Genomic DNA, 122383 nt, shown 5'->3' on the forward strand with positions numbered 1-122383 from the left:
TCATCAGCCTCCTGTTTTAACTTTATTTTTGATGCTAGCAACAGGGGTAAATATTAGATGTAAAGTTTTTGGTTACTGAGTAGCTGCAGCATCCACAATAACATTAAAGTTATTACTTTATTAACTGAATATCTGTAAACAGTGGCGTAGCCACATAAGGGCCAATGTGGGCCAGTGCCACTATGATTGACAGCTGGCCCACCCTATCAGAACTGGCCGGCATTAACTTGAAAGGAAGGTTGCATTAGGGAATGAGTTTGTGTCCCTGGTAGAAGTGATGGACAGCTGTCCGCTGGACATTTTCCCGGGTGTCAACAAGCTGTTGAGAGTCATGATAACGCTCGCCACAACCTCATGCACAGCAGAGCGCATCTGTTCCACCACTGGGAGAATTCACATGAACTTGCGATCCTCCATGGGAACTTCTCTCTCTCTCTCTCTCTCTCTCTCTCTCTCTCTCACATACACAGACACACACACACACACACGCTCTCACGCACTACACTCACACTCAGCCACACACACACACACCGAATTGAACATCCCTGAAATGTTTGTTGAACTCAATAGCCTTCTGGTCAGAAGATGTTCAGTTATGTTTTCTTATTTTGACTAGTACCTTCAGAATCCATGTTTTGGGTTCAGGCCTGACCTTTTTTTTTTTTTTCGTTACATGTTTACAAAGCACTCACAATCGCCTACAACATTAGTCTGGCATACGTGTTTTTGCTCATATTTAGCCCAGGCTACTTTATATGGTTCTCTTCTCCATTGTCTTGACTAGCTATTTGACAAGTCTTTATGTTCGATGTTAAAATCACATGCATGCATGTACGTCGTGCCTTAAATTCCCCCTGGGGATGAATAAAGTATAATCTATTTATCAATGTAACCCATTATTGTTTACCATTAATCGTCTGATCTGTGATGAAATCACGTGTTATTTAATTTTGGGACAACTGCTGTAGGCCTACTTACGGAAGCCCTGAAAGGCAAGGTGGAAAAAAAAATAAAACGGGCAATGTTTAAGTTTATCTCATACGTACGAGATACTATCTCGTATGTACGAGATAACTCGCAAGTATTATTTTTTTTGACCTTGCCTCTCAGGGCCACTGGCTCAGTTATTTTGGAGGAAAAAAAAAAAATCTGAAACGAGAGGTTTAACCTTCTCAGTTACTTTAACTACAAATATCTGCTGTAAACCACAATGGGACTGAGAGATTTCTCCATAAAATATTTATATCACATAATTTTATATAGAATTATGAATGAAAGCTCCATGTGACAACACGTAGCTGTTCCGCTACTGACAGTATGCCACGTCATCCAGACTGACCTGCCATGCAAAAGTGAGCCGCAAGCGGCTCAAACATATTTGTAATCATTTTTATCAGGTGTTTGTCTTTTTCAATCGATGCTTTAAAGTAGTGGGCTAATGCACGTCATGTAGCCTACTGACTCTTGCGACAACAGATTTTAGATTCAGATCGTGGTCGATTTGTTTTTTTTTGTTGTTGTTGTTTGTTTTTTTTACTGTGGTAACTAAGTGGCGTGCTCTGATTGAGTGGAGATGCAATCTATATCTATCTATCTATCTATGTGAGAATGTCTTTTTATTTGCGTTATGTCGGTTTGTGTAATTTATGGTACCACTCAATTGGAGTGCTCCACTTTTTCTGTGTAAATCGGGGGGAGACATTCCCCTTTATTTGTCACACACATGCGAGCACAGCACACGAGGTGAAATTTGACTTCCGCCTTTAACCCATCCTGGTCGTCCCTCCTCCGCGGCAGACCAGGAGCGGTGGGCAGCCAGACCGGCGCCCGGGGACCCATCTTCGGCGTCACCATTGGTCAGGTGGTGATCTTCTTGCATGTTTTTAGTGGGGGTATATTTTTACGGAGGATACCCCAGGTGAACACGGGGAGAACATGCAAACTCCACACAGAAAGGCCCTCCTCAGGCAGGCACCGAAGGCATGGTGGAGGACACACCCCGGTGCCCGCAGCGAGATTCGAACCCGGGACCTTCTTGCTGTGAGGCGACAGTGTTGCCATCAGCGCATAATTGCATTTTTATGTATTTCATGAAGCATCAAATAACCCAAAACCCTATTTCTTACAGAGCACATAGTACAGTTGACATTGAAACCAAGGATAGTCAATATGCTCAATGAACGCTTGCTCTGCATCCTATTGAAATAGGTTGTCCATCTATAACCCGGCCAGCATTAAAACTTTATGAAAACTGCCCAGCAGGTGTCGCTGTATCCGCCACTCAAGGCTACAAAACTTACCGTCTTGCGTGCAAAGACAGGGTCTCAGAGGGACACCTGGCAGTGGGCAAATCATGGTGTTGGCAAAATCATAGCCTAAGTGCAAGTAATTAAGCGAAACATTAAAAATGAGATTCATTTTTCATTTTGCATAATCATTAACTATCAAAACACATGATAAAGGCATCCACTGTGTGTACATCAGGTCAAATGGACATAGTATTTTCTTGAAGACGTTTCACCTCTTATCCAAGAGACTTCTTCAGTTCTGGTGGTGGGTGCTTGATTCTCAAACTTGTTTGGGAGACTCTTCTTGCTCAGGGTCTGACTCTAGTTCAAATACACTACGCTTTCTCCGACAGCCATCTTTCTCCCAGGGTTCACACTTACCATAGTAGTGCAAAGCCGTTTTCACATGGGTGGGTGGGGGGTGAGCTGTGACTTATTCACATTTAAAGGAACAGGCATTCAAATCAGCTGGTCTGAACAGGGCTATTCAGACAGGGACTGAAGAGGGATGCGGTTCTTGGTCCTTGTGGTATTTTGACCAAAGTATGTCACAAAGACCACAGGGGACTATATTGACTTGTGAAAAAGGGGTATATACAGAGTCAGATGATTTTGTTGGCTGACCAGTTATGGATAATGAAGTCTCTGTGTACCTCTAGCCTGTACCATGTAGCCGTGCTTGATGGAGACTGGCAGCGTTAAATACTGTAGCCCACCACTGGCCTTGACCTTGACCCCCTACCATAGAATAGGGAAGTTTGACCTTAACCTCACATCAAAATACGCAAACACAACACATGCACAAAAATCTATATTTCAAAAATATCAAGCACTTGGATTTTCTTCAGTTACTTTGTACTTCACACAGAAAAAAGATAATCCACAGGCTGATAAATCTTAACCCTGGGTGAGCTGATTGGAAATGAACTGGAAAACTTCCTGTTTATATTTTTTGTTTGTTTTTTATGTTTTGTTTTTTTGTTACTTTTTTGTTACTTTTTCAAACAATTGTTGTATACATTCTGTGTTTGTCTATATGTTTAATTGCTACTGCAACAAAATAATTTCCCAAATTGAGATCAATAAAGAAGCAGTCTAAAGTCAAGTCTAAGTCTAAATCTTTGAGCAGCTCAGTGGCACACAGAAGTTCTCTGGCTATAGTCCGACAGAGAGGCTGAGTGCAATGGCTTTAATATTCACACAGAATGCTCAAGCAAAGAAGCTGAACCAAGAACAGATTGTTGAGGAATGGTGCTCAACACTCAGAGAATGATGTTCAGACTGGTGAGTAGCCGACAACAACTACAGAGACATCAATAACCAATGTGTTGCCTTAGCAATATAGTGGTATGTGTGTGGTACATTTTGTGTAAAAACTTAGATAAAAACTAAGATAAGATTATCCTTAACTGACCCCAAATTTGTGAAATTTGCAGCATTACAGCAGCAAGAGGGGTAGTCTAATATTAAGAAGCATCAGTAAGAAAAAACAAGATATGATACATAACTAACAATATGATAAGTAAAAATAAGCGAAACATGGCAATGATCAGTAAAACAAGATAATACTTGAGTTATACCTTCTTACACATATATTCTAAAAAAGAAAACATTGGGTCAACAATAAAAATGACGGCAATGTTTTGCATTAAGCTTTTTGAGTGATGCCAACTGCTGGTAGAATTACACTGATCCAACACAATATTTTAAGCATTGTGAATTAGCTTTTCGCCCACAACTAAAAGCATTTCTAAGTAACATGAACTTAATAACTGTCAACATGAATACAACTATTTAAGTTGATCCAAAACAATGTTTTAGTATGGTAGTAGTATGGTGAATTAGCTTTTTGGCCACAATTGAAAGTTTTTCTAAATAACATAAACTTAATAACTGTATGTACTTAATAACTAACACAATTTTTAAGTTGACTGTATCTGACTGCATATTGTCCAAACAAACTGAAAGCACTTTAAATACAACTGTGGTCTCTCTAGATTTATTTAAATGTTTATATTGACTAGCTTGTTGTTCTAAATAAAAAATATTTTCTCATCCCAACTAATTTAGTTAGCAGTTGTCTTCTTCTTTTGCTAGCTACAGTTAACATTTCAGGGTAGACTGAATTTGATGTTCCCTTTCAGTCGATTCACTCGGTACAACACATATTGTATGGGATATCATGCCCCCGCATGGCCTGACTGAAGACACCTCTATTCATGCCTTTACGGCAGATGACCTGTGGTGACATATGTGAGGTCCCGCCTGTACATATATACGTGCACCACCACAGTCATCCTTCAGTTCTTATGCTCTTCACCTCGCTAAGAACACCTCTACTGAGTCAGGCTAACTAGCTGCTGCTATTTAGCTTGGTCTTGTTGTGGCTACTGCCGACTCGAAATTAGCTTAACTGCCCCTGTTGGTGTTAGCTGCTGCTACCCGCGGAGCGCAGATTTTGCCTACTTGTTCTGGTTCATTGTGTCTCAATATGAGCGCACAGCCTAAGCAAGTGAAGGGAAGATCTTCCATTTGCCCCTGTCCTCAGGGGTGCGGCTTCTCCTTACACGAGAAGGACTTCCATGACACATGTCCCGTCTGCCTGGGGACTGTCCATGTCAGGAGAGCGTTGACTGAGCCCGGGTCTTGTGAGTCCTGTCACCAGCTCCGGAGCTCAACCCTGGAAAGGCGGATCAAGTTTGTAGAGAGAGTCCTGGGAAAGACAGCCAGTGCACGTTTGGACTCCCACCTCTCCGAGTCCAAGGACCCAGTTTTGTCCGAGTCCAGCGACGAGGAGTTCTTGGTCAGAGACCCGTTGAAAGCTGAGCAGACCACGTGGAGTGTGCTGGCAGGCTACCCGGGCTAGCCTGTTACCATGATGAGGAGGACGTGCTGTATGTTGGCCTGGACTTGCATCGTTTGTCGGAGGACGAACAGGAGCCGTTGTCGTCTGCTCAGTGCGCCGCCGCTGCTGCGCCGGTTGACCAGGTCAACACATCCTTCCTCTCACTGTACCATCATGCAGCTGAGAAACTGGAAGTAAATTGGCCCTCTCCACCACCGGCACAGAAACCGTTGCGATTCTCTGTTTTTTTTCTTCCTCCTGAACCGACGACCGTGAAGAACAGCCTGCTCATATTCCCTGATTTTCTCGCGGAGCTCACCTCGACATGGAACAAACCACTGTCTACCCGTGCCACGGTGCCCGGCTATGGTCAGTTTTTGGACCTGGATGGAGCTGAAAAGGCTAATTTGGTCAACCCCCTGCCCATGGAGGCATCCCTGGCAGCCTATCTGGCCCCAGCCCAGAACCACAGTGTCGGCGATCCCACCGCGCTCCTGTCCAAGCACTGCAGGTTCTCCGCGTCGCCGCTGGAGAAGATTTACCGTACGCAGGCGAGCATCGCCCGTGCACTGAGCTCCGTCACCATGCCTCAGACATATCAAGCTATGTGTCTGGTGGAACTCGGGTCACTCATGCCTCCTGACAGTCCACTGTCCCCTCTCCTGAACGAGGTTCAAGTCGCCACAGATTACATCCTCCATGTGTCCTGCTTAGCAGCGTTCTCCCTGGGAAGAGGGATGGCTTCCACAGTGGTGGCGCAGAGGCACCTGTGGCTGACTCTCTCTGACTTTCCAGACCGGGACAGAGCGGTCTATCTGGATGAGCCAGTGTCGGCTGAGGGTTTGTTTGGTCAGTCGCTCAACACCATCCTGGCTAAGTTTGAGCTGAGGAAGAAGCAAACCAAAACTTTGAGCAGCATCATCCCGAGACGTGATGCTAAGCCCAAGCAGCCAGCCAGTCTGCACAAACTGGCACCGCCGCCTCCTCCCAAGAGGACTGCGCCGCCTGTGAGTTCGGGGCCCCGTGAAGCAGCAAACAACCGGCCAGAACCCACGCCCATCAGCCTGGAGTGAGGGTCCACCACCAGGCCTCCAGAGGGACTCAGCGCCCTGGAGGAAGAAGAAGCAGTCATCCTAGCATCAGGGTCGACTCTAGAGGGGCTTCAGCAGCAGGGAGACACTGCTGCCCCTCAGTTGTTGCCATTAAAGATGCCGCGTTTATGTTCTGTTCAGGGGTCCAGTCCCGTGAGGCGCTGCACCCCCCAAACACAGTCTCCCAAGCACAACACCCTCTCACACACAAGTGCTCAAAAAATGGTGCCTGTTGTTCACTGTGTGAATGTAAATGTGCATTTATTGAATTCAATAAAGACTTTGTTTCGTTCTCAAAACATTGCAAATCAAATGAGCTGGGGCAGACCAGTGTTGCTGTTCCCCTCCGGCACGCCAGAGGGCGACAGTCCCTCCCTCACAGTGCTGCAGGTCAGTTGGCTGGCAGTTCACCTCCCTCTGTGGCGTGCATGCGCAGTTTCACCTTGGGTAGAGCGGACCGTTGCCATGGGTTACTGTCTACAGTTTGGGGCCCGGCTGCCCCGTTTCCACTCTGTGGTAGACACAGTAGTAGGAGACAAAGCGGCAGCAGTTCTGAGGGAAGAAATAAAGAACTTGTTGAACAAAAGCGAGAAAAACAAAGGTTGGTACAGCCGTTATTTCGTTGTTCCGAAGAAAGGAGGGGTGCTCCGTCCTATTCTAGATTTGCGAGTGTTAAACAAATATCTACGGACTTACAAGTTCAAGATGCTTACACTCAGACAGCTACTGAGCGCGATCAGACCGGTAGATTGGTTTACAACTATCGATCTGACAGACACTTACTTTCACGTAGCGATTCACCTGGACCACAGGCGGTTTCTAAGGTTCGCATTCGAGGGCATAGCCTACGAATACCTGGTGCTACTGTTCGGCTTGTCACTCGCCCCCCGAACATTCACCAAATGTCTCGAGGTGGCGTTAGTCCCGCTCCGGGAGAAAGGCGTTCGCTTATTAGCCTATCTGGATGATTGGGCTCTTATTGCGAGCTCCAGAGAGTGAGCAGCGGCTCAGCTGTCACTGACCCTGTCGCACATCCAAACGTTGGGCTTTTCAGTAAATTTGCAGAAAAGTTCACTGACACCAAGCCAACTGTTTTCTTTCGTCAGTTTAGAAATATGCTCCGGTTTGAGCCGAGCGTGTCTGTCGGAGCACAGGGCGGCTGCGTTTCACCGCTGCCTCGCTCAATTTCAGTTGGGACGCAAACTGCATTTCTGGACAATTTTACAGCTGACAGGCATGATGGCATCTATGGTGGGTTCTATCTCACCGGCTGTGTGCACCACGTCACCTCCAGAGGAGGCTGACGATAACTTCCTCTTGCATGTCGGCTCTTCTCCCGTGGAGAGAATCCAGTTAACTACAACGAGGGTCTCCTATGGGGAGGGTGTTTTTTCGCAAGGTGGTGTCCGCAGACACATCCCTGAGGGGGTGGGGGGCACTGTGCGAGGGAGCAGCAGTGAGAGGGCTTGGGACGCCAGCACAATGCAGGCTCCACATCGACCACCTGGAGCTATTAGCGACCCTTTTAGATCTGAAGCATTTTCGTCCCATTCTGACAAGCCATCATGTCCTGATCAGGAGAGACAACACAACGGTGGTTTCCTATATAACAAGCAGGGAGGGACATGCTCCCTTCCCCTGTTAAAACTGTCTCACTCTCTGTTGCCCTGGTGCAGTACTCATTTTCTGTCCCTCAGAGCCACACATGTTCCAGGGCACTTGAACCTGGGGCCGGACCTTCTCTCCAGGGGAGGTCCTCTGGTGAGGGAGTGGAGAGTGCACCCACTGGTGGTGTCTCAGATATGGGATTGCTTCGGCAGGGCAGAAGTGGATCTTTTTGCCTCAAGAGCAAATACCCACTGTCCCCTGTTCTTCTCCTTAACAGACCACAGTGCTCCCCTGGGAACAGATGCGCTAGCACACACATGGCCCAACATGCTGCTGTATGCATTTCCCCCAGTGGACATGATTTTGTCTGTTCTGGAGAGGGTGCGCCAGCAGGGGCTCTCCCTGATCCTGGTGGCCCCTCGCTGGCCGGCGAAGTCATGGTACACAGAGATAATCAAGTAATCAGTCTGCTAGCGGCAAGCCCCTGGCAGCTCCCTCTTCGGAGGGACCTCCTCTCCCAGGCAGGAGGAGAGGTGATTCACCCACGCCCAGAACTGTGGCGACTACATACCTCCCTGTTGAGAGGTCCAATTTAATAGCTCAGGGTCTGCCCCCAAATGTGGTGGCAACGATCCAGAGTGCGAGGGCATCGTCTACAAGGGGCCTATGTGCCTACAAATGGCGGGTGTTTGAGCAGTGGTGTCAAGACCGAAATGTACTCCCATTTCAGTGCTCTATTGTGGATGTTTTAACATTCTATTAGGAGCTGCTGGATAAGGGTCTCTCTTTCTCAACGATTAAGGTCTATTTGGCAGCTATATCTGCATGCCATGTTGGTTTTGATGGAGTGACGCCAGGCACTCACCCTCTTGCTATGCGCTTCCTGAAGGGAGTCTGCTGGCTGAGGCCTGTGTTTAAACCCAGCGTTCCCTCATGGGATTTAACGTTGGTGCTTGAGGCTCTTTGTGGATCCCCATTTGAGCCTATTGAGTCTGCATATATTAAATTTTCTTTTGCATTGCTACTTGCTTTGACTTCTGCAAAGCGAGTGGGCGACCTTCATGCTTTGTCTGTGCATCACTCTAGTACCCAGTTCACTCAGGATGGATCTAAGGTTACGTTGTCTAAGATTATCCCTGCAGCCTATAGCTCTATGGCTTTTGAGCTCTTGAGCTTCTGCCCCCCTCCTTTTGCATCTGAGGAGCAGAGGAGGTTACATTCCTTGTGCTCTGTTCGTGCACTACGCACTTACATAGACCGCACCCAAGGTGTGCGTTTATGTGACCAGTTGTTTGTCTGTTTTGCTAATCCGGCTAAGGGCAAGGCGCTGTCTAAACAGCGGCTTTCCTACTGGACCAAGCATACAGCAGCAGGGGTCTTCCGTTGCCCCAAGGTGTGAGGGCACACTCAACCAGGGGCATGGCGGCCTCATGGGCCTTGTTTAAAGGGGTTTCTGTGAGTGATATCTGCGCTGCAGCCAGTTGGTCATCACCGCACACTTTTTTGTTTTGTTTTGTTTTTTTGTTTTTTATTGTGAAACAGAGTGACAAAAACAGAACATAGCAAAGACAGTGACATTGGGCATAAACAGTAGACATATGGTGAGCAGACATATAAACAACAGACAAAAACAAAGCTTGCATTCATAGTTCATGTAAATTCAGGTTGTCGTGAGTATGGGACATGTTTCAATATTTGATTGGGAGGTAAATGTCCATGATTAATGATTTAAACAGGAAGGGGTATGGCGTGTATGATGGGGATAGAAAAATAGGTTTAAAAACAAACAAACAAGCAAACAAACAGATAAACAAATTGTGAGGCATTAGGGTTATAATGAGGGGAGAGAGAGAGAGAGAAAAATAAATAAATAAATAGATAAATGGTGATGTAATGCAGTATCACAATTGTGTGTGTAACCTAATATAATAGCTAATATAATATTTATATGACACAGCATAATGTAACATAATGACACTATATAATATGAAACAATATAAAGTAATGTATTATAAAAAATATATTATTATACTATAGTACAATATAATATAAGATAATAAGATATCACCCATTATAATATAATACAATATGGTATAGTATAACATAATAAAACTTAATATAGTGTGATGTAATGTAATATGAAGTAATATAACATAATATAGTTTGATCTAATATAATATAATATGACATAACATAATATAATGTTATATAACATTACACCACCTAACAAAACCAAATTTAGTATTGCAACAATGGACCGAGGCCATAAGGGGTGGGGGCCAGACCAGGAAACCGGGGGGGTGGGCGAAAAAGCCCCACCAACCAGCGCCCGGCGGCATGCTCGGGGCCCCCGGCAAGAAACAGACAGGGCAGGCCAGCGGGGGGGAGCCCACCCCCCTCTGTTGTGTCTTTTTGTGTGTGTGTGTGTGTGTGTGTGTGTGTGTGTGTGTGTGTGTGTGTGTGTGTGTGTGTTTCTTTGTCTGTTTGTTTGTTTGTTATGGCTGTCCTGCTTTGGGTCACGCCCAGACCCTGAGGTGGTCGCTAGCCCATTGCAGGTCCAGCCTCCAGTTTTCCTCCTTTGGGACGACTCCCAGACCCTGGGGAGGGAGTCCGTCCACTGAGGAATGTGAAATTCATTTGTTTATTTATTTATTTTATTCTTTCCCATCCCCACCCCCTTTTTAAGAGGTGGGGGGGGACGTAGCCCCCCTCCCGCCCCACCCCTCAACCAGCCCCACCGGAGCCACCGACACGCCACCCTAGAGCCAGGCACGAAGCCACTGCCCACCCCCCCCCGTCCGCCCAGTCCACCCCCCCACACACACACTTCTATGCTCAGGTCATCGTCACAATTGGAATTAATGTGAAAATAATAGTAATAATGATAATAGCAATCAATATACAGTACATCACACTAAGAATATAACAATTTTATATAGTAATAATAGCATTAATAATCATGATAAAAATATTAAATAAAAATAATAAATTAACTAATAAAAATAAATAATATATAATATACATGATATGATAATGGAGTAGTAATAATCACACCAAAATAAAGGTAATGAAATGAATAAATAAGAAAGCAGCAGTGTGAAAAACTAGAAAATGAGTATGAGGTAGATATGAATAATAATGTCATTTCTGTGTTGAGGGATGGGGGAATTGGTTCTCAAGCAACTGCTCTCACAATTATTGTTAATAATAATAATGTAAAATGAATAAACAAATAATAGTAATAATAATGGTAATAATGATAATAGTAAATAATAACAAAGAGTGGGTTCAAGACTGAAGCTAGTTGAGGAGAGGGGCCCAGACAGAGAGGGGTTCTACTGCTGCGTTTTGGGTGGGTATGGGTGAATATTCCAGGGAGATGTGTTCTATGAGTAAGTTTTTCCAGTGTGTGATGTTTGTACTGTTCCTAGTTTTCCAGTTGATGAGGATGGTTTTCTTGGCGGAGGTCAGGACTGTGAGGAGTAGTTTATTGCTTGATTTGTTGAGATTTGTTATTGATGTGTTACCGAGTAAACAGAGTAAAGGGGACATAGGGATGTGGCAGCCCATCATGGTGGAGAGTGATTTAGTGACCTCGTTCCAGAATTATTGAATTGGTGTGCAGGGCCAGAAGGCGTGAAAGTAAGTGTCTGGTGTTTTTTGGGTGCAGCTAGTACAAATTTCTGAGGTGAATCCCATTTTAAACATTTTCTGTCCCGTGAGGTGTGTTCTGTGGAGTATTTTGTATTGGATTAGTTGTAGGTTTGCATTTTTTGACATTGAATAAATATTTTTGGATGATTTGGTTCCAGAAGTTGGCATCAGGAGATGCAGATCTATTTCCCATTTTGCTATCGGTAGGGTTATGGTAGTGTCTGACTGAGATATGATTTTGTATATTTTGGACAGGAGTTTTTTTTATTGAGGTGATATTCATTAATTCTAAGGTAAGTGGTGGGAGATGGAGGTGAATGTCTGTGGTCTTACATATGGCATGAATAGATGATTTGATCTGAAGATTTTCCAGGTACTGATTGCTCCTGATGCCATACTCCTGGACCAGGTGTGGAAATGAAACCAGTTTATTGTTTTGCAAGATCTGTTGTAAATGTTTGATACCCTTGTCTGACCATGAGCGGAGGTGGAGAGGTTTTTTGTTGCTGAGAAAGTTGGGGTTGTTCCAGATGGGGGTGAGTTTACATGGTGCAAGAGTAGAGAATGTGATTTTGTGGAATTCCCATCAGGCTGTCAGAGCTGATGATATTGTTATTGATTTAAAACAGGCGTGGTGTTTAATAGATGGACTGATGAATGGTAAGTCTGAGAGGGGAATGTTGTCACATGCTGTTTGTTCAATATCTAACCATATACTGTCTGAATGCTGGGGGTGGATCCATTTGAATATGTACTGTAATTGATTTGCGATAAAGTATTGATGAAAGTTTGGTGCTGATAGTCCTTGTGTTTTGGGTTTCTGTAGGGTTATAAGTTTGATTCTGGGTGTTTTATTTTTCCAGTAGTATTTATTGATGGTGGAGTCTTGAGATTTGAACCAGGAATGGGTGGGTTTAGATGGGATCATTGAGAAGAGATAGTTTATTTTGGGTAATATGGTCATTTTTATTGATACTATTCTGCCAATTAATGAAAGTGGTAGGTTTGTCCTGTGGAGGAGGGTGTCAGTTATTGTTTTAAGTAATGGTGTGTAGTTGAGGATAAACAGCTCTGACAGCCTGGAGGAAATGTGAATACCTAAATATGTGATGTGACCAGTGCATAAAGGGATGGGTGGTGCGTGGGCTGCCAAATCCCAGCTGCTACTGTGGAGAGGGAGGATTGATAATTTATGCCAGTTTATGGAGTAGTCTGATATTTTTGAATATGTTTCTATGGTTTTGATTGTTTCCTGTAGTGATGAATGTGGCTTCTGTAGAAAGAGCAGTATGTCGTCGGCATATAAACTGATTTTGTGATGGTTTGGTGTTTTGAATCCATGGATATTGGTGTTCAGTCTGATGGCTGCAGCTAACGGTTCTATGAAGATGGTGAATAATGATGGGGAGTGGGCATCGTTGCCTAGTCCCCCGGTGAAGTGTGAATGGTTGTGATGTTAGTCCATTTGTGATAACAAGGGCTGAAGGTGCAGTGTAAAGGATTTTAACCCAATTAATAAATGATTCCCCAAAGCCAAACTTTTGCATTGTGGAGATGAGAAATGACCAGTTAACTTTATCAAATGCTTTTTCTGCGTCTAGTGTGACAATGATGAATGGTGTGTGTTGTTGTGATGAATATTCCATTAGATTGAAGAGTCTGCGGGTGTTGGTGGATGAATGTCTGCCTTTGATGAAACTGGTCTGATCGGGGTGGATTATGGACGGGATGATTTATTCTATTCTGTGAGAAAGTGTTTTTGTGATGATTTTTAAGTCTACGTTTAGGAGGGAGATGGGGCGGTAGCTGGATGGGAGTGATGGGTCTTTGTTGGATTTGAGGAGTGAAATTGTTGCTGAGTTCATATGTGGAGGAAGTTTTGACTGTTGTTTTATGTCGGTTATTACTCTGTGGAATAGTGAGGATAAAATTGACCAAACTCAGCAGGGAAGCCATTAGGTCCTGGTGATTTTGTGGTTGGGCAAGAGTTTCTAAAGCTGAGATATGGTCTTGGTTGAGTTGTGGTAAATTGATGTTGTTCAGAAATGAAATGATGTCTTCTTGGTTTGGGTTATTTGCTGATGAATATAAATTTTCATAAAATTCCTTGAATACTTTATTGATTTCTTCAGGTGAGCTTGTTGGCTTCCCTGCTGAGTTCTTGATGGTGGAAATAGTTGTTTCTTCTTTATTTTGCTTTATTTGATTTGCTTAGTATTTGCCAGATTTATCGTTGTGATGGAAATGTTCTTGTCTAAGTCTGTGTATTTGGAATTGAGTTTTTTTTTATTCAGGATTTCATTCAATTTAAATTTACATTTTCTATGTTCAGTATGTGATTCTTCTGTTGGGTTGTTGGCGATGATGTCCTCTAAGTGTTTGATTTTTTGTTCCAGTTCAGTTTCTTGTTGCTGTTCTTTCTTTTTTTTATGTACAGAGTATGAAATGATTATGCCTCTTAATACTACCTAATACTACTTAATACTATAATACCTGTTTCCCATATGATAGATGGAGATGACTTTGGGGAATCATCTATTTCTAGGAAGGATGTCCACTCTTTTCTAATGAGACTATCAAACTCTGGGTCATTGAGGAGGGATGTGTTAAAGCGCCATCTGGTGTTGGGTCTGTATGGGGTGGTTTTATTCCATGTGAATGTTACTGGGGCATGATCACTGATGATGATGGGGTGGATTTTTGATTCTGAAATATTAGATATAATTGAATTGCTGGTGAGGAATAAATCAACGAGCAAAATGATTGGTGAACCGGAGAGAAGAATGAGTATTGTCTTGTGGATGGATGTTGAAGCCTCCAACTATCGCCAAGTCCCATGTCAGTCATAAACTGTTTGATTGTGTCAGATGATTGGCATATTCGTTTGGTTGTGTTATTGCTGCGGTCTATGGATGGGTCAATGACTGTGTTGAAATCACCTCCTATGATGATTGGACAGTTGGAATTGTTGGAGATACATGACAAAAAGTTATGAAAAAATCATATCTCATCAGAGTTTGGGCCGTAGATATTACCGATTGTGATGGGGTTATTGTTAACTGATATATTTATTACAATGAAACGTCCTTCTGTGTCAGTGATGGTGGAATTGTGAACAAATGTAATTTTATTGTTAATCAGAATGGAAACCCCTCTCTGTTTGCTATTGAAGGTTGAGGAGAAAACATGGGTAAATTGTGGTGATTTTAATTTATTTTGGTCGGAGTCAGTAAGATGAGTTTCTTGTAATAAGCAGATGTCTGCTTGTAATTTGTTCAGGTGATTAATTATTTTCGTTCTTTTAGCCTGGGAACCAATTCCCCTTATGTTCCATGTTAAAAATTTTAGTGGTAGCATTTCAGAAAATACAAAATGGATTTAGGTGAAACCAATACATATGTCTGTATTTTTGCACATATAGTCGTACCTGCAAGCTATACACATAAAACACAAAAAGAAAGAGTGCACATTGCAACGAAAACACAGAAAAGATGTGTGCAAACATTTAAGGAAAACAACAACAAAAAAAAGTTTGGGGAGAGTCCAGTGCTGATCAGGGCACATATGGAGGTAGCAGAGGGACATTGGTGCAATGATGGGTAATAGTTTTTATCAATGGGTATAGTAAAAGTTTGTCATTAGAGTAGAGAGTGGGGTAGGGGAGAGGAGGGGGAGCTGTTTGTCAGGATGAGTAAAGAGCTGTGTGTGCGTGCTGTGCTGTGTGTGTGTCAGACTAATGAGGTGGGGGGAGAAAGTATCGGGGAGCATGAGGGGGGTTAGAAAAGCCAGGGGGTTTTGCCCTTATCACGGTATAACTGTCCATCTATGTAGAGTTTATCAACGGAGATGACAGCCTTTTTTCCTTGTTGGATCATGAGTTTGCAGATGGGATGGAGTTGTTTACGGCAGAGCATGATTTCCTTTGGGAATTGATCATTGAGTCCATAGTCCGTTCCTTTGAGCTGTCTGCCTTGTTGCTGTACCTGTTGTTTCTGTTTGAAATGTTTGAATTCGGCCACTATTGGAGGGGGACGGTTGTTGTTGGCGTTTTTCTGACCCATGCGGTGAACTTGGTGGAATGTGATGTTTTTAACGGTGTCGGAGGAGAGTTTGAGCTTTCGAATCATGAAGAACAGTTTTTTCCGGGTCATCTGTGAGGTGTTCTGGGATGCCGATGAAAACAAGATTGTCGCGCATGCTGCGGGCCTGTAGGTCTAATATTGTTTCTTTCATGTTTTTATTGTCCGTGGTGATGGAGTTGAGCTGGGTGGTGAGGGTATTGACGGACTGTTTCAGTGATTTATTTTCGGAGGTGAGGGTGTCTATTTGTTCCTGCCTGTATTCAAGGCTCTGACGGAGGGAATTCACGGTGTAAAACTTCAATGAGGGTGATTCTATTGTCCGATTTGTTCGATAGATAATAGAATGTCGCTTACCTCAGTACAGTAGGGTGGTTTGGGGGGTGAATCAGAGCTGGAGACTGGAGATGGCCGGGTTCGTTTCTTTTCGTTACCTGCGGTGGCGGTGGAGGAGGAGGTGGAAGTGGGGGTTTGGCAGGTTGTCGTCCATATTGCAGAGTCTGTGAAAGCATTCGTCAATGTAATCCTCAAGTAGATCCAGGTGGTGTGGTTTGATTATCCGGTTTTGTGTGTATGGTAGAGTGGACGGAAAGAGGAAAAAAAGTAAAGTTTTAAGTCGGATGAAAAAGTTTGTATCATGTCTAGCAGCCGGTCGCCGCCATCTTGGATCTCGCACTGTTTCCTGTGTCCCACTGTCTAGCCCATGCGACTCTGAGCGGAAGCCCCCTGCCTTAGCATTTTCTGAATGAACTTTTGTTTGGTTTTATCATTTGGATGTGACAGCCCCTTCAGTGGCTCACTCTGTCCTTTCTGCTGGGTCTACGATGCACTAGAGTATTGGAGGTTTGGCTCTGGTTCGGTGGCTGCTCTGCGGGACGTGTATACATGTCCCATACAATATGTGTTGTACCGAGTGAATCGACTGAAAGGGAGTGAAATGTTATGAATGTAACTTCTGTTCCCTGAAGGAGAGGAACAACGTACAACACTACGTTGCCCTGGTGCACAGCTAGGCTCGGTAAAGAGCGGCTATCAAACCAAAGGATGACTGTGGTGGTGCACATATATATGTGCAGGCGGGACCTCACATATGTCACCACAGGTCATCTGCCATAAAGGCGTGAATAGAGGTGTCTTCAGTCAGGCCACGCGGGGGCGTGATATCCCATACAATATGTGTTGTACCTCGTTCCTCTCCTTCAGGGAACAGAAGTTACATTCATAATATTTCATTTTATTAGCCCAGCAACAAAATTCTGAGTCAATGCAAATAACTTCAAGCATGAAATTATCCCTTTTCACTCAGCAATAAATATAGAGAGCCAGCTGTGCTGCCAGACAATGGCAAATATACCTGAAGCTAGCTAATTGGCACAGAGTGTTTACATTCAAGACAGCTGCTGAACAGCCAGAGTATGTTGTTAGTCATATTGCCATCCAAAGTAAAAATACCTGTGTTTGGGTCATACAGAAAAACAAGTTTTGCATTTCCATGCTTTATCATCAGTCGGCAGAGTGGGTTTGAGCCAGAAGCAAACAACCAGGCATGTGAAGTGGGTGGGGAAATTCAAACGAATGTGTAGAGAAAATAAGTCGCCAAACAAATGTAATTAAGTTACCAGAACTTGAATTTAGTTCTTCATTGAAGAATCAAATATTTTGAGTCTGGGTTAGTCATGATTGTGAGTTGAAACAACAGTTATAATGTGTGTGTCATCAGAGCTAAATAAAATGACAATTACAAACAAAAAGTCTAACAAAAACATAGAACTTGATTTTTTTTTTTATTTCACAACAATGAATATATTTAAGTAATGGCTAAAGGTCCTCTGAATTAGATTTTAGTATAGGGAACATTGATAATGCACAGTTTAGTATGCACTGATGACTGATTACTGCATGAGTGAATTTGTCATTTTGATTTGTGGTCTATTGGGAGCAGTGTGGATTGTGAAGTCTGACAGCAGCACAGAAGGAAGGACCTGCAGTATCTCTGCTTCACACTGAGCAGGTGAAGCAGTCTGTAACTGAAGGAGTTGGCCAGTGCTGTCTGGCTGTCTTGCATGGGTTGGGACATATTCTCCATCAGGGATGAGAGATTAGCCATCATTTTCCTTTCTCCCACCACCTCCACTGGGTCACCAGTAACCAGTCTGTTAGTCAGTCAGTCAGTCTCTCAGTAGTGGCCCCTACACTCCAAAATTGGCAGACACTGCCTGCTCTGGCCTTTCTTATATATTTCATTTATATTGTCAATCCAGGCTTGTTTATTCAGGTGGACACCCAGGTACTTGTGAGATTCCACCATCTCAATGTCCATTCCCTGGATGTTAACTGGTGTAGGAGGAGAGTGTTTGCACCTAAAGACGTCCACCACCAGCTCTGTGGTTTTCCCTGTGTTGATCTGGAGGCAGTTCTGCTGGCAACAATCCTCAGATCCACATTATAACTATTTGGAAATGTATTTCATAATTTATTATATGCTAATATTAAATCTATTTGATGCTTTGAAGGCACAACAGTTGATAGGTTAGAAAATAGATACAAATATAGATACAGACACAGATAATACCATTTCTGTGAACCTGGGCAGACCATTCCATCTCTTCATCCAAGGTCGTACGGCATACTGTAGATATGTAGAGTTTTGGTGTGCTTCTCCATGCATCTCCCATAAGCTTCTGGCACATAGCTATTACTGCATAATGACCCCTCTTTTGTTTATATTTTCCTTAGGTCTCACCAGAAAATTGTTGGAATACAACATTTTTTATTGTGGCTATAGAGGTTGCTATGGACTCTGCTATCACTGTAACCACATAGCCTCCATCTTGTTAAAGTCCTTATCTTTGTGTTGTGTAGTTATCTGAGCTCTTTTGTTATTTGTATTATTTTATGTAACTGATGATGTTCTTTCAATATAAAAATGTAGATTTTAGTGGATCAAATTATTAGAGAATGCACTTCCTTCGGGGTGACACGGTGGACCAGTGGTAAGGTCCCAGGTTCGATTCCCGCCTGGGGGAAGGCGCGTCCTCCACCATGCCTTCGGTGCCTGCTGCTCAAGGAAAGGGGCCTTTATGTGTGGTGTTTGCATGTTCTCCCCATGTTCACCTGGGGTATTCTCCATAAAATACCCCCACTAAAAACATGCAAGAAGATCACCACCTGGCCAATGGTGACAAAAGGAACTGGGTCCCCGGGCGCACTGTCGGCTGGCAGCCCACTGCTCCTGGTCTGCCATGGAGGAAGAACTTACCAGGATGGGTTAAAAGCAGAGAAAGAATTTCATTTAAGCATGGCGTGTGCAATTCCCCTCTGTAACTATACATGTTGTGTGTTGTGATCAATAAAGGATTCTTCTTCTTCTTCTTCTTCTCCTCCTCCTTGGAGCACCAACTCCTGCTTCAAGTTGTCTGCCTTGGCTGGGCTTCATTCCATTTCAATTTGCTGCCAATCGGTTGCAACCCAAATCGAAACTCGTTTGCAAATTTGCATTTCATTTTGTACCATAGCTACAGAAATGGGATATTATCATGTTATCATGATCATCATGTTATCAAACTGTACTTTACATTTCCCTCATGTAATCTCTGCACTTGTTATTTCCATGGAAAGGAACTGCACACGTTCTTTGAGCTATAAACTAATTTGTATGACTGCAGTGTGATGAAACACATTAAATGGACTGTATTTATATAGTGCTTTTCTAGTTTGACAAACACTCAAAGTGCTTTTTACACAAGTCTGTATTCACCCATTTTCACAAACATTCATATGATAGCAGCTAGGCCACCTCCTCAATAAAAGCTTTTGCCATTTAACCATTTGGGGTTCAGTATCTTGCCCAAGGATACTTTGATAAGTGGATGACCACTCTATAGCTACTGACCCCCAGCTGGTGCTGATGCTGGTGTTGATAGGCCAATGCTGACATTGAGTCAAAAGTTAGACAGCAGGGATACTGCTACATACTGATATTCCCCTACACCTATCCAACCCAACCAGCAAAATTGATTAGTTAGCAAAACAGAATAGGACAGGTCATGACTTTGCCAATCTGGAAAAAAAAAATTCAGAGCTTCTCTGATCCACTAGCTCAGCTAAAACACAGGTACCACAGAGAAAATTTTAGGGCCAGGAATGTGCTTCTAGTGACTGTCAAAGCTCCAGTAAACTCTGTGTTTGCGCCATGGACATGCAGAGTCTGACAGCAGCTGCTCATGGCTACTTAGCTCTGACTACCAGTTGTATATGTCTGTTCCTACAAAACTGAGTGGTGGTCACACTGTGACTAAGCCACTGTGGTCGGCATGAGCCCACTGAAGAAGAGAGTTGAGATACTGTTTGAACTCACCGCCATCCAGTCACATAGTTCATGTAGCTCTCAGTAGTTCCAAACAAATCTGTGCTGTCAGCATGTTTGAATGGTTTAAAAGGGACAGAGGGCAGCATTGAGTACATTTGCAAATATTAACACATAATATGCATGGATCAATGGAGTACACTTACATTCAATATAAATAATAGCATTTTTTCTTGGGAGAGGCAGAGAGACAGCATTAATCAGTTTGTGTTTAATTTTGAAGGGTAGGGGGAATATACCCATAATACAGAATATATAACAGCAATTGTGAAAAGTAACTTTACATTGACTTATATGCTATACTTAATACTTATACAATTTAAAGGTACTTGTACTTCACTTGAGTATTTCTATTTTCTGGCACTTTCTTGTTATGTTCAATAATTTGGACCAACAGTAGCAGAGTTGGACACAGGCAAACAGTTCGAGATGTTTTATGTCACAACCAAACTAGGACGTGAACCCAAATGCACGACTCCAGAGACGAAGTTCAAATCAACAATCTTTAATGACAAAGCACTAACAGAAAATCACTCTACAGAGAAAAATCTGAAACTTCACAGAAATAGAAGAGTCACTCACTAAGAGGGGAAAACAGCAACGCAAAACACTCTGACAAGGAAAGCGACTAAGGCTATGGAAAAAGGTAAGACAAAGTCAAAATAACGAAAGGCAAGACTATGGCAATAGCAAGACAAAGTATGAAAAGAATACAAAACCTGACGAGACACCAAATGTGGCATGGGCTGGCGTGGTTTTCTGGCTTAAACAAGACAAGACAAGCTGGCACAGGACAAAGGGAAACACAGACTATACTATATATATACACACACACAAGGTAATAGGAAACAGGTGGAAACCATCAGGGCGGGGCAGACATTCAGAGTGTCTCACTCAGAGTGCTGTGGGACACTGGCTTAAAGAGAGACACATGGATGGAGGGGTGAATGTTGAGAGAAGGTGGCAGTTTGAGTCTCATAACACTGGGATTAATCACACGTTCAATGGTATAAGGACCAATAAACCGGGGAGTGAGTTCTCTGTAGTCCACTTGCAGGGGGAGGTCCTGAGACGATAACCAGACTTGTTGACCTACCTTGTATTCGGGGGCAGGGATCCGGCGATGGTTGGCGATCTGCTGGTTGTGAGTGGCAGTCCTGGCGAGGGCGGCACGGGCTTCTCGTCAGACTCGGTGGGCGCGGCAAAGATGGGCTTGCGCAGAAGGTACGGCTACTTCTGTTTCCTGGCAGGGGAATAGTGGAGGCTGGAAACCGTTAGCAGCCATGAATGGCGACATACCTGCGGTGGAGCTGACCAGGGAGTTGTGAGCGTACTCAATCCATGGCAGGTGAGTGGACCAGGAGGCTGGGAGACGAGCTACCACCACAGGGAGGACTCCAAGTCCTGATTGGCACGCTCCGACTGGCCGTTAGTCTGAAGGTGATAACCAGAAGACAGGCTGGCCGATGCCCCAGTGCCTTGTAAAATGCCTTCCACACCTGAAACTGAAACACATGAAACTCACATTTCTCAGCTTTTACAAATAATTTGTTCTCCAACAACCTCTGTAAAACAGTTCTGACATGCACAACATGCTCATTAATGTCCTTAGAAAAAAACGAAAATGTCATCTAAATAAACGGACACAAATCTGTTCAACATGTCCCTAAGGACGTCATTAATGAGTGCCTGAAAAACAGCTAGAGCGTTTGTGGTACCAAGTGGTCACCAAGTGGTAGGTGGTCCGGAGGTCCAACCTAGTGAAAACCACTGCGTTGTGGAGGGGGGCGAAAGCAGAGTCAATCAAAGGTAGAGGATATTTATTCTTAATAGTAATGTCATTCAAACCTCTGAAGCTGCTCAAGGGTCGAAGAGTCTTATCTTTCTTTTCAACAAAGAAAAAACCTGCACCAACTGGAGAGGAAGAAGGATGAATAAGGCCTGCCACCAAGGACTCCCTGAGGTATGGTCCATGGCCTCCTTCTCTGGTTTGGACAGGCTGTACAACTTCCTAGTGGGTAATGGGGCACCGGGAGCAGGTCACTTGCACAATCGTAGGGTCTGTGTGGGGGCAAGGACAGGGCTCTATCCTAACTGAAAACCTGCTTAAGGTCATGATAGGCACCGGGGACAGCTGAGAGGGCAATGTCTTTGGGAGGTGATTGTGAAAAAGAAACAGCAGTAGGGATGGCAGACTGGAGACAGTTCTGGTGACAAAAACCACTCCACTCTCATGCCACCCACTCTCCACTGCCAATATGCGAAAATCTAGGGCGTATTGTGACACTGAACCCCTCCCTTGGACGAGAGACAGCAGATGACTAACAGCTTCCTTGCCCTTAACCAGGTGCTCAAAAACTTGGGGCATTTCAGCAGTGAAAGCTTGATAATTAGAACACGGAGCAGGATTATTGAGGGAAATGGCTAGAGACCAGACTGTGGCTTTATCTACGCACAAACTCATAATGAAAGCAATATGGGACTGACCAGTGGAGTAAGAAATGGGCTGTTGACTGAAAACTAAATTACACTGGTGAAGAAACTGTGCGCAAGTCCCTAAATCACCGGAGTACCAGTTAGGAGTAGGAATATAGGGCTCGCGAGGCAGGAGAGAGGGGATGACGGGCAGAGCGACGGGATGTAGAACAGCAGGAGGCGCAGTTGGAGGCAGAGGTGGCGGAGTGGCTGAAGCGGGGAGTTGAGTGAGTCGTGTAGCCACTTGGTCCATCCAACCACCGAGCTGAGAAACACGGGTGGTAATGTAGCAGGATGAGCGTTTTGGTTACCGTAGTTTCCGTTATGTATTGAGGTGCGGTGGTATAAAAGCGGTAGTCCGCCGACCATCTCTTCCTCTGCACTCCCATCGTCACCTGTGTCACTTCCGGGTCAGAGGTTGTGTGCCCGACAGGTATGGCCGTATGCTGCCTCACCACCCTGGTCATTTTGTCCAGTTATTATGCTTAAGGCATTTGTGTTGTGCTGTACAGCGACTGTGTGCTGCTCGGTGCTCCCTGTGTGCGCTGTGATTATCTGGCGGTGGTAAGTGTCAGCTCTCTCTGCGTTGTGGTTGGTGCTACTAGGTGGCTAATTCTAATGTGGTCACAGGTAAATGCTGGCAGCTGCCTGGAGTCCTTTCGCCCTGTAGGGGAATTACCTCTAAATGAATGTTACATTCGTTAATATTACCAGGGGCACCAACCTTCGTCAGCTAAGAAGGATTTTGTATATTATATCTGTTAAAGCTGATGTAGAGAACGAATGTATCGACAGTAGATCAGTCTGATAATCTAAGGCGTAAACTCTCAGTACAGGGATTGCTTATATTCAGCTCAAAAGGACACCGTCTGACAACGACTTGTATGCAAAAGATTATTTATTAAACACAATAATGAAATGAATATGAATCATGAATAATACGATAGATTATATGGATGAGGTAAATTAACACAAACACTGCACAGAGGAACTTATGGCAAGAGAATGGTAAAATGAGTTTGGCGATAGTGAGAAGTAGGTTTTAAAGGGAAATGGGGACGCAAATATGAACTTAATTTGTTGAATGAACGATTTAGAGAATTTAAACAAATTAACAAGATTTCGACCTCACGGACCAACTCTTATTCAAAACCGCTTAAATATGCCTACTTTGTCAGCGATGTTCCTGTAGAGGTCTGCTCCGAACTAACACGAAGAGGCTCCGCGCCGTGGACTGTCACTCTGGTCTGCACAGCAGTCTGCAGGACGAATCAAGCGAACCGCTGATGAGAGCTGGTGTTGGACAGGGATGTCTCGGGAGCTGAGGGTCTTCGGTGTTGGTTACAGACGAGGAATGGCTTCGGATGGTTCTTTAACCCGGACCAGCGGGTCAGCAGCAGGCTACAGGTCTTCGGTGCGGTCAGTTAGTTGTTGGCCGTTTGGCAAGGCTTTTGATTACTAATAATAAGATTGAGAAACTCTTCAATGGCCGGTCGAAAATGTCTTCAAAGTTATTATTACGTGACTAGACTTTAACAACAAAAATAGGAATTATGCGGCTTGGCGTGGCGAGCAAAAATGAAAGTTTCACGAAGATTAGAAAAGTGCGTTTTCTGCAGAATTAAATCAGGCCGCTCTGTGTAGTTGTGAGCAGCAACAAAAAGACTGAGAAAACGACGGAGCGGAAAAAATACTTGAAAACTAAAGACAAAGAACTTAACACAAAAATTAGATTAACTGAAAGAAAGAAAAGGAAAGAACTGAACAAGACGAAAAAAGAAAACTGAACAAGACGAAAAAGGAAAACTGAACTAAAACTGAAGTCCGCTATACGCGACTAACCTTTTCATCGCTCCAGGGCGTGTCTAATCAATAGGGCGTCACGCATGTAGGATGGTTCGCAGACGCGCAACGTGATTTCATCCTAAAGAGCGAGAATTAATTAATGATTCATACGAGGGACTCATCTGCTTCTCACTATGGTCAATCGAATAATTTTTTAAATGATCAATTTTCAATGGCACTTCAACAACAACATGTGCGTTCGCTACATGCGTTAGACAATTCTTATGAATAACGACAACATTAAACAATGAACATGGTAACATTTCCTAATACTAATCCTAACAAACATGATGACTAAGGGTATAGCTACTTTAATATGATGAAGGACTAAAGAAGGGCAGACTATATTTGCCGAAATGATTATCGCTATTATGGTTACTTATTAATAAATGTATCCGCTAAGCACATTCAACCTAACTGCTACGAACCTCTAGATGGCGGTATGGTTACATGGTAGAAACTCAGAGAAAACCTTTGAAATAGTTTAATTCACAGTTTCGTCATTCTGTAAGTTAGAAAAACCAGGAAAGCATTGTTATTGTACTGATCACGAGCTTAGCAATGTAATAACATCTACAGTTAAATCAAACATTGAGATTTGGTTAATTTGGTAGGTTAAGCAAAAAGGCACACAGACATACAGAACAGTTTGCTTCAGGAATGTTTAATTTACAACCCATCAGCATTATCTGGTTTGAAGATTCCTTTGAGACATGGCATTCGTCCATCCAGGCAGTTTTATTGTCCTTAACTCCCATGGGCTATCAAGAAAGAGTTAGCACCTCCATGAGAACGTCTTGACCAAATGTAAATTAGAAGTAAAAGTGTTGTCAGTGACTCTTGTTGCCCTGAAAGAGATAAGATAAGAGGTCTCTAAACCAGACATCCTGTCTCTGCCTGGGTTCACACCTTTCTGTGAACCTTCCAGATGGTCAATAACTCTTAAAAGTCTGATTGTTTTATCACTACACTTCTCCTGAGCAATGCAAAGAGGTTAGAGGAGGGTCAGCTACAGACCAGTTCTGCTACAGCCCCCTCTCCCTCTCTCGTGAGTGTGTGAGTGTCTGTTGCTGCTAACAAGGTATGTATTTGTAACATGCAACTGTACCAATTTTAGCATACTTAGTAAATGCTAACAGTGTTTTTCTGAATTAGGTGTTATTGTAACCACCTCACTGGACTGCTGCTGCTTTGTGTGCACCGCGTTTGTGGCGCGTACTCGCTGCTGCTGCTTGCCGTTACGGCTTCCTGCAGCTGTCAGAGAATTGGCTGCCACTTCCTCTGTGCACGATTGTTCGGTCGCACACCAGGGCCGGGCACGATTATTTATTTTTTTTCTTTACCAGAGACTGATCCCTTTTATGTTGAATGAGTGATTGAATGTGTGTGGCTCATTTTATTTTATTTTATTTTTTTTGAGTAATGTACTTGGGTTTATTTTTCGTTTTTGTTTATGTAATTCTATTTTGTTAATTCTAAATTGTTTTCTGCAATGAGGTAATTGAGTTTTGTTTTGTTCTCTTTATTGTTCTTTTCTTTGGTTATACCGGGCAGTCATTATTTGATATATTGTTTAAGTCCGTGACCTGCCCATTAATTGTGGTTTTGTTAGGTTTTCTTTCTTTTTGGTGTGTGCAACCTTATTAATCTATTTTATTTTCTCCCTTCTCAGTTGCTGTAGGCCGGTGGTGGCGGTGCTGGTGCCCTGGCAGTGACATCCCCCCGTCTTGTCTTGCTGTGTCCCTGGGAGTGGGTTTTCTTCACTGAGAGTGTCTGCCACGTGTGCCTGGTGATTTGAGTTTCTTGCTTCTTTTTTTTGTGGTGGATCCCTCCCCTGCACTAACCTTCGCTCATCCACTTCGGCCTCAGCCCTGATTAGGTTTGCCCCTTTCTTTGTGTGAATGGGTTTTAGTACTGTTTTTTTTTAGAAAATATGAATATTTAATAAATTGTATTTTAAATTTGGAACCACGTCTCGTGCTCTTAGTAACCACGAACCTGTCTGCCTTGTGTCTGGGTGGCGTTGTCGAGCTCTTTAGTAATATTAGGAGTTGCATCTATCCTTTTTACCACCTCCTTGCCACAGTAAGTTACTGTACTGTTTCCATAACCTGACATAGAGTTGACTCATGTTGCCCCACTAAAGCAACTTGAGTGGAAAGAATCCTTTAATCCTATTCGAGTCCACTGGGTCCATTTTTTTGGCCAGATAATTCTGTTACGTTCGGTAATTTGGACCAACAGTAGCGGAGCCGGACACAGGTAAACAGTTCGAGATGCTTTAATGAAAAAACAAAACAAAAAATCCGGCTCTCTTAAACACTCGGCGGAGGAGACGGGAGTCAGATGTCCACGAGGAGGTTGGCTTATACACAGGCAACAGAAACCAAGAAACATGGTGGGTTACATCCAAGCAGACCAGAATCTGGTCAAGTTATCTGGCAACGAGGTGGAGGGATGGCCAGGATTTTATGGAGAGGTTGATTATTACTGATGAGAAACCGCCACCTGCCACACGAGCTGCAAAAACACCACAAGAGGGAGGGGGGAAGTGGAGAAAGGACACCAAAAGAACAACACCAAAGCAAAGACAACAACAAACCACAGACCCAGACACTTTTACTTTTACACCACTACATTAATTTGATAATCTACTTTCCAGATTCAGATTAATCATACAAAATATAATCAACAAATAAATTCTGATGTTATATTACAGATAAGAAGATCCTCAGGGTAAATTCACAAGCTACCCTCCAAGTACATATAGTAAAATAGAACTCTGTCATAATTAGCGTATGTATTCTTGAGTTAAGGCCAAGAATATGTTTTCTGTGGTCACAATGACCTTGACCTTTGACCGTTGTCTACTAAAATCTAAGCAGAACATTTCAATGGGATGGAGGTGAATGGAAGGATTGTATGGTACCATCACATTCTCCCTGGGGTTGTGTAAATATGCATTCTGTCAGAAGCCATCTGGATATGCTTATATGCCTAGGCATCTTTGTAGTCTAAATTTAAGTGGTAGGCAAGGACAACTACAGGAGGTAGCTGGAGAAGTGCCTTCAGGGGAACAATGCCAGAGAGGTTTGGAGAGGCCTGAAAACCATCTCAGGCCACAACAGTGACCGTGAGAGGGGCCCCGAAACTGGAGAAATGAACAAACGAACTGAACCTGGTAGTTTTTTTTTAACTTCACAAACTTGTAAATACAGGAGAATAAATGAGACAGGCAACAGCGCTTCTCTGTGGTACAGTTTCGCACAGCAGAATGAGGAAGCAAACAAGAGTCTGTCCACAAAGAGAGTCCATGGCGGGAAGCACAGCACCACACTGCCACCAGCTGGCATCACTAAAATATTCACAGAAATAGCATTTTCAAATTAAAACCATAAACAAAATAATATGTGACCATACATTTTGTGTGCATCACAGATTCTTGTGGAGGATGCAGTCATCTACCTGCTCCACCAATCTCTTCCCCACCTGGAGAACACTGGGAGCACTGTGAGGGTTGTGTTTTTTTGACTTCTCGAGTGCTTTAAACACAATCCAACCAGCACTGCTCAGGGGTAGCTAGAAGGAGCCCGAATAGACTTCCACCTGACTGCCTGGACCATCAACTGGCTCACCAACAGACCACAGTAAGTGAGGCTTCACATCGGCCTGTCTGATGTGGTAGTTGGTAGCATGAAGGTTCTACAGGAGACAGTGCTCTCTCCTGTCCTCTTCACCCTCTACACATTCAGACACAACACTGACAGCTGTCACATTCAGAGGTTCTCTGATGATACAGCCATCGTTGGATGTGTATCACAGGGGAACAAATTGAAAGACAGGGAGGTCATGACAAACTGTCAAACGGTGTGGGCTGAACCACCTACACATAAACATCAGCAAGATAAAGGAAATGGTGACAGATGGTTTTATCCTGTGAAACTTCAATCGGCCACACCCACTTCAGCAGAGCAAACAGTCACGCCGATCCATGCTGTAGAACCAACTCTTTACTGTCAAGGATGACATCTCCATTGTTAGAACCCAGTGCACTGCAACGACAGTCGTCGAACCGCTCTTAGTCTGACCTGTCACTCAGAACCTGTTTGCCTTGGGAAACCCAACCAGGGGCATTAAGCCCCGGACAACATAGCCTCTAGGATCATTCAGGTACTCAAACTCCTCCACCACGGTAAGGTGTCAGTTTAAGGAGGAGCTTTCTTTTTGTTTTTTATTTAAAATTCCCACTCTTTTGTATATACTTGTTGTTTTTAATATGCATGCACTTGTTATATTACTCTATCTGCTTTATTGATGCTGCTGTAATTTGGAATTTCCCCTCGCAGGACTAAGAAAGGAATGTTGAATTGAATTGAATTCTGCAGGAAGGTACCACAGACTACATCAGTGAACATCCAGGGCTTGGATATTGAGATCATGGGGGATTACAAATATGGACTAATAACACAGATGTCCTGTACAGGAAGTGCCACAGTCATCTCTGTCTACTCAGAAGACTGAGGTCGTTTGGAGTGTGTAGGACACTGTTCAACACATTTTATGACTCTGTGGTGGCATCTGCAATTTTCTATGCAGTGATCTGCTGGGGCTTTGGGAGCTCTAACAGCAACAGGAGAGCTGGATCTGTCTTGGACTCCCCTCTGGACACCATCAAGGATGTTAGCAAAGCTGACATCACTCATTGACAACCCATTCCACACCCTGCTTGAGATGGTTGGGGCCCGAAGCAGAACTTTCAGCAGCAAACTGCTGCATCCAGTCTGTAATAAGAAATGCTACCACAGGTCCTTCATTCCAATTGCGATCAGACTGTCCAACTCTAGTAATGTTTAATGTAGCACTGTTTACATGCTTATGGTCTCGTCTTGCACTGTCTGTTTTTATGTTTCAACACCTTGGCATTACATCCATGAAATATCTTGTGCAATATTACATATTTTCTTCAATTGTACATATTTTTTTTTAAATCTTTTCTGTACCAAGTCTATGCATATACATATTCTATATGCTTTATATACTGTGTTACATATATTTTTATCTACTGTCCACTAATCTACTAATAGTGGAAATCACTGTTCTTAAACCATATGCAATTCTCAATCCATATGCAATTTTAAATTTTTTCCCATTAGCAATATTATTTTTTAATGCCCCCTCTTGAAGTCTTATCTCAAAAACACCTTTCATGCTGATATTGATGTTTTTAATGTGACAACACAGCCTATGGTTCAGGCAAAGTGGGATAATAATGAATAAATAATGAAAGTAAAATTTATGCACAAATCATTTAGTCATACCACTTGTTTTTGTTTATTTGCCATAAATTTCACCATAAATTATCACTTTCAGAAAGACACATACTGTATGTGATCTATAAATATAATGCCTCATTTTGTAAACTTGTGGTATGTTGCTTGTGAAGCAAGATGAAAGAAGTACATTTGTTAATCTTTTGTGACACATACTCACTTGAAAATAGTACATATTTGAAATTTTACCTCATCAACTTTGATTTTTTAAATATATGTTCCCTCTGAATTTGATGCCAGCAACACATTTTAAATCAGACAGGAGCCACAAAAGACTGCGAAAGTTGTGGGATGCACAACAAACACGTTTGGGACATTCCACAGGTCGACAGGTTCATTTGTAACAGGTAATAATATGATTGGGTTGCTCCACCAGTGCTGAAGGCACTGAGTCTGTCTCAAAAATGATGTGTAAGGCTAATGTTTTAACCATAACCCAAGAATCAAGTTTATATGTTTAACAAAATCATACTGTTGAAAAATAAAGCTGTCTCACGTGTCTCAATAAGGTTGATTTTTTTTTTTTTTTACTTTAAGAGAAAGACTACACAGACGAAGGCAAGTGTAGTCTGAAAATCAGTTTATTCTTTGTATTGTATGTTGCTGTTGATGGTGTTATCCAGCTCCCTGACATGCAGACATGCCAGTCATTCATCATCTCTTCACAGTTGATGTTTTAAGGTGGAGGATCCCCAGCACAGTCAATTGCAACAGGTCTACTGTATGTTGGTGTGCCTCAACCAACTAAAATAACAAAGGGAATACAACAGTGTCCACGCACGCAGGTTACAGAGAGTAATTTTGAGTGGTTAACTTTCTTTACAACAATAGACTCAAACCAAAATATTGAGCAAAGGAAAGTAAGAGACAAAAAAAATGCTGCCTCATGAATATGTAACCATGCATGAAAAGAGAGCCAGAGCCTTATTTTATGTTCTTATTGTCAATTCTTTTTATTTTATTGTTTTTGTTGTAAATACTGATCTGTGGATTTTTCTCCCCTTGTGCATTGCTTGGCAATGACAACATAACTTTGACAACAATAAGAGCAGATACTGTATGTGTTCACTATCAAGGTTTTAATCTCTGAAAGCAGATTATCATACTGTTGTGAAAGGAATAGAAAACAGTGGTTAGCTTGAAACATTAACTCTAAAACACAACAGCATCTTTGGAAATGGTCAGCAGTAATGTGAAGTAAATCCACCATTTTCTCAGGAAAGGAAGTGTGCATGCATTTTGCAGCTATGTACGAGATTATCAGTGAGGCAGAGGGAACAGGCGAGTGACCCAAATTTTCTGGAAAAAGGAAAAAGTGGGATGTGTGAGACAGGCTGCGGTTTAGAGATTGTGGTGTGGAGGAGGGACAAGTAACAGGAAATAAATGGGAATGGAAGGAACACAGAGAGGGACAGGCTACAACACACACATCTGGAAATAATTGAAGAAAGAGAGGGGGGAGAGCGAGTGAGAGAGAGAGGGAGGGGCAGAGAGAAACAGTTCTGTTTACAAACGGGAACAAAATGAAGGGTCAAACCTCTTGGATGGAAAATTATATAAATTCAATATAAAGTTCAGAATTGGGGAAGAACACAAGTTAATTGGGGTAGGTGGATGGACACAGTCAACCAGTAAAGAGCAATACAGAGAACGAGAGGGAAGGAAAGCTGGTTGAAAAGCCTGGCTGGTTTGGGGACCAATCCAAAGGAGATTTGAAAAAGAAAACTAAGTAGAGAAAGAAAACTAAGAAAAGTTCAAAACCAGAGGGTGAAGGAGCGTGACAAAGACGATATTGGAAATCATCTTAAGGTAAAGTCTATTTGAATTACAGATGAATTAATAATGTTGTTCATAAAGATGTTTGATTGGCTGTAATATATTCCTTGGTCAAACACTTGCAGGGTTGGTAGACTGCTTTGAGACCCAGAACATTGCTGTTGGTTTGTTTGTTTCCGATTATTTATAATCATACTGTATGTAAAGCAACTTGGCCATTAGGTTTGTTTTTAGAAACTTACAACTCGGGGTGATTCTATTTTCTATTATAAAAAGATTCAGGTTGGTGGGGTCTAGGATTGACTAGGAGCAGTACAAGAGGAAGTCATTAGGTATGTTTTCTTCTGAGGCTTTCCTTAAAAGAAAAATGTCAGCATCTGTTGTTTTTTCAAATGCTTCACACAACCTGTTTACATGAACCTGACAAAGGCCTCTAGCAGCTGTTGAATTATGACTTTTTATGCCTAAATCTACAGAGAGCATTTACCATGGCAATCAGATAACAAAATGATTATGTCAATTATTTTTCTTTTTTGATGGTTTTGGAGGGTAAATGGCAAATGATGTGATCCTGCTGACAGGGGTCATAAAACTGTCATATCAGTTGAGCTTCACAGTTCATTCTTGACCTTAGAAACACCTTGGAAAGAAAAAACAAAACAATGTGCTACCACAGTTCAAAGAAGGACAGACTGTCTGAAAGAGGTAATTCAAAAAATGTTCCTCTGTTCAGACAGTAGTCTGTGAAATTAGATTGGACATCCCATGTCAAAAATACTGTTAAAAAACTGAAGAGAAAGTTGTAATTAATTAACAATAAATATTTAAAACATGATAATTAGATATTAAAAGGTTTACAATACAAAAATGGAATTAAAAGCTCAATACTTATATAGCTGTATATACAGTAGTGATACAAATGTAATAAACCAATTAAATGAGGTCCAATGTGACAAACTGGTTATTGCATTAGTGAATTTCCCCAGTGTTGAATAAATAAAGTCTTATCTTATTTTATCATATCTTCTGTCACCCCACTCTATTGTATATTCACAGTGGCTAACAAACAAGTCATTCCATTCACCAGTCTCAAAAACTACACCAAATTGTAGATTTCATTTGCCATTGATGAGGGGTTGAACCCACATAACTGACATAACATAACAGATAAACCAGTCACTGTTTTTATTGCAGGTTACACACTAGATCTGCTGAAGCTTTGGAAACTTGCAATTAGAACACAAAATATAATTTCTCACAATGCTTTGAAACATGGTTTCCTCAGAATTTTGCTCTCCTGTAACTCACAAGTTTGCTGTGATCATGGGAAATGCCTTCAGCGGTATAATTAGGTCTGCTGAGGAGAGGAGGGAGCTTCCTTCCTGTCAGCAGTTTGACTTCCTGTGTGGGGTCAGTAGTCAGCTTGACAACAAGTTAGTCAGAGACAAATCATACTTACACTGTGGACATGCTCATGTGCACACAAAGACAAGAACGTTACCTTTTTGTCTGTCTTAAAAAAAACACATGAAAATGCACATTAAAGTAATTAGTGACTGTAATTATTCTCCTGTCAAGGGGTGGGGGAAAAAATCTATTGTTTTGACTCCATGTTCCACATATCTATATCTATGTCTATATATCTATATCTATATCTGTAGTTTTTTTCTTTTTTGGGGAGGAAATATATCTCATGATAGACAGTCTATAGGCCAATGATAATTTTTTTTGTTTAATGTTAAGAAAGCAAACAAAAATTGCAATAAATCACAATACCAAATGGTATCAAGGGCCCAGGTATCAAATTAGGAGATAAGCATATCATCCCTGCCGGACTCAATAGTAGGTATGAAATGACTCTTAATGTGATTCCAGAAATGGGGCCTAAAATCCATAGTCTTCATCCTGAAGAAAAAAGACATTGTCAAGTTGACTGATTCAATCCAGGTTATACTAATCAAGTGTGTATATTCATCATTTTTTCCAGTGTTGAGTCATGGCAATAAATCTCTTTGTGATGAGCAGAACTTATCACTCAACCATCGCACTGTCTGTAGAAATGCAAAGACCACAAGGTATATGGAATCAGATTTGCACCGATAATATCAAACAAAACTTTTTAGATGTCAAACAAAAAATAAGAATTTGAGAGGGAATAAAACTCACTGAAGGAAAAAAAATCATCTCAAGATTAACATGTATAACTTGCAAACAAACTATTGGTCTTTTAAGTTTTTGATAACGTCGTTTTGTTTTCAGTTTCCTACGGAAGCTCTGAAAGGCAAGGTGGAAAAAAAAATAAAACGGCCAATGTTTAAGTTTATCTCGTACGTACGAGATAGTATCTCGTACGTACGAGATAACTCGCAATTATTATTTTTTTTTACCTTGCCTCTCAGGGCCACTGGCTCAGTTATTTTGGAGGAAAAAAAAAATCTGAAACGAGAGGTTTAACCTTCTCAGTTACTTTAACTACAAACATCTGCTGTAAACCACAATGGGACTGAGAGATTTCTCCATAAAATATTTATATCACATAATTTTATATAGAATTATGAATGAAAGCTCCATGTGACAACACGTAGCTGTTCCGCCACTGACAGTATGCCGCGTCATCCAGACTGACCTGCCATGCAAAAGTACGTAAGCGTGTACGACGTTGCTAACGTCAGCTAGTCATCACAATGAACTTTACAAGATGCCTGCAAAATCTGTCAAAGATATCTATCAACGATGTTCATCGTATCGTGGATGCCCACTCCCCTGCTCCGAAGAGCAAACGGGAAAAAGGGTTTCGTCTCTACATCTCTAGTTACGTTCACCAGTACGAGGATAAGTGATTTATTGGTGACGTTAGCTGACTAGCTGACGTTAGCAACGTGCTAATTTTTTAGTTTTGTGTTTGCTTCGCATGTTCTTTACTGTTACTTGTTGTGCTAACTGTGTTGACTTTATGTCCATTTCAGTGTCAGACAAAGATCAGGGCACAGGTGATGTTTCTGGACTTCATGTCAGTCGAGGGCGGCGATCCCAAACACCGGCTCTTGTCTTGGTTGCTTTGTAACTGTTCCATTCAAACAGTGTTGGCACTGCGTTTGCTGCTAAAACCCGTCTACCTTTGGGGGTATTTCGAATTTGGGCATTTTCGAAATGTCGGCTGCATACCTTCGTATGCTGAGTTACCGAAAATCCCGTCCTGCATATTTTCTGCAGCCACTGTGCACGAAGTTCGGTGTCCTTCGGGAAGCAGTGGAAGCTAAGCTCGCTGTTATAGCGACTTGAGCCGGCACAAAGTGGCACACAACAGTGCTCATTAGAGCCATTCACCGTCTTCTGGAACTTAAAAGTCCCTCTCACATTATACTTCGTCTTCTTTCGTGGATGTTGATTCATTTTTCATTCCTTGTATTTATTTTAGCGCTGTTTTGACTGGAGAGGGAAGTAAACCGGAAACTGGTTTGCCGATTTCAGGCGGAATCGGAAGTACGTCACGAGGCTTGCGCACAGAGCCTATTGAGTGGTACCATAAATTACACAAACCGACATAACGCAAATAAAAAGACATTCTCAGATAGATAGATAGATAGATATAGATTGCATCTCCACTCAATCAGAGCACGCCACTTAGTTACCACAGTAAAAAAAACAAACAACAACGACAACAAATAAAACAAATCGACCACGATCTGAATCTAAAATCTGTTGTCGCAAGAGTCAGTAGGCTACATGACGTGCATTAGCCCACTACTTTAAAGCATCGATTGAAAAAGACAAACACCTGATAAAAATGATTACAAATATGTTTGAGCCGCTTGCGGCTCACTTTTGCATGGCAGGTCAGTCTGGATGACGTGGCATACTGTCAGTGGCGGAACAGCTACGTGTTGTCACATGGAGCTTTCATTCATAATTCTATATAAAATTATGTGATATAAATATTTTATGGAGAAATCTCTCAGTCCCATTGTGGTTTACAGCAGATATTTGTAGTTAAAGTAACTGAGAAGGTTAAACCTCTCGTTTCAGATTTTTTTTTTTTTCCTCCAAAATAACTGAGCCAGTGGCCCTGAGAGGCAAGGTCAAAAAAAATAATAATTGCGAGTTATCTCGTACGTACGAGATAGTATCTCGTACGTACGAGATACTAACTCATACGTACGAGATAAACTTAAACATTGGCCGTTTTATTTTTTTTTTTCCACCTTGCCTTTCAGAGCTTCCGTAGTTTCCTCTGTTTCTTTCTCGCTGATCACACTTTTGCTCTCGTTGCTAGCTCTGTTGTTTGCACTGCCTGACTTTTTGTTCACGATTCTGACTCACTTGGGCGGGTTTTTAAACGGTGCGTCCTCATTGGCTAATGAGTTTTTGAGTGACAGTTCAGTGTCCCGGATGTTGTTCAGTGCAGCAAGTGCGAGGCTTGGCGGTTGGGGACACAAGTTTGCCTGAAGTTTGCCCACTTCCTACAATGTAAGTATTTATTAGATATGTTGTCTGTGCTGTCCTAGATGTTTTGATATTTTGTTGTGTTAAGTAAGAAGCAAAGTTGAGGTTTACCATGTAAGTTAGCTTTTATCTAACTAAATAACATTAGCTAAATTGCTATCCATAATGATTGCTAGCTACTTAGCTGCACCGTTTGTGTACTCTGTGTGTGAGTGTGTGTGTGTGTGTGTGTGTGTGTGACAGAGAGAGAACTAGCATGCAAACAGATGATCGGGTGTGCCTGACCATCTACCTTGCCTGTCTTCATGTCAGGTTAACATTATCTAGATATGTTGTGCTAAGTGCATGCAACCATAGCCTTTGTTCATGCCAATTTGTCAGGGGAATTAATGGAGGCTGAATGAAAAGTACACTGAACAAAAGCTAGTAAAATATATTATGCTCTGTTGTAGTTTGTGTTGTTGTTGTCCAAGCCACTGAATGTTATTGTTATTTTAAATAGTTTATCAGTATCCAAACCACTTGGTACTGGTGTCAATAAGTAGCAGTTTCTTGACACCTACCCCTTGACTTGTCTCACCAATATCCCCTGCTGTTCAATGTGAATGCATCAAAACATTGACAAATAACATTAAGGGATATATTACAGTAAGTAATATTCAAGGGTAAATTGTTGTGGTGGTTATTGACCTGATAATGCTTTTGTATAATTTAGAAACTGTGAATATAATGTAGATTATCTACAGAGGTTGATATGTTAGATGCAATGTTAGCACTGCTAAACTAGTTCATCTTCACTCTCCAACAGGGTTCTACCCTTGGTACAGAGGACGAGTAGGTCTTTCCATGGATTTTTTAAGCAGATGTCAAAGCAAAGTTCAGTATGGTTTAATAAGCCAGCAAAGGTAGCCAAACAGTGAAACTCATTAAACTGTAAAACTTTTCTTCCTCACAAAAATTGTGACACAACCCCCCCACCAGTTCAGGACCTACAACACATGCAGGCTGGTCTTAGGAAAAGAACTCTTTCCATGCCTGAAGACATGACTCATTCAGAGGTGATCTAGCTTTAATTCGCTGACACACCTTCTCATCAAGCAACTGTCTTTGTGTATCACAGTATTAGCGAAACTGAAAATTCATAACACTAAGTTACATTTTAGGTCTCCAGCTTGTTTAGAAGGATGTCCATGTCCAAGAATGGAAACAATCACTGGAGGATGGCTTCTGTACAAAGGTATAAAAACCCAAAACCCAATATGCGTATTGTAATCGAATTATAGTTTGAACCAGCAGTGAAATATTTCCAATAACTTCAACAGGTGGAAATGGAGGGCGGCATTTATAATTTATAACAGGAAGATTGTTCCTTTACAGGAAGAATTTGATCTCACACCTTTTCCCTATGATGCCCAGGAGTTTTCACTCATGCAAAAGGCTGAGCACAAGAATTGCTTTAAAGTTATGCCAGTGTAGCTTCTTGGCTTCCATGTCAAACAATGTAATGCCCCAGAATGTGACACACTTTCAGATTCTGAATGAGAGGTAAAAACAGGTCTACTTGTTGCTTCTGACTGACTGCTTTCTAGAAACATGGATGACAAGTACTTTATTCAAAATGTAACTTCCTTGTCTATGCTTAGATAACTGAGGTACTCTCTTTTGAGAAGAAAGTATGTTGCTTCTAATATCTGTGATCAAAAACATATGCTCATCCAGACTCTTTTCAATCTGTAATGAATTTTATGTCTCTTTGTTTTAGCCAACAAAAGGACCGTAACCTGTATGCCAGAATGAATATCCAATATTCCATTCTATTCCATATCCCATTGGAACTACATCCAAGTGTCTGCGGAGACGGGGAGAGTAACTTTGAGAGGTATTGTTATCAGTTTAGCTGTTTATGTGTGGATCAGGATGAATCCAGGTGGACTAACTTAAGACATGCATGCTCATATGTTGCCTGCATGTTCTTTTCAACCAGTATATGTATTATTGTTAGGGGCAACTGTCCTATTTTGTGACATATGTGTTATGGTGTGTTATACGTAAGCAATACATCACTCCAGTCCGTGATATACGCTCATCATATCACAGCTAAGGTTACCAATAATGGCAATATGAAAGAGGAACACAATAATTTTCATGTAGTTTTTAATTAAACAGAAATACATATCATCTAATAAAATAGCCCCACTGTGAAAAAAAATAGTCCCACCTCTCCGTACGTTAGCTCTGCATGTCGTCTATCCCTCGCCTTTTTGTGGGGGAGAAAGTACTGCTCAATCTACCATTGTTAACCCTATCTGGAGGTGAAAGTTAACCTTAAACATGTGAGTTCAACTACTTTGGTATATTTGTTACCGTTGTCAAAACACTGCAGCAACTTTTTGCTACCTACTGTAACAGTTTGTTGTCATGGATACATTGTTGCTTCTCTGACAATCAGCCCCATAACGTAAACATGCGAGGCCCCCCCGCAGTTAACTATGAGTGAGTGGTCCGGAAGAATCCACCCAAAACCTCAATGAATGAGAGTTTTTTTTTATAGTATTAGCTTTGATTGATCACTGACTGCCTGACAGGCACCTGGAGATGCAGCAGTGGCATCTGAATATCATGACTTTAAAAGCACCAAATTACTTGTCTTAATGAATTTCGTTAGTAAATAATGTAAAGAATTGTAAATTATCACTTCCATGAGGCTGTTCAATCAGACAGTGACAGATCACCCTATAGAGCCCTAAGTGTCATAGTCGCTGTTAAGGTGCTGATCCTGTGACTGTCATTATGCGGGAGCTGTCCATGGTACTCTGCTATTTGACTCCTAATTACTCATTGACGCACAGTGCAGGATTTTTGTGTATTTTTCTTTTGCTTTTTTTGGAGACTAGGCACTCTTCAATCCATTCATCCATCGTTAGCCCTCCCCGGAGATCAAAGTTGACCGTGAACATGTTTGAATGTTGTTAACGCCTTAAAAAAATAAACATCAAAACCGGCTACTTTTTGCTGCGTACTGTAACAGTTGGTTGTTGTCATGGAAACATTGTTGCTTCCCTGAAGAGGAGTGATATGCTGTGATAAGGCTTTTTAGAATAGTAGCTGTGGTATACGCTCATTATATCACAGTTAACAGCCAATGAGATTGCCGGATTTCACCTTTCCATTTTATAATGCACATGGATTAAGACACAAATATTGCTTAATACACATCTTCATAGAGCATCTGTCTATCTGTCAATCTATCAATCTCTCTACATGGCATCTATAATTGAGATAGTATATATCTATGTCTAGATAGAGAGATAGACATAGATATATCATCTCTGTTGGTTACTTGATTTTAAATACAGAGGTGCATATGGAATCTGATTGAACTGTTCCCCATAACTGGAGACCGTAAAGGGATTATGGGATTCCACTCTGCATGATTTCTATTTACCTGTGCCACCAATAGGCCAAGAAGTCCTCAAGCACCTCACTCACAATTGATCTCACATACAAATAAATAAACATTTTAAAAAAAACCTACCTAAGGCAACATGCTGCAGTCTTGGGCAAATCATGGCAGCTGTTGCTGTCTCAAGAGTAGTATGGAAGTACTTTTGTACCTTTTGAGTGGTTAAAGTGTTCCTTGTCTTTGAAGAATATGCAGCAAGTTTGTCTAATGTTTTATTCCCCCTCATTTGCTTAGAGATGATTGCTGGCATAGAGACTCGGCTGTTGGTGAAAGAGGGTGGCAAGGGAAAAATACTGCAATACTCTTAAAATGATTTTGACAATGGCCTGTTTAGTGTGTTTCTGACAGTAACTATTTTTCAGTTTCATGATTCAGCATACTCACACATACTCATACTGTAGTCATACTGTCAGGAAAAAATATCAAGGTATCAAGGTGTCTTTATTATCCCCAATGAGGCAATTTGTTGTGCAGCCAGCAGAGAGAACACATTCATACATAGACTTAAATATGACATGAAAACTCACCAGACAGTGGACATAATAATATAACATAAAAAAACAACTTTATTACTTTATTTATCACTCAACACAAAGCAACATGCATATGCTATGCTTCAGTGAACACAACAACACTACATGCACATGCCATACTTTTAGTGAAATCTTCAGCATTTAACTGCTGCCAGCAACAGCGGCGCCCGGTGACCCAGTTCTTTCTTGTCACCATTGGTCAGGTGGTGATCTTCTTGCATGTTTTTAGCAGGTTTTTTTTTTTTTTTTTTAATGGAGAACATGCAAACTCCACACAGAAAGGCCCCATTCCTTGAGCAGCTGGCACCAAAGTTATAGAAGCAGTTTGAACTCTGGGTGCAAGGGGTGACTGGGATCATCCAGGATGGACCATGCCCTCTTAATGGCTCTGTTCTTATGGATGGATGGCAGGTAATTTAAGGTAGCTCCAGCAATCTTGCTACACTCATTTCTGATACGATGCAGATGTTTTTTGTTTTTTAAAGTTAAAAACCCATACCAGTAGATAAAAGAAAAAGTAAGAACAGATTGAATAAAACAACAGTAAAACATCTTCATAAAAGTGTTGTCCACATTAAAATGCCTGAGTTTGCGATAGAAATACATGCGTTGGTCAGCTTTCGTCCATACCTGGTCAATCTGATGCTCAAAGGTTAGTCTATAGTTAATAAAAGTCCCAAGGTATTTATAATTCTCTACAATTTTCACAGCCAGACCATTAATAACTACAGGGGAGATGGCATCCTGTTTTTTCCTAAAATCAATTATCATCTCCTTGGTCTTGTTCACATTGATGTCTAAATAGGATAAATTACACCAGCTGATAAAATCTGACACCACAGGGCCATGATCTTGGTCATCTAAATTTTAAAAGAGACACAGTGACATAATCATCAGCAAATTTAACAATAAATCGTTCTTGGTGTTGACTTTGGCACATGTTGGTATAAAAAACAAATAAAAGAGGTGAAAGGACGCAGCCCTGTGGTGAACCAGTGGAGGAGATAAGAGCATCAGATAAAACATCACTGACTCTAACACGCTGAGATCTGTCAGTTAAAAAATCCATTAGCCAGCATAAAATTGGAGAGAGTCCAGATCATCTTTTACAGAGTTTAAAAGAGCATTTCTCACAATTTTTTCAAATGTTTTCATCACTAAAGAGGTAAGTGCAACAGGCCTATAGTTGTTGAGCTGCTTGGGTGCACTGACTTTTGGCACAGGAACAATTATGGAGTCTTTCCATAGACTGAGGACCTTGTGGAGATAGAGAGAGCATTCAAAAATGAAAGCGAAGATCTCTGCCAGCTGGTCAGCACAGTTCTTAAGGGTGCGGCCACCAATGCCATCAGTGCCCAGACTTTTCCTCTCCTTTGTGGTCCTGAAAAGCCTCTGGACCATGCCCTTGCTAATACGGATGGAGTTCTGCCCAGGTGCCGCAACCTTGAAGGGGGACTGTTCTTTACTAAAATCATTAATGTTAAAACGATTATAGAAACTGTTGGCTTCATTGGACAGATTGTGGTCGGACTAATTTCCAAGGGAGACTGGGGCTATCCTGGACTGTATTCCCATCATTGACTTTACCCCATCCCAGGCTTAGTTATTGTTGCGAAGAAGTGACGCCATTTTGTCTTTATAGCTATATTTGGCAAGCTTAAGTTCCCTTTTAACTTGTTTCTTTAGCTCTGTGTACCTGGTGGTGTTGCCTTGGTTGTAACAGATATTGCGCTGGTTAATTGTGTTTTTGATTCATGTGGACACCCAGGGTTTGTTATTGGGATAGATGGAAATATGTTTACGGGGGATGACCAAGTCCTCACAAGAAGTAATGTATGCTGTGACTGTCTCTGTGAGATCATCTAGGTTGCTGCATGCGCCTTTGAATAAGTCCCAATTTGTACAACTGAAGCAGTGCCGCAGACTGAGGATTGCCTCCTCTCTTCAGGACCGGTTTTGTAGGATGGAAGTAAATACACAGTGTTATGAGCTGACAAACCAAGCAAGGCTCGAGAAACTGATTTGTAGCCACCCCTTACTGAACCAAAGCAAAGGTCTAGGCGTTTGCCATTACGAGTCAGACAAGTCACATATTGTGAAAAGTTACAGAGCGTCTTCCCTGGTTGACAGTGATTGAAATCGCCCATAACAAGAATCAGCGCATCAGGGGACAAAGCCTGCAACTGCTGCTCAGTCTTGGCTATAGTCTGGGTAGCTACCTCAGCATTAGCCCTTGGGTGAATGTAAACAACTGTTACAAATAACTGTGGGAATTCCCGAGGTGAATAAAAGGGTTGAAGAGACACTGCAAGGAGTTCAATGTCGGGTGTGCACAGTGTCTCCCTAAAAATCACTGTGTTACACCAGTTTTTGTTGACATAGAGACATACTCCCCTAGTGTTTTGCCTGTCACAGAGGGGTCTCTGTCCAGGCGGAAAGGCTCCCCAAGCCGTCTAATTCCAGATCGGACTGAAGGTCTTGTTCTTTGAGCCATGTCTCCGTCAAGGCAAGGGTGCAAGCACTTTTGTACTCCTCCATGAACTTGACATTTGCCTGGAGTTCATCGATTTTGTTTCGGAGTGACTGGACGTTGGCTAGGATGATCATAGGCAGGGGTGTCCGACGGAGGCCCTGTCTCTTTAGCCTCTGGTGCACGCTGCCTTGTCTCCCCCTCTTCCTTACCCCATGCAGATGCAGTTTGTTTTTACTCATTTCTTTATTTGCTGTCATTCCAGAGTTGCTGGGGAAATATTTGCTGTAAGCTTTGCGCAGGGTGGTCCAGTGCCAAAGTTTTGAATGGTGTTATGATTTTTCTTTTGACTGGAAACGAAGAAAACATTACCAGAGATGATGTACATGACCAGGAGTGTCAGCTCAGAACAGGTGGACACAAATGTACAACTTGGATGGTTCAGGCAAAAGGCGGGTTTATTTCCAGTCAGAGTTCGGTACACGGGAGATCAAAAACGACAGGCAGAGGTATCCAGGAACAAGAGGCAAAAGGCAAGGTCTAAGACAAAAAACGAGATTGAATACTGACTATGACTATGACAAGAATAAACGCTGGAACGAGGACTGTGAAGCGCAACGAACTGGCGATGAGACTGTGAAACACACAGGGTAAAATACAAGAGGTAATCAGGGGAGATGGGAAACAGGTGGGGAGAACAATCAGGGAGAAGGTGTGACGAGACAGGTGAAGGGCGTGCAGGAAGTGAACCTAAAACAGAAACACAAGGTTAGTGATATCAACATAAAACAGGAAAGACAAGACAAGAAATGTGCACAACATAATACAGAGACCTGACAGACATGACAAGGAGTTTTCATTATTCATCAAGATGATATGCTGCACAACAAATTATTATATCCAGCCTCAGACTGATGGTCTCAGGGATGTTAAGGATTCATTGCAGTCATAGCTGCACTTAAATACTACGTAATTGAATATTTTCAAAGTTACTGTGCACATTAACGATACAGAGATGAAGAATCCTATTTACTTTTGGGAACTCATTATATTCACTCAAGCACCACCAAGAAGTCATATTTATAATTTATGGACTTACCCTGCTGTTAATACAATAATAATACAATTTTTTTGTATTATGCTTTTCACGGAGCTCAAAGATGCTTCGCATTTACAAGAAATTCTATAGTGAAACAACAATAACACAATATGGAAACAATAACTAAAACAAAAATAATAGTGAAAATATTAGAGGATATGAATATACTATATTTAACTTGCCATTTCAGTGTGATTTAATTTAGTATTTCATTTTCTTGTTAATTTTTTCAAGGTTGAAGAAACATCAGTCTTATCAACTTGCGCAGAGCAAATTCTTAACTGTGGCTACACAGGACCTATTAATTAGGACAGCAAGGAGAAGACAACAAGGTGTCTGTTGTATTGTGACATACTGATTAACATAACTTACAGAGTACGTGTCTTGTGTTTTCATAGCTGATATTTTTACCGTTGGCAGGCTGGGTCAAGGGAGCACCATGTCAGTTGGTCGATCAGTCTATCTGTCTAATACTTAGCTCCAAGTAAACAAATCAAATCTATTGCCATAAAATGTGGTGAGCGCATTGTCATTCTGAACACTATTTATACTGGTGATCTCGTGACCTCTCCTGTAGCGCCACTCTCAAAAGTTTGGAGATGCAAAAATTTTTGTACTGACATCAACATCATCAAAAAATTAGATACTAAATGGCTATATAATCTATTTGAAAATATGAATCTAATTAATGGAATGCCAAGGAGGAATGGTGTAATTACTTCCCCTGTATCTTTCAGTTTCTTATTTGTGTCTCACCTCACCTCACCTCACCTCTGTCCTGCATCCTTTACTCTCTCTCTACTCCTCAAAAATTACAGTCATTCAGCATACAAGTTAAAAAAAAAAATTCAAAATTACTTAAAAGATGTCTAATTTACTTGACAAATAAATGTGGAACCCTTGTACATAACATCTGTTTTTCTGTTGTATCTATATGAAGAGCAATTCTGCTGCATTCGGCCTAATAGATGTCATGGAAAGGAACAGAGTGCTTTGCCGTGGCCTCTTTTTGGCTGGAGATCGCGATAAGGTAATGTTCCATCATCTTCTGAACTAGATGCATGTGAGGGTGATGTGTGAGATTCTTGATCAAAATCACATAATAATGGAATCCTATTTTTCCTTTTCCTTGATGTGTTTTTCAGGTGGGCTCTTACTACCCTGTGTCACTTGGCCCCAACAATAAGTGAAACAGTACACAGAAGCATGCAAGAGAGGCACAAATCCTAAATAACTTCCAGGATTTCCCACAAGAGTTTGGTAAGTGTTGTTTACATACAACAAACAACCAAGATACATCTTTATACAAATGTATGTTTATACATCATACATCATTAATTTCTTAACAACACTTTTGTTGTGAAACATTTGCAGTTATGTGTCCTGGAAAATTCAATGACTTGCAAGGATTCCGTGTGGTACTTGAAATGTGGCTATTGCCATCTTGTGGCACTTGGATATCACTACAAAATACAGTTTAACTGAGACATTTACAAACACACACACACACACACACACACACACACACACACACACACACACTCACGTGATGTTTTCATCACTTGTGGGACATTACATAGACTTACATTCATTTCCTGGAGACTTATATTTATTCTAAATTGTTTACCATAATTTTGTGTTTCACTCTATACCCATATACTGGATTGTTGTAATTTCTTAGAGCACCTTATAACTGACAATTGTGTTTTATTGTATTAACTAATACAATAGTCCCATCCTAAATTTTATTGGTTATTTCCTTTTATTTATTTCATTCTTTTATTGATACCATTTTAAGGTTTTTACCAACCGAGGTATCATTAACCTCTTTTAGATTTGTTTTTGTTCCCCCTTCTTCTTATTTTGGGAGAATCCTCTTTGAATCATCCTTCGATTTTATTATAAACGGCTTTTTAATAAGACTATGTCTTTTCCTTTTCCCCTGAGCTAGTGCCCACCATGACATCCAATAGGATGTCACGTTTTTACCTGAACCTAACCATAACCACTATTTGCCTATTCCTAACCCTATATCTAACCTAACCTTACCTAACCCATAATCCTATCCTCAGTCTTTACCCTAAAATGTAATGATTTAAATTGTGGGGACCTTTATTTTGTCCTCACAAGTAAGGTGAGTCCCCACAATGTGACTGTGTGAACAGGTTTTTGTCCCCACAACATGAGTATTAAATGGACACACACACACACACACACACACACACACACACACACACACACACAGGGACTGACATCAGACACTAACATTTTAGATGAGTAGAAGAAAAAGTTGTTGAAAATAGAATGTTTATATTGTTTCATTTATTAAATGAAAGCAATGGAAATAAACATTCTGCTTATTTTGAATGGACATAATATGACAGCAAGCTGGAGTTTATCTACCCTTGTTTTTTCCCTGAACCTCTATTAGAGACCCAGCTCTTGTTTGTTCCCATTGACCCTGCTCCTGGCCATTATTAAAGACCCAGCTTTTATTTGACCACTGGTATGATATTTCCCCGTGATATTTCTAACAGTTCGCAAGCCAAAAAGGTTGAGAAGCACTGGTTTCATCTTCATCTTCTGGTTTCATCTTATTTTTATTAGCTGTGTAGACTTTTTTTAGTACTACTTACAGAAACAACAGCAAATTAATCATACCCACAGCATTTTATGCTGATAAGGAATCATACTCCTACTGTATAGACCAAGCTGTTCAATGAATATCACCTGTAGGAACCAGTGTGCAAGGACATGGAATGAGGTAAAAGCTGCATAAATTTCACATGACACAAACAACTGAATAGAAAATGCAATACATACCACTGTTATTTGTTATTTTACAAATTCATAGGAATGGAAAACTTTTGACCGCTTCCGAGACATACTTTATATATTTTGAACCGCCACCTTATCATGGTGGAGGAGTTTGAGTACCCGAATGATCCTAGAGGCTATGTTGTCCGGGGCTTAATGCCCCTGGTAGGGTCTCCCAAGGCAAACAGGTTCTAGGTGACGGGTCAGACTAAGAGCGGTTCAAAAAGCCCTTATGGATAGTAAAAAAACAAGGATGTTCACGTCGCCCGGATTGGCGTCACCGGGGCCCCACCCTGGAGCCAGGCCTGGGGTTGGGGCTCGCAGGCGAGCGCCTGGTGGCCGGGTCTTTGCCCACGGGACCCGGCCGGGCTCAGCCCGATGGAGCGACGTGGGCCCGCCTTCCCGTAGGCCCACCACCCGCAGGAAGGACCAGAAGGGGCCGGTGCTTTGTGTTTTGGGTGGCAGTCGTGGGCGGGGGCCCCGACGACCCAAACCCTGGACAACGACTCTGGCTATGGGGACATGGAATGTCACCTCGCTGGGGGGGAAGGAGCCGGAGCTAGTGCAGGAGGTTGAGCGGTACCGACTAGAGATAGTCGGACTCACCTCCACGCACAGTTCGGGCTCTGGAACCCAACTCCTTGAGAGAGGCTGGACTCTCTTCTACTCTGGAGTTGCCCGCGGTGAGAGGCGGCGAGCTGGTGTGGGCTTGCTTATAGCCCCCCAGCTCAGCCGTCATGTGTTGGAGTTCTCCCCGCTGAGCGAGAGGGTCGTTTCCCTGCGCCTTCGGGTCGGGGATAGGTCTCTCACTGTTGTTTCGGCCTATGGGCCAAACGGCAGTGCAGAGTACCCGGCCTTCTTGGAGTCCTTGGGAGGGGTACTGGAAAGTGCTCCAACCGGGGACTCCATCGTTCTGCTGGGGGACTTCAATGCCCATGTGGGTAGCGACAATGATACTTGGAGGGGCGTGATTGGGAGGAACGGCCTCCCCGATCTGAACCCGAGTGGTGTTCTGTTGTTAGACTTCTGTGCTAGTCATAGTTTGTCAATAACGAACACCATGTTCAAGCATAAGGGTGTCCATCAGTGCACGTGGCACCAGGACACCCTAGGTCGGAGGTCAATGATCGACTTTGTAGTCGTATCATCTGACCTTCGGCGGTATGTCTTGGACACTCGGGTGAAGAGAGGGGCTGAGCTGTCAACTGATCACCACCTGGTGGTGAGTTGGATCCGCCGGCAGGGGAGGAAGCGGGACAGACTTGGCAGACCCAAACGTACTGTGAGGGTCTGTTGGGAACGTCTGGCGGAACCCGCTGTCAGGGAGGTCTTCAACTCCCACCTCCGGGAGAGCTTCGACCAGATTCCGAGGGAGGTTGGAGACATCGAGTCTGAATGGGACAATGTTCTCCACTTCCATTGTTGATGCAGCCGTCCATAGCTGTGGCCGTAAAGTCGCCGGTGCCTGTCGTGGCGGCAATCCCCGAACCTGGTGGTGGACACCGGAAGTAAGGGATGCCGTCAAGCTGAAGAAGGAGTCCTATCGGGCTTGGTTGGCTCATAGGACTCCTGAGGCAGCTGACGGGTACCGGCAGGCTAAGCGGGCAGCAGCTCGGGCGGTTGTAGAAGCAAAAACTCGGGTCTGGGAGGAGTTCGGGGAGGCCATGGAGGAAGACTACCGGTCGGCCTCGAAGAAATTCTGGCAAACCGTTCGGCGCCTCAGGAGGGGGAAGCAGCTCTCCATTAATACTGTTTACAGTGGAGGTGGGGAGCTGCTGACCTCGACTGGGGATATTGTCGGGCGGTGGAAGGAATACTTCGAGGATCTCCTCAATCCCACTGTCATGTCTTCTGCAGAGGAAGCAGAGACTGGGGACTTGGAGGTCGATTCGTCCATCACCCGGGCTGAAGTCACCGAGGTAGTCTGCAAGCTCCTCGGTGGCAAAGCTCCGGGGGTGGACGAGATCCGCCCTGAGTACCTCAAGTCACTGGATGTTGCAGGGCTGTCCTGGTTGACACGCCTCTGCAACATCGCATGGCAGTCGGGGACGGTGCCTTTGGACTGGCAGACCGGGGTGGTGGTCCCTCTGTTTAAAAAGGGGGACCGGAGGGTGTGTTCCAACTATCGGGGGATCACACTCCTCAGCCTCCCTGGGAAAGTCTATTCCAGGGTACTGGAGAGGAGAATCCGGCCGATAGTCGAACCTCGGATTCAGGAGGAACAATGCGGTTTTCGTCCCGGCCGTGGAACACTGGACTGGCTCTATACCCTCCACAGGGTGCTTGAGGGTTCATGGGAGTTTGCCCAACCAGTCCACATGTGTTTTGTGGACTTGGAGAAGGCATTCGACCGTGTCCCTCGCGTCATTCTGTGGGAGGTGCTCCGGGAGTATGGGGTTGCAGGCCCTCTGCTGAGGGCTGTGCAGTCCCTGTACAACCGGAGCAGGAGCTTGGTCCGCATTGCCGGCAGTAAGTCGGACCTGTTCCCGGTGCATGTTGGACTCGGCCAGGGCTGCCCTTTGTCACCGGTTCTGTTCATTATTTTTATGGACAGAATTTCTAGGCGCAGCCAGGGACCGGAGGGGGTTCGTTTCGGGAGCCGGCAGATTTCGTCTCTGCTTTTTGCGCATGATGTTGTCTTGTTGGCTCCATCGAGCCAGGACCTTCAGCGTGCACTGGGACGGTTCGCAGCCGAGTGTGAAGCAGCTGGGATGAGAGTCAGCACCTCCAAGTCCGAGGCCATGGTTCTCAACCGGAAAAAGGTGGCTTGCTCCCTCCGGGTTGGGGGAGAGATCCTGCCTCAAGTGGAGGAGTTTAAGTATCTTGGGATCTTGTTCACGAGTGAGGGAAGAATGGAGCGTGAGATTGACAGGCGGATCGGTGCAGCGGCAGCAGTAATGCGGTCGCTGTATCGGTCCGTCGTGGTGAAGAAGGAGCTGAGCCGAAAGGTGAAGCTCTCGATTTACCGGTCAATCTATGTTCCTACCCTCACCTATGGTCATGAACTTTGGGTCATGACCGAAAGAACGAGGTCCCGGATACAAGCGGCTGAAATGAGTTTCCTCCGCAGGGTGGCGGGGCACTCCCTTAGAGATAGGGTGAGGAGCTCTGTCACCCGGGAGGAGCTCAGAGTAGAGTCGCTGCTCCTCCACATCAAGAGGAGTCAGCTGAGGTGGCTCGGGCATCTGTACCGGATGCCCCCTGGACGCCTCCCTAGGGAGGTGTTCCAGGCATGCCCCACCGGGAGGAGGCCCCGGGGAAGACCCAGGACACGCTGGAGTGACTATGTTGCTCGGCTGGCCTGGGAACGCCTCGGGGTCCCCCCGGAGGAGCTGGAGGAAGTGTCTGGGGAGAGGGAAGTTTGGGCGTCCCTGCTCAGACTGCTGCCCCCGCGACCCGGCCCCGGATAAGCGGGTGGGAATGGATAGATGGATGGATAAATGAGTGACAATGGCTGATATGGCCTATATGTGGCCAGAGCATAGACAGTATAAAGAGTGGATGGAGATTCCGAGTGATGTAACAGTGGTTTCACACCTGGGCCAGAGACAAAAACAGCCTATTTCTGCCACCAAAGGACAGTTGCGGATTTCAGCTTCAAGAATAGAGTGTTTGTGCAAGATCAAGTGTTTGAATATAGATCTCCCGTTCAGACAAAGTCGATGTCACAGTATTTATTAATTCCTAAAGGACAGCAGGGGGCAAGTGATCTCTGACACCACCACCCTATTCTCTGGCTCAACATCAGTGCAGTGATCCCGGAGAAGATGCTCCATTGGCTAAAAGGCCGTAAGGCTAAGTTAGACCAATTCCAACTACTCACACTGTTATGCAGTGCGTTGTTTATTGTTTTATGTTTTTTCTGTTTAATGTGTTGTGTGTGAGTTTCCCTTCCAGTTCTGCCGTGGAGGTGTGGCCAAGTTGTTCAGTGGGCAGATGTCACATCTGATCCTTATCCACTGATTCTCTCCTCATTTAAGCAGCGTGGCCTAGATGTCTCATTGCCAAATTGTTCAACCTTCATGCTTGACTTTCCAGCCATTCTTGTCTCTTGTATTCCTGGTAGCACTAGTCTTGTTCCTTGTCACCTGTGAGCGTATCTCAGCTGAGTTTGGTTTATTATCCACAGTGTGTTTCTCTAGTTTTGTTCCTTGTTCTAGTTGTGCGTTATTTCCTACCTACTAGCCATGGTGTAGTTGATTGTTTTGCTGAAGGGCTGTTTTGTGTTTGGAGATTGTGTTTTTGTTTGTTCTTACTTAAATTATTGTATTGGGGGTTTTTTTTTGTTATTGTTAATAAACCATTTGGTTTAAACTGCTCCCTTCATTCCATGCTTTGTGTCTGCCCCTTGGGTCCTATTTAAAATTAATAATCTAAACCTCACACAGACAGATGCACCCAGGCCAGAAGCCAGGACCAGCCCTAAGGATGTTTTCTGAAACCTTTCTGCACCCACTTTAATTTCTTGACCTTGGGTTATCACAAGTTGATAATGAGGATCCCCATTGTTGGGCCTGCTAATGATAAAAAGGTAAATTCAAATATCAAGCACCTGCCACTGTCATCTTAGGCTCAAATTGAAGGCTGCAAAATGTGGGAAATTTACTATTTATACAAATGAGGAAATGTTCAACACCATAAAGTGATTGAAATAATTTCTTTTTTGTCTGAGAATTTGTTATTTATTTATTTATTTATTTATTTGTGCCTTTTTGGGGATGCCGTGGATAACACGGAAGAATGGTAGCAAGCTCCAGACTGTTTTTCTACCTTCCCATTTGATTGAAGACAAATTTCACTCCATTGAGAAAAAATAGGCCCTAAATTGATTATGCTATTTATAAACTTGTGATGACCCAAGGTTTACAGTAGGGAGAAGAAACATTAGCAAAAACCATCCTGAGGGTTGGTTGCGACTCCTGGCATAATCCGAATAACATCTGAACAACCTTAAACAGTCATCATTTTCAGATATGTGACTGATGTTGGCAAGTTTTTATAATGTCAAAACACTACTGGGGAAGATTTTAATTCAAACTTGCTTAAGACAGAATTTTATGGAGAGTACAATGCTTTGCATTCAAGAGTACCTCTACATCTGGTTCAGCCACAGGTGTTTGGAGCATTCCAATATACCACAGCTGCTCTGGAGTTTCCTTCAGTTCTGATAGGATGCCTGTTCCAGCTACCCAGGTCAGACTTCAGTCATGGGAGAAACACATAATGCACACAAAAGAGGTGCATCGCATCTGAGAAGTCAATCTTCCTCCATGGTGTTCAGCACCACAGCCTCTTTATCCTGAGTATAAAAATTTACTGGGAAAAAACAAAAAAAAACACAGAAATTAACACATACTGCCTTAACATGCCTAATATGCTTATGTCAGGTTCTGCTCTGAGTGATAGCTCTTACCTTTAATTGTGGACACTTACCAGCAATGAAGCTACCACGTCCAGTTCCTCATACGGGGAACATGCATCGGGCAATGTCCACATTTTCCACCCCCTGGTCACCACATCCTCTAAAAGAATTCAAGCAGTCATCATGCATTGTGTTGGGGTGGGACAGACACCATCCAAGAAGAAGGAGAATGCAGTTTAGGCTTTGTTGTTGGCAACAACATTGAGATATAGGATTTACAGTATGTAAAAAGAATTGGGGAAAAGAATTCTATATCATTAAAGCTCATCACTGTGACATATTATTATTGACATATTAGCTTCTTTTGTCAAGACAGGACTTTGACTTGACCTTCTTGTGAAACTGTCAATCCCACCAAATGTCACGATATTAAATCTGAGAAAAAAGTACACACAAAATGTCAGACAGGTGATTGGCAAAAATCTGGAGTGTTGACACAGGCCATGAGGCCTGTGTCAAGACTCCTGTGTCAACTGAATAATTTGATGAGGATGAAAATGATGTAAAAAATATGCAATGGCTTTCAGTTACCAGATCTCAACCCAGTTGATCATATATGGGACATATGCCTATGTAATAAAAAATATATTCGATGTATTTCAATTTCAGTAGGGGAAAAAAAACATCAACTGTTCCATTAATTCATCATTTTTTAGAATGGAATTGAAATTAATTAGCAAGAGAGTTACATTCTGAAACTAACTACTAGTACTGTATGTGTAGCATGTGGCAATAGAACAATACAAACAACATAAGCCCTGGCTCAACATTTGCAGGTCAAATAAAGCTTGTAAAATGAAAATGTTCACAGTTGTTTCAAAGACATGTTATTTATATGAATTTGTGGTGTTTTGTGGCTGGATCATAATTTGCAATAATAGACCATATACTGGCATACCTGGCACTGCATCAATGTTACAAAGTTCTAGAGAGAGAAATGATGACAGTTACCATGGCAGTGGCAAAGGTCCATTAATGGTAACGGTAACTCTTCACTCAGCCTCCACTGATTCCCCTAGCAAATTGGCGTGATTTTTAAGAAAGGCTATCGCTGCATCCAGTTAGCATTACATATCTAGATAATGTTAACCTGACATAAAGAAAGGTAAGGTAGATGTACAGGAACAGTGAGGCTATGTACCTAGCAATCATTATGGATAGCAATTAACTAAAGTTACTTACTTAGATAAAAGCTAACTTACATGGTAAATCTCAACTTTATTTCTTACTTAACACAACAAACTTCAGGCAAACGTGTGTCCACGACCACCAAAACTCGCACTTGCTGCACTGAACAACATCTGGGGCATTGAACTGTCACTCAAAAACTCATTAGCCAATGAGGACATTGTTGAAAAACCCAACCACGTGAGAGACTTGTATCAGAATTGCAAAAAAGAAGTCAGGCAGCGCAAACAACAGAGTTAGCAACAAGACTAAAAGTGTGATCAGCGAAAAAGAAACAGACAAAACAGGAAACATAAGGACATGTTATCAAAAACATAAAAGACCAATAGTTTGTTTGCAAGTTATACGTTTTACTTTTGAGATTACCTTTTTTTTTCCTTCAGTGAGTATTATTCTCTCTCAAATTCTTATTTTTTGTTTGACAACTAAAAAGTTTTGTTTGTTATTATCAGTGCAAATCTGATTCCATGCACCTTGTGCTCTTTGTGTTTCTACAGACAGTACCATGGTGGAGTGATAAGTTCTGCTCGTCATCTGCTTGTCTGTTATTGCCATGACTCAACACTGGAAAAAAAAAAATGATGAATGAACACACACACTTGATTGTCTAACCTGGATTCTTCTTTTTTGTTTGACATCTAAAAAGTTTTGTTTGATGTTATTGGCAAAAATCTGATTCCATACAAGGTTTTTGCCTTTGTAATTTTGGGCTGTACAAATGACATGTCATTCAACTTTACAATACATATTTCCTTCCTGTGACTAGCTTCCCATCACACACTTGCCCTCTCAATAAGGAAACCCAAAACACACTACAGCAAAGCATTTTCCAATCAGTTATTTAACTGTACTAATCCAAATAAACACTCACAAACACAGTGGGTATTTCACACCGTCTAGCCATTGAATAAGGTTAGTGGTGACATGAAACATTGTTTAAACATAGTTTTCTTTCTCTTCCGTTTCCTCTCATTCTTTTACAGGATGTCAGTGTCTCGGAGGTGTTTGTGCTGTGTCAAATATTTGATGTTTGTCTTTAACCTCATCTTCTGGGTTAGTATTCACATAAATCAGTCCAAAGTTGGTGTCACATTTGTTTATTTAGTTACATTTTCCAAAAACAAAATTTCTGATTTCTCTGTGGTCTCTAACAATTTTGTGTTTCTCAAATAAGAGATTTGTGGCAAGTTAAGTTTGAATGTGTTCACTGCATGCTTCTGAAATTATTCCCACTCTCTATTAAAAATGTCATTTTCAGGACAGTGCATTGTGATGAATGCTGCATTTTGACACTGGTTTGACATTACATTTTCTGTAAAGCTAGGAGGATGCGGCTTGTTTGGGGTTGGAGTCTGGCTGTCGTTCACGCAGGCAGAGTTTTCCTCTCTTCCCCTGTCTTTTCCATCCCTCTCAGCTGCCAATCTTCTGCTTGTTGCTGGTGGCATTACCATGGTGACTGGCTTCCTAGGTTGTCTTGGAGCGCTTAAGGAGCAGCGCTGCTTGTTGTTCATGGTGAGTAAGATGTGACAAGAAAGGGGAGAAAGGAATGCAAAATGACATGCAACAGTTATCAGACAGCAGAGACAATGGGTTGGACTGAGTGGAGATGAAGTACACGGGCTTACACATAGACACACACCAAGACACATATGACACGCACACAACCTCCAACTCAACGCCTTCGTAGCTCCCACCCCCCTCCCTCCCTTGTCGCAGTTGCAAGGCACTCAAATGTGTCTGTACTGCGACACCTACCCTCCCCAACTCCCCCCACCCTTGCCACATTTGCAAGTCCTTGAGATTTTGTTGTAATGTCTTACTATGTTGCTTATGTGCCGAGGTGTTTTTTTCCTAATCCCACACTGTGCCCCCCCCCCCCTACAGGAGCTTAGTTTGGGAGTTGCTTTTTTACCCTCTTCTTCCCTCTTGTTTTTCCTCTTTCACATCTAAGTAAACGGGGCGCTCTCCATGTGTGCGACCCACAGTTCTCCCAGTCCTGTCCTCCCCTGTTATGTGTCACTGTCTTTTTTGTGTTTCTTGGACGGGATGTAACTGAAATGGAATTTCTCCTTCGGGGGACTAATAAAGGCATTCTGATTCTGATTCTGATTCTGATTCTGATTCCAACATGAATTGGGCCGCATTCCCATTCATGCTCTGATATTTTGGTCTTAATACAATAACTCACTGGGAATAATCTACATAGCTTTCACTTGTATGTTGTCTACTCTTGTCTGTTTTGTAGTTCTTTGTGATCCTTCTGGTCCTGGTCCTGACAGAGGTGACTCTAATGTTGGTTATACACATCTTTCATGACAAGGTAAGCTTATGCACACTCCGACCAAATAAAATAGATAATGAATAGAATAAGATTAGAATAAGACTATAATAAGCAATAGAAATCAACATCTTAATAACCTCACTACTGTATGATGAACAGTTAGCAAAGAAAGTATGAAGGAGGTGAAAATAAAGAGTAACATAAAACGAGACTAACAATCTATAGTCACTTACTAGAGGGTGCAATGTTCTTTACATTAAGGAATGACCAACACACTACTAACTTTAATTTTCTTAGGCTTACTAAAATGCTACATTTGTGATACGTGTGGTGCAGTAAAAAAGGGCATGGTTATGTTAACATCAAAAAGATTTTGTTGACACTTGACTGACAGTTGGAATTTTCTTTGCTCGGTCTATAATGTCATTTTTATCAACTAGATCAGTCTGTGTGTGACTGGCTGATTCTCTTTTCTGCAAGAAGCAGCAAACTGCTAGAATGAAAAATGACAGGATTATTGGCATTGAAAGCAGGACATGCACTGTGAAAAGTTTCACAAAATTTGATAATAATTAGTTGGTTTCTATTGTAAGATCATCACAAATTCCAAATTACCTGCAGTGTGAACACAAGTTTAAGTGGTTGTCTGTCTAGTGTGTCAGCCCTGTCAGTAGACTGGTGATGTGCCCAGGTGTAGACTGTCTCACACCCAATTCCACATGGGATAAGCTCAAGCTTCAGTGATCCTGACAAGGATAGGCAGGTATAAATTATTGATGGATGTATCATTTGAATGAGTAATTGTGCCTTTGTTTCATTCTCTTTTTGTTAGCTTGATTCCAAAGCACAGGATGAATTAAAGGAAGGCATGAAGATATATAAATCAGAGCCTGGTCTGAAAAAATCGTGGGATAATGTCCAGAAAATGGTGAGCACTCTTAGCAAACAATGTATGCCTTCTTATGTTGCATGAATATAGGAGAAGTTTTATACAACAGAATAAGTTATGTCACTGTAGGTGGAAGTTGTCACAGTCACTCCACCTTTAAAGGATGCTTCACACAAGCTGCAAAAATAAGTCCTAAAATAAGAGCATCACTTCCTACTTCATCACTATTGATATACATACAATAGATGCACGATGTATGTATCAGGAAACTCACTTTTTGGTCACATTTCAGCATCTACAGACAATTGACAACTAACTCTAACTGTAGAATCTTTCTGCAGCTACTCAGTGGTAATAAAGTATTGGTTTTATGAAAAAATTATGTCAGTGTGGACTCTCTATCCCTGAGCCCAGTTTGGGGTTTAACAGTACACAAAATTCTCAGTTCTGTCCATACCCCAGTGTTCATCTATTTTGAAAAAGCAGCAGCAGTGTCAAAGGCAGGCAAAATCCTCTTGCTAGAGACTGAAAATTAGTTTCACCTTGACTACATTTGAACATTCACAACACCTATACATTTACACATTGCACTGTATTAAACAGTAAATTTGACATGTTTGATGTCTTCCCATTCATATACCTGAATGGTGGAGTAATGGCGACACATTGTCCTTGCCTTTCCACAACCCTCACTTCATTGCTGTTGTAGCTTACTGAGATCCCCAATTGTACCCAAACAACTGATTTGAAGGATGCAGGCAGGTCTTCCAGCTCTGGTGTTTTCCAAACTCCAATCAACTTCTGCTAATATTGTATTACTAAAAGTTTCCTTTCAGAACTTGCACTTGGGTACCATATTACATGCGTCAGCATTTATAGTGTGTAGTGTGCATGGAGTAGCGTGCACCAGATGGTGACCCTCATACTATGACAGTTCAACACGAAAACATGAACCATTAGAAGAGTGTTAACATAAGATAGGTAGTTGAGCTGTATTATTCAACTCTGAACTGATCTGTCTGTCTCTTCTTGCAGTTCAAATGTTGTGGAGTAACTAACAAAACAGACTGGTATGATGTGCTGAATGGAACGCTGCCCTCATCCTGCTGCTCTGTTGGGACAGACCAGTGTCTTGACGGATGGAGTGAGGTTGGTTTGCTGCTCAGCTATAAGGGGGTCTTTTGGAGTACAATGAGTCTAGAGGGGTAAAATTGCAATAAACAAGCTGTTTTCATTATGCCTAATTCTCTCAAATGAAACCTAGATTTGCTCCAGATGCCTAGTCTGAATGCCTTCACACGTGATGAATTCAAGCAATGGAGTCTGAAAAATTAAGACAGAAATGTTTGTGGCAGGAACTGCACACCACATCCAGTATTTGTGGCTAAGTTGTCTCAAATCCATTAATGGTTATCTTGTGGTTCCCAGTGGGCCTTGCTTCAAAAAAAGGGTGATATCATTATTTATAATTATTAAAGGTAAGGTAAAGTAAATTAAAACACCAATGGCAACTAATCAGGGAAATGATGTTGTGCCTGCCCTGTACTTATAGCATCTGAGTTTTTCTGCTACAGCATAATCAGCAGGTCAGTTATAATTACCGTTACAATTTGTCATTTGGCAGACGCTTTTATCCAAAGTGACTTACATATGAGATTTTCATACATCACAAGCAAGGATCTAGACAGGAGAGAACAACAAGAGTAAATGCCCAAACGCAAATTTCTGGTCCAATTGGACATAAGTGCTACGAGGCAGTGCTACGAAGTAATGGATAGAGAGCAAAGAGTTGTTTTTTTGTTTATTTGTTTTTAAGAAAGAAGGTGATCAGTAAAGAGCTTGGTCTTAAGTCTTTTTCTAAAGTGCGAGAAGGACTTTGCAGAACAAATGGAGTTTAGTAACTCATTCCACCACCGGGGAACCACCAAAGAAAAGAGTCTAGCTAGAGACTTAGGGCCTTTTTGAGCTGGCAGCACCAGGCACCGTTCCTGGGCAGAGCATAATGAGTGGGAGGGACCATAAACCTGAATGAGGGATTTCAGATAGGTCAGAGCGGTTTTGGTGGCAATTTTGTAGGCAAGCATCAAGGACTTATATGAACAGTGACGTGCTCATTTGGGTTAGTTGAAGACCAGCATCTGCAAGAGTTTTAACTAGCATGATGGGAGCCCTGCCAGTAAGGAATTACTACTACTAATTATTGTCATTCAGTAGACAGCAAGTGTACACAGAACGAAATTTCAATTGCAGCAGACTCAGCACAGGGTTGAAAATATTTAAAAAGTATATATATGTACAATATATGTATATATATATATAAATGAAAAGTATGTAGTGATATGTACAAGTAACTTAAAGTATGTGAAAATAAACAGCAGAATAATTATGGTATATACAGTATGTAAATAAACAGTATGTAAAATAAACAGTGTATACAATAAACAGTAGGAATATACGTTCAGTTAAAAAAAATAGCAGCAGGGATATGCAGTACATGAAAAAACAAGCAGCACAAATATACATTGAAGTAATTTTAAAGTGCAAACCTGGTGGTCCTGCACCAAATGCTGCAGAACCTCTTTCCAGAGGCCAGCAGGGAGAACAGACCATGGTGAGGGTGTGAGGAGTCACCAATGATGTTTGTGGCATGGGACATGCAGCGTTTAGGTGCAATGTCCTGAATGGAGGGGAGAGATGTCCCAATGAATTTCTCGGGAGGTGTTCTGTCTGACACGCACCGACTGCGGTCTATCAGTGTGGAAGTCAAGCAGCATCCGCACATGAGTGTTTTTTTGCTCCAGTTGTGCGATGCTCAGGTGGAGGTGGCGACCTTGGTGGAGTGGTTAGGCCGGTAGGCAAACTGGAAGGGGTCAAACGTGGGGGGGAGTCTGGAGATGATATGCTCCTTTACCAGCCTCTCAAAGCACTTCATCATAATGGGAGTGAGTGCGACGGGCCAGGTTTTTTAGGCACTGGGATGATGGTGGCAGACTTGAAGCATGATGGGACTTTGGCTTGATACAATGAGGTTTTAAAAACGTCTGTTAGAACGTAAGCCAGCTGATCTGCATATTCCCTGAGCACCTGCCCAGGTATATTGTCAGGGCCTGGGGCTTTCCATGAGTTGACTCTCCTCAAAGACCTCCGCGCATCAGCTGTGTTGAGACATAGTGCCTCTTCATCCTGCTGGGGATCAGCTTTCACCGCAAATGAGAGTGGATGACTGCACCATGTGTGGTGGTGTAAAGGGGTCCAAGCACTGACCCTTGAGGTACCCCTGTGGACAAGCAGTGGGATTTAGACACTTCTCCCTTCCAAGATACTGCAAAGGATCTCATTGAGAGGTAGGACTCTAACCAGTGGAGAGCAGATCCCGAGAAGCCGAGCTCAGCGAGTGTGGAGAGGAGAATTTGGTGGTTAACCCTATCAAAGGCAGCCGAGGTCGAGCAATAGTAGAACAGAGGACTGACCAGTAGCTCTAGCTGATTGTAGTGTTTCCACTACAGATAAGAGCACAGTCTCCGTAGAGTGTCTGCGTTTGAAACGGGATTGGCTGGAATCATGCAGGTTGTTACAAGAAAGGAATTCAGACACCTGATTAAAGACCATGCGCTCAAGAGTCAGAGAGTGAGAGCGAGTGCTCCGTGACAACAACAAAAATACAGCAAACCCTGCTAACAGCCTAGATCCTAATGTGAGCCAGAAATAACAACAGAAAACACATACTGATCAATTGCCAACCCCTGTCATCCACAACCTAGCTTGTTCAGAGGTTCAGAGGAGACAATACAAACTCTCTTCTCCTAGATCACCATCTGAGATATCTCCCTAATAAGATCAATGAGTTGGCTATGGCTAAATGTGCTAACTCTGATAGGACAAGGGAGAGCAGTAAGTGGAAGGGAGGAGGCCTTGTAATGTTTGTTGATGGGCACATCACTATTAAAAAACAACTCAGTTAGCAGTTAGGACAATGACCTGTTAAGCATTCATACCAGGTCTTGCTATTTACTTAAGGAATTCTGGCATATCACGATAGAGGTGTTTATTCTCTTCTCTGCAACCTTGACAACAACTGTTACAAGCCAGCCAATGATGTATCAGTTGTAAACAGGCTGCTGACACATTACCTGCATGGCCTCCTTCTTGTTTTTAGTGACTTTAATCACACTTTGCTGTCTTTTACTCTGCCCACATTCACTCGATATGTTGCATGATGCACCAAAGACAATGAAATACTGGCTTTATTCTATGCCAACACCAAGGAGGCATGTAACTTATCACCTCTCCCTCCCCTGGGAAGATCTGATCATGACCTGATGCACCTCCAACCTGTGTACAATCCACTCATACACATGCACCCAACTGTCACTCACACAGTGGAAAAGATTGTCCAACAAGGCTGAGAAGGCTTTGAGGGACTGTTTTGATACAAATGTGTGGGAAGTAATTTGTGGTGCTTGTAGAAACAACATTGACAGTGTCAAATACAGTACAGTTGATTGGATCAACTTCTGTGTGGAGAATGCAAGGACTGTACAGTGTTTTTCCAACAATAAATCCTGGGGTCCTGGTCTCATTCTCAGGGCAACAAATATCACTGCATTGCTTCCGTGCCTTCAATACCATACAGCTCATGCTTCAGAGGGACAAATTCACACCATGGATCATGGATTACTTCATCAACAGACCACAGTATGTGAGGATACAGGACTGTGAGTCTGACATGGTCTGCAGCACAGGGGTTCCACAGGGAACACTTCTGACTCCCTTCCTCTTCATCCTCTACACTGCAGACTCTGCAATTGTTGACCTCATCACAGAGAGGGATGGTAGGGAGTATAGAGAACTGGCCCAGGGTTTTGTGCATTATTGCCAGTGGAGTTGCCTCAGTACAGGAAAAACCAAAGAGCTGGTGGTGACTTACGCAGGTGCCAACACCTCCTACTCCAGGGAAGTTGATCTAAATACACTAAAGTGTATATAGATCAAAAGCTGCCAGGAATGTAGCAAAAACATGCATGAAAATGGTCAGCTGCAATATAAACCATGTGATTTATAGTTAAGGCATTAAAATATGCAGAAACACTGGCATGGTCATTTTAGTTCTTTGTGCAGCCCCACAATGCTATTTGGAAGGGTAAACTTTGGAAAATGGTATTGCAGAATTCAAGTACTGCACACATGTAGCCATTAAAAACATAGCAAAGAATGAAACATTACTCACGTTTTTCATGTATGAAAGAATCAGATACTGTTAGGCTTTCGCCTGTGGATTTTGTTAGGACCCAAAGATGCAGACCAGAGACAGAGATATAAAAGTAAATATAATTTATTTTAAACACAAGTGGAGTAACAAAAAACGCACTCAGAAGGAGGGGAAACAAAAATAACACAAAGCGCACTCAAAAGGAGTGGAGAGAAAACTAAGGGAGCTCCGACGAAGTCGGTTTGAGGCAAGACACACACTGACGCGGCAGAAGACACTGAAACACAAGAATGCACACTATAAGTGGCAGTCCAAAAATCAGTAGCAACTCAACAAGGAGAGGAGATAGCAAAGTGTAGTACTCACAATACATAACCAAAGACATCGCCAGGGATTCAGGACAATCCAGCACAGGTAGGAGAGAGCTCTCCCCTTTTATCCTGTGCCTTAATCTGGATCATGCGTGTCAGGTGTGCACATGAGGCAGAGCTGGCTGTGTGTAGGTGAACACCCAGCTAGACAGACAGAGGAGAACAGACAGGCAACAAAAATACTGGGGAACAGGAAAAAGACATACTAGGAATAGAACAGGTCTGCATTATTGTAACAGATGCACTCACCCATCTGGAATAAAATCAGATTTAGTTTGCAAGAATTAGGCAGCTTTAATTTATTTTCTGTACAGCATTTAGACTGAACTTCTCAGGATCTGTTAAAGCCAATTGCATGGCACCAAAACGTTTTTTTATTTTACATTCATACATTGCTAATGCATCTTTATGAATAATTCCAGTTTATTATAATTTGAATATGTTTTCATATTAATAGCATTGTTCTCATTGACTAATTGCTGAGAAGGGGAAGAAAAAGCAGTCAGATGATCCGATAGATTGGAAACAAGCTAACAGTTTATCCAGACTATCTAAACTCCTTTGGAGTTCAATCTGAGAGTGAGTGCAACTGAAATGTTGCAGATAACCCCACACTTCGTAGGAAAACTGTGTACAAAACTACAGTCAGTACAACAGGTAAAATTTGAAACGGGGAGTGTGTCTACAATCTATGATGGATGTTTACAGCAGACTTTGGGGAATAATTTTACTGTTGTTGCTGTTACTGTTCGTCTTTTTCTGTTACAAATTAATTTGGCTAACTTGAATGTTCATTGTTGCTGTGTTCCCAGATCTCAGCAACTACCCTGAGTGCAATGTTATTATTGCTCACAGAAATGATGGCCAGAACAAATATATGACCAAAGTCATAATACTAAACTGGAATCCTTTTGATATATTTCAAATACTGTAGCTTCTGAGATTGTCTACTTTAGCACATTTGTTGGTATTATCTATTTGACCATTATGGAACTTTGTTATGTGAGCATTATCATGTCTGTGCTTGCCAGTTACAACTTGATGGGATTGTAAGATGTATAGAGTCTCACAAGGGGTCTAACCAGTCATCAATAATTGATATCTAAGATAGGCTGTAATCATTTACCCCCTCACTTGTCTTTACACATTATGTATGTATTTTTTTTACTTCTGATGTATGTATAGTTTTTGTATGTAAGCTTCATTGCCCCATGCATCCTCTCCCTCACACTTTCTGTCTCTCTTTGTCCTCTGCAGCCGTGTTATCAGAAGGCCAGGCAGTGGCTTCTAGATAACATCCCCTCAGTACTGGTGTTTGGAGTGTGTATTGGCGTTGTGCAGGTCATTATGTCTAATATTTATTTGTCATTTATTTGAAACATTTTCTTTATATTTATGCTTTTGTTTAGCCATCTCTTGTTATGAAAAAAACGCATAGTTAAGCTTTACATATTTGCTTACACTCTTACTTTCTCATTGATGTTTTATTTTGTAGAAGTCAAACTATGCATCATAAAAGCCATTTCTTCAGCCAAAGACAATGGCAAAACTTGGGAACACATTGGTAATTATATACCATTGCATTTATAACCAAAATACATGACAATCTTGTTAGCTTATTGAAGAGAGCACCCAAACACATATTACCAGCAACTGCACTGCACAGCTTTTGCTGGGAACCTGAAGCTATGCAACAGTTCTGTGTTTTTTGTGTATGTCATTACTTAAAGCCCATTATCTACAACAGGTTAACTGTAACTATGATGAATAGGGAAGGCATATTTATCTCAAATTAAAATTGCCAATACATTAAACAAGTTTTGAGAACATTAACAAAAAACAAAACAAAACAAAAACCTCAAGTTCATCATTACTATCATCAATTTATTAAATTTGTCTTTCTTGTAGTTTTTATGCTACATTTGACATTGTGTCAGAACTTATTTATGCTTTACTCTTGGCTTAACAGTGTATGGTTAACCACATTTGTTTTACTTTACAAAGTTGATCAAAATGTGACCCTATGGGAAATATAGCCCTCCCCCTCACTTTTCAAAATCTTGTTTCTACCTCCTACAGTTTTAGTTTGATTCACAAAAAGACAGCTAAACAACACAGTCCTCTTGCCGTACCATTGCCAAAATCCAGATGAAATATATATATTATATATAAAAATATATAATATCTCAATCAGTTATTACCATGTCCTCACAGCATTAAAGTTTTACCAGCAGAAGCAAGTGATTTCCCGACTTTTTTCTCGACCTGGATTTTGCCCCTCAGGTGACATACAAGCTCCCCATCTTCTTGGTGGAAGTTGTTTGTGCTGTATGTAGTTGGTGAGGAAGACTGCAGCCACTACTCAGGCCTGAAAAAGTTCCCTATTAACTCTTCTGCATGTTCAGATAGAAAAGTAATTTAGCTGTTTTTATCTACAACTAATTCTCATATAAAGATGCCAGAATTGATCATCAATCAAAGATAATTCAGCAAAATGCAGTGTCTTTGTAGGAAAGACAGAGATAAACTATTATTTATTAGGTTTAAAGGTGACATTAGAAATCGTAGTTTATATAACATAATAACTACAGCATTTCTTTTAAAAGTATCAGGTCTCTTTCAAGGAAATCTGTGATTATTGGAATGATAATGATGATGATGATAATGATGATAAGCAATATGTGACTTTGTTAAGTATACTATTATTATGGAAAGCATGACAACCAATTTCCTTCTTCCTTTTTCTTTTTCTTTTTTTTTTTTTTTGCTTGATGGTATAAATGCATATAAATTAAAATACATTGTTTTATACTACTTGCCTATACTTTTTGAAGGAAACTGAAAAAAAAATCTGTGGGAACATTGTTGTTCCAGACAGGATCAAATTCAAAGTAATTCCAGTTGTATATAGACACACACACAAACACACACACACACACTTCTATTTGACCTGTACTCCTCTTTTCTTGTCAGATCTTGGCCCTGGTGTTCTCCATGCTGATGTACTGTCAAATTCTGTGCGCTGAGAAGCACTTGGACTGACAGCAGACCAACTCTTCACTTGCCCTTGATGGAAGACTTATCACAATCTCCCCTGGTGACCTCAATAGAACCCCCAGCCTGATTTTCTTTTGCATAACCTCCAACCCAGGCTGTGGTGCTCCAACACGTACTTTGGGTTCAGAAATGAAATCTGTTCTGAAATGTGTGCTTTTAAAATGTCCTGTGGCATTGGGTTACAAATTCCCTAAAAACAAAACAAAAAAAAACTAACTAAAACTATCAACGAGTGTACTCGACAACGGTCATGTGAACAAAGCCTCTACTACCACACTGAGGACGTATGTTGTCTTCGTACCGACCATATAAAAGTAATATCATGAACCTCTTCACAGTTTAATATTGGCAATATGTCAGATCAGTAATGTTTCATTTTACCACTAGAATCCATCAGCCTCAACACAAAACAAGTTGCAATTACCTTGATGCTTTGTTCCTGCAGAGAAACCTGAGGGTAAACATTGCTTCCATTGCTGTCTTAAAATTGAAGAGGAAAAAACACACATGTTGTCTCTCCTTATTTCTCCTTATTTTTTTCATAAATAGGAAATAATTGTGTACGATTTGTTATATGTTAGATTATTATGTTAGAAATTATGCATTCTGTTATTCAGGGCTGCAAGAAAAAAGCAGCTTTACAATTACATTATATGGATTACATTATTCATCAAGGATATCATAAAGAGAAGAAAGGACCCTTAACTTTATAACCTGCTGGTTCAGTTTGTCTGTCAAGTCAAAGACTAAAAAAATAAAATGATTTAAGTATGCACACTGTAGAAAAAAAAAGAAGAAAGGATGGAGAAAAGAAAATATTTAGCACTTACCTCACTTTGTTAGTGATTTCAAGCCTTATGCTATTCCTATACTATATGAGCACTTTGAACATATCTGGTTCAGTGATTTTACAGCTTTACACTTATCTTATTTTTGTCTGTTTTATCCAATCATAACTGCAATATTTTAAAATATTTCTATTGTAATGCATCTTTATTCACCACACAGGTTTATCCAACATATACTGGATATTTTTCTCATATGGCATGAATATCATATTAAAGAGAATACCTGATAATGTTTCCCACTAGTATTTATTAATCTATATCTATTGTAAACCAGAGGGTGCTTTCAGAGTCAAGAGATTGGTCAAGAGATTCAGAGTCAAGAGATTCTTCATATAAGGAAAAGAGATTTGTTTGCCAATCAAAGAGGATGCATTAAAAGTGAATACACACTGTCACACCCAATATAAGCAGCAGCACCCTCTCGGTGCTGGCTGGTTGTTAGCTTTATTGTGCCACTTCACCACCATAAAAGAAGTGGCCTCAATCTAACTGAACCCAGGACTTCATTCATGTGTCTGACCTTGGACTTCTTTAGACTTTAACATCATAAAGGACACCACCAGCATTGTCTTTTTATTATTGTGGCATCACAGTTAGTACTGGTAAAACAATTTGTTATTCAGTCCAGTGTTCCCAGTGTCCCAGCGGAAAGAGCTGCTCAACATCTTTGGCATCAGCGCCAAGCACATTGCCAACGCCTTACGTCAGACCTTTGCAAACTAGGACTGCGCCTGATCTCCCGCTCACTGCTCTTTTTCATCACAACCAACTTTCTGTTCATGATTGGTTGATTGGTTAATCAAACTGACAACTCCTACCTAAAAGAATTGGAAGCCTAAACCTAAGGCTATAGTTAAGGATTAGGCACCTGAGCACAGACAGAAAAAAACAGGTCAGGAAGGAAGGTAGCAGGCAAGCCAAAAATACTGACAAAGTACTTAGCGCTTTCTTCAAGTCTAGTCGTTACCACACAGCAAAGCAGATATACACCAAATACCGAATGAAACCCTGGTGCTTATATACTGTGTAGGCAGGTGAGTCTTAATTGCCTGATTGAGCACAGCTGTGCTCAGGAGGACAGGAGGCTGGGCCTAACCTGTTGCCCACACCCTGCAGTGACAGTCTCAGACTCAACAGACAGGCAGACAGAAAGAAGACAAAAGGAGGGGGAAACACAGGAGTACAAAGGGCAAAAAGGAGGGGAGACCACAGATCTTCACAATCCTATGACAGCACTGTCAAACTATGTTGGGCAGGTGGCATGCTTGAGGATGCAGCCTCTGATTCCTTTGCTGATTTGATGACCTGAGTTGAATAAACTGCACTCACCATGGTCATGAAAGCAGAGAAATATATCTCACAGGGCTTCTGTTTGGACAATGCAGTCTAATGGCACAGAGTAACACTACATCCAACACTGCTGCTACTTTTTTACACAACAAATATCACAGGAAAGTGGTTGGGGTGGATGGTGGCCATAAAAAGTGTACCACTGTCACACCAGAATCCAGGGTTCAAATCCAAATTCTGGTTAGGTTTACACAACAAAAGCACTAAATTAAGATTTGGAAAAGATTGTGATTATTGTTGACTTTTTCTGACAAGTGTTGCAAGTGCCTAAACATAACCATAAAAAAGCTGTAGTCACTACCAGTGTATAGTACATTGCACGATTGCCTGTTTTGGTAGAAAACAAATTAAACACATTGTCAGTAAACACATTCAGTATCAACCTTTTTCTGACTTTCTAGGGTTAATGAACAACATTGCCTTAATATGTCAATGTAAGACATAATTCGGTCATCACTATGTTACCTTCAAAAGATATTGCAAATTGTTCTATATAAATGTAATTTCTAGGAGACAGAGCTGGCTACATCAGGCTGTGGATGACAATACAACAAAACATGTTCTTTTCTGTAAGAAGTACAACTGAATCTGAAACTTGGATTTTTTTATTTTTAGTTATTTATTTGTTTATTTTTTCAATTATGATTTGATTTGACGATGGCAATGATCCAGCATTCCTACACTCACTATTGGGGACTTTTTTAGCACAAACAGGCTGTACAATTAATGACTGACCATTCACTTTTTGAACTGTCATTGGCCTTCACTTTCAATTTTCAAACTAGAAAAATGTCTAAATATTACCATTTAGATTCTGCACACATTTAAATTACTAGGCATTAGTACTACATGATTTGCCATGGAAAGATTATTCGGTAGAACAATTCAAACAGAAATCTGGGCTGTCAATAGTTTTGAGAACCTGGATGCAGAAATAAAGCATGGTTCATGGCCAAATCATTAAAAATATAGAATTCTTGAGACTGGACATGTCTTTGATAAGTTGATTTGGCCTGAACCATAGCTGTTCCTGTTCTCTTAAATTCAATTCCGCCCCAGCCCCGTTCATTCTTAGAGACTGTTTCTAATGTGCTGTAAATACACAAATATTAGATGGATGAGTTGACTTTGAGTTTACTTTCTCTGATTTGTCAAAGTGAAACTACAAATAAGATACAATAAAATTAAATTTAAATTTAAATTTAAATAGCAAAAGAAGAAGGTCTCCCATGTATCCCTAGTTAAATCTAGCGATGCAGAGTTTCATTTGCATTCAGTGTGACTGAGAAACAAAATGAGTCAAAATGCTTATCACATCACATCCCTGCTGCACCTCACACTAAGAAAACACACTGCACCCAACCCTTTGTGCCTTTGTAAAATATAAAAAATATATTTAAAAACTATAAAATGTATATAAAACATAATATGGCATAAAAGCACAAACAATACTTTTTTTGACCATACAAAATGCAGATTTGTTCAAACTGTTTGGCTTCAATTATGCTAAATGCTGTAGACAATTAAAAAAAACAACAACAACAGCTTTGATTCAGTTGGTGTTGACTCTTCGTCAATGTACCAAAAGATCTGGCAATGAATTTGACATTAATAAAATGTTTTTAACAGGTGGGTTGAATTTTTGTGGCAGGCTGACCCTTTGGTTCATATGAGACAACAGCAATAAAAATTAAACACGACAGCGTTTGTGCATAGGAAGCTTCTGCTGATCATGCTCTTGTCACTAGCAGTTCCACTGATCTAGCTGCCTGGAGGCAGTATTGAACCTCCATGAGTATTACGTCCTCTCTGTGAAGTGAAGAGAAGTAGCTGGTGACTCTATATGTATGTTAGGCAGGAAATGACTGTCTACACCCAGAGGCTTCTGGAGTGTTGTCATAGTCCAGATGAGACTGTGGACAAGCTTGTCCATGTAGAAAAGCAGAGTAAGGTCCATCTGTCTGTCTTCCCTTTGATGTCATGAGGCCAGTGTTGACAACTGGTAAGTTGGAGAACTCAGTCGTACTCTACAGGCTCCTCCAAAACTATCACATTCTCCTGAAGATGAAACAAAAGGTTAGGTGATAAGTATAAACAGAGTATAATAAGTGTAAACAGAGGAAAATAAAGCTTAATATGTACTTTTAACATTCACATAGGTGCATTGGTGACCACGTCTGCAAGGCTCAAATGATGAAGCACACTGTGCAGAATGTTTGGTAATTAGTCTCTAATCCTGGTCCCAGGGCTGTGGGGTGGTAAACAATCTTATCCTAATAAATTGGACCCACCATGCCTCAACTCCAGCCATACATGCTAACACAGGGAATGAAATGCTGGGGTCACCAGATGCCAGACTCGCTAAGTAGCCCCATCAAGTGGCCCATAAAGTTCCCAATAAGATAACATATTAGTTACATTTTAATTTTAATTAATTTTATTGTTTTCGTTTAAATTTTTATTTATTTATTTATTCCTCTACCCTAGCTCCTCCACCTCTCTCTCTCGCTCTCTCTCTCTCTCTCTCTCTCTCTATATATATATATATATATATATACACGTATATATATATACACGTGTGTGTGTGTGTGTATATATACGTATATATATATACGTGTGTGTGTGTGTACGTGCATAAATACATACACGTGTATATATATACATATATAGTTGGTTGGCACTCCTGTTGCTGGGTAGGTCCATTTAGTGTAAGTGTAAGTCTGTTTGTATCTGCAGTTACATGTTTGCAAATAGCACAAATTTTCCTAGGCTTTCATGGATAAATTAATTATGTGGAGTGAAAATTGTTGAAGTGACCTCTCCTCTCTGTTATGTCCCCCACTCTGCCCCATAGACATTCATGTAAAAACAGAGAGAAGAGCTGAAAATTGCATGAAAATTAAAACTGTGTAAAAAGTGTAGAAAGGGTTTTTTCTAACTATTTAAGTTAGGATCCGCTAACCTGTCTGTTCCTACTGCTTCTTCAAGCTTTGTGCGAGACTAGCCAGCACATGGAGGCTCAAGTTACGGAGCTCAAGCAGCACATGTCTCACCTGACTGGCACGCTGCATTACCACCTGCAGCCGCAAGTAGTCACCTCTGAATCCCATTTGGCATATCAGTGACCCAGAACCATTTGACGGTAACTGCGATAAGTGTCGGGGGTTTTCTTCTACAGTGCAGCTTGGTCTTCAAGCAGTGTCCCTGTTCCTTTTCCTCTAACCAGGCCAAGGTTCATTTTGTCCTAGGGTTGTTGCGAGGCAAAGCGCTGACATGGGCTGAGGCATGCAACATTAATGTTAGCGTAAGCACACTTACGTATGAGACTTTTGAGAATCAACTTAGACTGGTTTTCAATCACCCTAATTATTCTGGTAACGGTTCCGGTCGACTACTGAGTCTCAGGCAAGGCTCCTGCCCTGCCGCCAAATACGCCGTAAGTTTCCAGACGTTGGCCACAGATGCTGAGTGGAATGACACTGTCTTACGGGGTACGGTATTCAGGGGCTCAACGAACAATTAAAAGACGATCTGGGCTCTCGAGATGAACCGACTGACCTGCAGACCCTGATTAACCTCACGATCAAGATTGACAACCGCCTCCGGGAGAGACAGTTGAAAAGATCATCCCTTTGGTAGGTTTGGTAGGCTTTGGTAGGCTGGTAGGCTTTAAATATGAACAGTTTACAGGAGGATTTTGTCAATGGCAGCTTATCGATCAAACAATAGGTAGAAATGAATAGGATGATAGTAATGACACATTAATGAATGAAAGTAAACTACTATTTGCTGTTAAAAAGAGAAATTCAAAATAGCAGAAAAAATATACATTATACATTATTATTTTATATTTGGTCTTCATTTCAATACTGGCTTCTACATAAGAGCTGTCTTTATCAATGGAAATTTGGAAATAATGGAAGTGAAACATGTTTATATTAAATTACTCACCCATCCTCCATGGCTCTTGACCCAGGGGGCAAAGGTCTCCATATAGCATTCTGCATATCCTTGCAAGCGTTGGGCTCCTGTGGCTGTCACCATCCGCCGTGATACCTCCATGGTGACAGCCATACGTTGCAGTGTTGGACTAGCTGTTTGTGGCAGAGCTGGGGCCTCAGATACCTGACTGCTGCTGAAAGTGTCCAGAAGCTTGGCAAATGATGCATAGGAAAGACGAGCCAAGTTGGAGCGCAAAAAGGGGTCCGATTTGATCTGTAAACAGATGTGCATTTAGCAATCATGCCAAACTGTTATGGGAAAATTTTAACTCAAAGGCATTCTTGGCAGACATTTCAATATCTGGAGCGTAATTTGAAAAGAATTTCAGATTCATACTCTTGACTCATGTTAAATTGTGATGAGCAGACAAAAACCAATGGAGACAAACTGTTCATGTCCCCCATGAATGTTGCTCTGAAGGATCAACAGACTTAAAAAGCAAGTGGCAATAGCATTGACACATACTGTATATACCCCAAATTTCATCTTATTGAAAGTCATACATCGTTCAGAGCTTAGTTTTATCCTTTCTAGTTGTACTCTACTCTCTGGCTCTACAGAAATGTTAGAATTTAAATGTTATTGTTCGGTATCACTCACCATCATACAACATAGAATTTCAAAATTCATCAAGAGTCTAGCCCCAGAGCCTCTTTCCAGATATATCCAAAGATAATACATTAACAAGTAACTAGAAGCATTCTGAATGTACAGTATCATAGATGTAAATTTGGACATCTTTCTCCATAAAAGGATGTTATCATGTCTATGTTGTATGAGTACTGGTGTATCATGGTATGTGTATTTTATTGTATTTCCATATCTATAGTGTAACATAGTTTTATGATACTGAAAAGTATTTATTTTAATTACACTGTACATGTAAAAGCGCAACTAGGGACAAACAATAGCTATAAACTCTATGTTTCCTTCACATCAGTGTCTTGCTTTGTATTGGAGCTATGTTAAATTGCATCATCGCAATCAAGAAATATAATCAATTCCATAAATTCACAGCTGTCTTTGTGTCTATTGTTGCTATTTTTCTAGTTTTTAATACATGTACAGTAAATTATTATGGTAGGTGGTAAATGCATATTAGTGCTGACCAACAAAACCAACTGTGCCCATAATATTGAACTCACTAACAACCTTTTTTTATTTAAAGCATTACAGAGCAGCTCAAGTTGACTGCAGCTTACTGACATTACCTCACAGAATGTATGGGTCGATAATCCTCTATATTCAAAGTCTCCTCTCAACACAAAGAGCTGTCAGTATCTGTCAAATGAATAATGCTGCTTTACACACCTTATGATGAATCACTACCTACCTTAGTGTTGATAGAATCTCCCTCCAAAGAGAGCACCTGAACAAGCTGCCGCACCACTTCATCTTTCTCACACACAGCTAAAAGAAAGATGAAAAATAGCTGTGTTAAAAAGCATGCTCCTGTCATGGTGTTAGCTTCTGGCTACAGGTTCCACGGAGAAGATGAAATACAAATCAGACAATCCAGTTTAAGTGATAGATCCATGAGTGTATACTGGCCCCAGTCATCAGTAAGTTGAAAAACTCTGCTTCCTATTGGCCTATGGGGTAATGCCTTTTCCACATGGTGTGCAGCGGCCATTTTGTTTGAAGCCTGAGTACAATTACAATTACAATTACAATTAGTCATTTGGCAGACGCTTTTATCCGAAGCGATGCACATTGAATTCACACACTGATGGCACAGCATCAGGGGTAGTTGTGCGGTTCAGTATCTTGCCCAAGGCTACTTCGCATGTGGCATGTGGCGAGGCCAAGGATCGAACCACCGACCTCCTACTTTCTGAGCCACAGCCGCCACAAGTAGTAGCCGAGTAGTGTGAGAAGCAAGTGTACTCAAATCCATCATCTTTAATTCTGTAAAATTTATCTAATATCCATGTCATGGAAAAATTATGCATACATTTTCATTTGGAAGTTGTTGCTGCAAATCAACAACATCGAGTCAAAGGAAAAACAGGCCATCCTTAGGCTGCGAAAAGATAAAAAAATCAAGGGAGCAACAGCTTACAAATGAAAATGCCACACCTGAAATCAACTCCAGACCTTTTACCTGTTTAATTGATGATGAAATAACGAGGTAATAGCCCACACCTGCTCATGAAACAGCTTTTGACTAAATAGTCCAAATACTTTAGGTCCCTTGAAATGAGGTGACTGTATGAAAATGTTTGCAATTCCTAAACCCTCCCTCCAAATTTGATGTAAATACCCTCAAATTAAAGCTGAAAGTCTGCACTTCAATTTCATGTTGATTATTTAATTTCAAATCCATCGTGGTAACGTACAGGGGCTAAATTATGATATATGTATAATCTAGAATTGAGGACCTGTGGAAGCATTCTTTCTTATACACTGGATGCAGCAATCTGCTTAAGCCCCTACTGTCTCATGCAGGAGGTGAAATGGGTTGTCCATGATCAATGTTAGCCTGGCTAACATTCTCCTCAATGATGTCCAGAGGGCAGTCCAAGACAGAGCTAGCTCTACTGACCAGTTTGTTCAGTCTTTTTCTGTCTCTGTCGAGCATCCGCAGCTCCAACATACTACTGTGTAGAAAACTGCAAATGCTACCACATTGTTATAAAATGTTTTTAATAGTGTCCAACATACTCCAGAGGACCTCAGTCTTCTTATCAGAGCGAGACAACTTTGGCACTTTGTGTACAGGATATCTGTGTTATTAGTCCAGTCCAGTTTGTTGTTGAGGTGAACACTCCGGTATTTGTAATCCCCCTCGATCTCAATGTCCAAGCCCTGGATGTTCACCGGTGTAGTCTGTGGTACCTTCCTTTGGAAATCAGTCACCCTCTCCTTTGTCTTGCTAGCATTTGTGTGCAGATGGTTCACTTCACACCATTTGACAAAGTTGGTGATTACCTCCCTGTATTCCAGTTCGTTCCCCTGTGATATGCGTCCAACGATGGCTGTATCATCGGAGAACATCTGGATGTGACAGCTGTCATGTTGTGTCTGAAGTCTGATGTGTAGAGGGTGAAGAGGAAAGAAGAGAGCACTGTCCCCTGCAGTGCCCCCATGCTGCAAACTACCACATCGGACACGCAGTCAGGAAGCCTCACATACTGTGGTCTGTTGGTGAGGCTACTGATGGTTCACGCAGCCAGGTGGCAGTCTACTCCCGCTTCTTCTAGCATACCCCTGAGCAGTGCTGGTTGGATTGTGTTTAAAGCACTCGAGAAGTCACAAAACAGAACCCTAACCATGCTTACAGTATGCTCCAGATGAGAAAGAGGTCAATGGAGCAGTTAGTTGACTGCATTCTCCACACCAATGCCTGGTCAATATTATGCAAACTGTACAGGGTCCAGCTCACTGCTCCAAGGGCTTCATCCGGTAGGAAGTTAAGGCTACCAGCCTAAAGAGGCTGGGCTCCCCCTCCCTCCCACAGAGCTTAAACTCTCTCCATTCTGACGCTCACGTTGAAGAATATACAGGATGATCCCGCAGACCTGATCTACACAGTCCCTGAGCAGTCTGGAGCTGATGCCATCTGGGCATGTAGCCTTCTTCACCTGGCCTGAGATCTGGGCTCTGGTGGGTGGGGGAAGGAACGGGGGTAGAATCAAATCTGTTGAAAAACAACTTCATTTGCCCATTCCCGGTCTCCAGATTCAGGCCCCCTCCCGCTGTCACTGCTGTGGCCTGAGATGGTTTGCAGGCCCCTCCAAACCTCTTTGGCACTGTTCCTCTGGAGGCGCTCCTCCAGTTTCCTCCTGTAGCTGTCTTTACCTCTCCTTATCTACTATTCAGCTCCCTCTGCAACCTCCTCAGCTCATCTTTATCCCCTGATCTAAAGACCCTCTTCTTATCATTCAGTAGGGTTTTCAGTTCCCTGGACACCCAGGGTTTGTTGCTTTGGAAACAGTGTACCTTCCTGGTAGGCACAGTGTTTTCCACACAGAAGTTGATGTAGTCTGTGATGCAGGTTGTCAAACTGTCCTCCCAACGTGGACTGCACAACGCATCCCAGTTTCAAAGCAGTCCCTCAGTGCCATAATGACATACATACACATATATGACAACATTTATGCTTCTATTCAAGTTTTATTATACCTTTTATGAATCTTAAAAAGATCAAGCGGTTTTCTACTACAGTAGAAGTAAGTCAGTAGCTGTGTCCCAATTCAGCGGCTGCATCCTTCGGAGGACCCAGCCTACGCGGTCTCCGGAGGCTGGGTCCTTCGGAGGATCCTCCGTCGGCCGCATCAACTATCGTTAAATGGGACGGTCTAGCCTTCGGAGCATTTCGTGATTGTGTCACAACGTCATAACTTCTTCCCTCCTAACCCGGGAAAAACACACGTATGGGGTGCAGAGATGCGCCCGTACAGCTCCCATCGCTTGTAAGAGGCGCGAAATGTAGCCTATTATACAGCTTACAAATTCACCTGATGTGAATATCTTCACACCTTCGCGTCGGACGGTTCATGCCTCCGCGTCATCCATTCATTTCTGATAATGGACACCTCGAAGGGCATTATCCTGCTTTTACCATGGTCACTTAAGAAAGAAATAATATTAAGTCAATTATTAATACGTTAATGTTGTTTTTTTACCGTTAAAATCGACTGAGTGGACTATTTAATATCGCTCGTTGTGACGCGTTGCCAAGGTAACCGGCTCTGGCCACAGAACCTGCAGCTCGGTCGGCGCAACTGTTATATTAGGCCTAATCAGTGGAGGGAAGTGACATGATTGCTTAACGTTATGCTACGTGATACAAAGTATCATTTCAGAGGGCAAGTGCACCTCTTACCGCTTGTGTGTGTCCAGAGGATGATGCCAAATTTTGTTTCAAAGACTCAAAGTCCACAGATAGTTTCCTAAATCATTTTTATTGCAATAAATATTATCCACCATTCACTCTGATCATTAAATGTGGTTAAAGGAAACTATAAAATCACTCATGTTGTCTCCTGTCTTGCCGTTGTGTTAAATAAACTGTGAAATAACGTATGTTCTGAGTTTCTGTTGCCACGGTTACCAACTAGCGTTTGAGCCAGCGCAATAATTTAGAACAATCAGGCTATCTGACCGGAACTTTTTTATAGTTGTGCTACAACACTTTTTAACGGACACCCTGCAGGCAATCAGAATCGAGTATTCACCCAAAATAAGATATTAGTTGACATGCGAGCTTGTAACATTTGTAAGTGAAGAGTTTTAATAAGGCCAACTGTTAACTGAGCTCCTCATATCAACAGGTCGCCATTATTAAAAAAACAATCGGTGCGCAAAGCATCTTGGGATATGGGAGGCCGTGAAGGATAGTAGCGACGCATCCTCCAAATACAGGGAAAAGGAGGACGCATTTGTCGGCTGCATTTGGAGGATCCTTCGAATTTGGATGAATTGGGACAGCCTTCGCGCAGCGTTATGACGTAATCGGCCTTCAAATCCATCCTCCGAAGGATGCAGCCCCTGAATTGGGACACAGCTATAAATAGTAGTGTTTTTTTTTTTGTTTTTTTGTTTTTTTTTTTAGGCGTGGCTTAAAGCTCATAGCTTCTTTAGATAATGCAGTTCAGCTTCCAATTCGAGCAATTCATTTTCCATTGCTGCATTGTTATGCTCAGTAATGCCTTGCACTCTCAGCCCTGTAGACCAATTCCATCTCCACAGTGTTTAGCAATTTAATCTGCATGATATTAAAACAAGATAATTCATTTCATTTCCAGCTTTGAAATATTAAAATTTAAATTTCTTCTTTTCTAGCAACTGAACACTTAGTATCTACTTTTAAAATATTCAACTTTCTTTGAGGCTTAGTTACTGTGGAAGTCAATTCAGTAAACCCTTCAAATGAATGAACGTAATAGCTGTAATATCATCTAAAACTATTCACTTTAACTGGCACTCACTCCCAACAACTCTCACTCCACATACATCATTATATTTGTTCTGGTCGCAGAAATGTAACTGAGGAGCAAACAGACTTACACTTTTGGTTCCAGGACCCTCCCAGCAACAGAAGTGCCAAAGAATTGCTGCATTGGCTCTCATATGTATGAGAGCCCATATTTCAGGAGGGAAGCAGGAACCGCCACTTTTCTTAACTACTTCTGTTCTCACATTATGGACAGTAAACACACAAATTTCACACAATGTGCTCAGAATCTCCTATTTTCTACAATATCTACATTTAGGTGATAGAAGTTACTGTCTTTGAGGGAGAAGCAGGAGTACAAGTATGGGGTGCTTGTCAGTTAACATTTCTATGAAATATATACAACTGTGTGTGTGTGTGTTTGTGTGTGTTTGATTACCTGGTGATGGCTGAGCTGTGGGACTTTTCTTTATACTGGTGGACTTCTGGGCAATCTTTTCCAATTTCTCTGCTACTTCATTATAAAACTCAGGGGGGTGATCTATATCAACAGTAACCACAACAACACAAGTATCTTAGATGAACCTTCATTCTGCTTTTAATATTCAACTTTTACCTCTCTCTACTATAGTATAAGGTAGAAGGTATGTTCACATATGCACCTAAACACAGGTCACAACCAGATGTAATCTGCAACACTAGCACTACTTTTTTGTATTTGGTGATGGTAACCATGTGAGATCTAATGATCACCATAAACTCTTGCCATGTCATGGTCAGGCCACTGACAAGACCACACATATGACCCCGACTAATCACAGCACATCTTAAATCTTGAACATCACATCTTGAAATGTCAAATAGGCCGGGGTACTGTTTCCACAGCTAAACAAACTTTTCCTTTCTTTCATTGTCCTACCTAATGGCATCAACCTCAGCATCCCTCCTCCTCCCCCTCCCCTTCGCCATGTTTACCTGATTGTGCTCTGGAGAGATCACCTGATCAGTAAACTCTCAGGAACATATTGTGGGAGATGTCACACTAGGCATGTCAAGCCAAAAAAATTCTGACATGCTAGACTTTTCGTTGGGGTGTCATGGGACATACAACACGCTGTACAATACGTTGTTTAGCATTTTAGACTACACGGGTATAGACGCCCGATTGTCGTTCATGATTAGCCACAACACCGGTAATTGGTCAGCCACAACAAAATCATCTCAAAATTGGGGTAGATTTGTGTAGTCGTGTAGTCTGACCCTGGCATAAGAGCTCTGTGTTTGACAGTCAACTGCATTGATAAACAGACTGGTTCAGAGGCACATATTGTAATGTCTTGATTCAACGAAAATAAAAATTCTACATTTACATTTTTACTTTAGGTTTAGCAGCAGATAAATAACATATGTGTTGTGCGGTTCTATAGTGTAATGCAGGAACTTACTGGGAGAGACGATGGTCAGCAAAGGCTCCGGTTCTTTATCAACTGACAATGTGCAAGGCCTCTGAGGATACGATCCATGCCCCTCTTTGTCCTTCTCTTTCTCTAACCTTAACCTGAAGAACTTCGAGATCTTTTTTCTAATCTTTTTGTTCCGCTTCTTCTGTTGTCTCCTCTCACTCTCATCATCTTCTGATGTAGAAGAGGGGGATATGACATCATCCTGTGGGAACAGGTTCTTCTGATCAACATTAAGGGTGTGGTGATTTCGATGTGGGTGTGTTGTGAAACTCTATGTACATATTAGAAGTACTATATTAGATATATCAGACACATAAGGTCATGAGGTATAAATAATAATACAGAGAGATACAATATGAGTTACTGTAGGAATAGTTTAAAATGCTCTAGAATGTAAAGGCACCAAACCCCACACCAACCCAGTATTGTCCATGAACATGATGAAAGAGCTAATTCATTGAATTTGCTCAACTTCTGCAAGAGTCAACGACACTCAAGCATTACATTTTACATTACTTGGTATGCCTCATGCAACTGGTAATTCAATATTTGAAGGAGTTAAAAAAAAAAAAAAATCAGTACATATTCCAAATGAAAAAAGCTCGAAGAAAAGATCAAAAACTAATTCATCTGTTGGGACTGTGAAATATGAACTTGAACTAGTTAATTTCAGTCTGTGTGAAATGAACTTTGAGCTAGCTTTTGTGAAGTGTGTACTTGAACAATACTGCCCTACTATATCTAAGTTTTTAAGTTTGTATAGTTTGTATGAATATTAACAGAAACTGTAATGATGAACAATTAGTGCTCCAGGAAAATGTTTTTAGAACACTGCTTTCCTCTAACACACAAATTAAACCAGCAGGCTGTGAAGCTTTTTTAATTAAGTGTAGCCTCATCTTGGATGGATGATGCAATTCAAATAAGGTGAGATATTAATGCTGTGTGTTACAAACGGCAGAGAGAGTGCAGGGTAGAAGGACGATCTATTTTAAAAAGGTAGTCTTGTCTCACTCACTGATCCTTTATCTGACTGAGGTTTGTGCAAGTTATATTTCTATGGTCCTGTGCTTCTGTCAGTTTTGTCTTGAATCTTCAACATTCTCTAAACTATATACTAGTCGCTATAGTCCTATCTTACAACATAGTCCTGATCTATCCTCCATCACATTCTCTTCAAATAATCTTGCAGAGAATGACAATAAGGCAATGCAGGCCCGGAGTGGCTAATCGGGAGGACCGGGACAATTCCCGGTGGGCAGGTCTGATGTTTGGGCCACAAGGGCCGGTGTTCACTTTTTTTTTTTTTTTCAGTCATGGCACTGGGTTGATCGTGTATGCTGCTACCGCAAGGTCGGATCCAAGATGCCGACCTGGGTAGATGCTTTTCTGTGAGCTCATGGATTTTTGATGAGTACCAAACATTTTAAATGACTTAAACAGACTCTGATGAAGTTTTTTTGAGAAGTGACCCACTGTACTTGCATTTTATGCACGGATAGTAGGACTACTCTACTTCAAAAAAGACAGAACAGAGTTTTCTCGGTGTCGCATTTCTGAGACAGTGAACTGTTAGCTTGTAAAGAAAAGTTTAGCTCGCGGCAATGGGACAAGCGCGCAAACATGGCCAAAAGAGAGGTAAGAAGAAAAGGAGGACTGATAATGGACTTGGAGCCTGATAAATCCTCCCCAGGCTTATGCGAACCTCTTCCCCAGACCCCTCTCAACAGCCCCAACTCAAAGATCTGCACCGAAGCTCATGAGGTGAGAGAGGAAGCTGCCTCTAATGCCGACATCTTAAAAGCTATCAATGGGCTGAACAACAGATTCTCCAAATTTGAACAAATGGTGAATAAAGACACGGTGGAAATTCTTGCTGTGCAGGAACATGTGAAAGGCCTTGAGATACAGAGTAAAGCAACAGATGGCACCGTGAAGAAGCTGAACGACCGGATAGCTGCTCTTCAAGAGAAACAAGAGGAGGCGGAGAGGTACAGTCAGCGGTGGAATCTGTGTCTGCTGAATCTCCCAGAGCATAGTAACGAAGATGTGAGAAAGGAGGTGATGGATATAATCGCCCTGATTATCCCAGAGGAAAAAAACAAATTTGGGTTCATGATAGATACTGTGCACAGAGTTGGACAAATGAGAGATGGAAACAGCCCACGCCCTGTCATCGTGCAATTCACCATGCGCACCTTCCGACACAAAGTATGGAGGGCTTCCCTCAACTCTGATGTGATAAAGAAAAAGAATCTCAGGTTAGCAGAAGATCTCACCTACACGGAGAGACAATGCAGAAAAAAACTCTGGCCAATTGTCAAACAAGCCCGCGACGAAGGAAAAAAGACCAAATGGATTGGTCCGGTGGCCATCATCGACAGTGTAAGACACACTGCATAAGAAGTCACTAATGGATCAATAAGGTGATCTAAATACCCTGAGGTCACTATGAAAGCTACCTAATATTAACAAGATTTTTCAACTACCTCAGGCTTATGATGTAATTGTTCACAGTTAGTAGTAACTAATTTAAGCTCACAGTGACCCTTGTTTAAGTTGAATATGATGTTTGAAATACCTCAGGTTCATTGGGTAACATGTTTATAGTCAATAATAATTTCCTTGAGTTTTCTGTGAAACTTATCTTACTTCCTACTAAGTTACCTATTGTCCACTGTATAACATGATTGCAATATTATAATGACTCATTTATGTTAAATTTAATGCATTTTACGTTGTGAGTAGTTAAACAACCTACTTTTTACAGTGGTACAACCACTTGCTTGAGCAATTGGCTTACTTCACTTAAAAAACAAAAAGAAAGAAAGAAGAGTTTTTCCTTTTGAGGGTATCTTCCTTAAGTGTATATATCTTAGCACTTTACAAGTTCCTAGTTGTCTTAACAGACATTCAGTTCACTTTATTCCTTTTTTTCTTTCATCGCAGACTTACATTTTAGTCCTTTAAAAATAATATCCCTTAATGTCAGAGGTATCCGTGACAGCACCAAAAGAAAATCTATTTTTATTTTCTGTAGACGGCAAAATGCTGACTCTTTTACAAGAGACTCATTCAGGTGATAAAGATGTGAAATTTTGGAAAGCACAGTGGGGTGATCAATGTTATTTTTGTCATGCCTCTCAACAGTCAGCAGGTGTAGCCATTCTCCTCAACAAATTTAAAGTTAATATTATTGAGTCATTATGTTCCGATGAGGGTAGATGGATTATTCTGGTTTTCAAATTGGATAACACCACCCTTAGAGTCTGTAATTTGTATAATCATAACAACACTACTAAGGCAAAAACTATGTGTACGCAATTATGTAAGAAACTTGAAGCCCTTAAATTGAAATACAAGGGAGCACACATGATTCTTGGAGGAGATTACGATTCTCGATCTTATAGATAGAGTGGCAATAAGAAGAATCCAACATTCAAGATTTAAAAGCACTGCATTTTTCTGTGAACAACTTTCAGTTATAGATGTGTGGCGATACTTAAATTCTGATATAAAAGAGTTTACCTGTAATGCAAATAGATCTTTGCAATCTAGAATTGACTTGTGGTTGATATCATCTTCATGTCTACAATTTGTTTCAAAATCCTCTCATGATTTTGCTCCTTTATCTGATCACAAGTTGATTACAATTCATTTAGTAGGCAATGAACAAAAACAAAGAAATTTACATGTTTTCTGGAAGCTAAATAATGATTTATTAAATGATGATACATTTTGTAATATAGTGAAAGAAACAGCGGATATTTTGGGATACCAAAATGAATCACACACAGAAATTGGAATTTTTTAAATTCAAGGTAAGAGAAGTAGCAATGAGACGGTGTAAAAAATAAATAATAATAATAATAATAATAATAATAATAATAATAAAGAAATCAGAATCATGAATGAATTAAGCACATTAATGAAGAAAGATAATCTGTCAGAGGATGAAGAAACTAAATTGAAAAGACTTAAGGAGGAAATAGACAATGCATATATTAACATGGCTAAAGGAGCTTTTACAAGGTCAAGAGCAAAATGGCTAGAAATAGGTGAAAGAAATTCTAGCTACTTTTTGCTCTTGAGAAACAAAACCAAAAGAGAAACAATATCTCTGCACTCAAAATTGATGATAACATAATCACTAACTATTTGGATATCTCAAAATATGTTGGTTCATTTTACAGCAATACATACAAGTCAAATTCTAATATCAACGATGGTGATAGATTTATTGAGTCAGTACAAAAATTTACACCCACTACCCCAAACACTTTAAAACTAATTGTGAACGACCCATCACAAAACCTGAAATTTCAGAGGCAATCCAGTCAATGAAAAAAGGCAAATCCCCAAGTAGTGAGAATTTTATTTACATTTTTGGGATATCATTGGAAATACTTTATTAGAATTATTTAAAGAATGCCTTGATAGAAATGTCCACAAGCATGAAACAGGGGGTTATAACCCTAACTCCTAAGCCTGACAAAGATCACCTACTGATAGAAAACTAGATAGAGACCTATTACACTCTTAAATATAGATTATAAAATTATCTCATTGGTCTATGCTAAAAGGCTAAAAAAAGATCTTGAAGAGATCATAGGTGAAACACAAACTGGATTTATGGCCAACCGTCATATTAGTTCAAACATAAGACTTGTTCTTGATTATTAGAATATTGATAATGACTTCCTTTTTTTCTTTATTTTTATAAAGCTTTCGATATGGTAGACCATTATTTTTTTATTTAAAGCATTCCAAACTTTTGGTTTTGGGCCACACTTTGTGCCAACTGTCGAAATGTTTTATAAAGATATTAACAGTTGTGTTATACTGTATCCAAACACTTCCAAAAAGTTCCCAGTCATGAGATCCATCCATCAAGGTAGTCCGATTTTGCCTTTTTTATTTTTGATTGTAATTGAACTACTTTCACTACATATCTAAACCCGGTAATTGAAGGTTTATCTATTTTTGGCAAGGACATCAGACTGGCAGAACTAGTGGATGATACTGCATTATTCTTAAAAGACAAAAATCAGATTGAAAATGCTATTTCATTAATAAATGAATTCTCAGCTGCCTCCAGGTTAAAACTAAATAAATCTAAAAGTGAAATTTTATGTTTGTATCAAACGAATGTTAAAACCTTATATGATATTCCTGTCAAAAAGTGTGTTAGATATCTTGGTATTCATGTCTGTAAGAGTGTTATGGAGCGCCAACAACTGAATTTCTCCCCCAAATTGAAAAAAAAAAAAAACAAAACTAAAACTATATTGAACTTATGGCTTCAAAGAGACTTGTCAATCTTAGGAAGAGTCCTCTTGACTAAAGCTGAAGGTGTTTCCAGATTTGTGTACCCTGCCCTTTCCCTCAATGTTTATGATTCCACGTGTAAGGATATTAATAACATGTTTATTAACTTTGTATGGAAGAATAAGCACCATCATCTGAAAAAAAAAACCTTGCTTTCTGGACCCAAAGATAAAGGTGGTTTTGATTTACTGGACTTCAAGGACTTGAATTATACATTTAAGGTGAAATGGCTAATGCTTAAAAGCTCCAGAATCATTATGGCATTTCATTGCACACAACATATTTGGGAATGTTGGAGGTCTTCAGTTCTTAATGTCATGTAATTATAGTATCTCAAGGTTACCACTTAAGTTGTCAGAATTTTATCAACAAGCATTGTTAGCATGGAAAATACGTTATTCACATAACTTTTCTCCACATAAATCTATCATCTGGAACAACAAATGTATTACTAGAAGGAACAAGTCACTCTATTTACAGAATTGGATTGATAAAAATATAATTTATGTAAAAGACTTATTTAACTCGAATGGCCAACTACTTAGTAATAAAGATTTTCTTACAGAAAAAGCATTTCCTATCAAATTTAAAGACTTTAACTCAGTAATAAACTCCATTCCCAGTGGAATGATACAGTTAATGAAAAGCTATAAAAAAACAGAATGTGCAACATAACAACTGTTAACACTGTTTATATAAATGGTATTGACATCTTGAGTCAAATATGCACCAATAAACATATTAGAGAATGTTTCTATAATGCTGGGAAAATAACACCACAAGGAAAGTTTGGCATCAGGCGTGGCTTATTCCTTTTAGATTTTGTATCACAAACAAAATCAGAGAATTACATTTAAAAATACCACATAACATATATCCATCTAACACATATATTTCAAGATTCTGTGACATTGATAATAAGCGTACCTTTTGTAAAACTGAACCTGAAAGTGTAACTCACTTGTTTTATGGTTGCTCATACATTCTGGAAACAACTTGAGAACTATATATACTGTGCAACACAACATATCAATCAACATAGAAGGGAAGAACATTATTACTTATTTTAAACTAAAAGAAAAAAAATTATGCACTATTGTCAATCTTTAATAAAATATTAGGAAAATTCCACATCTATAAAAGTAAATTTCAAAACTCAACTCCATTATTTAAGTTGTTTTTGATTGAAGTTGATTATTATTTTAAGTCTCTTAAATTGATTACAAATAAGAAATGTATATCAATGATTGATATTCACTCAGAGATTTTCAATTAAGTTGTCACAAATACAATTGTCATTATATACAGAATATTATTATGAAGTCTGTCACATCAGGGTTTTTTTTCCCTCTTTCTCTTCTTCTCCTTTATAATGAATGTCTGGTTGTACACTGTTTGTACGTTACAAACTTTGAATAAACAAACAAACAAACAAAAAAAATTTAAAATGTATGCTGCTACCGCTGTCCCTGGGTCGCCTCAGCCTCCACTGGCAGCTCTTTTTTCTTTTTTTCTTTTCTTTTTTATGCAGACGCACCCTGACCTAACACATCCGTGCACTCGGTCAGTGTTGTTTGAAAGATGGAAAATAGAAAGAGCAAGGGTGGCGTGGAGAAGGCAAGAATTAAAAAGAGGAAAGCTCTGGAAACAGACGTAGCCAAATGTGCTAAAATTGGCAACTTTTTTACTAAAACAAGCTCTCGGTTGGAAATGACAAATGAGGATGATGAAACGGATACGGCAAGATGTTGAACTTTGCCTGCAAACCACCGTTCAAGTTAATTAATTATCATGTCAATGAATTGTGTAGCGATGTGGCATATCATAACGTTATATAATTTAAATAATAGTATGATGCAACGCCACATAACTGGGAAACTTTGTCTTGTAGCCCCTCAGAGTGAGAAGCAAGATCCAGCACCAAGCACCAGCCATGAGCCCACAAGTCCAGAGTGGGCAGGCAGGATTGCTCGTTGAGCGAATATTATTAAAATGAATGGAATAAACAGTATGGTGTAGACCTGCTCTATATGAAAAGTGCCCTGAGATGCTAGATGATTCAGCACTACATTAATGAAACTGACCTGAATTGATCAGAAGGCTTTGTAAAAAGGGGAGATTTGTGCTGATAATTATGACCATTTTTAAAATGTGATTTAGTGTCAGAAGCAGAGCCAGGAGCCAGTAGTGATGAGGGGATTGCTCCTGTCAGTATGGAAGGAGCAGGTGATTTGTTGTAACAGAGTGTGTGAACAAGCGAGCATTAGTTCCAATATAACCACTTTCCATGCCCAAACGATAGTAGTGATCCGTTATATTTTTTATCATTAAAAGTAAGATAGTAAATACGCAAAGCCCACAATTGAAAGGGAACAGGATGAAACATATTTTGCTATTGAAAATATCTTAATTGGTTAAGTCAAAATATGTTTTCCATATCAAATGTGCTAAAGCCTTACAGATTATTATTTATTATTGTGATTCAGGTGCAGACGAGTCTAAGGAAAGGGAGAGCAGAGTCTACTCATGGACTCATTACAGAGGCAGCAGCTCAGCAGCAGAACCCTGAACCACAAGTTAGGAATGAGACGAAGATGAGTCTGTTGATAGTTTTGATTACTTTACCTAAAGTTCATTCATTTATCTTCTATACCAACTATCCCTTTTGGAGTTGCGGGGGGGCTGGAACCTATCCCAGCTGTCAACAGGCGAGATGCGGGGTACACCCCGAACCAGTCAATTGCAGGGCAACATATAGCTCACACTCACACTTAAGGACAATTATTAGAGTCACCAATTAACCTAATGAGGAGGAGGAAGCCGGAGTGGCCAGAGTGGGAGGAAGCCGGAGTGCCCGGAGAAAACATGCAAACTTCACACAGAAAGGCCATGCCCGACCCGGGGATCGATCCGGTGACCTTCTTGCTGTGAGGCACGCGCACAACCTACTTCGCCACCGTGCCGCCCACCCCTAAAGTTTTCAAGAGCAAAGATGGAACCAACCGCAAGTGGCTGACTGTGAAAAAAAATCAGCCTCTGTACTGTTCTATTTGTCTGGCATTTGCACCTGTGGTTAGTGATGGCCCTTTCATAAAGGGAGGCATGAAAGACTGGAAACACATTCACCAAAGGATAGTGGAACACGAAAAAAGTAAGACACACAGAGATAGTACAGATGCTTACTTTCTGAAAAGGCAGATGCGAAGGACTTCCAGTGACGTCATGAGGAGAACAACAGGTTAGAGACGAAGCTCCGTCAGAAAAACTTAGAAAACTATGACAACTATAGATACTTAAGGTCTTCAGATTGGAAATCAGTCTTTGAACAAGATGTCCTCCTCCTTGAGGAACAAAGGAGCCGGAAAACAGGGGACTTTGACAGAAACAAGCGAAAAAACATCGAGCTCGGACTCTGCTAGCTTAAACACTACTAGCCACAAGGTGTGCGAGACCGAGTCTCTGATCGTAGAGGAAATGAGAAAACTTCACAAAGAAAATACTCAGGAGCATAAACAAACCACACAGACCCTTGAGCGCCTGGAAAAAGCTATGATGGATATTAAAGAGCAGCTTGGTGATCACCAGCAGAGGATTTGCAAGCTGGAAGGAAGACTGAGCGGAGTGGAAGATGCGGGGGCAAGGCAGCATCGCGTGCTACGGTACCTGCTTCAACGCGATAAACAACTCACGGATCAATGCGGCGATCTACAAAACAGGCTGAGAAGAAATAACATTCGAATATTCCAAATACCAGAGATGAGTGAGCAAGGTGATGTTGTTAAGTTTGTGAAAGGCTTGCTACCCAAAGTGTTGAGGCTGCCACCTGATCTGGATATTAAAATTGAAAGAGCACACTTCTCACTCCAAGTTAGACCGACAGACCCGGCAAAACCCTCAGATCAATCATTGTGAGATTCCTAGACGCTGCAGTAAAGGACATTGTTTTGCAACAAGCATGGAGCCAGGGACAGGAGATGTTTCAAGACGAGGATATTCTTCGATCAAGATTACTCTCCAGAGCTACAAAGGAAGCGAGCTAAAATCTATGCAGTCATCAAGCAGCTAAAGCAAAAAAGCATACAGGCAAAATGCCTATATCCAGCGCGACTGAAGCTCAAGATGGACTCGGGAGAAAAAATGTTTCCCACGCTGACGAGTGCTGTTGACACTTTGAGGGTGTTGGGAATCCAGGTGCAGTGTGGAGAAAAGGAGCGCATTCAGGAGAGGCTGATTGAGGGATAGAACATCAACGCAAAGAGGAAGAGAAACAGCATGTTGGCAGCATCGGATCTGAAGGCCATGATGGAGGAAGAGGAGGGTGAATAGTTTGAACAAGGTATAAGACATCAAAACTATCTTAATGCCACTTGAAGCTCGAGGTTAGTAAAGCTACATAACTGAATACATATGGACAATGACTGAAGGCTATTAAAAGATGATATAAAACCTCAAGTTGCCACAAAAGTGCTGTTAAATAAAACAAAAAGATATGTTCTGACGGAGGACTCTATGTTTACATGAGTGACTCACACTCACTGAGACCTTTTCTACATGTCAATGTAATATTGGTCATTAGTGCTCATTGTGTGCTATTTACCACAGAGGGGTCAGGTCATCACTCTCTGTCCCATTATCACCAGGGGTCAGGCATAGTTACAGATTACTTTCTGTGTCTGGCTTGAAATGTGGAAGTTCTGTTCTATGTTCTTCATGTTCTTGCTTTGTTCTGTCTGAGACAACTGGTGGATTTCAGTTTGTTTAGTTTTACATGTCTGGAGCTAATAATAATGAAGAGGGGAAAGAGAGGGAAAGGAGGGAAAGGGGAAGAAGAAGGGAAGAAGGGAAAGGAAAGAAGGAAAACGGGTTGTGGACAGGGTTGTGTTACATGAAACAATTAATGTACAACGATGACATTAGTTGACTTAATTACCTATAATGTGAAGGGAATAAAAAGCCCAATTAAAAGAAAAAAAGATATTGGGACAGTTGAAGAAAATGCACTGTTCCATGGCTTTACTTCAAGAGACACATCTTACAGAAATAGAGCACCAAAAATTAAAAAGGGAATGGGTGGGTAAAGTTTATAGCAGCTGTTATGAGAAACGCAACAAGAGAGGGGTAGCTATATTACTTAGTTGACACGTATACTTTCATTGTGAAAAGGTCTGTCAGGACATAGAGGGCCGCTATGTTATGGTTATAGGAACAATTGCTGGAATTAAAATAACGATTTTGAATGTTTATGCACCTAATGAAGACTGCCCTTATTTTTCAAAAACTCGCACATCTGGTAGCAGACAATATGGTAGGTATTTTTATTATGGGTGGGGACTTGAACTGTGTACTGAATAACAGATTAGATAAATTGCCAATATCCTCAAAACTTCAAACCAGAATGTCTAAAAGCTTAACAAACGTGTTGAAAGAGTTAGGGTTAGTAGATGCGTGGCACCATCTTCACACAAACGAGAGAGATTTTACTTTTATGTCACAAGTGCATGGGAATTATTCACAGATAGATTACTTTCTAGTTTCAAAAAAAAGACATTCACCGGATTAAGAACTGTGTGATTGAATTAATGCCCATTTCAGATCACAGCTCAGTTGCAATGGCACTTGATTTGGGATTGGAGCCGTGTATGAAATATTGGAGAATTAATGTCTCATTACTGACAGATCAGAGAAGAAATAAGGTCGGCTATATTTGAATATTTTGCTCTGAATGATACTGGGATGGTCTCACCCTCCATCTTGTGGGATGCAGGAAAAGCCACAATAAGGGGAAAAACAATATCTATAGGATCAAGGTTGAAGAAAGACAGACTTAGAAAACAAGTGGAATTAGAAACTGAAATCAAGAGATTAGAAAGGGAACACAAACAACATGGGAAACAAGAAGTGCTTGATAAACTTAAAGAAAATAGAACCAAGTTAGATGAGATATTAACATATAAGGTAGAGGGCGCCCTGAAGTTTATCGATAGAAAATATTACGAACTGGGAAATAAGGCCAGCAGGTTATTATCATTTCAATTCCAGAAGGCACAAGCGAGTCGTATAGTCCCTAAAATTAAACAACCTTATTCTAATGATGTTGAAACAAACCCAAAAACAATATCAGATGCCTTTGCTAAATATTATGAACAATTATATAAGAGTCAATCACAAGAATCAAAAGAAGAAAAAATAAAGGATTTCTTTAAAAATCTCAAGTTGGCCAAACTGACTGTTGATGAAGCCTCTGCATTAGTAGAACCAATTAGAGAAGAAGAGATTAAAGAAACAATAGTTAAAAAATAATAAGTCACCTGGAATGGACGGATTTTCTGGAGAATATTACAAAGTATTTGTGAATGATCTCATTCCTGTATTATGCGAGCTATATAACCATGTGTTAAACTCTGGAAACCCTCCAGAATCATGGTCAGAGGCTATCATTATCATTCTTTCCCCCATCCTCTTTATTCTTAGTATCGAGCCTCTGGCGGAGGCCATACGGCAGGACGTTCTGATTGAAGGGATTGAGGATGGTGGGGGGAGAATTCACAAAATTTCCATCTTTGCAGATGATGTCCTGCTCTTTATGAAACATCCTACTACTACAATACCTCGACTCATGCAGTGTCTGAAAGATTATGGAGATATCTCTGGATATAAAATTAATCAGAATAAATCAGAAGCAATGATGATATCAGGGATGTGGCCAAATCAACTTAACGAGACAGTATCATTTCACTGGTCAAAACTAGGGTTCAGGTATTTAGGAATTATTATAACACCTCAAACCACAAAACTTTTTGCAGCAAACTATAATAAGATAATTAAACAAATAAGGAGTGATCTGACACACTGGGAAGTCCTCCCCCTATCTCTGCTCGGCAGAGTTGAAACAGTGCAGATGATTTTGCTTCCTTGTCTCTTGTTTTTATTTTAGTCGCTGCCCATAAGAGTTCCAAGTTCTTTATTTAAAATGTTAAATTAATTTCTCAATTTATATGGCAACATAAAAGACCCAGAATTAGACTTAAAATTCTTCATTTGGCTAAAAACAAAGGCATTTCCGAATTTGAAATTTTATTATTGGGCAGCTCAGCTAGCAGCCATTGTGGGTTGGATCAGCGGAGATGAGGAGACAAAGTGGACTCAAATAGAACAGGGTAAAGTTAAGGGTGCACCGTTATCTTGTCTTGTCTTACCCTTTTTGGATTTGAAACATGTCAAAAAAAAATGAAGATTGGAAATGAATGGATAAAACATACTATAAAGGTTTGGGCGGAAGTTAAAAAGATATTTAAAGATAATGGATCTATTTGCTGAGCTATGCCCATATTGGGCAATATTGATTTTCCACTTTCGGTTTCAGATCATGGTTTTAGGAGATGGGTGGCCAAAGGTCTCATCATCTTTAATCAATTATTTGAAGAAACACACTTAAAGTCCTTTACCCAGCTTCAGGAACAATTTCACCTTCCCTCCAATGATTTTTACAGATATTTGCAAATTACACACTACATTACAAATCATAAAGACAAGGAGTGAATTGGCAAAATCCCAAATAGTATAGAACAATATTTTATTGAAATCTTGGAAAAACGTCTCCCACTATGTAAACATGTTTCCTATCTCTACAAAAGACTTTCATCAGCCTTATGTGAGAATACCTATAATATTAAGGAAAAATGGGAATTGGAATCTAATACTATAATAGAAAATGAACTTTGGGATAAACTCTTTAACAGCAGTCATACAGGTATCACCAGTCAGCAGTGGAAGGAATTCGACTGGAAACTCAAAATCAGATTTTTTCATACCCCTTTGGCTGTTTCAAATTTTGTTAAAAACCCCTCAGCTGCTCTATGCTGGAGACAATGCGGTCAAATGGGTGATTATACGCACATATTCTGGGACTGTCCAGTTATTTTTGAATATTGGAAAAATATTAAAAACGAAATCGAGAAGATTATGAAAAGAGAAATCCCCTCAAATGGGCTATTTTACTTGCTTGGTGCTATTCCGGTCGACCTTTTCACTGCTGACCAAAGATATATTTTGCATATTTTATTATTGGTTGCCAAGAAAAATGTAACAGTAAACTGGAAGAATGTTAAATCACCGACTATGGCTGAATGGAAACAGAGGTTGAGACAGGTGTATCTCATGGAAAGAATGACAGCATCATTACAGTTGAAAATGGACCTTTTTGATCGGAGGTGAAGCATGGTCGGAAAATATCTAATAATGTGAACTATTTGGGTTGCTGAGGCTGCTCTTTGAGTAATGGAAATGGACCCAGAAATGAACCCTGACGCAATGTGAATTTGCCCCTTTTCTCCTCCTTTTTTTTTTTTTTTAATTATCCTATTATTTATTCATTTCTTATTATTTAGTTATCCATTTATTTACTTATTTATCTTTGTCTATTTGTTCTCCCTGTTTGTTTTCCCTTATTACTACACTGTGTAATGTATATTTGATATACATTTGCATCATATGCAGTAATATCTGGGTACGGGATATGTATTTTTTTTTTTTTTTTTTTACAAACCACTGATCTTGTCTCAGATACTGTTCAATGTTTAAGAGAGAGAAAAAAAGAAAAATCTAAATAAAAAGTTCTAAAAAAAAAAAAATGATTTGAAAAGCCTGTTGACTGGTAACAAAATGCCGTTGCGTGCTGAGCAAGTGAAACAGAAAAGTCAGGTGATGGAGTGCATAGTGGATGTTATAAAAGTTATTGGCAAATGTGGCCTTAGCTACAACATCTTAGAGTTGATTCTACTTTTGAGTAGATATGACATTTGCCTACAGCAGCATGTAAACAGCAAGCAGCATGAAACTGGTGCAAAAGGCAGAGGGTCTCTAGTTACACTGCTGTCAAAAGACACATTCAATAAAGTTGTGGATATCATCAGCCAACTGACAAAAGTGACTATAGCCAAAGAAGTAAGACAAGCTGGCATTTTTTCAGTCCAAATTGACACCACACAAGATATCGGCAGCAAAGACCAGTGCTCCATCCTCCTAAGATATGTAACTGATGTCATTCATGCAAGATTGATTGCTATGGTGGACTGTGAGTCATCTGCAGGGCAGCATTTTGTAAAACTTTGCTCAGATTTTGCCTGTCTAGACCCTCGAAACTTTGCTCGTAAGGGAAAACGGACTCCTCAGCTCGGCTCTGGAAGAAATAAGCAAATGTCTGCTTAAGTTTGACAACAGAGCTACAGTTGGCACATTATGTAGTGAACTCTACAGCCTTGAATGTCAGTGGGACAGACTAAAGATGTCCCCTCTGGAGGGTTACACTGTCACGACAGCTAGTGGAATGCCACAAGGAAGCAAGGAGGATCCTTCCATGGAACAGCAGGATGTTGAACTAGAGAGTAAAATTTGTTCCTCTTGTAAAAACTGTGTCATTTGTGTTCATCTCATTCTCTCTGAGTACAATCTGCTAACTGATGCCCACCATGTGATTGGACTGGTCTACAAGTTGCTATTATTTGTTGCTTGATATTTGATATTGCAGAAAAGGACATTCTGATGTTGTAAAGAATAGTGCTGGAGATTTGCCCTTTAATTCATGTTCTCATATTTGTGAAATCTAAGTTGTGATGGAACTGTTTCCTTGCAGAGGAAAAAGAGATGATAGTGTTATTAGAAAGTGCAACACTTTTAATTTTATTTTTTATTTTTTAAATTTAATATTTAATATTTGTTCTTTTATTTCATTTTTGAGGTTTGGATATCTGTGAACTCATTTCAGCCGCTTGTATATAGGGTGAGGAGCTCTGTCACCCGGGAGGAGCTCAGAGTAGAGCCGCTGCTCCTCCACATCGAGAAGAGTCAGCTGAGGTGGCTCGGGCATCTTTACTGGATGCCCCCTGGACGCCTCCCTAGGGAGGTGTTCCAGGCATGCCCTACCAGGAGGAGGCCCCGGGGAAGACCCAGGACACGCTGGAGCGACTATGTCGCTCGGCTAGCCTGGGAACGCCTCGGGGTCCCCCCGGATGAGCTGGAGGAAGTGTCCAGGGAGAGGGAAGTTTGAGCGTCCCTGCTTAGACTGCTGCCCCCGCGACCCGGTCCCGGATAAAGCGGGTGGAAGATGGATGGATGGATGGATGGATATCTGTGAACACTTATTTGAACAGAATATAGATTCAGATATTGTTGAAAAGGATGTGTTATAAAGAATAATGTTGAGGTTGTGCACTCATGTTGAAATAATTCTACATTGTGAAGCAACCCTTACTTGCACTGAATTGGAAATATTTTAGAAAAATACACTGAATTACAAGGCTTTACATAACAGTGTGCTATTGTAGACTTAACATGTAAGGTTATAATTACATGATTTTAATAATAATAATAGGTCGTGATCTAAAGTGGGCGGGTCTGAGGCATGAAACTCCAGGGCTGAAAATGAGTCCCACTTTGGCCCTGAGGCAATGGCTGGCTCAGACTGGACAGACTCAGCCCAACTTAATCCAATTTGTCATGCCTAGGGGTGGTTAAAGTTTGATAAAAGTTTTAGCATATTTAAAATAATGGGCTTCACTGTGGCTGCAATAATATACAGGTAGGGGGTAATGCACATAGTCATAGAACTGGGGTTACATTCAGTAACTATTATTTTCCTTGCTTTAACGCTGACTCCAGAAGATGTGGAAGGGAACAAAATGAGCAACGCATGCCAATGTCCCTGTTGTTGGATGCAAGAAGTAACACAAAAGTATTCATCTGCTTCCATCATCTGAGGAAGTGATGACCCATTTGAATAACTTGATGGAAAAAATCCCACAAGAACAACAACGGGAAAGCTCTTATGCTATATGGGTCAACTAATCATTTTACTTTGGACCACTTTGAGGGACAGTGCAAAGCAGGATTTGCAGCTCAAGGATGGATTGACACAAACCTCAAACTTAGAACCTGTAAGTTTTGCCATTTTTATTGTTGCTTTATTGTTTATTTTGCTGGGTAGCTTGTTGAATTTGCCGTTACCACGTTCCATGGCTAATGTGGCTAGTAGGAGGAAAGCCCCCTCTACTGCATGCTGCATCTGTATGTGTTGCGGATAGACATATCCCACGGTATACTGACACTACACTTTGGAGAGAGACTCTGATGTGACTGTGAACGCAACTCTCACAAGACAAATTTGTCCTCAGACGAAGATTACATCTACAAGTGCTACAATAGAATCTGCACCATGAACAAGGACAGCAAAAACAATGCTAAAACAGGCAAAGACAGCTTCACTCCAAAGAGCATGAGACAGTTCAGCCTCTCTCCCTCTCTGCTCATTATAACACAAAACAAAGAGGGGTATGTATTTTAATGCAACAGCTCCATAACAATCGGCAATGTTTATTGCCCAAATACTGATGACCCATCGGTTTTTCACATTTTCTTTTCCTCCATCTCCAACATTTGCAATTGCCCAGTCATAATAGGAGGCAATGTTAACAGTCATCAACCCTTCAGCAGACAGAACTAACACTTCAAACAATGAGCATATCTGGCAGTCAACATAAACAATAAAACAGTTCATGTTTGGTCTTGACGATAGTTGGAGATTGTAGCACCCACTGGTTCACCACTCATATTCACACATTGACTTCTTCCTCACCTCACCACCACCACCAACTCAATTATATGTAGTATCTCAGACTCAAGGATACACCCCATCATTATTAGTGACCATGCTGCCATAACACTTCCATGGAATAGAACCAGTCTACATAATCCTAACACCAAATGCCACATTAACACATCCCTTCTCCAAGGCCCTGAGTTGGACAGGATTAGGTTTAGGGTTAAGGTTAGGCTTAGGGTTCTTATGTGGGAAAAAATGAGAAGCAGTTTTAAGAGGTGAGATAATTTCATTCTCTGCTTATAAAAATAGACAAGAAGAAGAAGAACAGACAGAAAATTTGAACATCTTGAAAACATTAATACAAGTAACCCAACAGAGGAAACCCAGAATGAACTAATAAATTATAAATTCCAGATAAATGAAATACTTTCTTACTTCTTTTTGTTCTCTAAGGTGTGACAGTTTTGCCCCGCTGTCCCTGTCCAAGTCTTTAGGGTCTTTAGCAGGACGGCATGTGGTGTTACGACGAGGCAGCTGCTTTATGAAGCCCTTGATTCCAGTCTTCTTCTCATCTGCCGAACTGTTATCTTCCACCTGATTATCCCGCCCATCCTTTGCTTTTGGTTGTGGCTTAGAGCTAGCAAGAGAAATCATCAAAGCATAGTGCACAATGGGATAGAATAGATATTCCATGATTCAAGACAATTTCAATTAATGGTGCTACAGAATGATCGTTGATACATCTTGATAGATCTCAAGTTCTGATTTACTATTCTTACTGTATAAGTACATTCAAAGTGACAACCATGAAGATCAAAGTATGATGAACTTACATATAATCGTCTTAAAATTAAAAGATTCCAATTATCATAAAAATATATGGCAGTGGCAGCCTCAGCACTGTGCTCTCTGGCACCACTTTTGTTTATTGGTTCTGCTTTTAGCCCTGCCTAATCACATCCACCAGCGAGGAACTTTTAAACATCAAACAATCCACTGTCACCAAGTGCTTGCTCTTGAGGGAATTGTTTGGTCTTTGTAGATAAAGAGTTGTGCCATAAAGGTGTTTAGGTTTGTACACGACCAAGTACAATGCAAGAATGAGCCCTCCTCAACAGGAAATCTAAAAAACATTTCTGTCACCAGGTTTGTATGATATTTTGAAGAGAATTTGGCTTCCTGTTGGCTTAGTATTGTATTTGGGTAAAATTTTCAGTCAGATGTTTAACAAGTCTTGTGTCTTAATATAATAGTTAATAAAATATAATATTATGTCTTATAAATGGAGAAGGCAGAGCATCACCTCTCTGCTCATTTCCCTTGTCCTTACTTTAAAAATACTCAAGAATTGGACTTGACTTGGGATGGTATTTTCTACTACTTTCCTGTGGACCCACCACCTTATTATCAACAACCCTGATGTGACACTGAAGGGTGAAGAAAACTAGTATCACTGAAAGAATAACTGTGGAGCTTCAAAGTGGAGATGTTAACATTTTGTGTGGGCAGAAAGGGAGAAATAATAAGGCTGCACATTTTAAATAATAGGGATGGGCAGTATTTGTCAAATAAAATGTTACAGTATTTCAGACCACATAACCTGACACTGATGTGACATACTGAATACTAGTGCTTTCAGAGGACATTCACAGACAAAAAAAAACAAAAAACATTTTCACTAAATGCAAATAAAAAACTCAAACCATAAATATTTTGGACAAAATAACAAAGCAAGTAAAGGCATGAATTGTTGACTTCACTTGGCTGAAAGAGTTTGAATTCAGACATTGTGAAGTGCTGTTGCCTGCAATGTAGCTTTTACAACAAAAAGAACAAAATTACTGATTGCATTATTACTTTATTGCAGTCATCACTTAGAGGGACTTAGACTTGACTTTATTGATCCCAATTTTGGAAATTCTTTTGTTGCAGCAGCAGGTACACATAAACATAAACATAGAATAAAACTAAGAGAAAAGAGTGTTCCCAAAAAATATAACTAGGTATATAAACATAGAATAGCAGCAATTCTTAAAATATAACTACGTATATAAACATAGATTAGCAGCAATTCTGAAAATATAAGTATATAAAATATAGCTAAGTATATAAACAAATATTAACAGCAGAAACTATGTACCAGAAAGTGATAAATAAATGTAAACAATGAACAATGAATGTATTGTGCAATATTGCAGTAGTGCAAATAATATGTAAACATTGAAGAGACTATTTTCATAGAATATTAAACTTTTTTTTTCTCCACTGTGGAAGGTTTCCTTGTTTATTCTGGTCAGCGTTTCCATCCCAACACCTGGTTGACCAGGGGCCCGTTGCACAAAAGTAGGATTAAGACATCCAGGATAAGTGACTGAGTGGAGTTCAACCAATCCAAAACATGAGCGTCCAGGCTTAATCGGTTGCACAAAGACCAAGCCAGGATGAGCTGTGTCCCAATTCAGCGGCTGCATCCTTCGGAGGACCCAGCCTACGCGGTCTCCGGAGGCTGGGTCCTTCGGAGGATCCTCCGTCGGCCGCATCAACTATCGTTAAATGGGACGGTCTAGCCTTCGGAGCATTTTGTGATTGCGTCACGACGTCATAACTTCTTCCCTCCTAACCCGGGAAAAACACACGTACGGGGTGCGGAGATGCGCCCGTACAGCTCCTATCGCTTGTAAGAGGCGCGAAATGTAGCCTATTATACAACTTACAAATTCACCTGATGTGAATATCTTCACAGCTTCGTGTCGGACGGTTCACGCCTCCGCGTCTTCCATTCATTTCTGATAATGGACACCTCGAAGGGCATTATCCCGCTTTTACCATGGTCACTTACGAAAGAAATAAATATTAAATCAATTATTAATACGTTAATGTTGGTTTTTTTTACCGTTAAAATCGTAAGTTTTTCACAAGAGGCCGCTGAGTGGACTATTTAATATCGCTCGTTGTGACGCGTTGCCAAGGTAACCAGCTCTGGCCACAGAACCTGCAGCTCGGTCGGCGCAACTGTTATATTAGGCCTAATCAGTGGAGGGAAGTGACATGATTGCTTAACGTTATGTTACGTGATACAAAGTATCATTTCAGAGGGCAAGTGCACCTCTTACCGCTTGTGTGTGTCCAGAGGATGATGCCAGATTTTGTTTCAACGACAGATAGTTTCCTAAATAATTTTTATTGCAAGAAATATTATCCACCATTCACTCTGATCATTAAATGTGGTTAAAGGAAACTGTAAAATCACTCATGTTTTCTACTGTCTTGCCGTTGTGTTAAATAAACTGTGAAATAACGTATGTTCGAGTTTCTGTTGCCACGGTTACCAACTAGCGTTTGAGCCAGCGTAATAATTTAGAACAATCAGGCTATTTGACTGGAACTTTTTTATAGGTGTCCTACAACACTTTTTAACGGACACCCTGCAGCCAATCACAATCGAGTATTCACTCAAAATAAGATATTAGTTGACATGCGAGCTTGTAACATTTGTAAGTGAAGAGTTTTAATAAGGCTAACTGTTAACTGAGCTCCTCATATCAACAGGTCGCCATTATTAAAAAATTCAATCGGTGCGCAAAGCATCTTGGGATATGGGAGGACGTGAAGGATAGTAGCGACGCATCCTCCAAATACACGGAAAAGGAGGACGCATTTGTCGGCTGCATTTGGAGGATCCTTCGAATTTGGACGAATTGGGACAGCCTTCGCGCAGCGTTATGACGTAATCGGCCTTCAAATCCATCCTCCGAAGGATGCAGCCCCTGAATTGGGACACAGCTACGGATTCATCAAGCCAGGTGAAACCTATCCTGGATAAGTATGTGCACGCAGCTTCCTCAAATAGACCCCGCCGTCGATCACAGATTCACCGATTCACCATGGCAACTAGAGCGGCGTACTTTTCCCCGTCGGAGGCAGAAATCTTCCTGGAGGCTTACGAGGAGGTGAAGGACCAAATTAAAAAGAAAGGCAACACCGCCACAGTTATAAAACAACGAGAGGAAGCGTGGCAAAGTATTGCAGACCGCCTGAATGCGTAAGTAGCGCACAAATACACACTCACTGCTCCACTGAAACCATCACAATTACAACCCAAATAGTTAATTAACATCTCTGAAAACGTAGTTGTACTCTGATAATGAATCAGTTGAAATTGTGAAATTGACTGCAGATGTGAGTGAAATTGTGTAAACATAACTCCATCAGACTGTATAACTCCTTGATAATTTCCCTTTGGGATAAATAAAGTTGATCTTATCTCATGTATGTTGTTTTATTAGCATATATATATGTGTGTGTGTGTGTGTGTGTATAGATTGAACATGACTGGGATAAAACGGACATGGCAGCAAGTCAAGAGTAAATACAAGAACATCTTGCAGAATGGTAAGTGCCCTGACTAATACTTAAGAATGCACATTAACCACTTTTTACATCATAGCTGTGTCAAGAATGTCCCTCTATTTATGAGGTTGTGATGATGAGATTTTGTATTGACAGGTGAATTCTCTGGTGTTTTGCTGGGGGACAGGGGGTATGCCTGCCAGCCTTTTCTCCTGACACCGTACACAGACCCCCAGGAAGCATAGCAGGTCTACAGTCATGCCCATGCCAGGACAAGGGCCAGGACTGAAATGACCTTTGGCCTCCTGAAGGCACGCTTTCATTGTCTTCATGACTTACGGGTCAGCCCTTTGAGGGCATGTGACATCACTGTGGCCTGTGCTGTCCTCCACAATGTGGCCTGCCTGAGGAAGGAGAGGGCTCCCAGAGTGCCATCACACATGGACTGGGACAATCCTGCCATCTTCCTTTATGAAGACAGTGGTCGGCTGGTCAGGGACCAATATGTGTTGAATTATTTTAGTTAACATGCATGCTGTGAATTTCAGTTAAATATGTCCTGCATTGGCAGAGGAAGTTGTTTTATTTTATTTTATTTTTTTTGGATTTAGATTGATTTGGCCTCTTATGTTTGTGCTGTATACTGTGTGTATACAAGCTTGCAGGGAGGCTACTACATCCATTCATTTGTCTGTTCATTTGTTGTGTACACATTTGTCCTGCATTTATTTCAGTGTGCAGACATGTGGGGTGTATTATATACAGACATTTGAATGTGTATTTATTCTTGTCTGGTATAATATGCTTTGATTCTGTGCTTTCTATCTTGTAGAGTCACTGTGTGACTTCAGTTTTGAAAGGAACTGATGCTTTGATTTATCCTTATTCAATAAAGGAACATCATGTTAGTCTTTGATGTGTATTTATATTTATACCGGATGTGTATTTTATATATAGTCTATGGGAAACTGTCTATCTAATGGTTGCAACATCATCTAAAATCATCATTTATCTACAATGATTGAAATTAATGAAATCAATTAAAATTGAAATTAATGATGCTTATGTTTTGTGTTAATGTTTAAATAATGACAATGGATCTAGTTGAATGTGATAACAATGTGTAGTGGGCAGTGGAATAACTATTGGTTTCCGTTTGTGATGACTGCTGACTGAGATAAGGGATGAGATTAAATAGATCCTGGAACTTAGCCTGGTCTGGAGCAGGCTAGCTCCATAGAATAAATCTCCATGGTAACTTATCCCATAACATATCCCACTTTCCACTATCCTGCTTTTGTGCAACCGGATCATGGATAAGTTGAGCCAGGATAACCAACATATCCCGGGCTTAATCCCTTATCCTAGTTTTGTGCAACGGGCCCCAGGTAATTAACATGATGTATAAACATCCAGACTCTCTTCTCATTGTTCTTGGGGACTTAAACACAGCAAAACCACAAACTACCAAAATACAGACAGCACATTAAATATCCCACTAGGGATAAAAACACTCTGAACCACTGCCATTGTGTTATACAGGACACCTATCACTCATGCCTTGCAGAGCTCTGGGACTCTCTGACCACTGTATGATACATGTTCACCTGACTTACAGGTAGAAACTAAAATCTGCTAAGCCTGTGGTCAAGACTGTGAAGAGATTGACCAATGAGCAAAACTGGATTTACTGGCCTGGTTTGATTGCACTGACTAAAGTGTTTTTGAGACTGAAGCTACAGACCGGAATAGACTCTCTGACACTGTGACATCTTATGGCAGAGCTAGCAGCTATTTTTGCAAGGATGTGTGTATGACAACTAAAACCTTCTACACATATAATAAACCCTGGATAAACCCTGATATGAAGAAAAACTGAGACAGCTCTATCAGGCCAAGGAGGAGACCTACAGAAGTTTGAACGGAATCCTTTACAACCAGACCAGAAAAACACAGGCAAAGACGGTCAGAGTAAAAAACAGTGCTACACTGAAAAGTTAAAAAACAGGTTTTCAACCAATGACCTTGTGTTAGTGTAAAGAGGTCTGCAGGGCATGACCAAGTGCAGGAAACCTGGCTGACGACCTGAATGTGTTTTACTGCAGGTTTGATAAGCCAATACTCACAACCCTCACCCACTCCGAATCAGACATCAAACAACAATCTGCATCCCCTGCCACCTTCTTGCCCCTCACCACTGACCCTCCCACCAGCTCTTTGAGAGGAAGATCACGAAAGCACCAGACCCAGACAGTATGTCAGCCTTCTGTCTGAAAGTCTGTGCGGGCCAACTGGCTACCCATCTTCAACAAAAAAACTGGAGCTGTGTGAAGTCCTCTGCTGCTTCAAACGCTCCAAAGTCATCCCATACCCATCCCAAAGAGACCCTCTATGTCAAATTACTACAGGTCCTGACATCTATGGATGAAATCCTTCAAAAGACTGGTTTCAATCCCCCTGAAGGACTCAGGGCCACTGCTTGACCCCCTGCTGGGCAAACAGTGGATGATGCAGTCAACATGGGACTGCACTACGTCCCCAGAAGTCCTTCACTCTAAACTCACCAAGCTCAATGTGCCAGCCTAACCCTAACCGACCTGTAAGTGGATCACAAACTTCTTAATAGACCAGAGGCAGCATATGAGGCTGGAAAATAATCATATGCAGCATCCAGCAAATCAGTACTGCCCAAGCCCAGAGTCAGGAAACAGGTAGAAAACATCAGACCCATCACCACCTAAACACAATCTTCTCCAACTTTTCCTAGGTACAACAGACCTGGCAGTTTCATCCTGCAAGCCATCACGCTCATGAACAGTTAAATCAGTCAATAACCCTCCGACACCAAAACATCCACTTATTTTCATTACAGCTTACATTTTTACAGAATATTGTTTTACAGTTTAAATGCACCACTTTTGTTTTACATATCATCATGCAATGTCATGTAAAACTGATTCTGATTCATAGTCAGATTAAATGATATTGCACTGGAAGCTCAAGTCTCTGATCTAAATTTCTGATGATGAATCACATTTGTCTTTGATTTTGGCTTTTTACATTTGCAGTTTGAAAAACAGGAGAAAAGAGAGGATGGAGGGATATAGCCCAGACCACTGTTCAGTCTCCTCCAGCGTATACGTGGTCTCACTTGCATATTTTTCTTTCTATTATCAGACATGAGTATGAAATTTGATGACAGCTCATAAATATTAAGTTGACCAGCAATCATTACCAAGCTGCTGAGCAGCAGATAAAATTATTTTAGATTCATGACAGACATAAAAAATAAATAAGCTGCAGGTTAATGACAGTAGCTGTGTTGTGAGATCAGCTATAATGACACTTAAAGGGAGTAATGACAAAGGTAGATGCAAAAAAAAAAGTGTGTCATATTCAAGTACAGCTAAAAAGCATCTCCTAGTTTTAAATTAAAAATCATTAATTTATAATTACTCTACACTAAGAAAGATTTTGGTTGCCTTAATGAATGAATGAAGTAATTAAGTAAGTAAGTAAGCAAAAAATACTGAGTTCTTCTATGCTGTTTGTAGATGGTGGTAAAAGAAATACACATGGTAGAATTAGACGAAGACAGATCAATAAAATAAAATGCTGGTATGACTAGAAATTACAGCATATTTGATCAAAAAATAAGATTGAACAGATTACAAGAGCAGAAGCCAAGAGTGAATTACCAGTACTTGTTGTGATCTCTATAGACACCTCCTACTCTGCCAGGCCTCTCTGCCAGTGGGATGGAAAGGGTCCGATGGAGGAAAGCTTGGAGGACTAGATGTGTGTCAGCTTTGATCTCCACCAGAGAGATGGAGGACATGGAGGAACAGCGGCCTGCCAACTCTGACATCACTACCATAAGGTGGAACAGAAGAGCAATCTATCATTACCTTTGCAGCAGAGATCAAATACACAACAAGTCATGTCCTGTGTCCCAGTGCTACACTACACTAATTCAATTCAATTCAATTTTATTGATATAGCCCCAAATCACAACAGAAGTTGTCTCAGGACACTTTCCATATAGAGCAGGTACAGACCATATTCTTTATCTACAGAGACCCAACAATTAGAGTACGTATTGTATCCTTTTCCCCAACGTTATTTTCAGGTACCATACAAGAACTCAGTGCAGTCCTTTTGTTCTAACAGAAAAAAAGACCACCCAAAGACTTGCCGGAAACTCGTCAATCAAACAACAACACTGCATATAAAACTTAAGCAACAGACAGAAAAATGTTTTCCCAAAGGTTCAAGTTTGTTTTGTTTTTTCCTGAGGTGTCCCAGGAGCACTATAAGCATGGACCAAAAACCAAATGATTTTATTTTAAAATCACTTTATTTACTCAGGCATGTCAGCATGCTAACATGCTAAGGTGAACATGATAAACATTAAACCATCTAATCAGCACTTTAGTACTGCCCTTGTGAGAATGTTAGCATGCGGCATTTAGCTGAAAGCACAGCTGTGCCTAATTACAGCCTCACAGATTGGCTAGCATGTGATATTTTCTTCCACTTATCTGGGGCCAGGCTGTGGTGGCAGCAGGCTAAGCAAGGTAGTACATTTAGACACACAGTGAATCCTAAAATCACTATAAGGCAACAACTTGCTTCGGAAATCAGCTTAAAGATTGGGTTCATTAGTTTCGACTACAGTTAGGTGGCCAGAATCAGATACCTGGCTGAAAGTGAAATGCTCTGAACATCCCTGCATTATATAAATGAAAACACAAAAGAGCATATAAATTCAGCACTTAATATAATAACAATAAACAACTGGGTCACTCGCATACTTTCTGATTATGTATAATGATACAAACATTCTGGGAAAGTTATTAAAATTGTCATTAGCCTACCAGAAACTGTGCTGTTAGTTGCAGTATAGTATATCAGAGGGAAAGGACATGATAAACACGTGTGAAGACCAAGGTTAACAGGAGCATGATAAAAGAGCATACTGGATTATGGTGAAAGAGGCAGAAGATGTAGGTCAGCTGAGAACAGGATTGATGGGAAGAATCGGACAAATTGGACGTTGTAGGAGTTAACTTGGTCCACAGGATGATAGTAATGTAGTAGTAAGAGTGCAAGCCGCTGTTAAACCTCAAAGAGGAAGAAGCGGTCGAGAGAGATTATGGCACCGGGACGGTGACAGAAGAATCCGTGCCGGCCAGTCGGCCGGCATTGTATGAACACTTCTCTTCCCTCTCTCCACCCACCAGGAAATACTAGCGTGACTGATCTTTTTATCTTTCTGAAAAACTCACCACCACCTCTAACAGCGAATCGCCTTTGCTTTTTTAATAGAAGCACAAGACCTACAAAATAAAACTTCAATACTTTCAGTTTGTACTGAAAAGGAAACGAAGGATAAACGATTCTACGGAGGCCCTGTTGGACAAAAGTTTTCAATCATCACAGACTGAGTTGATACTGAGCTGACTAAAACATTTCAGAAATGTGGGATCTAATTAGTGGACAGAAAGGTAAACTCCACGAAACTTCCTTCGTACCTGTATTTAAGTTTCAGCGAATCGACGAAGTTGTCGTTGTCTGCCGGTGACCAGCACTGTGCGTTCACAGCACTGGGAGGAGCGACGTGCCTGGAAGGATCTGCGCTGATCGACTGTTAGCCAGAAGTTTATTATGCATCATATTGATCATGATTTCTCTGTAATAGGCAGCATGATATTTGTTTTCACTGTATCCAATGACACAATTGAGCATTTCGATTAGAGATCTTAAGAGACTAAATTTATATTCTCAATTATCTACGCCAGTTATGACAATTTTTATGATAGGCGATTTTTGAACGTAAATAATCATACTCTTTTGTTTCTTTAATTGCTGAATTGAATCAATTTTATCCAACATTTTACCTAGCCTACTCATACCAGGTACACTTACGACCGTATAACTCCCACGTGACAGTCTTACAGGCATTTTACCCTCCTCTTGTGATGATTACTTATTATTTTATTTTTTCTATTTATTTCTGTGAAGCGTCTTTAAGTGTCCTGAAAAGCATAGAAGTACAATGTATTATTATAATTATTATTTTACTGCCGATATATTTTTTTTTAGTAAACTTTGGTGGACCCCTGACACAGTGGGCCCACTAAAACTAAAAATTTACCTTTAACCTCACACCTCCCGCGAAAATTAAACAATAAATGGAACTATTGAACAGCAGAAAGAAGATGGAGAAAGAATAAACTGATGACATCAATTATCATATATTCCACAGCTTTAAACATGCAAGACAAGCACATTATATTGTTTACTTATATCATGTGTTGCTTCTTATTAGTATTTTTAAAAAAAAACATGGTTAAGGCATTCTTTTATTGCTATGGTTCTCATTTCTAGAAAAGCCTTCTGAGGACAGCATAAAATGTTGGTATTTTTAAAATGCAAACTCAAAGAGCTATTTTTTTTTAATCTGGCTTTAAATTGAATTTATGTATTTTATCTGTTTATTTTTATATTTCATTTATGGTGGCATTTCCTCAATTAAATGTTTTCATTGCTTTGTGTTTGGATCCAATTCTTGTCATCCTGTTTTGGGATGGCAAAAATTGCCTCAGTGACCTTCAGTGCCAGTTGTATTTGAAAATGTCTTGAAATCCAATCCAATTGTTTCTTGCAAATTCCACTATGTTCATGAAGAGCACATCCTCAGGCAGGTGAAATTAAGGGAAAGTAATTCAAAAACTGTAATGAGCAAACTACAGTATATGACATTCACACACTGTTGCAAAAGTCAGTGTGCTACTAGAGATTTAAGGTGTGGTGTATTATTGCTCACTAGATGTCCCCCAAAGCTTATTTGTCTTTTCTTGGCCTTATCAGCTGTGGCAATGGCTGTCAGGCACTCCCAGATAAGGAATAAGAACTGGCTGCAGTTCAGAGTCTTTTTCATGAAAATGCTGATCATGGGTTCAAGGACCCAGGTTTTCTTGAATTTTTCTAAGTTTGGGGACTTGTTTTCTTGAAACTGTCGAAGGATATTCTTTTCTGAGGTTTCTTTTTTGTTTTCAGAAAAGATCATAAATTCATTTTCAAAGGGAATAGAAATTCAGTATTGCTTTGAGGTAAAATTGTGGGGTAATTCTCATCCAGCTGGATACAGTGATTTGCAGTTGATTAAGATCAATATCTAAAATTTTCTTATACAAGAATAATCCATTAAAATGGATGAAAAAAGGGTAATATACTAATCTGTTGTACTTTATGTTTTCTTTTTGATCTCATGGTTGCTTATTTTTAAGGATTATATGACTTTTGTATTTGCTTACAATATGCTATTGAGGTGATATTTCTTCTGTAAACCTCTTGAGGTTTTCTAAATGTCACTGGCACAATTTATTTCTTTTCTTTTATCTTTATCATTGTATTTTTCTGTTTTTTTTCATGCTGTTCAAATATGTATGTATGTATGTGTGTGTGTGTGTGTGTGTGTGTGTGTGTGTGTTTGTGTGTGTGCGTGTGCGTATGTGTGTGTGTCTGTGTGTACATAAGTTTTTCCTCGCAACTGTCGCAAAGTGCTTGATCTTGAGGGAATTGTTGTGATTTGGCACTATATAAATAAATTTAATTGAATACACACACACACACACACACACACACACACACACACATATATACACAACCCTGATTCCAAAAAAGTTCTACAGATCAATGTAGTAATATCCTTTTCACAATCATGTTTCACAAAGTGGTGAACTTCAGTGCATCTTTGCTTGTGAACAACTGAGCCTTTCGAGGATGCCCCTTTCATACCCAATCCTGCATTAGCAGTGGTCACCTGTGACCAATCAACTTGGTTACCTGAGGAATGTTCCAAACAGATGTATTTGAGCATTCCACAACTTTCTTTTGTTGCTCCTGTCCCAATTTGTTTGAAACATGTGGCTGACATCAAATTCAGAATAAGCATGTACTTACAAAAAACTATGATGTTGATGAGGTTAAGCATTAAGTATATTGTCTTTGTACTGTTTTCAATTCTGTATATGTTAAAAAAGACCAGCAAATGAACACATTCTGTTTTATTTATGTGTTACACAGCATCCCAACTTTTTTGGAATCAGGGTTGTAAAATCTCATCCTTGATCAGCATGTTTATGAGGAGATGTGATTAAGGGCATGGAGCAGAGTGGAAATCCGGCTGTGCACATGAGTTTTACAGTGACTTAGTATAAAACAGAATTATGCATATACACGCACTGCTTTGTAGATGTTACTCAAAGAGTGCATATTTCTTCCTTTTTGCATGCAGTCAGAGTTTTATGCATGAGGGCCCTGTTGCCAGACACATAATAAGGGCACAAGAAGAGACTTCAGTATCATTGTTCTCCTGAAGGTTTGCAGCCAGGCATTAGATCACAAAATGAACAAGTCAAATAAAATGCAGTGCACTATCTGATACAGCAAAGTGCACTTCTTCATTTCTATATATAGCATTACAGACTGTCAGTGGGTACAGGAATATAACAGAGTAAAGCACTCACTTAGCTGCCTGTAGTGGCATCCTGGGGGGAGCCGTCAGACTTTTTAGGAGGAGGTAATCACAATTGTATAGAAATAATCCTGCTTTCTGCACCAGCCTTGCCTTGTCACCCTGTTTTGTTTTTTTTTGTTTTTTTTTTTTCAGACTCAAACCAAACGGTGCTTCAAGTGTATATATATTTATACCTGGAAATGCTTTAGACAATCCATAATATGAATGATGCACAGTTAGCTTTAATGTCCCGCATACATTAAGTGTATTATGAACTATTTGCAACAACAGTTGGGATAAAAGTTGTCATAGTTACAGTACAACAGACAATACCTGTTAGTAGGATAAATCTTTTGTTGGTTTGGGTCTTTTCATCAGTTTGGTTAACAATGAGAAAAACGCTGAATTTACATTAAAGGCTGTGATAAACATATTTTCTCATTCAGAATCTTAATATGAATGATTGGTTTACATGAAGACATGATTTTTGAAAAAAAGATAGAACAGTTTTGGATACTGCACTGAGATGTCTTATCTGTGGTCTTCTTATTTGATTGAAGTTGGTGGAGCTCAGTTGGGGAAATGTAATGTATTACCATGCACCAATCATTATTAAGACACACTTAATCTGATTAATCTGATCATCAGAATCTGATGACATGATGACCATGAAAGAGGGACAGTGAATCAGAACACCACACCATCTTTTGGATTCAACTTTGTACAGTAGATTCATGAAGAATGTAAAAAAAGAAAAAAAAAAGTAAATAAATAAAACAAATTAATCAGTAATTATCAATTACCCCAAGGGGCTATTAATTATCTCCAAATGGGTATTTGCAAAATCAATTTACATGTTCAAGTGGGGATTTACCAGTTTCCATTCTTGTTCATGTTGATGTCTTCCTATTGACACAGCATTCAAAGAGCATAACAGAAAGTAAAAATGTTCCCATACAACATTGATGTCTGTTTTATTTGGGAATACATACAAACTATCACAAAGGCATAACTCCAACAATAAATGAGATGAGAATGAAAATACCCATGAAAACAGACTAAACAGAAAAACAAAGTATAACAGAGTAAACAGAAACAGAGTAAACAGAATCAATCACATAACAGCAGCAGTCCTTAGCACAGTCCCCCCAAACCTGTCCAGCGTCACTGTGGTATCAAGACACTGGTACAAGGATTGGGAGTGACCAGACCAAGAAAGGCATGAATGAGGACTGGCATAATATGTATGAGATCCTTTGAAATAAAGTCCTTTGAATACAGTCCTTCGAAATAAAGCAGAAAAAGGCAGTGCACTCAAAACAAAATCACAGTAAATTCTCAAAAAGTCTAGTAACATTTTGCTTTCAACATATTTAGAACTCAGTAATAGGCAAAATGACTAGTTAACATTTTTGTTTCTAGTATGAACAATTAAAATTAAACACAAGAAAAAAACAAAAATGGAAAACATGTCTATATTGTTGTGTCCATGCTTACCTCCTGCAATACAAAGCCATTTCCTCCCTGGCAGTGAAGTGTCTGCTCTCTCCAACTCTCATTCATCTATATTTGGAGCTTTCTCTACACTGATCTCTGCCTTCTGCCTTCCTGTCGTCTTGTGGTCCCTATCCATATTCCAATCCCTCTTTCTATCGTCCTGCACTGCCCCCATCACTCTGTCTCACCCCAACAAATCACTGTTCATCTGGGGCCAATAGGGAGGCAGGCTACAGGGCGAGGCACTTCCTCTGTGACAGGAAACTAACAACAAACACCCAGAATACACGAGCAAGGGGAGGAGGTTAATGAGAAAGGGAGAAAAAAAGACATACAATGTTTGATGGCTCTAAATAGAGTTCTAGGGGTCAGAAAAAGGTCAGTATTTCTAAAATATAACTAACTTTACTTGAGCCATATATCATTATGCTATGCTCATCAAATTTCACTGATCCACCATTTTGTTTTTCAGTCAGGATGCTCTGTATGTTTATGTGCTACTGATTACTGATAGAGCCACTCACATCTAATTAATGAGAACTGTCTTTGACATGCTTCCAAAAGCAAAGTTTTACTATTCTATATTCACATACCTGTTAATCTTACAGGTTAACAGATCACGTATCAGACAGAGAGTATAACAAGTGCAGAAACTTCCCTGTCAATGCTACATTAAAGGAAAGGTTTGCATTCTTTTTAAGTCTGTCTTAAAACAATTGGAGGCTGCACTGAAAGATTTATGACTTGCTAATCGTTCTTCCATACTTGCAGCAAATATGTGCATTATTAAAATGATGGGGACAAAGTCAACAGTACTTGTGTGTAAAATGCCTTCGAAACATTTGCTGAAGCTAAAATGAGGCTTCAGCAAATAACGTAGGTATCTTCCAAAGTTACTGTTAGTTACAAAATCTGCTGTGTTTTCACAAGCACTGTTTCATTGCTGAACTGCAGTTGGGAGAAAGTGCACAAAGAGGACATTTTGGAAAATATGCACTTCATCAAACTAACTCTTACTGTTGGAGACTCATTTCAGGTTTGGCTGAACCTTCCAAAATATTTTTTCAGAGAACAAAGACTGTGGATTTTTTTTTTCCTCCAACTTTGACATCGGCATGGCATATAGTAGGGATCTTTTCACAGCCAGCATGGACCAGAGGAACAATTCATCTTTCACCCCTCCTTCGAACAGCAACTGTCAAATCATAGTTTGGTAACTGTAACTTGGTACCAGCAGGCCTGCTAAGCTTTACATTTCAGTATGTGTTGTTACAGTGTGCATGAGGCTACAAGAAGACTGATACTCTGTATCTCAAGGGTTTGGAGGGTGGTGTCCTTTTTTGCAGTCTTTCAAAAACCTAAAACACAAAACCAAATGTGAGGAATGGATTAAACCTTGTCTTTATCTGCTCTTAGGTAAGCTGCAAATGTAGCGTCTCTGGCTAACTAACTTACTTCCTACAGTGGTAAAATGATATTACATCCAAATGCAATAGGCATGTTATTAGCTTTCTACATTATTTTGTAGGTGTTATGGCTCGAGAGACAAAGAAAGCCCAGGACCCAGAATGCAGGGACAAGAGAACAGATTTAATGACCAAAAATTCAAAGTAACAAACAATACAACAAAAAACTCTGCAAGGGGAAAAAAAAATCACTAAAGCAACTAAAACGAGAGGAAAATAAAAATCTCCACGAGGGGAAAAGGCACTAAGCAAAGTAACAACACAAAATCACCTCAATGGGGAATCACAATGCTAGAGAAAAGTAACAACAGAAAATCACCTTCACAGGGAGGACACTAGTAAATTCAAAAGGCTAGATAAGTTTATGGCTGCATAAACTCGAACGCATGGCAAGAGATGAGAGAACAAAGCGTGGCAAGACACAAGGAGCCTGGACAAAGGAATCATCTGGCACAGAAGTGAGTGAGGAGCTGACTTAAGAAGCCGCACGCTGATGAAGGCTGATGCGACTCAGGTGCATCTCAGCGGCGCAGCCGGAGGAGCTCAGCCTCGCCCCCTGCCACACTCCAGACTGCTGAGAGGGAAAACACAGGCAGAACAGAAAAACAAACAACAAAAGAACACAGCCATAACAGTGGGGTTACAGGTCACATTAGAAAAATACCTGTTCAGGAACGACACACGTCAGATCAGTGTCTACTCAGTGATGGGTAAGCTACTTGGAAAGATTGGTGATCTTACCTAGCAAGGTTGTTCATTGGTTAATTCAGTCATTACATTCGTTTTTTTGTTAGTGTCTTGGTGAGTGGTGATAAGATTAGCAGCATAAATATGGATTATCACAGTAGGCCTAAGAATAAAGTAGAACTGCAGATGGTTGATTATCACTAATATTTTTCAGTTGAGGAGCTGACGTGACTCTCAAGCACACATCCCACAGGAGCATGCATGGGAGACTGACTTTGATGACCACGCAAGGCCACTTACCTACAAAGGATCCAACAAAAAGCGTACGTAATTTTCCAAAACAGCTCTCTGTGTCCTCCAAAATAATCAATAGTCTCAATCCTCCTATCTCATTGCACCTCCAATACTGTAGTCCTTGCCTTCCCAAAGTCTGAACCTCGGTCCATCTCTGGACCGAACACCAGAACAGTCAATTCAGACTCCACCTGTATCTCATGTTTTCTATTTTGACAGATATGCTATTGATTAATCAGTTGTTGGTGATGTTGAATATACTTTGCATTGGATCTTCATTTGTGGTGAAGAATGTTGAGGAGTTTTCAAGAGAGGCCAAGAGCATCTTCCTATGGGCAAGTGCTGCATCTCTGCAGACAGAATTGATTGACCTGCAGGAATATGTGGTGTTGGGATATGGTAGGAGAAAGTTTGCTTATTAGCAGATATTAAGGATAGCGTGAGGATCTGGTAGATTTGTCTGCTCCGGTTCTCTCTTTCCCTTTTCCCTGGTGTTATGTGTCTGTCTGTCTGTTCCCCTGTCTGTCTCAGCTAGGTGTTTCCTTGCACCCAGCTGACTCCGCCTCTCCAGCAGCGCACCTGAAGCACATGAGCCTGATTAGAGCTCAGGTACTTAAGGAGGAAGCTGAGCTGGAGTGGTTGCCGGATTATCCTGATCTCTTCCATGAGTCATCCAGAACCAAGCTCTGTAAGTATGCACTGCCTATGCCTAGTTGCAATCTCAGTCTTCAACCTGTGGATGTTTTCCCTTGCCTCACCTGTGCTTTGTCTGTTCGCAGTGCCTACCAGCCACATTCAACCTTTGCCCAGCCTCAGCCTCCCACGTAGAGAAATTGTTTGTTCCACTCATTGAGTGCGTCTTTTGTTCCTCTCTCTACTCGTTGAGTGCGCTTTTTGTTTTTGTCATCTCCACTCCTTTTGAGTGCCCTTATAGTTATTTGTACTCCACTCCTTTTGAGTGTGTTTTGTGTTGTTCTAATTTTAAATAAATTTGGCTTGTTCTTTCAACTCTTGTCTCCAGATCTGTACATTGAGTCCTTGTACTTGTATTTTTGGGCCAAGCCTAACAGGTAGTTATTGTTATCAAGAGATCAACAGAAATCAGTGACCAATAACCAACCTTTGCTACATTGTCACAAAGGGGCTGTCCACTTAAAATTGCAATGTTTAAAATACCATTGTACATTTATCAGGTGAAGAGTAAAGGGTTGAATGCAAGCACTGACCCTCATAATTAGCTGTTACCACAACACTCATGCACAATTAATCACAGATAACTGCTCCTTAACTGTACACTAGTGTGTTTTTTACTTCAGCAATACTGATAAACAATCAATCTAATAAATAAACATCGATTGTCCAACTACAACACAAGCAGCTGTAATACAAGCAACTACACTAACAAACACAAAGGCAGCAAGCAAATTTGTTGCACATGTGAAGCACAAGCAAAGATGAGTTATACTACCACTAGCTACGCCTTTAAGGTATGTATGGGAATGCCTGCAAAGGCACGTGGATGTGTGTGTGTGTGGGGGGTTAGTCAAAGATTGAGAGAGAGAAAGATGACTTAGGGCATACAAGTTATTCTTCTCTTGAAGAAACCTTCCGCAGGTAAAGTGAGATGACTGGATACACCAGGCATCTCCAAACTATTCCACAAAGGGCCGTGTGGCTGCAGGTTTTTCCTCCAACCAATCAAGAGCACGAAGTCTTACAGCGAGATCAGCTGATGAAATGAGTCAAGTCTGGTGTCCTGCTGCTTGGTTGGAAAGAAAACCTTCAGCCACTCAGCCCTTTGTGGAATAGTTTGGAGATGCCTGGGATACACAATCAGCCAATCTTTTTTAGGATCCACATGTGTTCAGTTAACACAAACAGTCTATTAATCATCAGCACTGTCTGCTTAGGGTAATAAAAGTACAAACTTTTGATTGGGAACGATCTCCTGTAGCAACTTCATGTCACAGTGGAAGGGCGAAGTGGAGAGGGGCAATTTACAATTAGTCATTTGGCAGGCGCTTTTATCCAAAGAGACGTACATTGATTCTCATATCCTTGACGACATGATAGCCCTGCCCTACAAGAATTCCCCCGGAGTTCTGGTGGGTCTTGTCCAATGGGAAACCAGGATTTGGATTCAAGCCAAATCTTACAGTCAGTATGAATCTGCATTCTCCATAATGACTGTGGTTAAAGCTCCCTTCTCACAGTAGCTTGACTAAAGAACATTGGGATCTCTGTCTGGCAATCACACCTTTTGTGCTTGGTTCAAGCAAGTGAGTGCAGGGAAACTATGCCATTTCCCTCAATAAGTTTAAACATATTTTGAAAGAATAGATGTTGTTTAAAAGTTATAAGTGAGTTAATTAAATATTATCACTAGTCATTCTAGACCTCTGGCCTTGAATAAAAATCACCTTTGAGGGATAAGTTTTAGAACCCCTGCTGTAGTCCTATGTGAGGGCTGTAAATGTGTGAGGTCATAGTTAAAGGTAGTGTTATAATAGAACTGCAGTGTATTGACAGGTGGTTAATTTTTTGTCCTCCCTGTGTACACACATGGGGGGTCAGAATATTAGAAACACCTTTGAATACAATGCAGCTCAGTACATCAACATCACCAATTTTGACCTTGATGCTAAAATACATAATTGAATTAAAACCTCTATTTCAGCATAAAAAATCCTGACAATTATAGGCAACAGGGCTGAAAATTAGTTGAACTGGTGTATTTACCAATTACATTAGAATGTACAGGTGTGCCTTATAAAGTGGTCACTGAGTGTATATCCCTCCAAACTTAAGTCAAGGATCCCCCTGTATGCTCTCCTGGGATGTGTGGTTCAAAGTGTGGTCAAAACACTGAGCTAATCTTTTAGTTACATAACAGCAAATCTCCACAATGATGGACCCACAAAATGTAGAATGGATTGCATCTGTGTTGTTGTTTTTGTTATTAGGATGACTGATGTCACCAGGCCCGTCTACATGGTGCTGCCTAGTGGTAATCACGTGTAGAGGGAACTGTAGAAATGTTGCCGGACATTAACCCCTGATACCTGATGGTGAGGAACACACTCTGCGTCCACAATGTGTCTGTGCGCTATCATTGTATGGATGAGCAGCTGACTCTGTAATTCTTTCGGTTGGAGATGTTTTGAGCAGTGATCATTCAGTGAAGTTCATAGATCACCCACAGCCAGGTGTCCACATCTCCTTTTCTTCCTACTGTGGTGTTGGAATGGAAGAATGCAGTTGCTATTTTGAGAAGTTGCATGCCTTTTCTTGCCTGCTTTCTGCCATCTGTCTGTTCCTGTTGGAGGTTGAGTAAGTTTCTTTGAAGACTGTCCTTTCAAGGAAAAAGTTATCTACCCTCTCCCTGGATATATATATATGATAAAATGTTTTGTCTGCTGCAGTCTGTCCAGCTTGAAACCATTCAAACTGTCTGATAGTGCAGTTTTCTTTAGAAGTATCAAGAGCTACATGAACCACGTGACCACGTGGCAGTGAGATCAACTAGTCTTTCAGCTGTGCTTGTCTCGGGTATTGTCATGCTTGCATTCAAGGATTCAAGCATTAACTACATCCATGTGCATGGCTGTGCACATATCATGCTGTTGGAGGTAGGTCTTGTCAATTTTCCAGTGTTTTCCCAATAAATGCACATTTGGCAGGTGCCAACTCATCAGGAAGACTCTATATTTATATAAATATACAGCATACAAGTTAAGAACTTTATAGTGTTATTCCTGTAAAGCTACATACGCTATCCGATACAGTTAACAGTAGGTTTGTCATGAAGTGTGTCTTGGCTTCATAAATACTTGCAGATGCAGCTGCTGCACAGATTGAATTAAAAACAAAGTCAGATTGTAGAAGTTAGGTTATCACCATAAAGTTGATGAGCTGAGAACCCCACTCCCTGGCCCGGGTATGCACACTGTGACTCAGGAGGAATTGGTGCTATAAGTTGCGCATCTTAATCTTCTCGAGCAGTTTGGTGATGTGTTACCAGAGCTGTTAAATTAAAATCTCTCTATTCTCTCACATCTCTTGTTGTGATGTTGCTCTGGTCACCCTGTTTCCTGACTTTGAAGCTGCCCCCTGCAGATCCTCTCATCTCAACACAGGCCATTCTTACCTCTGCAAAATACTTTGGTCCAAAAGTTTGATTTGTTTGAATTTTCTCAGATGAAACTACAGTGTAGACAGACTCAACCATTCTATACAGGTTTTTGTCCAATAAAATAAGTCTCCAGTCTCATGCCTTGTATGTCACCCAGTTCTGAGCCTAGTTTAAAAGCAACCAAACTCTCCTCTAGCCACTTCCCACTTCTTGTTACCCTCCCGGAACTGATAAAAAGGTATGTGAGCCCCCAGGGAATTCTTTTACCCGAACACCCTGGAAGAAGGAGAACAGGCAGAGGTAAGTTTGTTCATGGCACCAACAGCTTTCAATTTACCATTACAATTGGCTGTAGTTTGAATCTCACACTCAATCAAACATTTCACCATTCTTGATTCAAACATCACTGTGCGTTATTTCCTCTTTCACAGGGATTGACAAGGTGGACCCGCCCCAGGTCTCCACTGTGCACATGTGACACAAGCCAACTGCAACATCAAACATTTAATAGATATGTTTGCTAAAATATCACGTGTGTCAATCTCTGGTGTACTCATATGTACAGTGCTGCTCGAAAGTTTGTGAACTCACCAGACATGGTCACTGTTTTTGTAAAAACATTAAAGTAACCTTATTAAACATACATCCAAATCCCAATTTGTAAAACACACTTTCCAAATAATGGGCACACACAAAAAAAAGAGATATGTATTCATTATTTAATTCAACAAAGGTGGTTTATTTCACAAAAACTGAAAATTTAACGTGCAAAAGTATGTGAACTCCTATTAGTAGCATGTGGCTCCTCCTTTTGCAGCCATTACTTCAACCAAACGTCTTCTGTAACCACTAACCAGTCTCTTGCATCTGCTTATGGGGATTTTTGGTTACTCCTGCTTGCAGAACTCACAGTTACAGTTGAGAGAAGTTGGAGGGACATCTGGTATGTACCAACTTCTTTAGGTCTTGCCACACATTTCAATTGGATTAAGGTCCGGACTTTGACTGGGCCAATCCAGAGTATGAATCCTCTTTCTCTAAAGCCATTCCTTTGTAGTTTTGCTGGAATGCTTTGGGTCATTGTCTTGTTGCATAATCCACTTTTATCCCAGCTTCAACTCCCTGACTGATGGCAGCAGATTCTGGTCAAGAAATTGTTTATATGCCTGGGATTTCATGGTTTCTTGGATAATATGGAGTTATCCAGGTCCAGAAGCAGAAAAGCAGCCCCAGACCTTCACATTTCCCCCATGATGCTTCACTGTCGGGAGGAGGTTCTTTTTTTTCCATATGCAGTGATTGCTTTTCTCTCCAAACATGGTGGTTTTGATTGTCACTAAATAATTCTATTTTGGACTCGTCTGTCCAGAGAATTGACTTCCAGAAGGCTTCTGGTTTGTCCAAGTGCTCTCAAAGTTGAAACATACAGCTTTGTTCTGTTTTGAGAGCAAAGGCTTCCTTCTAGCAACCCTCCCATGAATGTCATGGCTATTCAATTTTTGTCTGATTGTAGACACATGCACATTTGTCCCAGATGCTACCAGAGAGGTCTGCAACTCTCTAGAGGTAATGTGTTGGCCTTTACCTGATTTATTCTTTTTCTGGCACTTCTGGGTGATAGTTTTAATGGCCGTCCACTTTTAGGCAGAGCTGCTATCATGTTGAAGGCCCTCCATTTGTAAATTATTTGTCTCGCAGTGGATGGATGGAGCTGGAATCTTTTGGAGATAGTCTTATAGCCCTCCCCAGACTGATGGGATCTCACTACCCTTTCTTCTTGTCCTCGTATATCCTTTGCTCTCGGCATTGTTGATTTGTATGGGCCTACAGTGGTTTGGTTGGTTTCCTCTCTCTTTTAATTAGTGCAAGTCAAACCCTTTCCCAAGGATGTCTCATTTCATTGGTGTTGCTGCTAAAATGATTAATAAACACCCATATGTGTTTCACCTGAGTCTGTTATCTGTTTGACTTAACCAATGCAGCCTGGGGTTCACTTACTTTTGCACATACACTAATTTCATGTTTCATGTAGTTTTTGGGCTACTTAAACAAGTCCCACTAAACAAGTATGTGCAATTGATAATCATATATCTGACATTTCATACATAAAAACTGGTGATGATAAAATAAGAAAATCATGGTAAAACAACAGAAACATCTATACTGCTCAAGGGGTTCCCATACTTTCAAGCAATATGTCAACTAGTATATATCACATTAGACATCTTTACTGGTAAAGTAGACTATTACCAGAGATTTAATAACTGCAACTCATCGTTATAAAACCCCATTCCCTAAAATTATCTTGAGGCTGAGAAAATCTTAGTCCCATTGCAAGACCATGGACAAATATCATTTTAGCGGGAGATGATTTTCATAGTTGAAAACAATCTCCAAAGAATCAAACAAAAACAATGACCTCAAAGGCAAGTTATACAGATTATATTATCTAAGTGTATTATAATTACACATAGTATATTATAATTAGACATAATTATTGTATTATAATTCTACACTTTTCTGTTTTCAGGATCTCTCATTTTTTGTTTCACTTGTGAATTTTTCAGTTCAGTAATCTGAATGAGCAACAAGTGGCATGAAACTGAAAAATTCAGCAGGAAAACTAAACTGGACAGCTAAAGATAAGTCATGATTGGGGAAATGTAATGAATGTAAGTCCAATAGTCACTGGAGCTCTGGTTTTGGTCTCTACCAACTCCTGAGGGAAATGTCTGACACTCATCCAGTCTCTGTGTCTCTTTGCTGTTTGGTGCTGAGCAAGTAGTGTGCAGTAGGTTTTAGAGCTTTTTCTCTGAAAACAGCTGCATGCTGCGGCTGAAAATGACACTATTAGTATTGAGAGTGAACTAAACCTGGAAAGTTTTGACAGTTAATCAATGAGCTGAAAATTCACTATAAAGTGCTGTAAAGCCGAAGGACACTGCAAACTCAGGTGACAATACTGTGTAGGTTCATTACTACCTACCACATTGTTTCACAATGTCACTGGATACCCTGTTATAAAATATTAATTATAGACACTACTAAGTGTAAACATTGAAGGATGATTTAAATAATACTGTGATAGGTACTGTCCCCTTTTATTCTTTATGCGTACATTTAAATAAAATATGATGCTCATCTGCGAAACAGATGTCATTGTAAAGGTTAGAAATCCTCTGATTCCTACGTCTTCAGTTACACTGAAATGACGTCTAACCTTTAGACCAGGCCTAAAGAGGACAATCTATGGAGAGGTGTTTCTAATATGGGGGAGCAGAAAATGTCAGCACTGCATATTTAGGGGATTTTGGGGTATTTCAGTGTAAATTGCTGAAAGAGAATAGTGATGCTTAGAAATGCAATTCATAGGAGAATAGGTGAAAAGAAAGACAGAAAAAGTCAGAATGAGGTTAGAAAGAAAGGGACAGAAAGAAAGAGAAAAAGAAAGAACAATTTTTAACACCTTTATGAATAAATAGGGACAATGTTGACATGACATATTTAACAGACAAAAACAACTGTTTAAAAAGTTTTTTTTTTTTTTTTCATATAAGCATAATATCAAAACACAGCTCCCCCTCATCACCAGAAAGGAATAGGAGGAAAGAGAGAGAAGAGAGACAAACAAATATCAAGATATCCTTCATGTTCCTTACTAGTTGATGTCTGTAAAGCTGATTTGTGTTGAAGACAGAAAGAATGTGCAGCAGGCATCAGGATGGGAAATCATTCCGAGCTAAAGGGCAGGATGCTGATGGAGTGATAGTGATGGGCTCATGTTCAAGGAGTGTAGATAAAGAGAAGTGTTCTGGATAATTGCTGGGCGGGCTGCCTGTGGGGGATAGTTGTTTATGAAGGAGGTCTAGTTCCATTTAGTATCTGCTATAGCATCCATTACCAATCTCACCGCATCATTAACTCCTGACTTTATTAACTGTGTCACCATAGAAATTCAACAGCCTGAATATATATGTCCTTATATGGAGTTGTCTGGACCTGCTGGTATGAACTAAAATGATAATTGCAGGGTCATCAGGTTGTTTATAGCTTTACTGTGTTTATCTGGGTAAAAGGATGTGACTCTTCCCTGATTACGCTTATCATGATTCATTTTTTTCTGTGTGCTCTTTCCTGCGTCCCATCCTAAAAGAAAATAATTCTATAGAAAGTGTTTTGGGGTTTTCCAGAAGGTACTTTGAATTACTCTTGTGTTTACATACATAAAAAAAAATGCAGAAACAACTTAATTAAATCAGCCTTTGTAACCCTGCTAGTCCTTGGAGTTCTTTTAGGCCAGCAGCATTTCATTCTGTGCATCAGTTAGTTCGAGCTTTATTTGCAGTGGGCATAGGGATCTGCTAACAGCAAATTCACAGTCACATAGGCAATAAATCTATCTATCTATCTATCTATCTATCTATCTATCTATCTATCTATCTATCTATTCTGCTTGTCTGTCTAAAAACACAAGAACAGCCAGCCAGTAAAACTTGCTGTCTCAAGTTTCAATGTTTTTCTGACTGTAAGCACCACAAAGCCTTTAAACAGCATACTGTATGTGATATCATCATACAGAAATTTAAGCTGAAGGACATTTACCTCAGCATCAAGAGTCAGATTTTTTTAATTGTCTGATTTCATTTTCAAATCTTTTCTATTTCTTCTTTTTTATTTTCTATTTTTGGTGGTTTCCTTAAAAGAATGGTCAGCTGCTTTAATTGTAGTTCTTGGCCTATGATGTTCAACACTTTGTTGATAAAAATGAAAATTATTCAAATGCACTCATTGCTGACAGAGAAATATTTTCTGCTAACAGTAATGTTCTCACTTCTTTGGAGGATCCTACCAAACCATATATTTATTTTAAAGACGGTACTGAGAGATACAATGGATGGAAAAAAGGTCCATCAAGATGGCACCACGGACAGCTGCCCCATGTGTTGGTGCGTGTTGTTTTGTTTTGTGTTTTTACACTCCACCTCTGCCTCTGCTTGTCACATTGACATCACCAAAACAAATTCCTTGTAGGTGTAAAATCGTACTTGGCAGTAAAGCTTTTTCTGATTCTGATTCTGATTCTGATTCACATTTTACACACACACACACAACAGCTTGACTCTAAAATTGGTGTCACTAGTGTTTTAAGGTAGACTTGAAAAAAAAAGTTTTTTTAATACAGAAATAAAAATACATTTTAAAGTGCACTCATTAAGTTTGTGGTCAGATGTATGGGTGTACAGTACATTACAATTAAGAGGGCAGTAAGAGTGAGAGAGGGTGCTGTTTAGGCTGTTATCACCAGCAAATGCAACTCAACATGATAGTGTTTAGTTTGTTGTCATTTTGCTCCATTATTAGAAATAATTTTTACAGGTAAAGACATATCGTGGAAACCTACACTTATAGTTAGGAATTGGTATGAAGCATGAAACATGCAGCAGAGAAACAAGCAATAAAGACGTGGCCAGAAAGAGTTAGCATGTAATGTCGAGTTTTTACAACGCGATTTGAACCCTGCTTTACCGCTCGCCGACAGTAATTACAGATCGCCGATCAAGGCCCCCGATCAGAGCCAAAGCGTGCGGCGATGGGTATGTCTGAATTTTCAAAGATGTGTCCTGATGCGCTCATTGAGCAACCAGACGGCGGCAGTAATGCAACATGAAGACTTCCATAAAACTCGAAAGAAGAAAGCGGAAACGGAAGTAACAATGCTGAAAAAACTTGATCTCATCCGGTATCAAGCTTTGAGACTTTGCTGTGGTGTCATGAAAACAACTCCAGTAGTAGCACTTCAAGTGGAGATGGGTGAAATGTCACTGGAATTAAGAAAGCAGATTTAATTAAATTATTGGGCAAACCTAAGAGGTCAGAATATGATCAAACCATGCCAAGAGAAAGGAGAAGGACAGGCAAGGAGTTTTGGATGGACAATTGAAAACCGGGTTAAGGAAGTTGGGATAGCAAACAAAACTATAGGCCAAACTGTTCCTCTCTCTGTCGTGCCACCATGGACAATAGAAGAAGTGAAAGTCGATTTGAAATTGTTAAAGGACCAAAAAGGAAAAATTTTAAGTGCAAACAAAGTTAACTACTTAACTACTCACAGTTTGTTGAAGTGGATGCATCCAAGTCACAGAATAATAAGGTAGGAACAGCTTTTGTAATACCAGATTTTGATGCAATGTCAAGTAAAAAAATTAGTGATGATTTAGGAGTGATTATTGGTTGTTCTGCTTGCATTGAATTGGATAGAGGAGGTCAGACCACAGAAAGTCTTAATACGATCAGATTCAAGCAGTGCATTAGAAAGTATTAGACATAACAATTCAAATACCAGGCTAG

At 40.6% G+C, this 122383-nt stretch overlaps 2 protein-coding genes across 6 annotated transcripts; one reads left to right on the top strand and one right to left on the bottom strand.

Annotated features, from left to right (window-relative positions):
• Nucleotides 1-31031: 31031 nt before the first annotated feature.
• tspan4b (tetraspanin 4b) lies at nucleotides 31032-65633 on the top strand. Of its 5 annotated transcripts, none has more exons than XM_076753685.1 (10): nucleotides 31032-31390; nucleotides 44306-44395; nucleotides 44511-44625; nucleotides 53776-53845; nucleotides 54113-54304; nucleotides 55038-55112; nucleotides 55906-56001; nucleotides 56998-57111; nucleotides 62800-62883; nucleotides 64516-65633. In XM_076753685.1, exons 4-10 carry the CDS (start codon nucleotides 53777-53779, stop codon nucleotides 64582-64584), a joined length of 699 nt encoding a protein of 232 aa, XP_076609800.1. In that variant the 5' UTR covers nucleotides 31032-31390; nucleotides 44306-44395; nucleotides 44511-44625; nucleotide 53776; the 3' UTR covers nucleotides 64585-65633. The 5 variants fall into 5 exon arrangements, with proteins under 5 accessions (XP_076609800.1, XP_076609802.1, XP_076609803.1 ...); XM_076753684.1 differs by lacking the exon at nucleotides 31032-31390 and adding an exon at nucleotides 37601-37679; XM_076753687.1 differs by lacking the exons at nucleotides 44306-44395; nucleotides 44511-44625 and adding an exon at nucleotides 31634-31689.
• A 1397-nt stretch (nucleotides 65634-67030) lies between these two features.
• On the bottom strand, nucleotides 67031-105038 carry bcl2l12 (BCL2 like 12). The gene is made up of 8 exons (XM_076751845.1): nucleotides 104970-105038; nucleotides 103134-103305; nucleotides 95521-95722; nucleotides 78144-78363; nucleotides 77138-77239; nucleotides 72133-72209; nucleotides 70749-71012; nucleotides 67031-68855 (listed from the first exon to the last, which is right to left on the bottom strand). Exons 2-8 carry the CDS (start codon nucleotides 103301-103303, stop codon nucleotides 68814-68816), a joined length of 1077 nt encoding a protein of 358 aa, XP_076607960.1. The 5' UTR covers nucleotides 103304-103305; nucleotides 104970-105038; the 3' UTR covers nucleotides 67031-68813.
• Nucleotides 105039-122383: the final 17345 nt, after the last annotated feature.

This window comes from Chaetodon auriga, chromosome 16, assembly GCF_051107435.1.
Source record: "Chaetodon auriga isolate fChaAug3 chromosome 16, fChaAug3.hap1, whole genome shotgun sequence".
NCBI lineage: Eukaryota > Metazoa > Chordata > Actinopteri > Chaetodontiformes > Chaetodontidae > Chaetodon > Chaetodon auriga.

What these genes read in the sequence shown, in the direction of transcription:
- tspan4b (XM_076753687.1), top strand. Translation starts at nt 53,777, where the DNA reads ATGTCAGTGTCTCGGAGGTGTTTGTGCTGTGTCAAATATTTGATGTTT. An exon ending in TCTTTAACCTCATCTTCTGG is followed by an intron (nt 53,846 to 54,112) that starts GTTAGTATTCAC and finishes TTTTCTGTAAAG; the next exon opens with CTAGGAGGATGCGGCTTGTT. An exon ending in TGTGTATTGGCGTTGTGCAG is followed by an intron (nt 62,884 to 64,515) that starts GTCATTATGTCT and finishes TTTTCTTGTCAG; the next exon opens with ATCTTGGCCCTGGTGTTCTC.
- bcl2l12 (XM_076751845.1), bottom strand. Translation starts at nt 103,303, where the DNA reads ATGTCAGAGTTGGCAGGCCGCTGTTCCTCCATGTCCTCCATCTCTCTG. An exon ending in AGAGATCACAACAAGTACTG is followed by an intron (nt 95,723 to 103,133) that starts GTAATTCACTCT and finishes TTCTCTTGCTAG; the next exon opens with CTCTAAGCCACAACCAAAAG. An exon ending in TCAAGAGCCATGGAGGATGG is followed by an intron (nt 68,856 to 70,748) that starts GTGAGTAATTTA and finishes TTTCATCTTCAG; the next exon opens with GAGAATGTGATAGTTTTGGA.